Source organism: Dermacentor silvarum, chromosome 9 (assembly GCF_013339745.2).
Source record: "Dermacentor silvarum isolate Dsil-2018 chromosome 9, BIME_Dsil_1.4, whole genome shotgun sequence".
Taxonomy (NCBI): domain Eukaryota; kingdom Metazoa; phylum Arthropoda; class Arachnida; order Ixodida; family Ixodidae; genus Dermacentor; species Dermacentor silvarum.
Genome location: NC_051162.1, coordinates 22,103,436 through 22,247,614, shown reverse-complemented (window position 1 = coordinate 22,247,614; position 144,179 = coordinate 22,103,436). Strand labels below are relative to the sequence as shown.

General features: G+C 47.6%; 1 protein-coding gene, 2 non-coding genes and 1 pseudogene across 3 annotated transcripts; 2 read left to right on the top strand and 2 right to left on the bottom strand.

Moving 5' to 3' along the window:
• Positions 1 to 8,649: 8,649 nt before the first annotated feature.
• LOC125939971 (putative nuclease HARBI1) lies at positions 8,650 to 12,014 on the top strand (annotated as a pseudogene).
• A 34,438-nt stretch (positions 12,015 to 46,452) lies between these two features.
• LOC119463487 (leukocyte elastase inhibitor-like) lies at positions 46,453 to 88,595 on the top strand. Its single transcript, XM_037724329.1, has 6 exons — positions 46,453 to 46,613; positions 60,051 to 60,276; positions 61,886 to 62,165; positions 69,301 to 69,586; positions 84,767 to 84,941; positions 88,257 to 88,595. The coding sequence occupies exons 1-6, from the start codon at positions 46,453 to 46,455 to the stop codon at positions 88,593 to 88,595; spliced, it is 1,467 nt and encodes a 488-aa protein (XP_037580257.1).
• A 6,850-nt stretch (positions 88,596 to 95,445) lies between these two features.
• Positions 95,446 to 95,631, bottom strand: LOC119465453 (U2 spliceosomal RNA). The gene has a single exon (XR_005194879.1). It is a non-coding gene; the product is annotated as a U2 spliceosomal RNA (small nuclear RNA).
• A 28,039-nt stretch (positions 95,632 to 123,670) lies between these two features.
• On the bottom strand, positions 123,671 to 123,827 carry LOC119465471 (U1 spliceosomal RNA). Its single transcript, XR_005194887.1, has one exon. It is a non-coding gene; the product is annotated as a U1 spliceosomal RNA (small nuclear RNA).
• Positions 123,828 to 144,179: the final 20,352 nt, after the last annotated feature.

The following is a 144,179-nucleotide window of genomic DNA, read 5'->3' as shown; positions in this document are numbered from 1 at the left end:
ACAGGTGAACATTTGTGAGGGCGTTCGTCCTTATTATTTGCTAAGGAGGCTACAAGGTAGCTGCAGGGAAAGCGTACAGGTAAAGCGTAGCCCTGCTCGTAAACGAAGCTTGTGGTGGCGTCTAAAGATTTTTTTTGCGTTAATGCACCTACCATGGAGCATCTGTCAGTATGGCAAGCAGAAGCTGAGCAGACGACGCGGCGCGGATGAACACACCTCGAGGGGCATTCGGCCTTCCTATTGGCTAAGAATTTGTGTAGCTTCCACAGTGCTGACAGCAGTTTGTGAGATGGAGTATAGCTATATACAGCTTCGCTGTAAAAAAAGCACAGGTACCCTATTGCGAAAACCAGCGTCCTCCAGTGCATAGTACTTTCCAATGTGAAACCAGCGCGTTTTTGACACTGGTTCGCACTGGGGATGCTGGCGCTCGCTGGTAGTCACTGGGACGGTGAACCCTCATAAGCCCATCTTCCGGCATGAACAATGCCAGTGGAAATACTCACCTCGCCGCAGTTATAGCATAGTGGGTAGTCTTGAGCACACCACCTGTCTCTCTTGCTTGGGAAAGCTGGCTGGGCCACCGGCGGGCGAGCTGACGGCGGCGGACGACGGAATGGCGGCACGGGGGCCTTGCGCGGGCTCGGAAGGGGGGACCTTGACGGTTGTCGATGCCGGCGTAGGGTCATCGCTTCCGACATGGGATGCGCGATTCGGGCTGAACTTCACAAATGGCAATGACCCTTGAAGTTTGTCGTTGGAACATCTCAGTTACCGAGCCCGCTTGGGGTTACGACGTAGCGAACATCTTGAGCAGTTCTTTGTGAAGAATAATCCTGATGGTCTCTCGGAGGTCTTCGGGGCCCTGTGCTTGCATTCCTCATTGCGGTTTGAACACTGGGCGGTTAATTGCATTGTGCGCATTTCTAGAGCAATTTAGATCGCTGTCGACTCTGTCCAAATTTTTGCTACAGTCTCCAGCTGGTTTCAGATCAGTCCGGCAAATAATTTTTGTTTTACAGCTCGCATCAGAAAGCGGACGTTTTCTCCATGGACATTTCCGGATCGGTCTGCCCGAAAAGAAGGTTGATCTTTTCTGTGGACATGGTGACGTTCTCACCAGGCTCCTGCACGCGGGCTTGCAGTAGTAGTTGGGCCCTCTCTCTTCGAACTACGCTCGTAATGTGTCACCTATCTACTCGCTTGGGAGCCGTAAATTGCTGACGACTCGTGGTTCCGTTGACCTGGCCAAGTGCGTGGCTGGAGCTCCGGTATAGCCGCCGCTGATGTGTCACTTGCCTACTGAAGTGTTCTTCGCCCTCCGACGATCTGCGTGGCGACCCGGTGCCGCGGTGATTATCGGTTGAACCGGCTTCGCCGAGGAAGAGGGATTCTCGAGAAGAAGACCGGAACCACCGTGAGCAGCAGTGACCGGTCCCAGGAGCTTCGCCTGGGCGTCTCCGAGGACTACAGCTACGCCTGGGCTTTGCCAGTCTCAAGACTTCGTGGCCGGGTCCTCCGCTCTCCCGTCGTCAGAGCATGGCTGACGAGGCGACCTTCCAGCTCAAGAGCCACGTCGATAATGCTATTCCGTCGCTTCTCCCTCGCGGATTACGCCTCGGTTCGCGTGCCTCGAGCGCTCGCGCCGTTCGGAATGCTCCGCGAACTTCTTCGTCCTCTTCTCTCGCCACGGGCGGCCTCTTACATGTGAGATAATGCTCTTCAGAAAAAGGTTTGGAAACAGGTTTCACAATGGAGCGGTGTCCCGGCTCTCGAACAAAGTCCTCGCGGCGTTCTTCATTCACAAGTATACACGACGCAAATTATCCTCAGAGTTCCAGTTGTTGACGGTGTAAACACTTTGGAGTGCCTCGAGCCAGGTTTCTGCGTCATCGGACGAAGCTCCGCCGAAGATAGGGCATTCCCTGGGTTGTTGTAGTACGGTGGCTGCAGGCGATGCTTGGTCCATCATGGTGGTAGTTGACTTGGCCATTAACTTCCTGGTCGTCTCAGGCAGACAACCGTGCTAAGAGGGCAGGTCTGGTAGTTTGCGTCCAGCTTGATGTTCCGGAACGACGTTGGTGTTGTCTTCAGAGCATGGGCTTCACGGGCGGGAGTGGGGCGGGTGGCGTCCGGTGCATGAAGGCAAAAGCACACTCGTCGGTCGTGCAAGTCTTTTCTGCGGGTCAAGCGCATGGTCATTTGTAGATGACTAGTCGAACGTTCCAGTGCAATCACTAGTGCTTGAATTCTTCTGGAAAGTACAAAACTACTCGCGTCGCGCATGCAATCTGATTAAGAAGTTTCGGGAAAACACAGACAACAAATAGATTGAACGATATATAATTTTAGTGCAAGTTCCAAATCATGCAGGTACGCCTTGCGTAGAGTGACAGCATAAAGTGAAAGGGTAAAATGCTGTCACCGAAAGATGGATAAACAAGTACACACGTGTCAATACCATCTGTGTTATCTTGCATTGGGGAACATCGGAGGAAACGACGGCTACGTGACACGATACACTCCTTATTCAGGCTAATATTGGCGCGCACTGATATCCTCGTCTCTGCATTGCACGAATGATAAAACATAAGCTGCAACCGAGCTGCAATCTAGAAGCAACATTGCTGGTAACCTAACTAAGGAAGGTACTCGCAGCGTCAAGCAATCCGTAGAATGAACCGCACATCCTGGACGGAGAGAGCCAAATAAAACAATCCTAGTGTTCCGAACGTGCCACACACACGTTCTCACCAAGAAAGTTTCGAAAATATATAATAAATCTTACCATTAAATTTTTGACATCTACAACGAAATCTCTTAACATGTTAAAAGTGAATAATGTCCGTCGACTTACAAGATATGACACTTTGCCATGTGCATCATTGGCTGTAATTATCGAATATATTTCGCGTCATTGATTGTAGAGGCTCATTCTTACGAATAGAAGCTGTTGTTTTGTTAATTTGAAGCCCAGAGATAACACGAACATTTTTATTTATTTTTATTTCAGAGATAATGCGAACATATAAACTTGGTCCACAACGGCACGGAGAAACCGCGCAATTTCGCATACAACGCATGAAGCCTTAAAATGAAAACAAAGAACAAGCGTTGTTTCATAAGACTACAATAAAAGCCGGCAGATCCCACGCCCTGTGGGAATCGATGTTATGCGAAGCAGTGTGCGAAGAGCCTACCAAGTTAATGAAACGACCATGAGAGCACCAAGACGTAGCCGGCTCTTTCATGACTTACATGACACGCATGCCAAGACATTCATGTCATGAGTCCTCAGGAATCCCTTGAGCAATACCTAAAAGACCTTAAGGCGAAAGCCTTATACCCCTAACACACGGGCACTCTAAGGTCCTTTAGGTAAGGGGACATCTACCGGAAAGGCGGCCAAGAGAAGTGACACACGACAAAGGCGTATCTACCTCCGAGCAAAGGTCTTTTGCGGCAAGAAAGATCGGGCATCTATTTTTCGGGCGGAAATGTGTACTCTTGCTATGCAGCGTGCACAACTCACCAATAGGAGAAAACCTGTTACACAACTACGGTGCCCCGCAAGTATTTCTTTTACCTTGGAAAATGTATTAATCTTTAGCGGTAATGAAATTTGTCAAACAGTAAAGATTTACTCTAGCTATACTCTCAAACGCTCGCATCTCGTCGCTAGCGCCACCATGTTGAATCCGAATATACGCATTAGAAGCCATCAAAAATGGGTAAAAATGTTTTGAGGTTCTACAATGGACTAAATGTAATCTACATGCGCAGCTTTTTGTAAACGTTTTACCTCTTGCTGCTTTAACAAGCAACGCTTTTTTTTCGCGTTCATCTGCCGAGCAACCTAAAGAAGTTAGCGCGACGCCGTGTGTTATCGGCGCAACTCCTTTCTGCAAAAGGTCCTTCGGAATAACAAAACGGGTTTCCGGCAAAAGACTGTACTTTTGCCCGTGTGTCAGGGGTATTAGTCATGCTCCAGACTATGAATTTTCTTGCACTTAGTACAACGTCCGAACCCATTTCAGTGGTTTTTGAGTGTTAATCTTTTTTCGCTGAGTCATTGTCATTTTGCTGAGTGATGCTTATGACTATGCCCTACCACCATCCTTTAGTGTTACCTTCACTTAGTACCCACGTCCGAACCCATTTAAGTGATTTTTGAATCCTAATCGTTTTTCGCTAATTCATTGTCATTTTTGCTGAGTCATGGTCATGACTATGACTTCTACCATCATCCTTTAGTGTTTCCTTCACTTATTGCCCACGTCCGAACCCATTTCAGTGGCTTTTGAGTGTTATTCTTTTTTCGCTAAGTCATTGGTGTTTTTGCTGAGTCATGCTCATGCCTATGGCTTCTAACATCATCCTTTATTGTTCCCCTCACTTAGTACCTACGTCAGAACCCATTTCAGTGGCTTTTGAGTGTTAATCTTTTATCGCTAAGTCATTGACATTTTTGCTGAGCAGTGAATTTTGAGTGGTAATATTTTCCGCTGGGTCATTGTCATGACCTACATGACACGCATGTCATGAGATTTAAGTCATGACCAATCGCTAATCTTAGCCATACACTCCTATCATAAAATGCCAAATTTGGTACCTACCAAGTCAACGAAACGACCATGAGAGCACCAAGAGTGCCCGCCTCGGCTGCGGGAGGCTGTGGGTTCGATTCTCATCACCGCCGGGCACCCACTGGTTAAAATTGGTACAAGCGTACCCCAGCCTGGCGTTCGGCTTCCTTCAGGGGTGATACGCTTGGGAAAGTAGCCTGCGCCCCGAATTCCCGTCGAAACCCTCGTGAGGACAGAACTAAAATTATGTTTGGGCTGCTTTCATTGCAGCCATTTCCCATGTGACGCCGCAAGCACCTTTTTAGGTGGGGATGCCTTCGGGATGAGCAAAAACACCCCTTTCCAAGCGTTGAGGTCCCATAATGGCCGAGAACCAGACCGGGAGCGCGCTCGTACCTATTTTACCGGTAGGTACTCGGCGGCAGCACTTGCCTCCCACAGCCACGGCGGATGCTCTTCAACAAGGCCGTCTGTGGTTCGACAAAAGGCGCCTAGAGACACGTTCTGAAATCTCTTTGGGCCCTCTTTCGAGATATGAGCCCCTACGAGAGCCGAGCATCAGGCCAGGGAACATCTCTACCCTATAGAAAAACCCGGTGGGTTCCCGGCGGCACCGGGATTTGAGCTCGGTACCTTCCGCATACGAGGCGGATGCTCTACCGCTAGGCCAAAGCTGCGTCCCTAAGATAGAAAGACAGTTAGATACTGTCGAAGTAGCAAATGTTCGCGAAGAAATGCTTCGCATTTAAAAGCCCGCAGATCCCACGCCCTGTGGGAATCGATGTTATGCGAAGCAGTTTGCGAGGAGCCTACCAATTTAGTGAAACGACCATGAGAGCACTAAGACGTAGGCGGCTCTTTCGTGACCTACATGACATGCATGCCATGACATTCATATCATGAGTCCATGAGTCCAGGAGTTCCTTTAGCTACACCTAAGAGACCTTAAGGCAAAAGCCTTAGGCCCAAATTCTGAAACGTTCCTCACCTTAACAAGGAATCCTTCATTGATTCTAGGACGCCCTACGTCAATTCTCAAAGCTTCCTTATTGAGGCGCCATCAATGAAGGGTTCCTTGGTTAGTCATCTCCGTAAGGCAGCGCGCTCGGTACCTTCGTGACTCCTTTCCTCGCTCCTGTCCCTGAACGAGCGCTCGCCCGCAATGCTTCCCCACGTGATGTCCGCCTGCGCAAGCGCAGTGTCGCCTTCTGTTGACGCGAGCAGGCGAGGGCGCGGAGTACTGCGTTTTCGTACGAAGATGGCGGCTTCGAATAGGTCGGCGGCAGACAGCAGCCTGGAAGACTTCGCGCGATTTTTAAGCCGTGCCTGCGACTTTGTCTTCGGGGATGTGTACGCATATGGATTTACTAATGTTATTTACGACGCCACACGCACCACAGAATCGACGAATACCTTGATTGACCTTTTTATAACCAACCAGCCAACGGACGCAGTTATATCCAGAGTTATTTCTTCATATATCAGTGATCACCTTCCAAAATATTTTTATTCATTAAGCCTCACAAATGCGGCGTTAATTATTGTTCATCGATTAGAACCGTACAGAATATTAATCCACACAGTTTAGACAACTTTCGCAAAAGAATAATTTTGATAAATTGGGATGCCGTAACTCGAGCGAAGACATCAGATGAGGCGTATGAAATTTTTATTCGTAAGTTTGCAGAAGCTTATGCCGAATCATTTCCTGTTAAAGAGATAAAAAACGCGCGTAATTCGCGTAAGCCATGGATGACTAGAGAGTGCATGAAGATGGTAAGAAAAAAAGACAAACTTTTCCAAAGGTTTTTAACATCGCACAGCCCAGATGATTGGGCTATATTTAAACAGCATCGAAATAAAACCAACGCCTACCTGCGAAAAACAAAACGCGCACATTTTTGTGGTGCTTTTCAGCAGTATGAAAAAACCAAGCCCGATGTTATGTGGAAAAAGGTAAACGAACTGCTGGGTCGCTCACATTCCACAGAAACTATTAAAGAATTAATGCTAAACAATGTACCCGTCAAGGGTTCAGAATTGAGTGAGTCATTTAATGAATTTTTTTTACAAGTTTAGCGGTTAGTACGCATCACCCAGAGGCAGCAAACGAAATAAATAAAAACGATAGCAGTATATATCCCAGTCCTACAGATGATAATGAAATCTTTGGTATATTTCACTCCCTTAAAAATAGTGCAGCTTGTGACATAGATGGGATACAGATAAGACCAGTTAAATATGTAATAGACATTATTTTACCACATCTTTGCAATATTTATAACTTAGTGCTCAGTACCGGCGTCTTTCCAAAGAAAATGCAGATATCAAAAGTGGTTGTGATATTTAAAGGAGGTGACAAAAATAACTTTTCTAATTACCGACCCATTTCCATATTGCCCATTTTTTTAAAGGCCTAGAAAAAATAATTTTGACAAGATTAACGAAGTTCACTAATAAATTCAATATACTTAATGACGCTCAGTTTGGCTTTCGCAGCGGCCGTTCCACAGAACTTGCACTTCTAACTCAGAAAGACTTCATTCTCAGAGCATTCGAGGAAAAGCAATCAGTCATAGGCATTTACATAGACTTCTCGAAGGCGTTCGATCGACTGAATCATCAAACACTGCTAATAAAACTACAGTTGTACGGTGTTGTGTACGGTGCAATGTGTAGAAATCAATGGATACTCATCGTCATGTAAACCCGTAAATACAGGGGTTCCACAAGGGAGTATTTTAGGTCCCTTATTGTTTAATCTCTATATAAATGACATCACAAATATTAATAAAACACCTAAATATGTCTTATATGCAGATGATACGACACTATTATTTCGTTCACAAAATTTACATAATACAACTAGTGACATAAACGATGTTCTCAAAAGTCTTAGCACGTGGTGCAATTTGAATTCTTTACAAATAAATGTTAACAAAACAAAAGCTATCGTATTTTCACTACCCCAAATAAATTTCACACTAACAGACCCTCTAGTTCTGGATAATTCCGTCATAGAGATTGTTGACGCTGTCAAAACTCTTGGAGTTTACTTTCATAAACATTTGTCGTGGGATACACATATCAACCATCTCGTCGGTCGCCTTTCCAAAACCGTAGGTGTCTTCGCAAAATCACAATTTTTACTTCCGAGTAGTGTCAAACTACAGCTGTATCATGCATTACTTTCCTCTCAAAGGAGCTACTCTTTTCTTGTTTGGGGCACCACGTCACTAACAAACATAAATAGATTACACGTACTGCAAAATAAAGCCATCCGTCACATAGCTGGAGAACACTACAGAGCACACACAGGACCGCTATTTACACGGTTTTGCGTGGTTCCTGCTCACAACTTCTACGCATACAATTTAGCCCTCAGATACAAACAATGCCTTAAATTTTCTGATGGAACATTACATACATTAGCTGAACTTAAGGAAAAAACTCACCCTTACCCTTTCCGTAATACTGAAAAGTGGATTATTCCACACACTCGATTAAATATGAGTGAGCAGACGCTTTGTTACAGACTGCCAAAACTCCTAAACTACTTGATTGAGCATCAAATATTCATTGAATCTACCAGTAAGAAAACACTAAGAAATTTTTTTGTATCCATTGAGTAGTGCACATCTGTGAAAAATATGCGTTTCTTCTCTTTCAATTTTATGTGTTTCTATAGTGTAATGAAATTCTGTACTAATGTAATGAAACTAGTGTAAAGAAGAATATTTAATGTTTCTCTTGTTTCAGAAATGTAACATGTGGTGTTTCGTGTTTTTTCTTTTGTGAGTATGCATACTAAGTGATTTTTTTATACATATAAAAACAAAGGGACACGGAATGCTTTGTTAGCGTAATAACGCATAATGAGTGTTTTTTTTTGTGTGTGTGTGTGTGTTCCACATCAACTGCTTTGCTATATGCCTTGTAAAGGGGGCCTGAATCCCCGTCAAGTGAACAGAGTTTCACTTTTTGTTCAGGCCTCCTCCATTTTTTTGTGTATCTCAAGAAAAATGGATTAAACTTGAATTGAATATTCCCCAAGAGTGAGGTGCCTTCGGGACAAGGTGAACCCCATGGAAGTGTACTCGGACGAGGAGTTCCTTTTCAGATTCCGGTTCTCGAAAACGTCCGTGCTCACGATGATGTCCGACTTACAACTACAAGACAACACGGATGGAAGAGGGACGCCGCTTCCAGCGTTGTTGAAGTTATTGATGACCCTGCGATTTTTTGGCTCTGGTGCAATGCAGACAGTTGTAGGTGACCTGGTCAATGTGTCGCAGCCATCGGTGTCGCGGTGCATATGGGAGACGACGCAGGCCGTGTGTTTACGGCTTTTCCCGAAATATGTGCGCCATCCTGACGCTCAAGAAGCAACATCGTTGATGACCCGCTTTCACAACATCGGCGGATTTCCTGGTGTGACTGGATGCATCGACTGAACGCACGTGCCGATTGACAGTTCGGGTGGGGATGACGCCGAGGTGTACCGGAATCGGAAGGGATACTTCTCTATTAATGTGCAGGTAAATGTGTGGTCTTTTTTATTATTATTCCTCTTGTTTGTTGCTATGTTATGTTATCATGTATGTTTACCCTGGCATGAACGTTGTGCAGAAACGGAGCGGTTGCGATATTGCCATGAAGTTTGCGGACACTTTCGTTGCAACTGCCTCGTAAGCAGTTGTCACTTGCGACTCGCGAAATGTATTATTCCTCTTTGTGATTCCTCTGTGTTACGGCCGGCTCGTTTACTTAAATGAAATACGTATTTTAAAATAATAGATTATCTAATCACGATTCATCAGCTATAGTAATAAGGGTGCCTACAGATGTACTGCGTTCCACAGGTTCATCACACTTCAGGGATCCTTAACTGCAGCATTAACCCTTTAAGACGCTGTGCACGCAAATGTGTACGCCAAGAAAACGCGTCAACAGCAGTAGCATTGATGAAAGTAATGGTACTTAAAATGTGTCGCATATGAGATGAAACTGTTGTGATTGGAATCGTGTTGCAAGTTTGAATAACGGGTTCAAAATGTTTTAGTAAAACGAGCGGAAAGGTAGGCGGTTGTGTGTTTGCTCGGTGCGAGTATGTCATATGTAGTGGGTGTACTCCTTTTATTGTTTTTCCCAGTGTGCTGCATCAGGCATAATATTCAAGTGCCTGGATGAGTGCTTTTCAAGGCTACTAGATATGAAATAGTTGATGTTCTCGTATGTAATGCACCTGTAGTGTGTTTTCGCATGGAGTTCATGTTTGTAAACTTGACAAAACTCACTAAAGAATTGAAAATTCTTAATGTATTGTGCAGCTGTATGCTCCTTATGATTCTGAATATGCAAGAAATGTGGTGAAAGCAAGTTTTTAGTCAACAGAATTTATTGGCGTCTAAAGGGTGAAAGGGCATGTGCCGATATTTCGCATCCTGTACATTTGATACTTTTTTATGCCATAAACTAGCAGCGCCCATCACAAATATCTGTATTGCTCTCTTTTGCAGGCTGTCACCGGACCAGAGTTACAGTTTCTGGATGTAGTTGCAAGTTGGCCTGGATCGGTTCATGACAGCCGCATATTCTCGAACAGTAGAGTGATGGTGCTTTACGAGCAAAAAGCTGTGCCAGGCATTCTTCTGGGCGACCAAGGTTATGCCTGCCTGCCATATCTGATGCCACCACTCAGAAACCCCCGCACAGCTGCAGAAAAGAGGTAGAGCACATAAAGTTTTGCAACACCTAAATAAGTAATATTCAGCTTGGCCTGTGGTGCACAGTAGCCAACTTTGATGCAGACCTTCAGCATACTTTTTTTGTACTACTGTTAAAAACAGTACTACGGTTACATGCCCAAGTTGTTATACAATGGGAACTGCAGGTAGCGGAATACATTGACAGAGACTGATTTCTGGGAAATCCGAGATGCTTTTATGTACATAATCACTGCACCTGCCAACATAATAAATAATCAGTGCAGAGATCCATGTAAATACCGAAGTTACGAGTTTGAGGTTTGAGTGTGAAAGCAACCTACACTCCTAGGGTCTGTAACTGGCATGTAGCTGCAATAAGATGGCTCATTACTATATCTTGCATGTTTTCTTCTCGTACAGGTACAGCACTAGTCATATCAAGACCAGGAACACCGTGGAAAGGGCTTTCGGAGTGTGGAAGAGACGCTTCCCATGCCTGCGGACAAAACTGCTCACAGACACTCCCCGGTCTGTTGCCATCATTACAGCTTGTGCAGCCCTGCACAATGTTGCATGTGCAATGCGGGAGCCCTGTCCAGTGTCCATTGATGAAGATGATGACTCAAGTTCAGGAGACGACCAAAGTCAAAATGAATCTGACACTTTACTGGGCACACAATTGCGCAGCCGCCTCATCCAACGATGTTTTTCTTCTAGGCATACAGATGATGACGCAGCCTCCTCATGAAGGTTTAGCTACCCGAGGAGCCCACATTACTGTGTGTACTGGAGCTTCAATGCATATTTAAGCACTCCATGTAGTTGAAATAAATCCAAAACCCTTCACAATGGCTCCCCCGTAGCTTCGGTATTTCTTGTCATGTTAAACCCCATTTATTTTTACTCAACACCATCGAGTACAGTGTTGCATCGAATGCAGCCCTGTTCTCTGTTCTTCACTTAATTACTGTGAAATGTTTTGAAGAAAGCAAATTACTGAAAATACACATAGCAAAAATTTTTTATTTAGTGATCCTTGGTGCTGTCAAGTGCTTCCATTTGTTTCAACAGAAGTTCTCGTTTTATTTTCTGCACTTCTTGGTTTTGTTTCAGCACTCGAATCTGCATCCTGTGTTGCATCTTCCGCATGTACCTTTCGTCGGCGTGCAGCTCCCTGATACCCTGCATTTTGAGGTCATGCTCCTCCTTCAGTAGCCTCATTCGTTCTTTGTGTTCAGCTTCCCTGTGTTTTTTTTCTGTGGTTATTGCGTCGACCCGAGCGGCTAGCTCAGTGTCCAACGCCTGTTGCAAGACGCCCACTCGGCCAGTGCGAATAAGTGGCACAAATGGGTCAGGAGCTGCAGCTTGGGTATCTGTGCTTGACCCACCAGCAGCATCGTCCACCCTGCAGTTTTCATCAACACTTGTCTGTGCACGTCCACTACGGCTGCTCCTAGTTGGTGTGGGGCTGCTGTGACCCATTGACTGCATGATGAAACCATCACTGTCGCTCAGGTCCAGTGTTGCATCTGCAATAAAAATAGCAGCTGATCAATCAATTCTTTACGATTCATAAACATGAGTGCAGCTATATGTTACAGAGATAGCCAAGGTATTTTCTGGCTGAGTATTTTACGGCAGACGTCGTATTCAGTCTACTCAAGCTAAAACTTGGAATTAATTGCCAGTAGAAATTAGGAGTGCACACAGCTTTCCTTCACTGCTCAAAGATTCTTATGTAGCTAAATAAAACTAATATTGTTACTTATGATACAGGCCATGTTGTTTTTCTGTTTCTGTGATGCCTGTTTCGACATGGCACTCGACAGGTCTCTACATTTATTTTTTGAAACAATTTTGTTACTGGTACATTTTTGCAACCGCTTCGTAACTGTGTATGAGTTATTCCTGTTGTGTGATGTGTATGTTTTCTTAAAATGTTTATCTACATCATTTAAAAGAAAAATTCGTTCTTGACCAGGGCGAATTTCTTTTTCAACTGCTAATTTTTATTACAGATGAACATCTGTACGTTCAGCCGTTATCCTGTATTTCTCTGTTCTATGTTTGTGTTCCTGCCTGGGTCTTCTCAGATCAGGGGCTCTTTGGTTTGACTACTTCACACTGTAATCCATAAGATGTGTCTATCTTCACTCAGATGTGTATACTTACTGTGTTCACAATTTATGAATTTGTATAATTATAATTTTATTGGACCTACAAATAGCCTTCAGCTATGGAAATTATTGGAAATAATGTGTGGGCTTTTCAGACAATAAAGATGAATCTTGTATGTTGCTTGAATAAAAAGGAATATTAAAAGCACTTTTTGTTTCAATTACGAGGAACTTTAGGCAAACTTCAAATTTGAGCATGCTATTTCAACAGCACAGCAAGTAGCATTGTACACGCTAGGCAAAAATATTGCAGTTGTAGTTAACACAGTCACTAACAGGTTGAGCACGCTTATCGAAAGTTGTAGCGGCCGCCTGAGTTATCCGTACCTGGTACTACACCTCAAACGTGCCGTGCGAGTCATTCTGTAGCATCACATACCGCGGCCATGCGTCTCGACTTACCGTCATCACTGTCGTCCGGTCCGCCCGCTTGTATCATTCCATTGACGATGTCATTCACAGTTTCTGTACCAGGCAGGCGTAGAGGACGATCGCTGTCGAACGGGTTTGGAACCCTGACGGCCAGGTGCGGCACGATGGCCTCAATTTGCGCTAGGCGCTCGTCCATGGGTGGAGGTGGTGGCTCGCCTCCTGTAAAATACCATATCTCATTGCCAATTCAGAACAAATGAGGAAAGCCTACCTGTGGCCATGACGTCGCGGATATTCTTCGCTTTCTCGCGCTTCCACTTTTGCTTGAGGTTGTCCCACAACTTTTTTAGTTGTTTGACGTCGCGGGGACGAACGAGAGGCCGGCTATTATACTCGGTTCACAACTTGTCCCAGGTCCTGGCCTTCGCGTGTATTGAAACCGCGTCTGAACGTTTGTTCTCGAGGCACGTCTTGTGTAGGTTGACAAGCTCCGTCAATAAGTCTTTTTCTTCTTCCGTAAAATACGCTTTTCCAGGCATTATTAGGTTCTAGACTGCGCTGTTGGAGACAACACCCGCTCAAGGCAAAACACGACGACAAACACGCCGTTTCGGAGCCGGCGGGAAACGATCACGCGGGGGCTGTTGCCAGACGTCATCCGTTTTCGTGCTTTTCTGTTGAAAATGTTTAGATGAAATAACCAAAGTAGCAAAGAAAGCATCGATACGTCTCCGTAGATATTTTGTGCTAAAATAATAATTCCAGCATTCATTTATTTGGCTTGATAAAGGCGTTTAGTTGCAATTGTTCACAAGAACCCTCAGACCCAAACGGGCGACATTCGTTTCTCTCCTCGTTGAGGCGGTCCTCTCCTTAGGACAGGTGAGGGGCGCTTTCAGAATGCGCTGCCGCCCTTCGCGCACCCTCTCAGGCTAGGAAGCACGAAGGATTCCTTGAGTAAGGATAGGAAATGGTCGAAGGAAAGGAACGTTTCAGAATTTGGGCCTTAGTCATGCTCGGGACTATGAATTTTCTTTCACTTATTACCACGTCCGAACCCATTTCAGTGGTTTTCGAGTGTTAAAATTTTTTGGCTGAGTCATTGTCATTTTGCTGAGTCATGCTCATGACTATGCCCTACCACCATCCTTTAGTGTTCCCTTGACTTAGTACCCACGTCCGAACCCATTTCATTGGTTTATGAGTGTTAATCTTTTTTCGCATAGTCATTGTCATTTTTGCTGAGTCATAGTCATGACTATCACCTACCACCATCCTTTAGTGTTTCCTTCCCTTAGTACTTACGTCCGAACCCATTTCAGTGGTTTTTGAGTGTTAATATTCTTTCGCTGAGTCATTGACGTTTTTGCTGAGTCATGCTCATGATTATGACTTCTACCATCATCCTCTATTGTTTCCTTTACTTAGTACCCACGTCAGAACCCATCTCAGTGGTTTTTGAGTGGTAATATTTTTTCTCTGAGTCATTGTCATTTCTGCCGAGTCATGCTCATGACTATGACTTCTACCGGAATACTTTAGTATTTCCTTCCCTTAGTAATCATGTCCGAACCCAGTTCAATGGCTTTTGAGTGTTAATTTTTTCCGCTGGGTCATTGTCATGTCCGACATGACACGCATGTCATGAGCTTTAAGTCATGACCTATCACTTATTTTAGTCATACACTCATCGCATAATTTGCCAAATTTGGTACCTACCAAGTTAACAGAACGACCATGAGATGTAGGCGGCTGTTTCATGACCTACATGACACGCATTTCATGACATTCATGTTATGACACATTATTTATGTTCGTCATATACTGTTGTCATAGTATGCCAATTTGGTACGTAGCAAGTTCACGAAACGACCATGAGAGCACAAAGTCGTAGGCGGCTAGATAGATAGACAGATAGATAGATAGATAGATAGATATATACCGTCAAAGTAGCAAATGTTCGCCAAGAAATGCTTCGCATTTAAAAATATTATTCTAGGGCGTTGGGTGGCAAAACCACGATCTGATTATCAAGTGCGCCACAGTGTCAAGTTCGGCCACTTGGGGTTCTTTCACGAGTACCCAATCCGTGGCACATGGGCGTTCTTGCATTTAGCCCCTATTGAAATGGTGCCGCCGTGGGCGGGATTTCATGTTACGACCTCGTGCTTAGTAGCGCAACGTAGTTGCTGCTAAACCAGCAAGGCTGGTGCGCTACAACCCACCGGCGTTCTGCGGCAGTGTGTCGAAAACCGATACACGCGACAACGCTGAAGCCGGCGCTCCGGTGCGTTATGGCAGCTGATGTCAAGCGATGCCACTGCATGTCCTCGCCCCCAATAGAAATTTTATTCGCAAGACCCCTAGCCACGACGTTATACCAGGGGTGCGATCTTGTACGCGTTCCGAAATGGAACGGAGGCGGTCCGTTCCATCGAGCCGCACACGATTGGTCCATTTGATCGTCACGATTCAAATTGACCAATCATATGCGGCTCACGGTTCAAATTGACCAATCGTGTGCGGCTCGATGGAACGGACCGACTCCGTTCCATTTTGGAGCGCGTACAAGATCGCACCCCAGGTGTCTCAGCGAAGACAAAGTATTTCTAAAAATGGTCAATGGCAGATACGGAAATTCTAATCCTTAAGATGCACCTGAATAAATAATGTTTTGTCTGTCTGTCCTGTCAACTGAAGTGGCGCACGAGAAATCAAAATGAATAATTGAATCATTGACAAAAGGTTATCGCAGAAAATCCCTCTTGGGATGGACTCTTTTTAGTCACTTATCATGCACACAAGCGTCTCAGATGTATCCGAACGCGACTGGCGTTTGATGACGACGTTTTCTCAGATTAATTTCACAGCGATAGCAATTATACGGACAGAGCAGGCGCATTTCTGCCGTCGTCGTCACAGTCACCGTTACCGTGTGGTTACGTATAAAGAATGGTGTAAGAACATTTAGGTGTTAACACTGGGGGCGTTCGGCAGCGCGCGGGCGCACCGAGTAGCTCTGCTGCGAGCCGATAAATGGCGCCGCGGTCAGCAGTCCCAGCTTAGCGGCGCCGGCAGCGTTACATTGCTCTGCGTCCCCTAAATTTTTGTTCATGGTGGCGTGAGTAAAACTCAAAGCGCGAAGGAAATCGTTATTTCAGATTAAAGGATACGTATACCAGGCTGCACTATCTGCACTATCCAAGCATAATGCATAATGTAGAAGTGTTAGGTAAGGTAAAGTGCAGTGACCATAGGTTAGTAAGGTCTAGCATTTCTCTCAATTTGAAGAGAGAAAGAGTGAAATTAATGAGGAAACAGGCCAACCGAGACGCAGTAAGGGTAAAAGCAGACCAATTCAGGCTGGCACTCGCAAACAAATATGCACCTTTAGAACAGAAAGAAGAAGATAACATGGAGGTAATGAATGAAACCGTAACTAGTTTGGTCTCAAAACAGCAATTGAGGTGGGAGGTAAGGCACCAAGGCAACCAGTAGGTAAGCTCTCCCAAGAAACAAAGGACCTAATAAAAAAACGACAAAACATGAATGTGTCCAACTCAAGAGATCAGATAGAATTCGCTGAACTGTCAAAACTTATCAACAAGAAAGTAAGGGATATTCGAAATTATAACGTGGTTAAGATGAGGAAGCCGTAAAATATGGACACAGCATTAAGTCAGTAAGAAGAAAGCTTGGCATAGGACAAGGCAAGATGTTTGCACTGAAAGATAAGCATGGTAATATCATCAGCAATTTCGATGACATAGTAAAAGCAGCGGAAGAAATCTATTCTGACCTGTACAGTGCCCCAAAGAGCCAAGCTACTTTCATTCGAAATAGTGATGAACCGGATACAGAGGCTCCTTCTATAACTAGCGATGAAGTTAGAAGGGCCTTGACAGACATGACCAGGGGAAAAGCTGCTGGAGAAGATGGAATAACAGTAGATTTAATCAAAGATGAAGGAGATATCATGCTTGAAAAGCTTGCGGCCGTTTGTACGCAATTCCTCACAACTTCAAGTGTACCAGAGAGCTGGAAGAACGCCAACATTATACTTATGCATAAGAAGGGAGACGTGAAAGAATTAAAGAATTACAGACCCATAAGCTTGCTTTCAGTATTGTATAAAATATTCACCAAGATAATTTCCAATAGAATCAGGGCAACACTTGACTTCAGCCAACCAAGAGAACAGGCTGGCTTCAGGAAAGGATATTCTACAATGGATCACATCCATGTCATCAATCAAGTAATGGAGAAATCTGCGGAGTACAATCAACCTCTCTATATGGCTTTCATAGATTATGCAAAGGCGTTCGATTCAGTATAGATACCAGCAGTCATAGAGGCATCGCGTAATCAAGGGGTACAGGAGGCATACGTGAATATCTTAGCAAACATCTACAAGGATTCCAGAGCTACCTTGGTTCTCCACAAGAAAAGTAGAAAGATACCTATGAAGAAAGGTGTGAGGCAAGGAGACACAATCTCTCCAGTGCTATTCACTGCATGCTTAGAAGAAGTATTCAAGATCTTAGACGGGGAAGGCTTAGGAGTGAGGACCAACGGCGAATATCTCTGCAACCTTCGGTTTGCGGATGACATTGTCCTATTCAACAACACTGAGGACGAATTACAACAAATGATTGAGGACCTTAACCAAGAAAGTGTAAGAATTGGGTTGTAGATGAATATGCAATAGACAAAGATAATGTTCAATAGCCTGGCAAGGGAACGAGAATTCAGGATCGCCAGTCAGCCTCTAGAGTCTGTAAAGGAGTACGTTTATCTAGGTCAATTACAGACAGGGGACCCTGATCACGAGAAAGAAATTTGCAGAAGAATAAAATTGGGTTGGAGTGCATATGGCAGGCATTGCCAAATCCTGACTGGGAGCTTACCAATGTCGTTGAAAAGAAAAGTGTACAATCATTGCATTATACCGGTGCTAGCATATGGGGCAGAAAGTTGGAGGTTAACAAAGAAGCTCGAGAACAAGTTAAGTACCGCACAAAGAGCGATGGAACGAAAAATCTTAGGAGTAACGTTAAGAGACAGGAAGAGAGTGGTGTGGATCAGAGAACAAACGGGGATAGCCGATATTCTAGTTGATATTAAACAGAAGAAATACAGCTGGGCAGGCCATGTAATGCGTAGGATGGATAACCGGTGGACCATTAGGATTACGGAATGGATACCAAGAGAAGGGAAGCGCAGACGAGGACGGCAGAAAACCAGGTGGGATGATGAAGTTAGGAAATTTGCAGGCGCAAGTTCGCATACGCTAGCGCAAGACAGGGGCAATTGGAGATCGCAGGGAGAGGCCTTCGTCCTGCAGTGGACTTTAAAAAGTTGTCGCAGTTTCACCTGAAAGGCGAAGCATCAATTGCGATAGCAAACTTGTAGAGAGCTATACGGAGTAATGATATTAGCTTTATCAGCTGTATAAACTTGGACATGCAGCAGCATCGGCAACACGCAGAACTGTTGTCGACGCCATCGGCGTTTTGCCCGCGTTTGCTCAAAATGCGTGCGGCGTTGGTGACTGTTGCCGGAGCCTCTGATGATAAGTGGTTCTTGAGGGAAAGGGAAAGGTTGGCGCTATCTTCTGCAGCCCTTGAGGGAGCACGGCTCAGCGCCGGAGTCTCTGATATAAATAGGCACTTGGTGCCGCAGCTAAACGTCGCCTCCCTCCCCCCCCCTCCCCCACGGCCTCTCGCGCGTCAGAAGAAGGCACGTTTGCTCTACATATATGGTGATTGTAAAGCAGAACAAAGACGCCTACTTCTGCAGCCCTTAAGCGAGCACGGCGCAGAACGCACGTTTGTTCTCCGCCGTGCGTTCACTCCCCGTGAAAGACGCGCCCCTCGCGCCCTTTGGCGCTTAGCCGTGCTCCCTCAAGGGCTGCAGAAGATAGCGCCAACCTTTCCCTTTCCCTCAAGAACCACTTACCACTTACCACCACCACTCGCACATACAGCGTTCGGCGCGCGGCGACGATTTTATTGCGATAGCAATTATATGGACACTCCAAAGCAGATTTCTGCCGTCGCCGTCGCCGTCGCCGTCGCCGTCGCCGTGAGGTTCCGTATGACGTCAATGGAGATGAAATCATCGCGCGCGCCGCCGAACGCTGTATGTGCGAGTGAAAGGGCGCGAGGGACGCGCGCTTTCACGGGGAGTGAACGCACGGCGGAGAACAAACGCGCGTTCTGTGCCGTGCTCCCTTAAGGGCTGCAGAAGTAGGCGTCTCTTTCCTCCTTTACAATCACCATATATATAGAGCAAACGCGCCTTCTTCTGACGCACGAAAGGCTTGGGGGGGGGGGGAGGTGCAGGGAAGGGAGGCGACGTTTAGCTGCGGCACCAAGTGCCTATTTATATCAGAGGCTCCGGCAACAGTCACCAACGCCGCACGCATTTTGTGCGAACGCGGGCAAAACGCCGACGGCGTCGACAACAGTGCTGTGTGTTGCCGGTGCTGCTGCATGTCCAAGTTAGTACAGCGGATAAAACTACTATCCTTACTCCGTATAGCTCTCTACTAAGTTGCTATCGCAATTGATGCTTCGCCTTTTGGGCGAAACTGCGACAACTTTTTTTTGGTTGCCGCGTTCAGACTAATGATACTGCGTTAAAAAGCGCCTCTCTATCGTGCATTTATGGTTGAAAACTTTGACATTTAACATTAGAAGTTATCATAGCTTAAGACTGCTGGTAGCCGGCATTCATTCCTATCAGTAAAACAATTTGTCTGTTTTTACAGAAGCACGTTGGTTCAAAGAAAATTCGCCACGCGTAAGTTCTCTATAGCGTCATATAGAAACAAGCATATCAGCCTTACAATCGGAAGCAAGAACTAAAACAAGTCGCTGAACGAAGTTGTAGTACTTCTGGAACAAGCGACTTACGTTATTATGCCTTGAGTACCATATGTCTTATTGGTCAGTAAATATTTATTATTGCGATAGCAATTATATGGACACTTCAACCAGATTTCTGCCGTCGGCGTCGCCGTCGCCGTGAGGTTCCGTATAGATAAAATCTTCGCCGAGCGCCGTATGCCCGAGCTGAAGCGTGCGGGGACGCGCGCTATCACGGAGAGCGAACGCACTCAATCTGCCACGCGCAAGCAAGGAAGCGGGAAGCCAGCGCCGGAGGGAGCGGGGGGGGGGGGGAGCACTTTTACTCTGCCAACAACCGCGCTCGTCGCTCGCCCGCACCGTCTCTTATCTCCACACGGCTCTGACCTTTATATGCGCTGTGCATTCGCCGCTCAGTTTCCGTTGAAGCGATAGACCGCACGTACCTTCGCCCGCTGCGGCGTATGCGCGTGCTGCCAGCGTTTTGTCAGTCGTTTTCTGCAGTAATTCAGTGCGATCTCTTCATGTTTGTTTGTGCGCGCTCACACCACGCTTGTTCATTCACTTCGTAATAGTCGGGCCACATTTTCCAACGCACGCTACTCATGCAATGCTGCCCGGATCGGCAGCGCAGCGCTACAGGTATGTCCCTTCGCACGCGCTGCCCACGGGAAGCGCTTCTCATCAACACCACTATTTCACACGCGCCTTCTCGTGGTCATCGAGTCTCTCTTCATGTCGGTCTACTTACGCCGCAGCACACCTGCTTACTTAATCAGCGCATGTTTACTACAATTCATATTGCTACCAAAGCCACTCACCTTACTTCGTATGACTTTGCTGTGTTGCTATCGCATTCATTGCTTCGCCCTTAGGGCGAAACTGTGACATTTCTTCTCCAAATGACGTCATACGGAACCTCACGGCGACGGCGACGGCGACGCCGACGGCAGAAATCTGCTTTTGAGTGTCCATATAATTGCTATCGCAATAATATAGGCTTATGTGATGAGGATGAGGATACCAGGCTTAATGCTTCGCTAACATGAAGGTTCCTTGTGCAGGGCGTGAATGACGTGAACACGTATCTATCGGTCAGCACTCAAATCCCACTCAAGTTACGCTCGCGCGCACAATTTGTTTCGTCAGGGGCCGTATTCTGTTACGCTTCGGTTTTCGAAGGATTCTGTTTGGCGGTGGCGTCACATTGGGGCGGTCCGTTGACGGAATGAAAACAAGTGGAAAGACAGAGGCCAATCGGCGCGAATGTTTTTTTTTATTGCGATAGCAATTATATGGACACTAAAAAGCAGATTTCTGCCGTCGGCGTCGCCGTCGCCGTCGCCGTGAGGTTCCGTATGACGTCAATGGAGATGAAATCGTCGCCGCGCGCCGCCGAACGCTGTATGTGCGAGTGAAAGAGCGCTAGGGACGCGCGCTTTCACGGGGAGTGAACGCACGGCGGAGAACAAACGCGCGTTCTGTGCCGTGCTCCCTTAAGGGCTGCAGAAGTAGGCGTCTCTTTCCTCCTTTACAATCACCATATATATAGAGCAAACGCGCCTTCTTCTGACGCACGAAAGGCCGTGGGGGGGGGGGGGAGGTGCAGGGAAGGGAGGCGACGTTTAGCTGCGGCACCAAGTGCCTATTTATATCAGAGGCTCCGGCAACAGTCACCAACGCCGCACGCATTTTGTGCGAACGCGGGCAAAACGCCGACGGCGTCGACAACAGTGCTGTGTGTTGCCGGTGCTGCTGCATGTCCAAGTTAGTACAGCGGATAAAACTACTATCCTTACTCCGTATAGCTCTCTACTAAGTTGCTATCGCAATTGATGCTTCGCCTTTTGGGCGAAACTGCGACAACTTTTTTTTGGTTGCCGCGTTCAGACTAATGATACTGCGTTAAAAAGCGCCTCTCTATCGTGCATTTATGGTTGAAAACTTTGACATTTAACATTAGAAGTTATCATAGCTTAAGACTGCTGGTAGCCGGCATTCATTCCTATCAGTAAAACAATTTGTCTGTTTTTACAGAAGCACGTTGGTTCAAAGAAAATTCGCCACGCGTAAGTTCTCTATAGCGTCATATAGAAACAAGCATATCAGCCTTACAATCGGAAGCAAGAACTAAAACAAGTCGCTGAACGAAGTTTTAGTACTTCTGGAACAAGCGACTTACGTTATTATGCCTTGAGTACCATATGTCTTATTGGTCAGTAAATATTTATTATTGCGATAGCAATTATATGGACACTTCAACCAGATTTCTGCCGTCGGCGTCGCCGTCGCCGTGAGGTTCCGTATAGATAAAATCTTCGCCGAGCGCCGTATGCCCGAGCTGAAGCGTGCGGGGACGCGCGCTATCACGGAGAGCGAACGCACTCAATCTGCCACGCGCAAGCAAGGAAGCGGGAAGCCAGCGCCGGAGGGAGCGGGGGGGGGGGGGAGCACTTTTACTCTGCCAACAACCGCGCTCGTCGCTCGCCCGCACCGTCTCTTATCTCCACACGGCTCTGACCTTTATATGCGCTGTGCATTCGCCGCTCAGTTTCCGTTGAAGCGATAGACCGCACGTACCTTCGCCCGCTGCGGCGTATGCGCGTGCTGCCAGCGTTTTGTCAGTCGTTTTCTGCAGTAATTCAGTGCGATCTCTTCATGTTTGTTTGTGCGCGCTCACACCACGCTTGTTCATTCACTTCGTAATAGTCGGGCCACATTTTCCAACGCACGCTACTCATGCAATGCTGCCCGGATCGGCAGCGCAGCGCTACAGGTATGTCCCTTCGCACGCGCTGCCCACGGGAAGCGCTTCTCATCAACACCACTATTTCACACGCGCCTTCTCGTGGTCATCGAGTCTCTCTTCATGTCGGTCTACTTACGCCGCAGCACACCTGCTTACTTAATCAGCGCATGTTTACTACAATTCATATTGCTACCAAAGCCACTCACCTTACTTCGTATGACTTTGCTGTGTTGCTATCGCATTCATTGCTTCGCCCTTAGGGCGAAACTGTGACATTTCTTCTCCAAATGACGTCATACGGAACCTCATGGCGACGGCGACGCCGACGGCAGAAATCTGCTTTTGAGTGTCCATATAATTGCTATCGCAATAATATAGGCTTATGATGATGAGGATGAGGATACCAGGCTTAATGCTTCGCTAACATGAAGGTTCCTTGTGCAGGGCGTGAATGACGTGAACACGTATCTATCGGTCAGCACTCAAATCCCACTCAAGTTACGCTCGCGCGCACAATTTGTTTCGTCAGGGGCCGTATTCTGTTACGCTTCGGTTTTCGAAGGATTCTGTTTGGCGGTGGCGTCACATTGGGGCGGTCCGTTGACGGAATGAAAACAAGTGGAAAGACAGAGGCCAATCGGCGCGAATGTTTTTTTTTATTGCGATAGCAATTATATGGACACTAAAAAGCAGATTTCTGCCGTCGGCGTCGCCGTCGCCGTCGCCGTGAGGTTCCGTATGACGTCAATGGAGATGAAATCGTCGCCGCGCGCCGCCGAACGCTGTATGTGCGAGTGAAAGAGCGCTAGGGACGCGCGCTTTCACGGGGAGTGAACGCACGGCGGAGAACAAACGCGCGTTCTGTGCCGTGCTCCCTTAAGGGCTGCAGAAGTAGGCGTCTCTTTCCTCCTTTACAATCACCATATATATAGAGCAAACGCGCCTTCTTCTGACGCACGAAAGGCCGTGGGGGGGGGGGGGGGAGGGGCAGGGAAGGGAGGCGACGTTTAGCTGCGGCACCAAGTGCCTATTTATATCAGAGGCTCCGGCAACAGTCACCAACGCCGCACGCATTTTGAGCGAACGCGGGCAAAACGCCGGCGGCGTCGACAACAGTTCTGCGTGTTGCCGGTGCTGCTGCATGTCCAAGTTTATACAGCTGATAAAGCTGCTATCATTACTCCGTATAGCTCTCTTCAAATTTGCTATCGCAATTGATGCTTCCCCTTCCAGGTGAAACTGCGACAATTTGTGGCAGTGAACGTCACAAACCGAGTAAAAATATAGCAATTTCCGACGCTTCTTGGTAAATAAAAATAATTTGTTCATGGTATTGATAAGGTTTATATTTTTCATTATGAAAAGTGTGTGAATTGTACTGGTGGTGAGTGACTGTACGAATTTTGTTTACTTCGGTTGACCCATTTATGCCACTAGGTGGGACGTAGTACGCTATACTTCGCGTTGCGGCCCGAATACACACTCAAGTTCCTCCCACAGTCGGAGCGCTGTCTGTTTTGTGAATCTGAATTGTCGCCTGAATTCCTCGTCTGTCATCTCAAAGGCATCTTGTCCACGTCGAGGTCGTCGCTGTCTATCACGGAGGCTCGCTAAAAGCACGATAACAGGCGCCACAGGCACCGCACACGCCCTCATTTTGCTCCGAGTGCCGGGATATCGCCCGTGCACGCGGCACGCACAGGCTCTGCACACGGCACACGCGCTTCGGATCAGACCGAAGCAGCGCGCGCGGCTTCGCTTCGTAGCAGACGACAAATTCGGTTTCCGCGTAATTGACAAGTGCGTGACGGCATCAAAAAATGCGTTCGCGCCCTGAGGTGAAGGCGTCACCCAGGCGGCGACCAATCGCTGCACGCAAACAGAATTCTTCGAAAACCGAAACGTTACAGAATACGGCCCCAGGTCTAAGCGTTCATCCAAGCATCAAAAAATAAAAGCGTTTGCCCACGTGCTACCCCTCGATCAGAATAAAACAGTGTTGCACCGGAAAATGTATTTCATGCTTATCGCTGCTTCCATTCACACTGATAAAACCGTTCATTCATCGTTGCGCGACTTCAGTGTGGCCACGATATAAATTAAGAAATGAAACGGCGCACGCAATAGAGCAAAGTGGCTGTTCATGGCTAGAACTTAAGATAAGAATGCAAATCAGCTATGTAAAAACTCTTTCAAATGGGAATTCATTAGGCGGGACGAAGGCACGCGTCCATCTCGGATTAGACCATCACTAATACAGTTTATTGATGAAAACCTGAGCAAATGCCTTTTTTATGCCAATTCCACTCAACATAGGCGGCGTATATTATTCGCTTGGCTTTTGACCATTGAGCACTGAGAGGCTCTTCCAAGATCTAAAAAAAGAGGTGACTTTTTTTTATTTGGATATACTGCAGGCCCTTCGCGGCCCGTGCAGTAGTAGTACAGAAATGTAATGATCAAAAAATCATGGTGAAAAGTCAATACACTGAATGTCATACAGAAGTCATACAGAAATGTAATGATAAAAAAAATCATGGTGAGAAATCAATATACTGAATGCGGTTAATAAAAGAGTCGATGTTATTGCAACAGACAATATCGTTAGTTAACTTGTTCCACTGGGAAATGGCCGACGGAAAAAGGGAGTGTTTGTGAACATTAACACGGCTTGGGGGAGCATAGATTGTTTTGGAATGATTTAGTCTGGTTGAGCGTTTTGGGGGATCTTGCAAGTAATGAGAACGTGTTATCTGAAAATGACCATGGTACAATTGATAGATGAATTTTAGTCGTGATATTTCTCTTCTCTGCGAGAGGGATTTTAGGTTTGCCCTTGTGAGCAGATCTGAGATACTTGAGTGTCTTTTGTAATAATAATACACAAACCTAACTGCTAATTTTTGTATGCGTTCTATTTTATTTATAAGGCGTTTTCTATGAGGGCTTCAGATCAAATCAGCGTATTCTAGGCATAGCCTTATTAGTGTTTTGTACGCATTTAGTTTGAGGGTGCGGTGGTTCTGCGCGTAGTTTCCTTTTTAAAAAGAATAGTTTGCACTCGGCTTTTTGACAGATGGTCGAGATGTGGGGCTCACAGTTAAGGTTAGGCGTGAGTTTAATACCTAGATATCTTAACTGGTCGCTTTTGTTGATTATTGAGATTCCGATCGAATGTGTAACGTTAAGCGGGAGTTTCTTTTTTGTAAAAGAAATGTAATGTGTTTTTGATGTGTTCAGTTTCATGCCCCATGTGTTACGCCAAGAGTAAATTGTTTGCAGTGAATTGTGAAGTTCTATCTGGTCGTCTGAGTTGTGTACGACTTTGTACACGACACATTCGGCAGCAAACAGGCGCATCTGAATTGAGTTTTTAATGACAAACTGGATGTCACTAATTTACATCAAGGACAAGAGTGGTGCCAGAACCGACCTCTGAGGTACTCCCGAGTAAACATCGAGTGATTGTGAAAGATGGTTATCGATTGCAACGCTCCGTTTACGATTGGTTAGAAAACTGTTGCTCCAGGATATTATTTTATTACTAATACCAAAAGCCGATAATTTTGTGAGTAAATCCTGGTGCGGAACTACGTCGAACGCTTTAGAAAAGTCTACAAAAGTTGCATCTAATTGGCCATCATTATTAAGTACGTTAGCTATGTCGTGAGTTAACTCGGCTAGTGGGGTTATTGTTGACAGTCTTGATCTGAAACCGTGCTGTTGTTTATACAAAGTTCGTTTGTTTCTAGGTGAGTTATTATGGCCTTAAATATTACGTGTTCCATTATTTTGCAGCATGAGCTTGTTAATGACACTGGGCGGTAGTTACTTAAATCTAATTTCGAGCCCAATTTATGTATTGGAATTATTGCAGCGTTGCACTAATCGTCTGGTAACACTGATGTTTAAAGAGAAAGAGTGAATATTTTAAATAGATACTTTGATGTCCAGTTTGCGTATCGCCTTAAGAATTAGTTAGAAATCTGATCGGGGCAGGTAGATTTTTTAAGATCAAGCTTATGCAATAGAGAAAGTATGCCCTCTTCACTTAAACTTAATTCTTCCATTCGTATTTTGACATCGTAAGGTGCTAAAACTGCGTTAGTAGAATGTTTTGAAAAAAACTGACTGAAAGAGGTTATTCATCTCATTAGCAATGTGTTGAGGATCCTGAATAACATGATCCGAAATTTTGATTTGCGTTATTTTTTCTAGTTCATCTGACAAATATCGCCAGAATTTGTGAGGGTGATGCGCCATAAACGAAGGTAACGTTGTGTCAAATAAATGGGTTTTCGCTTCCGATATTTTTTGTTTTAATGTACCGATAAGATCATCTAATGTGAACTTGGTTCCCTTTTTCCGCCGTCATTTAATTTTTATATTCAGTTGGATTATTTCACGTGTTATCCACGGGTATTCTCGGTTAATGCGTTTCTTTTTATTTGGAATGTAGGTTTCATCGCAATACTTAACAATATTTCTAAAACGCGTCCAGAGTTCTTGTACATTTGTTAGTTCACTGAATGTATGAAAGTGGCATTCTAGGAAACCTAGTACAGCAGGATCATTTGCGCGTGTTTAATCCTTAAAATAAGTAGTTTTTTTTATATCGTCGCGAGGTTGAAATCGGACAGGTTAAAATAAGCGCTTTGTGATCTGAAATGCCCTTCTCGATGGACACGGAAGATCCTTCTAATGTACTACTTATAAGAACTAAGTCATGTAGAGATGATGATGTTGAAGTGATACGGATCTTATCAGTTACCATTTGGTTCAGTGAAAACGTGAACGCCACTTCTAGCAGTGATTCTGCACTTTCGACGTCACGGCTGTCATGTGAATGGTTGTTCCATTCTATTCCGGGAAGGTTAATATCCCCGGAAATAATATGTTTTCATCTAGAATTAGTATGTTTTGAAAGGTAATCATGATGAATCTGATCGATGAAGCCATGTGCTGCATTTGGGGTCCGATAAACGCCCCCTACTTGTTACAGTTTTTGTTACAATACGTTATTTTGCACCATAAACTTTCATGGTCGGCCATGCAATCAAGTTCTAAGGACTTTATATTATTTTTAATTGCTATCGCGACACCGCCGCCTCTTGATCCTCTGTCTTTACGGAACAGTCTGTATGAAGGTGGAACACCTTCAGAATCACGTACACCAGGATTAAGCCATGTTTCTGTTATTACTAAAATGTGTGGTTGATAAGACAGGATTAGGGCCGGTATTTTGTAGCGATGCCTTTAATCTCATAATGCATTTTCGCGCTTATCGCGCTTTGTAAGTGGTCAGAGCGACGGTCCGCTCGCGTTATCAACGTTGATATCGTGAGCGGACCGTCGCTCTGACCACTGACAAAGCGCGATAAGCGCGAAAAGGCATTATGACATTAAAGGCATCGCTACAAAATAGCGGCCTAGGTTCTCTAATTGATCAAATTTATTTACCACACTTCCAGCATTTAGGGAAAGGATTCATAGAGTTTTGGTACTGGGCTGTCATTTTGAATGAATGAATGAATGAACTTTTATTTCCCTTTTTAAGAAAGGGGAGGGCCCGGGGGGAAGAGAGGGAGGCCTTTGTGCTCCAGTCTTAGCACCTTGTGCTGTCAGACGTCCGCCTACCAGTCGTGGTAGGCCTCCGCTACCTCCTCAGCCCACCTAAGGACTCGGTCCTGCAGGGTGGGATCGGAGCTGCGCAGGGCAGTCTCCCACAGCTCCTCGCTACTAATTAATGGTTTGAGGTTGCGGGGGGGGGGATATTTGATGGAGCATTTGCACATTATATGGGAGATATCTGCTGTCTGTACAGGGCAGAAGCGACACTTGGGTGTCGGGTATGTGTCGGGAAAGAATAAGTGCAAAGTGCGTGGGGTAAGAAAAGTGCGAGTTTGTAGTTGGCGCCACATTATTTCTCTCTGGCGCGTGCTCGACACAGAGAGAGGTGGATACGTTAGGCGTTGGTGTTTGTAATGTGTGCAAATTTCATGGAATGTGATGAGTGCGTCTTTATTGGTCTGTTGTTGGGAGTCATTGGCTTCTGGGGTAAGGCCCACATTTCCGTCCACTCGGTCCGTGAATCCTCGAGCAGCGGCATGAGCCATTTCGTTGCCTGGTAGTCCTTGATGTGCTGGAGTCCAGATAAGAGCGATGTAGTTTTTCGGCGGGTGAGCGACTAGTAGAGAGTGCGCGAGGTTTGTAATGTAGCCGCTACTGAAGTTCCGGATAGCAGTCTTCGAGTCACTGATGATGACATCGCAATCAGGTAGCCCCGATGCGAGTGCAATGGCGGCCTCTTCTGCGTCGCCCGCTGAGGTGGTCCTGACTGATGCTGAACGAACAGTGTTGCCCTGCTTGTCTACGACCGCTAAAGCATAACGATGTTTAGTTTTATAGGCTGCGGCGTCCACGTAGTAAACTCCTTCCGCCTGTCCATAGCTGCGTTGTAGCGCCTTGGCTCGAAGTTTCCGGCGTTCGACGTGAAATTCGGGATGCATGTTTCTGGGTAGGGGTTGGATGTGGTATTGGCCGTGTATGTTCGGAGGAAGTTGATGTCGCTTGTTCTCGTTTAGTGGTGGGGCGTAGTGAAGTTGTCTCAGGATCTCACGCCCAGCTGCAGTGGTGGAGAGTCTGTGATATTGCGATGATAGATGTGCTTCGGTTAATTCTTCAAAGGGATTGATTGTGGCTGTGGCCATCACCCTCTGTGTGGATGCTCTAATCGGAACACCAAGAGCGACTTTGTGTATCTTGCGGATCAAGCAGTTTACAGTGTCTGCTTCCTTCCTAGAGAGTGAGAGATATGGTAGTGCGAAGGTGATTTTGCTTAGGACAAAAGCTTGGATGAGCTGAATCAGTTCCTTCTCTCGAAGCCGTCCGTGTTTATTGGAGATCCTTCCTATGAGGCGTAGCGTGTTATCTACTGTTGTTTGTAGTGCTTGCAAGGTACGCTGATTTGCTCGGTTGCTTTGAAGGTGAAGACCTAGCACCCTTATCCTGTCTACCTGGGGTATGGAGTGCCCTTCAACTGTGAGGTCGATATTCGGGGGCGATGTCCTGAAGCGTCTCGTGGGGGGCAGAAGGAGAAGCTCTGATTTGGTGGGGGAGCACCTAAGGTTCAAGTCGTGACCTACTTGTTCGATCTGGTCAATGGCTGCTTGGAGGGTGTCTTGGATGTGCCCGTCCGAACCTCCGGTCATCCACAGCGTAATATCGTCCGCATACAGTGAGAATCGGAGGTCGGGAATCTTCTTTAGAGCGAAAGCTAAAGGTCGCATAGCCAAATTGAAGAGGAGGGGGGAGAGTACTGCCCCTTGGGGCGTACCAGTGCTTCCTAAACGTATCTGACCTGATTGTTCGCTGCCTAATTGGAGCGTTGCAGTGCGCTTCGTCAGGAAGCTGCATATATAGCGGTAGACTCGCTCTCCACAGTTTATACTGTTAAGTTCGCGTAGAATGGCCAAGTGAGACACATTATTGAAGGCTCCCTTGAGGTCGAGGCCCAGCAACGCTTTTGTGTCACGTGCGTCGCTCGGTTCAATGGTATCTTGTTTGAGCCTTAGCATGACATCCTGGCAAGAAAGAGACTTGCGAAATCCAGTCATTTCCGAGGGGAACAAGCGATGATCTTCGATGTAATTGGAAAGGCGTAGGTGGATTACGTGCTCCAAGATCTTCCCTATGCATGAGGTGAGAGAGATGGGACGGAAGTTATCAATGTGAATTGGCTTATTCGGCTTCGGAATGAAGATCACCTTGGCTGCTTTCCATTGTTGGGGTATCTCGCCCTCTTCGAGACAGTGGTTGTAATACTCGGTGAGTTTGCGTATGGATTGCTCATCGAGGTTGCGAAGCGTCTTATTTGTCACAGAGTCTGGACCTGGTGCCGTGGTAGTTCGCACTTGGCTGAGGGCATGTCGAACCTCCGCTTCTGTGATGGGGCTGCAAAGTTCCTCATTGGGTTCACCAGTATAGTCGGGCATGGGGATTTGCGTAGGAGGAGGCATATGTTTGGAAGCCAAGTTACTGAACATTGTCGGCAGGTCCGCTGCATGTTCATGTAGCAGTTTATTGATCTGATCATTTTGAAACTTTCTTTTTAGACGATTTCAGCGAAGTCGAAGTGGAAAGGGAATGTTTTGAAAGACTTGCTTTCTGCCGTAATTCAAGCCTAATATTCTTCACTGGGTCCCAAGTATACACTTTCTCACCGATTCTCAGTTTGTCGAATGTTAGCCTAACTTTTGCTCCGTTTGCCCTTTCGTTTACCGCTGAATGCCACAAGTGCGTGCGCATTTCCCTTACTCTCTTAGAAAAATCTTCGGAAACAGTTAGTGGGGTGCCTTTTAGTTTGTAGCAGCAAGATAATATTTTGTTGTTTTCGGCGTAATCAAACAATCTAAGGATGATTTGGCGGTCTCGGTTACTTGTGCGGGTACCTATCCTGTGAATTCTTTCAAGGGTTTTCAATTCAATGCCCAGCGTTTCTTTTAACATGTTTTCTGTCACTATCTTTTCGTGTGAAACTATATCTTCGTTAGGTTTTTCTGTTACACCATAAATAACCATGTTGTTCCGTCGACTCCTATTTTCTAAATCAACGAATTTCAATGGAAGGTTGTGGATTTGATTTTTCGTGGTGTGTTATTTATTTTCACATTCGGCCAACTTCTCTTCGCAATAGTTTAGTCGTTCCATGTCATTTTCAATTACGCCAAGCCTAGTTTCCATGTTATCAACTGTTCGCTCAACCTTTTTCAAGTTAGTCACTAGTTCTTTTAACATTTTGTTGGTTTTAGATTGTTATTTCAGAATTTGTTTCCGAAGATTGTTATTAGGACGAGTGTCAGATTCCGAGTCTGAGGTCGGACCGGGGTTGAGCTCGACATCGCCCAATGTTAGTAGTAATCGCTTAAATACATCATAGCAGTCAACAATCAATACCGCGAGAAAGTGTGGACTTGGCAGCACCGTTAGCGTTACGTCATTGTCCCGTAAGGAGGGTACAGAGTAGTTGTTACTGACCTGCACAACGAAAAGAGCAGGAATAAGCATGGTCGTCTAGTCGGTGCCACCAAGTCCACTGAAGCAGTTGGGGTCATTTCAGGGGGGTGAATCTTCTTATACCTCCCTTTGGTTCTCCTATAGCAGACGTTCAGTCGACGCTAACGCCAAGGCGCACTTCACTTAGGTCCTAGCGGATGGATGACGGTACTACGGTGGCGAAAACAAGAAAAAAAAAAACGAAAAGCGGCGCGATTTTTTACCCCCCCCCCCCTTTTTCGCTATAGCACTTTTTTTTTCCTTTTTTATGATAACGTTATTCCGCTCGTTTCTCCTTTCCCTCTTGACTTTCCTATCCCTCTCCCATGCCTCGCCTCACCCTCCCTCATGTATCGCGCAATGCTTTTTTAAAATTTGTTTAGCTGCCTGCGGCGCGCTTTTTTTTTTTTTTTTTTTTTTTTTTGTCGCGGGCGTTATCAGACGCACCGCCGGACCCCAGCGCGCGCTCCTCTCTTGTCCGGCCGTGCCATTCTTGCTGTGTGCTTGTGCGCAGTGGATTCTTTTTGCGTTTTCATGCACGCAGTCGCATTCATTATTCCAATCAAGAAAGCATGTGTCCACATTGTATTAAAAAATAATTCTACTTACAACACAACAGTTCTTTGGACTCACTTTATTGTGTTCGTTTGCGAAAAGCAGAATTGGAGTGCAACAAAACGCGGATGGTGTTTCATGTACCCACATGTAAAAAACATTTATTGTAATTGCTATAATGACCAATGCGCAGAATAACCTTCTCACGGCCTGGTTCTCGCTCGGTCCATATAATCCATCTGCGTGAAGTGCGCCTAGCATATTCTCCGGTTGTTGACCTTGTCTCTGGGCAAACCCATTTGGTCCATCCTTCCAGCGTACATTAAAGACGCTTCCATCCTGAAGAGCCGTGAAGATCATAAATTATAACATCACAGTTGAAACATACAAAACTGAGCTCGTTTCGCGTCGCGGCCGCGTACCGGTTGTGATGTCAACCTTAATTCTCAGAAACACATTTTTAAACGATGGCGACCAATTGGCTAGAAATAATTGCAAAGCGCACACCCACACCCGTGTTCGTTGCTATACGCACAGGTGGTACTATATTTATAAGGAACTTTATGTTCGCTGCTTGTTGACATAACGATTTACTGCATGGTTGTGGTGTTTTCAAATCAGCTAGCTGCTGCTTCACCACCGGCCAGCCATGTATACGACTGCGCACAGTTACTATTAAAAATAAAAACCGGGAAGTAAACTGCACAGTGCTCACCTGTTGTCTTTAGTGATGCGGTAGAATTTCACGTCGCATGGCTCACTTCGTCTTGATGTGTTCGCACACCATTGAACCACACACGAACAGCGACAGCTGCGAGACATGGCGGGGAAAAGCCGACAAACGTGCAACGGTAGGGTACCACACGCACCACACTGCTAGCGCGGAAACGAAAACCGCAAAACTGACCGCATAATGCCTGAAAAAAAAAAAGAAAACAGTTGCTGCCGTTTTGGCCGTTATCAGCACGGCCGACGACGAGCGAGGGCCGCGCCAGCCGCGCCGCCGATAGTTGAACGCGAGAGAGAAACGACAAAGTTGAGAGAGGGTTGACAAGAAAAAAAAAGTAAAAGCGATTTTGGCGCTGCAATTCGCGTGGACAAAAAACCAGCGGAGTTTCCGAGACCTGGTCATGTGTCAGGTTTATATACTGCCGAGTGCGTGATGACGTTGACGTGACCGCATCCGTGACGTAGTCGCTGCGTTGTTGAGGGGCGTCGATCGTGATCGGAGTCTGCGCAGATTTGTTGTCCGATGTTCTGTCATCCGAATCCACTGGCGTTGATCTGTTTGCGTGCGTATGTGTGGCCAGCCCTGTAGTGAGGCCGCTTGGCCACAGCGCAATATGCACAACGAAAAGAGAAGGAATAAGCATGGTCGTGTGGTCGGTGCCTCCAAGTCCTCTCGAATTGCATATGAGAATATTCCAACGTAAGCGTGTTTGACAATGCATGCTACAGTCTGTCGACAAGTACACTTACACCCACCACAGGGACCACACAATAATCCCATAGACATTTTTTAGCAAAGACACAATACGAAAAAAAATTGTGCATGAAGCAGCTCGATAATTTTAATAGGGGATAACCATACCAGAAGCTTACGCTCTCATACACTCCCACAAGGGGAAAATTTTGCATAAAAACATGCAAGCATGTAATATACACCGCACGTGCGTTGTAAAAAAATCAGTAGCCATGATGAAACGAATGTGAAAATGAAGCACACAATCAGGCACAGAAAACAGCAGTATTATACAGGGTGCACAAAGATTTAAAAATATGCAAATGTCACGTAGCTGGACAGAACCATAGTAATATTGTTACCGTCCCTTGGAGATACTCAATTATTTTTTACATTCCGCCTAATTACATTATTAGTCTTATTTATTGATCACTTGTCAAATATTATAATTAGATTTAAAGTGTCAATGACAAAATTGTAGAGCAACATGAAAGACTCCCGATACAGCTTTCTATTGGTCAATAAGCGCTACGTAGAACTGTTTTTACGAGCATGAAAGAAGCCCCCGAATGCACGCAGAGTGCCTCGAGCGGCCAGTCGCGCGGCAATTTTGCGTGTATTCGCGGGTTTCTTTCACGGTCGGAAAACACTTTTATGTATCACGTATTAAGCAACAGAAAGCTATAATGGGAGTTTTCCATGCTGCTGTACAATTCTCTCGTTCACACTTTTTATCCAATTACAGCATTAGAAAGGTTGATTAATCAATTATGAAGATAATTGTGTAATTAGGCAGCATACAAAAAATAATCTGAGTATCTACAATCGAAGGCAGACAACATTACCTTGGTTCTGTCCAGCTACGTGACATTTGCATATTTTTAAATATTGGTGCATGATAGATAAAGCACCCAGTATGTATCTTGTAGATGCCTTAAAATTTGCACAAACTGCTGTGGCACACAGGGGGTTCTTCCGCAGCGGCTTTCGAGGTTTGAGGCTCTTTGGACTGTTCGGAAATAAGGTGGGAATCCTTTTAACGAACTCCGCGTAATATGCCGTCGATATCGTGTCCTCTGAAAAATGGTTGGCGCAGACATGGTCGGTAGGCATTAGAGTTCGGTCTGCCCTCAGATTTGCACGGCGCCACTTCTCTAGACGACCGCTGTCGGACGGCGCTTTGAATAAAGGCGCACGCTCCGCACAAGTCCGGTATCCAGAATTGAATTTCAGAAAGAAGCACTTTCTAGCCATTTCAAACTCCCCTCAGAAGGCCGCTGCCGCCTTTGTTGAGGGCCCGTGGCGACAATACACAAGAACAAGCTCATGAAATTCACGCGAACAAAAAGCGTGCCTCCAAAACAGCGCGGCCGCACATGCAAGCAAGAAGACGAAGCAGCGGCAGCACGCGCCTTGACGCCGAGGTTGGATGATGATGATGATGATGATGCTGATGATTTATTGGCATCCCCTTTGAAACGGGGCGGCGACAAATAGTCACCTAGCCTGCTTGATTTGATCAGGTATATTATACATGTTCTTTATCCATCATTTTTGTATACCTCTCATTATTTTTATTTTTCAAAAATTTACCTTGTTCCGCTGCCTATGATTTTAGGAGATCAGGTCGTATCCATCTTTTCCCTGCTTTTTTTCCACCAGTACTCTAATCGTCTCTTGCTGATCTCTACGGCTGATCTGTTTATGTTTCCTTCCACTTTAAACCCAAGCGCTTCTGGGAGTTGCACGTTACCTACGGTTCTCGCTGGGTGGATCCCGTCGCATTCCATTAGGATGTGCTGAGTGGTCTCTGGATCTTTACTGCAGCATACACATGTCTCATCTAGTTCGGAATATTTGTTCCGATATGTTTTCGTCCTTAGGCAAACGGCTCGAGCCTCAAATAGCAAGGCACTGCCCTTTGTGTTATCGTACAAATTTTCCCTTCTAATTTCTTTCTTCTCATTCTTGTAAATCTCCATTGTCCTTTTTGTTTCCATTCTTTGCATCCAGTTCACGGTCTCTATTTCTCTCACTTTCTTTCTGATGACTCCTGGTTGTCTATTTACAGTTTCGATTATCCTGTACTTGGTTGCCAACTTCCTGGGACCGCATTCCGCAGCGCCCTCTACGTCGGCGCCGACGGGGCTGTAACCGAGCCGAACATAATCTGGACGCGAGTGGGCAGCGCTTTCGCGCGCGTTGTGGGGAAAGTGTCAGCACCTCTCTTGCTTATTCTTACACCGTGGTATAAAGTCCAAGGGCGATAAAATCGCCGCCGCGCTCCGTACGCTGTATATGCGAGTTTTCGAAGCGTGCGAGGGTGAGCTGGCCATGGCGGCTCAATCTCGCGTACGCAAAGTAGGGAAGCGGGATGGAAGCGCACCGTCTTCCAGTCGTGCGCAACTCTCCATCGGGAGGGGAGGGAAGGCGGGGGGGGGGGGAGGCGAATCCTATGACGACTCTTAGAAATCGGATGACCGTGCCTTCACTCGCTGCAGTCGAATTAGAAAAACGCGCCGCGCAGATATACTGTTTCACTCAGAGGCAACATCCAAAGCGCGCCATGCGGATACTTTATATCCTGACAGCTGTAAGGGCTCTCGACATGTTCGTTTCTCGACTTGACTGCCGCCCGGCGTGAATGTTTTGCTTCAACAACGAGGGAAGGGATACAGGGACGAGAGTACCTCGGAAAGCAACGAAGATAGGAGGTGAGTGGTGGCAGACAGCGCGGTGCAACCGCTGTTGTAAATATAACCTATATATAGTTGCTCGTCTTACTGACTCGTCCTTCGCGTAACAATATTATGAAGTGGTTAATGAAAATAAGCACTGACTAATTACCGGGAAGTTAGTCGTGTACTAGTGCAGCACCTAGGTTCTTTCAGGGAAGCGAGATGGTGCAATTCCAACAGACAGGCACCGTATCTATTGATGCTTGTTTTTTAGGCCCGCCACAAGGCTCGCTGTGCAGCATACACGTTGATTTCTTCATCAGCTGGTCTTTCCAAGGTCCACATCCTGCAGCAGAATGCGAAAAAAATCATATACACAAGCCGTTCGTGCGCTAACTATAAGTTCAGTGTACCTAAGCAACTGAAACAAAAAGACATCGCGCATCTAAAAAACTGTTGCCGTTGCATTTATAAAATGTTCAAGTCTTATGTACGAAACGTGCATCAGATGCTGCTGCATAGCACATTGAAAAGGGTAAATAAATATACCAAAAACTAATGCTGTCAATGAACAACCGAAAGTGAATTTTGGCAGATTAAAACATTGCGTAGCGTATGTGTGAAGTGCGGAAGCACTGGAAAGGCAGGCGTCTCCTAGCATCAACAACCACGGCTTCTAAAACAAGAAGGCACAAAAAACAAGAACGCTTGTTTTCTTCAACCTGCTGGATCTAAGCACTCAAATTCCTTCTCTACTAAAAGATTTCTTACGCGATACTGGAGGAGGGGGAGGAGTATATTTTAATGAAGGGAAGGGAGGAGAGGTCGACCTGGAGAGCGTGTTTCTAGCCTGATACTCCTCCGTGGGTTAAGAGGAACGCGATACTGGAATCATCATTATACACAGGTGCCGAGCGGTGTCTTCTCCATTTCTGCCTAGAAAAGCGGAACGATAACAGATTGGCATGCCGAATCTCTCCCAAACTCCAATTCGCAAAAGGAAAGCGAAAAAAAAACAAGTTTCACAGAAGCTTATGCAACCTCGAATAATATTTCTTGAGGTTCTAATGCCCCCAGTATGAGCAATTTAACTGGAGCCAGTCATGCTTGGACACATCGGAAACGTCTTATTGACAGCGCGGCGGCAGGTTTACGGAAACCACAGCACCGTAATATGCTTCCATGCAAAAATGGCTCACTCACCTATATTTTATGTCCTGTTGTTGCTTCCAGAAAGCTTTCAGCAGCAATCAGTCGTGAAGGTAAACAAAGCTGCCCATCGGCCATTTCATCTGTTGTCTGCTTCGAAAGCAATCGGGCTCGATCACAGTACACACACGGGTAATCTCGTCATAGTAAACACAATTAACAACCGTAACGTGAACCCCCAATTTGGCACATGGATGCAAAGAGGAGCAGACAAATGCGGGGGCAAATTTTATTTTTTCTCAGCCTACACTGGCCTACACCATGTTTCTCAGCCGTGCGCCATGTTCTCAGCTTTTGGGGTACGATTGTTCCCAGAACTTGACAGTTTATTGACGAACCTTTCAGAGACAATTGGGCAAGTTTTCTCTTCTCAGTTGTCGCAACTTTTGCATGTTACTACGCGTCCAAATGTTCCTTCTGGAATCGCAGTTTCTGATGCAAATATAAAGAAACACCAATCAGCAGAGGCCTCGCCTCGCAGTACTGATGACACCGCAGCTCCCGCAACTCCTGTCGAACCTGAGGGCTGTAACAGTCACGATACTGGTTCAGGTACCACTGAGAACATGGATTTAGATGCTCGAACGTGTAAACGTCGTGCTTCTCGAAACTCCCCGAGAGCAACTACCCTCCATAAACTAAAAGCTAAAAAGAGTCAAAATGACAGATTAACAAAGGATAATTTCCTAAATGATAACGTTCTACAGACGGCAGTAAATACTGCCGGAATATCGTCAACATAGGTAGCTTGAAAGTGCTGCAGTGGAACTGTCGTTCCATTTTTGCGGCAGCCGCTGATCTGTTATATCTCTGTGAAGAACTTTCTCCTGATCTGATTATTTTTCAAGAAACTTGGTTATCCACAGAAAAGAGTTTTCATTTAAAGAATTATCGCAGTTTTCGTCTAGATCGCCCTTCTCGTAGAAGGGGATTAGCATTTTTCATCTCAACAAAAATTTGTCATAGAGCTATATAAGATTTGTCACCAGTCATTCTCTGCTGAAAGTGAGATTCTAGCATTGGATTTAACGCTTCCTGGATGCGCCCCATTTTCGGTAGTCAATGTTTATTTTCCTACAGGAGTTCTCAATACAGGTTCTCTCGATGCCGCGCTTGCAGCCTGCAGAAAGGATCTAATCATAGCTAGTGACTTTAATTGTCACCACGTATCATGGGGTTATCGGTCCGACTCTTGTGGTAAAAGATTGTTGGATTGGGTTTCGTCAAATAATCTTAGCTGTGTAAATTCGAGAACCCCAACTTATGTATCCAGAAAATCGCGTTCGGTGTTAGACCTAACTTTTTGCAGTTCGGGTCGTACAAATTGTTCTTGGTCTGCTATCACCTCGGCCACAAATAGCGACCATCTTCCAATTATTCTTGAAGTCATGCGACCAATTGATTTGGTCGAAAAGCATGTCCGCACCTATGTTAACTATAGTAAATTTCACGATTCACTGCGATCAGCTTTAAATAAACAGGTTGGCCGAAATGATGAAGTTAAGGCAGTTAATTTGTGTCAAGTGATAAGTGACAGTTACAAAAAATCCAGCTTCAGTATGCAGTCAACTAAAGGGGGTACTTATTCACCATGGTGGAATCCGGACTGTGAACGCGAATATAGAAGAAAGGCAGCCTGGAGAAAGTTATTGTATAATCAATGTCCACGTAATTGGAATGACCATAAATTTGTTGCAGCTACACTCAGGCAAACAGTTGAGAAAGCGAAAGAAAACTATAACACTAAAAATTACAGTTACCTATCGCAGTCTAGCAATAAAAAAGCCCTATTTAGATTTCTGCGGTGTAAAAAAATTGTTTCAGCCCCGATAAATGTAGAGTCTGTTAGCTTAACTTCCACTGAATTAGTACAATCACTGGAGGAGATTGCAAAAGGCTTAGAGCGTCGATTCACATCACTTCGCCCCTATCATATTTCCCGCGCCTGAAACAGCTAATGATTACATAGCAGTCACATTAGAAGAATTAATGAGAGTGGTAAAGATGCTGCCAGCTTCAGCCCCAGGTTCTGATGGCATAACTACAGCAATGATAAAACTATTATTCGAATTATCTCCCCAGGATTTGCTTAATCTTATAAATTTCTCGATTAAAAATGCATTGCATGGATTCATCCAGATTGGAAGGTTGCCAAAATAATTCGGCTACTCAAAAAGCCGGGTGATGGATATACAATAGATAACATTAGACCTATTTCTCTGACCTCAAATCTCGTAAAATTAATCGAGAGAGTTCTGTATGGTCATATCGATAGGTGGATAAGCGAGAACCAAATATTAAGTGATTCTCAAATAGGATTCAGGCCCGGCTGCTCAATTTGGTGTGCTCATGTTGACTTGGAGAGTCGAATTCAACTCGCTCGCCGCAACAACCAGTACGCTGCCTTAGTCACATTAGACATTGCGAAGGCGTATGAGAGTGTCGATCACAGTACCTTAATCAACAGACTCGAAAGTGTGAGTCTCCCACAGTATATAATTGCATGGATTCAAAATTTTCTAAGCGGACGCACATTTTATTGCTATCAAAATGATGTGTATTCTCACATTTACAAACAGACAAGGGGCGTTCCTCAAGGTGCAGTACTTTGCCCCGTATAATTTAATATTTTACTAAATCACATCCCGACACATCATGACGTACAGGTATACATATACACTGATGATATCGCATTTTTCTCAGTATCAAATGATATTCGTAGCTTATATAAAACTTTGCAATTGTATTTGAATCAGATTGAAATTTGGCTGAAAGGAATACAAATGTCGCTAAATGTCAGCAAAGGTGCAATAATTGTTTTTCCCTTAACTTTTCCGACCCGAATAACACTGTCGTATGGCCAGGAGATTATTCCGCAGGTGCAATATTTAAAATATCTGGGAATGATATACAGAAAAGCTTAATTGGAAGACACACATAGAATACATCGCATCTAAAGGAGCACGCGCAGTTGGTTTATTACGAAGAGTCAGCAGCAATCGTTTTGGAATGCGCATTGAGACCTTGCTGATGATTTATTGTATGTATGTCCGCCACATTCTAGAGTTTGTATGTGTGTTATTTTCTGGAGGTCCTACTTATAAATTACGCCTTCTGGTTCTTTTACAACGCGAATCACTACGTCTATGTCTCGGCCTTCCAAAATATGTAGCGAATAATATTCTTTATCATGAAACTCACCTGCCTTCTCTTCAAACTTGTTTGCGTATACTGACAGTCCAACCGTTACTGAACATATATGCTTCTCCCCAGAGACGCTTCTTCTATATGTTTATTAGAGAACCGACTGCATTCTTTGAGAGTCAATGGTCCAGACTGCATTGTCCCCAGGTAGTTTTTGTGCAGAAACTATTAGAGCCATTAGAATTATCAATCCGTGATGTGCATTTTCAAAATTTCCCTACTGCGACAGTAAGTGTTGAATTCGACGATATATTGAAGCGAGATAGGCTGGCACCTGCGGCTTTGGTGCCCCGAAGCGTTCAGGAACGTGGATGGCTTGCCTGATTTCGTCTCGCACCATCTCCGCCACAGAAAGTCGCGCGACCGGGGGCTCGACCGCCTGCATTTTTTGGAGTTCTTCTCTTATGACCGCTCTTATTAATTCTCTCAGGTCGCTGACGTCGCTTGCCAGTGTCACGTTAGGGACGCCGCTCGAAATTGAAGTCACGTTTCGGTTGTACTGCCTGGCGCGATGTTGTAGTGCCCTTTCCATTGCAGTGGCTTCAGCGAGAAAGGCCGCAAGCGTAGTCGGTGGGTTGCGGATAAGGCCGGCAAAGATTTCCTGCTTTACGCCTCGCATTAGGTGTCGAACTTATTTGTCTTCGGGCATTCAAGCGTCTGCACGTCTGAAGAGCCGAGCCATATCTTCAATGTATGTCGTGACGCTCTCATTAGGGGCTTGAATCCTTGCCTGCATCGCCAACTCCGCTCTCTCCTTTCTGTCGGCGCTGGTGTAGGCGGCAACTAACTGCCGACGAAATTCGTCCAACGATGTCAGTGTCGTCTCGTGGTTTTCGAACCACGTCTCTGCGGAATCCCCGAGAGCGTAGTACACATAACGCAGCTTGCGCTCTTGGGACCAATCGTTGAATTCGGCTACCCTTTCGAAGTGGTCGAGCCAGTCTTCGACGTCTTCAAGAGCACCTCCGTGGAACACATTGGGTGTTTGCGGCTGATGCAAAAGGACCTGTGTCGGCGCGGCAAGCGCAGCAGTAGACGGTTGGTGCATCGTCCTGGTAGGATCAGGTAGCAGACCGTGCTGTGGCTGGAGCCCCTGAAGACGACGGCTGGTACGGACGTGTACCGGGGTGAGCTCTGTCGGACTACGCACTGGTGACGAGTCAGGAGTACGCCGCGTCTCGGGCGATCGTATCATTTACCCAGCAACTCCACCAGAAAATGTCACGAAGATAGCATTCGAGACCTTGGCAAAACGGTGTTATTTTCAATGTAGGCTGACACTCGGAGAGCGCGCGTTCCAGAACACACTTCGTCGTTCTCGTTGCAGCGGCCGGCGGCTGCAGGTGCCAGCCTATCTCGCGTCATTCGTGACAATATTTTCTAATAACGCTAAACTCCTGCCTATTCGATACCTAAAAAGTTTGTTAGATGACCACCTCGAGAACCTCCAAGTAAATGCAGTAATAGCCACAGATGCTTCTGTCAGTGAAGAGAAGGCAGGAGTGGGTATTTTTTCGGCATAATTAAATTGGTCTTGCTCCCTTCGACTACCCGACTTTACGACAATATTTCAGGCGGAGTTATTAGCGATCATCGTAGCTCTACGAAAACTTCCCACATCTATTTCTTCAGCCGTAATCTTAACCGAATCCTTGTCTGTTTGCTCCGCTTTATCAGTGCCAAATTCATCTATCACTCTCTTAGAATTTCATTCATCCATCCCCCAATGTTTATGCCTTATCCATCTGGTATGGGTGCCAGGGCACGTGGGGCTCACTTTAAACGAATCTGCAGACACACTAGCAGTGACATCTCTTAACGGCCCGATACTGAGGATCCTAAGACCTTTGGCATAAGTCACTTCTGCGAGATTTAAAAAATTTTCTGTCCAAGAAGAACATGCCAAATCATGTGTACTCAATAACACCGATTTTCAGCACCTTAGGTTTCGTTGGCACCGCAGATGGTGTTCAACAAGAAAATTTGAAGTGTCGTTTAGTAGAATGCGTCGCCGCATACCAAGGCTTAATTTCTATACCCATAGGTCTGGTTTGGCACCTTCCCCTCAATGGTTTTATTGCAATGAACCCGAAACTATGGATCATTTCTTTATAGAGTGTCGTAGGTTCACCATGCATAGAAAACGGCGTCTAGAAGGTCCCCTCCACCAACTTAGATTTACCATTACGCTACCTATCATTCTATCTCTGGGGGCATTGGCACTAGGACACTGTAATAGGAACGTATGTGATGCCATATTTAATTTTGTAATGGAAACAAGGAGACTGCCATGCAAATTTTTTTCACAAGACAACAAAAATATTTCCTTCAAATTTTAAGAAGCTATTGCATGAAAATTAATAGTAACGATTAGAATTGATTTATTATCTCATTCTCAACTAAGAAACTCACATTTAGGTATCCTTCATTTTTCTTCCCACTGCCGCCTGATTCATGGCCAATCCCCCCCCCCCCCCCCCCTCGTATTGGGTTGTGCTATCTCTATAGGCACCAAACCAAACCACAGCTCAGACACCGCTGCCGCTTGATCTATCAGTGGAACGCTCACATCGGCAACATTTTCGAGCTAAAGTTGTGCATTTCGCCATGTTGTCGTTTGATAAGGAAGACAAATTAACGGAAATACACTTCTGTATTAAATAATTGGGCTTTTTTACTAAGCACATTTAAGAACAGTCTCGATATCAAACGCTTTTCTCGGTCGGTACACTTCACTCGAGTCGAGGCCACATTTTCAAGGCCTCCCTCGGCGGTGGAAAGGCGAAGTAGTGTTCATGAACTGCAACGGCGCCTTGAGTGAAGGATGGCCGGTTGCTTCAAATTGACTGAGCCGAGGAGAAGCGTTCAGTGAAGGCGTGTTTATGAATACAGGGGTATAGTATCGAATGTGGCAACACACCAGCAAGGAACAGAATTAGACCCCAAAAAGTTACCAAAAGACGCACAAAGGATAAGCATAGAGACATTAAAATTTGGCACATAAATATGCAGGGTGGTCGCAAGCAGGGAAAATGGCCGAAAATTCAAACGCAGCTGAATCGAGCAAAATATTTAAAATGCGCGAAGACTGAACACAAACATAGACACACACACAAAGTGCAAACTCCAAGTGGCTTTATTTCTTGAAGGCAGGGAATTTATAATTATCATCATCAGCCTATATTTATGTCCACTGCAGGATGAAGGCCTCCCCCTGCGATCTCCAATTACCCCTGCCTTGCACTAGCTGATTCCAACTTACACCTGCAAATTGCCTAACTTCACCACCCCACCTTGTTTTCTGCCGTCCTTGACTGCACTTCCCTTCTCTTGGTACTCATTCTTTAACTCTAATGGTCCACCGGTTATCCATACTACGCATTACATGGCCTGCCCAGCTCCATTTTTTTCTCCTAATGTCAATCAGAATATCGGCTATCCCCGTTTGCTCTCTAATCCACACTGCTCTCTTCCAGTCTCTCAACGTTAGACCTAACATTTTTCGTTCCATCGCTCTTTGTGCGCTCCTTAACTTGTTCTCGAGTTTTTTTGTTAACCTCCAATTTTTGCACCATATGTTAGCGCCGGTAGAATGCAATGATCGTACACTTTTATTTTCAACGACAGTGGTAAGCTCCCACTTAGGATTTGGCAATGCCTGCCACATGCACTGCTGCCCAATTTTATTCTTCTGTAAATTTCCTTCTCATGATCGGAGTTGCCCTGTCAGTAAAGGACCTAGATAAACATACACCTTTACAGACTCCAGAGGCTAACTGGTGACCCTGAGTTCTTCCCTTGCCAGGGCATTGGGCATTATCTTTGTCTTCTGCATATTAATCTCTCACACTTTCTCGGTTAAGCTCCTCAATAATTTGTTGTAATTCATTCCCATTGTTGCTGAATAGGAGAGTGTAATCTGCAAACCGAAGGTTTCTGCGATATTCGCCGTTGATCCTCCCTTCTAAGCCTTCCCAGTCTAAGAGCTTGAATACTTCCTCTAAGCATGCAGTGAATAGCATTGGAAAGATTGTGTCTCCTTGCCTGACCCGTTTCTTGATAGGTAATTTTCTACTTTTCTCGTGGAGAATCAAGGTAGCTGTGGGATCTGCGGATTTTTACTAAGATATCTACGTATGCCTCCTGTACTCCTTGATTACGCAACGCCTCTGTGACTGCTGGTATCTAATAAATCAAATGCATTTTCATAATCTATGAAAGCCATATCTGAAGCGCCCATAATTTAGCAGTGTAAGTTTTGAAGTGGTTGTGTGAGATGTTTACTTAAAAACAACAGAAAACCCCGTGCATCTTGCGGCTTGTTGTAATGAATAATCGCCATTGCTTTGGAACAGAAAAAAAGATTTTTGGCCGATCCTTCCAAAGTCAGCAAGAACTATGGTTGATGAGGTCATCATCATCATCATCTAGACAGAATGATGAAAAGAAGCAATGCCTTTACAAATCCTATTTTGCCTGTTTGGGCAACTGATAACATCGTCATCCATACTTCCATTTGGATGCCACAGGTCGCCTGTATTGCAGTTTACAAATTTATTAAGGTGAAAGCCTTATACGTCTCATTTTTCTGTTGACCTTCAAAGTCCTTGTGCGAAAACCGTGTCGTCGAGGCGAAATCATACAGGCGAGTTAAAGGCAGAGAGGCATGAGCTGACGACTAAGCAAATTAAGAATGATTAAATGAATTAAGAATGATAAAACAGCCAATTAGGAAAAATGAAAAAGCGAATGAAAAGTAATCAAAGCGAAATAACATGGATGATTAAGGAAATTCAGTGGAATTAAACGAAATAAGATGACGTATCAGCGCATTAATAGGGATATACCAAGATGGCGAATTGGGCTAGTTGATGCACGTTTATATTTTTAGATTGACGCGCACCGTAGACACGAACACAGATCCTTTCTGAGTCCTTCTCTGCATTGCGCTTCAATCCAAGTCAATTAAGAGGGATGGCTCAGCGAATGAGGGTGATGACAGAGCGATTAAAGTGGATGACTCAGGAAAAAAATAATAAGTGGCTGAATCGGCGTCTTAAGAAGGATGACTCAGCGATATAAGGTGATGACTTGTAGAGCACATGATAGAGAGAGAGAGAAAAAGACGTTGTTGCTGTTGTTGCCTCAAAACATGGCTCGTTCTGCAGCACGGGGCTCAAACCCAACTGACCTTTTATTTCTTCGGTTCCCAGCCAACTAAGCTCCCGCGCCGTTCGTGGTATCGCCTGACCTCGTCTTCTTTCCTAGAGCGAACGGGTCGATGTCGCTGGCGCTACAGACTAAGCGAATAAAGTGAATGACTCCGCAAAAAAAAAGAAAAAAAAAAGCGTTCGTTATGTGTCTGTCTTTAATGCATCAGCACCTGGGCTTTCCCCTTCAAGTTGTCTTAGGGGTGACATTAGAGATCCTGGCAATTTTTAGTGTCATAATGTAACTGCCCCGTTAAATTTTCAGAAGCTTCCCATTGCTTCTTTTATTACTTAAATTTAAATTACTTGTCTCGCTTCCTCAGCATTATTTCGACTCAATTTTGAAATTGTTTTATCTCTCACCCATGCTATGGTAATTCAAGTTCTAATTTGGTTCTAACATTTTTCGCCAACTAAACACACTTCTAAAGCGGTCTTCTTCTTCTGGATTGCCGCGCGCGTAGTGGGTAACAGGCACTGTTTGGAAGCCAGAAGAAGAACAAATCCGTGGTGCCGCGTTTACGGTTCATTAGCCGATCCCTCACAGTGGCTTGCGCCTGTTCACTCAGGAACACGAACCAAACTTGTAAGCGGCAGCTGTTATAGCGGTCAGCAAAGCATGGGTCAGAAGACAAGTCGACAGGCCAGCGACAGGGTTCCCGAGTCGACGCCTGCTGGCGAACATAGCCCAGTCCGTAGGCAAGCGGGCGGCGGATCCTCTGCCACACCGACAGCCGATGCCCTAATCTATGAGGACGTCAGCCAATCTTCTAGTGGATGGTGAGTTACGCTGTAGAATATGTCAAAAATGGAACTGCTGGCGCACACTAAGGAAATCGATGCTGCGCTTCATACTAGCAGGCGATGCTAAGAAGGCGAGAGGTATAATTCCTTCACTGCTCGCATTACCGTCCAGAACGTTAATAGACACAATGGTAGCTGTGTTAGAATTTGACTAATCATCAACTACCATGCTTTTGTCGCGCAAAATTAGGCATAAATTAGCGTGCATGTAGTCGCGTAACTAAACCTTTTTACCACCGAACAAGGGGAGTGACAGGCTCCTGCCAGAGCGACCGAATATAATACGTCGCACACATATACCTTATATCCATGGGATCCCATGAACATATACCAAGAGCACGTGTACAAGACTAGCACCGTTTCACTAATGTTACACCGTCGGCTCTTAATTCCCAGTCAAGCAAGGAGATGCTTGACTGGGAATAAGTTAATAAGTTTATATTTGTGCAGTACAGCGTGCGTCCTGGTTTTCAGAAAATAAATGCATTTTGTCTTTGGCTCTCTAAAGGCAGTGAGGATTCTAGCATATAACGAAGAAAACACCTAATATTGGGATGTCCTTCAAATGATGCTGAAAATATCTGGTGCACAGAAACACAAGCAAGTGCATCCTTATCACAATGTTCATTATCGTAAAAAGACATTTCTTGCTTAGTGCAGTATATAAAAAAAAGCGGCCGCTCTACAATTCATATGTTTCTGATGTGAAGCCGCAATAGTAATTTAGTGAAAAGAGCAATGGCGCCGCCTATCGTCGGTATGGCGAACCACTGAGTATATTACCACATGTAATTGTTTTAACTTTCACCGGTGACCGATTTTCACTAAAGTCCCTATATAAGAAAAGTACCGCCATCCTTTGATCAACGCCGCTCCTCTCTCTCCTGTATCTCCGATTGGACGATGATAGCGCGCGTTTCACTTCTTTATATTTTGTTTTTTTTTCCGCCTCAGAGCCATGTTGAAAGTCCTCTGCGCAGCCGCAGTCGCCGGTGGCGGCGCGCGCCCGGCCGGAAAGCTTCAACGTAGACTTTCTAGGTGCGCCACCGTCGACTTGGCTTTCGCAAGCAAAAAGTAAATAAAAAATCGAGCGCTTTAGGAGAGGCGGCGGCGGAGGAAAGAGTAGATGGCGGTACATTTCTTATATAGTGACTTTACTTTTCACCGGCTAACAAACTTTAAACGCAATCGCTCGACGCGGGACGCGCCTGCATGTATCGGAAATTTCTCGAACGTTATCGATGCTTCTATCCGCATTGTCTGTTGTCACCGACAATGTAAATATACCTGGTAGCGAAGCTTCCATAGAAGCCCATACGTTCAAAACATGGCGGTTCATCGGCGGTTCATGGGGCTTAGAGCCATCTGTGTGAGGAGGGAACACTTCCGGCGGAATAAAAAATTATTTGACCTCATATCCGTTAAAAACAGAAGTGATGTCATTTTTTTTCAAAGGCGCGAAATTTGTTTTCGGAGGCCTTCCATTGTAGCTGTATATTCAAATGCCCCGCGATTCGACTTGATGGGCGTTTAGAGATTTCAGTGCGGAGAGCGATGCAGGAAAAGATCATCCGTGCGGGTGTCGAAATCGCATCGCTGCACAGAAGACACTTTCATTGGAGGCCGACGAACGCTTTGGGCGTAGAGTGCTGGTCCTTTCGTCGGACGCCAAGCCCGTCGGCCAGCGCAGTCCACCGAAAACAACTAAACAATTATCTGGCGGTCGCAACTCACTACTTTTGACTGAACAGGTTAAGAAACAATGAAACTGTTCGCATCACGAAATTCAGACAAACGTCGACAATCAAAGCAACACGAGGAACCGTCAACTTTTACGAGCGCGCCTTTCTGCCCACTTCAATAGTTACATTGCATTGCAAGTGATAGCGGCGTCAACGCCCGCCGCTATCGGTAGGCGCCCTTACGGTGGGCGCCGAAAAAAGATATTTATTGATAATGATCTGGTAAAATAGATTTGTTGTTTTCTCGCCATGCGTATATAAAATTGATTAGAAATTTTATTTTCGTTGAATGAATGTAACTGTGTCTCGCTTTAATTAAAAAACGTTTTTATCTTTCCAAATATTTGTTCCCTGCAAACAAAGTCGCGCTTCAAACGCTGCTCCCATAATCTCCCTTGTAGATGTCGGTGACAATTCGTTCTGAACCGCTTTTTGCCCGAAGCTTCGCGACCTATGTGGATCGACCTTGGTCACCGACGCTTATGTAATCTGATTGTATACGAGCGACGCGAATTGTCTAGTACATTCTGGAAGACACGCGGGCACCAGGGATACTCTGGAACCTTCGATGACTCATGTATAAACGCCTACGTGCTTCGCCGCTGATGAGATTTCGACGATCGCCGACTGTGTTCGCCGCTATCGTAGTGTTACGAGTGCAACTTGCTTTAGTGGGCACAGGTTCGCCCAATAAAAAGTCTGTTTCGTCATTCACAGTTTTGCGACTGCTTTCTTCACCATCACTACTACGTGAAAATATCGTCCCTGGCCACAACAGTGAAGAGTGATGCAACAGTTACATTACAGCATAATGTACTAGAATACTGGAAAGTGTGTCGTCCATAGCGAGACTGCACAAAACGAGGGGTTTGCCGCCGCGATGAAAGTCGATAAAGGCGGTGTTCACAACAGGCGCGTTACGACACATTTGATATCCAATACTCTTACTGCTTCTGCTATTCCGGCAGTTTGACTATGGCGGCCTTTTAAAGGACCCCTCAACAGGCCAAATAGCAAATTTTGGTTATACGCTTGAAGTTGTGAAGGCCCCTCCAGGGAGCGTTTTACAGGAAGAATTTTTGCAATTGGTTCATTAATAACTGAGATAGAAACAGTTCAGTGGCAGAAACCCGTGATTTCAGGAGTTGAGTGTCACCGCCAACAAGGACACTCTCTCCACTTGGCCGTTCTAGCCTCCACAATCGAAATTACTTCCCTGCGTTCTCCCATATACCAGAGCTGGAGGATCGCATGACGCAGACGTCATGGGCCCCGCCTTCTTTTTTTTTTCTCTCCTATTTTTTTTTTTTTTTTTTGCTGCGCGGCTCAGTTCCGCTGGCGGTCGCGATTGCGAGCTCTTTCTTTTGCCTTATTTTGCGAAGCGCACGATTTCGCACGCTGTGCACGAGAACACCTGACTAGCGGTATAACCGCCGTATTCAGAAATGCAACTTGGCTTGAAGCCCAAGCTTGACTTGATTTAAAGGACGCCTGGCGTGAACATGCCGTGGACACTCATTGCGTTTGCTTCGGCACGTTCACAATAGGCGTCACTTAAGTCAAGCACGGACTTGAAGTGAAGTTGCATTTCTGAATACGGGGGTAAGTGAGTGCTATATGATAAAACCCCTATATATAAAAAGTAGCGCCATCCACTTCCCTCGTCCTCCGTTCCACTATCGCGCTCGGCGCGACCAGCGCGATCGAGGCGCGATATCGACAGTGGCGCCGCCTGCGTCGGGCCTGCCGTGGCAGACGACAGCTTACGCGCTACCAGAGGAAATCCGAGGAAAACTTCGATCGCGCCCTGCGGAGAAGTTTTTGAGGCGCGATTTTGCTTCGTCAGTCAGTAACTGGTCTTAATAATGCCGTTGTGGAAGTAGCAACGCGACGATGCGAGACGGCGCAAATATCAAGTGTGCAGCAAGCGTTTGCGCACGCCGGATGGTAAACAAAAAAAAAACGCCTTTTGCCCTCGCCTTGTCGGTTGCGGCAACTTAAGGCGCAGCAGCATCCTATCACAACGAAGTTCTTGTCCCTAACACGTTTGATCCGTTTGCGCGTGCAGCACTTTCGTCGCACAGGCCCGATAATGGCAGTCGGAGCGCGCTGGAAAGAAAAACATATACAAAAGCGCAACGCGTGCTTCCACGTGACATGGATTGGCCAATGGGGGAGCGGAGGAGGCTGGGGCGACAGGAGGCGGCGAGAAGGAAACGCCGGGGTGAGCGCGGTGGCGGCAAGATCTAAGAATGGCGCTACTTTTTATATATAGGGGCTTTACTATACGAATACTGAGGCAGATGCAAGCGGATCACACAGCATGATCGCGCTCTCGATCACGGTAGAAAATGACATGGTTTCGCTCTCAAGGCGCGCGACTGCACGATATAGCAACAAGCAGACGAAACGGGAATACATCTTTCTTGCTACGGTACGAAGTAACACAATCGGTTTGTAGGTTCTTTATTTATCTCAACTTTAATTCGTCTACTGAAGCAGCAGATCAACCAGATAACTGCTGTCGACTTTAATGATTCTCGAAGTCACGTGTCACTGACAGTGGCGTCACAGCACGGCGATGTACGTGGTGCACTTGCGATATATACGTCACTCTCCGGCTGGAAGCGCGGCGCCCGCGAGGATAAGTGCAAACGGCAGTTGGTTTGAAATTGCAGCTCTTTCCGCGGCGCATAGCGATGCAATATTAAGCAGACGCGATCGTAAGCGCTCATTGTATGCACTGCGCTTGTAAGCTCAAAATGGCCAGTCCTGGTGAGGGGCCCTTTAATACGAAAGCTGTCTGTGCCACTTCCTTTAACTTTTAAAATGCTGCTGCTGTCTTGCCCGCCACGCCGGGATGTGGTTCAGAGCGTGTGCATACATGCACACTAAACACAAATAATCCCAGATGGGAGTAAATGCCTCGTCGCCGAGCGCATTCCCGAATGAGAGTTTAATATACTCCATTCATATGGAGTTTTAGTAAACTCCATCTCTCAAGAATTGTTATGGTGTTCAAATAAGATAAATATTACTTCATTTCTCTCGGGAGTTTTTACGGTGTTCCAATTGGAGTCAATATTCCTTCGTGTACGGAAGGGGTTTTTAGGTATCCTAATTGAAGTGAATATTACTTCATTTTTTGAGGGAGTCTTTAAGTGTTTAAACTGGAGTGAATATTCATTTCTCCGGTGAGTCTTTAAGTGTTTAAATTGGAGTGAATATTACTTCATTTCTGGAAAGTGTTCTTGAGGTGTTGCAAACGGAGTCAATGCTAATCCATTTATGAAGCGTTTCTTGAGATTTTGATGTATTATTTATACTTTTTTGCCTGCAATGAATTGGAGCAGCAGCTATCGTGCCGTGGCTTCAGGACACTTATTAATGACCTATGAAGTAATGCAGGTGCTATGTTTTGTGCCGGTAACAACATTTACCGTAGCTTATTTTGTTTTCCACCTTCTTAGTTAGATTTTGAATGTACTTATAATACTTCACTGGAGACTAATATAGAATTGAATTATAGTAAGAGCATTTTTCTACCTATCTAGTTAACTGTCCTTTCTCGGCTAGTCAACTCTGTTCAATAACGTAAATCGAAACGCGAATTCAGCACAAATAAAACGACCGCAGTTGCGCTTTCATGTACGCGAGAGTATGTGACATTGACAAGATTCAAGTTCGCACGATGATATTTCTTGATACCATTAGACCATTAGCGAATGGAATACTTGACAGGAGTACATTATCGTCTATGTATTTCTTCTTAGCATTTCAACGCACGTTATGATTTCATGAAGAAAATAAAATGCAGTTGTCCGGGTAGCAGTATAAAGTATATTTTATTATCTGTAGACCTTACAACATCACACGGGAGACAAAACATTGAGGGAAACACAGCATTCGAGGAAAATTACACGTAATACGAGCATGTTGCTTGGAATGATACATATCAATTAACGATATTAGCATATCAATAATAATAACATAACGCACATTTAATAAACAAATGCGCACCACAACAACACAATGCAGATGTACTGATGGAAGGAAGCGCTCACAACATTGAATGACAAAACGGTGCGTAGCCAACTCGAACAATTGCTCTAGTGAACCATATAAACTATCGTACTCCTTAAATTGGGGGAACCACATTTAAAACAAGAAATGTAATTTACTTAGAAAAAAATCAGCTTAACATGGCAGCCGACCTACAAACTTTTTCAAAAGGTTTATACTCTATATGTGACATTGTGAGAAGTCCAGGGAAAAGAAGCGGAATGCGGGAGATGGCGATTCAAGACGATGAGTAACACGATAACAAGGTGAGAGCAGGAGCCAACGTTTCGACAAGTGCACTTGTCTTCTTCAAGGCGACATATGCTCGCCTCGGCACAGTATATATAGGTAGGGTTCTTCTAAAGGGGAGAGAAGGTAAGGCGGGTGGGTGAGGTAACGAGCGAGTGTGTGTTAGCGGCGAGGGTGTCGAATTGAATAATGCACTTTTGTCCGGCCGCTTTATCCGGCCGCTTTTATCTCCTTCCTAAAATACATAAGGTTCCCGTAAAAGAAATATTTACAGCAGAAATCCCAGGCAGGCCTATAGTATCAAATAACAACACACCTACCGAGTCACTATCTAAATTCTTAAATCACCATCTGTCAAACATCCCAACCACCCTACCATCATTTGTTCAAGATACGCCCCACTTCCTTCGAATTATCGACTCGATTAACACTAACCAAATTTCTCCGACCGTGCTATTCTAGTAACTTTAGATGTTTCTGGTCTTTATACTAACATACCCATTCGGGAAGCAATTGAAGCCGTGTCGAAGTCCCTCGCAATCAATCCTCAAGCGCACGCTCCCGAAGTTTACCTGTGACTTCTAGAGGTAGTTCTTACGCTCAACTATTTCGGATTCGATTCTATTCACTACCTACAAACTTTCGGCACAAGCATGGGAACACCGTTCGCTCCAACGTATGCCAACATTTTCATGGGACAGCTTGAAGCAAACCTGATAAAATCATACCCTTTAAAACACCACACCTACTTGCGTTACATTGACGACATATTCATAATATGGGAACACGGAACAAACGCGCTAACCGACCTAATTAGCCATTTCAACCGTTTCAACCGCTTTCACCCGAGTATTAAGTTTACTGCTCACCACTCTCCTAGACAGATCAACTTCCTCGACACGACGGTTTACATAGAAAATGGAAAACTGCGAACAACACTTTACCGGAAGCCTACGGATAGCCAGCAGTATTTAGACTACACCAGTCATCACCCACGACATTGCGAGCGAGGAATTTTTGTCGGGCAAGCGAAACGAATAACAAGAATCTGTAGCGACGACAACGATTATATCCACCACCTAAATGACCTTAACGTAACGCTAGCGAAACGAAACCATCCACTAATTCCTCTCGACCAGGCTTATGACGTCGCGTCAAGATTAGAGAGGCAGTCGGCATTAGCTCAGCAACAACCTATACCCGAATCTGATAGACCACCAGCCTTTATAACAAAATATTCAAACGGCCTCCTAAACATAAACAACATCCTACGAAAATACCACCCGATATTATCAAGTAACGAGCGTCTGAGAAAAGCGTTCCCGGATGTACCAAGGGTTACCTATCGCCGCAACATAAACTTTAAAGACATGTTGGTGCATTCAAAAGTCAACCAACATCATTCCCCCGTTATAAAAGCATGTTCTCGCCCCAGGTGCAAAACCTGCAAGCACCTTCAAAGTGACCTTAAAATTAAAAGCACCGCAAATGGCTACACACACGATTTGAAAACTAGCTTTACTTGCACTAGCTCCGATTTAATTTATATGCTTGAGTGTTCCTTCTGTAATAAGCAATATATCGGTGAAACGGGACAATCAATGAACATCAGGCTAAACGGACATCGCGCAGACACAGCTAAAAAGCTTCCCAAAGCCGTTGCCGAGCATTTCAACCAATCAGGTCATAACTTTTGTGAACTTAAAATCTACATACTACAGTCAAATTTTCGTTCTGCGCGAGACAGAAAATATAGAGAATCGTTCCTCATTCATAAGTTCAAGACATATCAACGAATGGACATGAACGTTTCAAAGGGAGCTTTAGAATCTATTCACTATGCTAAATTGAAAAGCATAGGCAACAGCACTTAGTTATGGTTCATTGAGTTGCTTAGTTTTTCTTTTTTTCCTTATTCGATTGTCAATTATATTCCAACCTCCCTGTACTTTCACTCCATCCTTTCGTTCTTTTATCTACATATTTCGCCCCCCCCCCCCCTTTACATTTTTTTGTGAGCCCGAACAACATTTTTCTGCCGCTACTTTTATTCTCCCTGTCTGACACGATAGTTCACTGAACTGCAGTGGAGCAGACACTCCCCCCCCCCACGTCGTCCAGACCCCTTCCATGAAAATAGGAACCTGCCATGACACGTCAACCTGCGAACACACGGCGCTGCCTCAAACTCCTCCACCGACTATCAGTAGTGCATTCACCCTCGCCGCTAACACACTCTCGCTCGTTACCTCACCGACCCGCCTTACCTTCTCTCCCCTTTAGAAGAACCCTACCCATATATACTATGCCGAGGAGAGCATATGAGGCCTTGAATGAAGACAAGTCCACGTGTCGAAACGTTGGCTCCTGGTCTCACCTTGTTCTCGCGTTACTCATCATTGTGAGAAGTCCGTAGATAATCCCGTATTTCAAAATTGTATGGAGCTGGAGTCTTCCTAAATCAATGACGACAGAAGTCAGCAAGTGAACACGCCCAAACGACACCTACAGAAAATTTGACAGCCTAATAACTTGCAAGTTAACGATCGTGCCCATTGACCATACCACTTTTAGAGTGCCTGAATGGTATCCTCCTCGCCGAGAGAGGGAGAACACGCAGGAACGCTAGCGACAATGGACTACGCCACATTCCGGTGGGATCAGTGTCCACAAAACCTGCCCAACGCTTGTCGGAGTGATGAGAGGCGACGATTGTTCTCGCCTCCCCAACTTATTTGCAATCCCCATGCTTCGCGTCGCCTTGAAATTAGTGGCGCATCTGTGCCTGCCTGCGCGCAGACCGATGTCAAAACGCCACAAGCAAGTATATGCAAGCGCTGCTGCAACAAAACTATATGTACACGGACACACATGAAAGCTTTCATGCGTGTAAGATTTCACGAAAAAGCAGCGACATACACACATAGTGAAAACGCACGCGCTCACACACGCGCACATACACTCCAGCAAAGTGCGCACGCGCTCTTTCCTCCCGCCCGCACACCCAAGCACAGACACGTTATTTTATCATCAGCCCACATTGTAGTATTCTAATGGTCTTTTCAGCTTGAAGCGAGTTGCTAAAGAAAGCGGTAGCGCCATATTAAAGGAACCTGCTTCGCTACGTGTAACACGTAACGCGACGGTGGAAACGTTCAGGCTCACCTGGTTCATGCAGCATCGCCCGCCATTCTCGAACAATATTATTCTTGCACGCTGGGACCAAGGCGTCCATTAGGGCAGAAGTAAACGCCACAACTCCGAATGCAAGTACCACTAGCTATGTACATCGCGCATGAAAAATCGTTTCACCACGGTCACCACGTTTCACCTGAGGTGACTGATGCGAGGTTGGCTCCGGTGGACCAGGCTCGTCGGGCGTGATTGAATGATATTGCGGCGGCCCGGCCTAGAGCAGGTGTCAATGGATGTTAGGCTTAAAATCGCGTCTTCATGCCGTCGTCGACGAGGCGGCCGGAATCTCCGTCGTGTGCGGCGTGCTGAGGAAGACATCGAGATGTCGTTGCTGCCACGGTGACGCCAAATGCTCACAGAAACGGCGGCTGATTATCCGAAGTAGTATCCATGAGAAATGCACGAAAGAAGAGAAATATGCAGAGCCGAAAAGGACCCGAATGTGCCTAGTATGCGACTGCCGCACTAGCCTCGATTTTACTCCATTTAGATATGAGATTTCTCGTGAGGGAGAAAACTCTCCTTTAAGACCGATTTTACTACATCTATGAGTGCTGGGAATGAATTCACGTTTTTATATTGAATACGTTCCCGCTGATGAAATTAGATTTGGCGCCGAGGAGTTTAAAAAGGTTGCGCGTCGTATCACTTGCCTATGCCGGCTGTAAGTTGTGTTTATAGTGCACGGAGGAAATCCATTTTCACTCCATTTCACGGCACGAGGTTTTCGCATTGATAAATTCCATTTTTTTTTAAATGGAGTGATATCAGGTCATTTCGTTTTTTATTCCATCATTTCGGGAAGGAGGTAAAATCATGGTTTTATGTTTTTTTACTCCATGTTGATGCAGTAAATACAGGGTGTTTCAGCGAACACTTTCAAAATTAATTTAAGGTTGCCTGTGGCAGATATCTCAATTCTAGTTAATGAGCTGGTCTACTCAAAGAGGCGGACATTACATGCACAAAAAATTGAAATACATAATCGACTAATCAACAAAAATTCACTAATTAACTTTTAAACTAATTACCTGATGGCCTACATTGCAATTTACAAATTGTAGCCGTGGAGTTCGCAAGGCGGATCCACTTGAAATTAATTCTCAGGATGGCAGCAGTTTCGGGATATTAATTCCCGAACTTTGCGGCGAAATGCATTGGCGTTCCAGTTAGTTTCTTAACAAAACGTAGCTTTATGCATTGAAGCACAAAATTAACTGGAACGCCAATTGATTTCTCCGCAAAGTTCTGGAATTAATATCTCGAAACTGGTGTCATCGCAAGAATTCGTTCCAAGTGGATCCGCCTTGCGAACTCGACGGCTACAATTTGCAAATTGCCATATGGGCCATCAGGTAATTAGTTAAAAACTTAATTAGTTAATTTTTGTTATTTATTCGATGATGCATTTCAATTTCTTGCGCAAGTAATGTCCGCCTCTTCGAGTAGACCAGCTCATGAACTAGAATTGTGCTATTTGCCACAGGCAACCTTTAAGAGTTTTTGAAAGTGTTCGCTGAAACACCCTGTATATTGGCCGATGGACTTTTAAAAGGTATTAAACCATAAAAACCCACATTTCAGGCTCTTGTATAGCACTAAACGGTGATTAACTTCAACATTCGCCGTAACCATCACCAATAATTGTGAATCGACGCAAACAGCACAGAAAGTTTCGCTTACATAGGTTTCCACAGTATGTTGGATCCGCATAATTATTTTATCCATCATTTATCTCTGCAGAACTAATAACTGGGCTCGAAGAGTCGTTTACATTGAAATCTAGCAGCAGAGAGACCAATTCGCTAGGTATGTCTGACTTCGAAGAATATTTACTAAGTGCCATAGCCTGTACCCTGTGCAAACAAGAAAAAAAAAAAAACGCACGCCCACTACGTAGAAATCTATGTCCTCTTTTTTGTCCGTCTTTACGGGAAGACAAGAAAGAATTCCAAGAGACCACAGCTTAAACACGTAATCAGATGTCTTGTTGTTGTGATGGTGAAAAGCATGACGTCCAGAACTGTAATTCTCGGATCTAATTGTCGTTTAGTCGAAAACGTACACCACACCACTAACGCGGACAACATTCACACATTTTTGTTACCCTATATAAAGCGCCACTTGCGCCAAGCAGTAACTGTAACATTGCTTAGCCGGTGAAAAACGGTCACCGGAAAGTACAAACAATGACCCGCCGTGGTTGCTCAGTGGCTATGGTGTTGGGCTGCTGAGCACGAGGTCGCGGGATCAAATCCTGGCCACGGCGGCCGCATTTCGATGGGGGCGAAATGCGAAAACACTCGTGTACTGAGATTTAGGTGCACGGTAAGGAACCCCAGGCAGTCCAAATTTCCGGAGTCCCCCACTATACTGCGTGCCTCATAATCAGATTGTGGTTTCAGCACGTAAAACCCCATAATTAATAAATTAATTTAGTATAAACAATGTACAGGTGTTAATAAGACCATGTGCTTGTGATTGTGAGAGAAGCATATGTTTCTTTAAACGCGCATTAAAGGTTCTTATAAAACTGTCCGCCCTCCTCTGGGCGGACAGAATAAAGCGCAAGGCATGCCGACGTGGAGGTTGTTCGTCTCTCACGACGTATGCTGAGCACAGCTGCTGCAGACAGCGCCGTATCGCGGCGTCCTCGCCGGAAGAACGCTGTCTCCGCCTCCGCTTGGCACACTTCATTAGAGGTATAGAAATATTTTCTTGCAGTGTCGGCGCCAGATGGCACATACTTCAGATTTGTTTCTCCTAAAGAGGCGCGAATATTTGATGGGCAAGTTGTATTAAGGACACCGCCAAAAGCGACTTGCTTAGTCAAGATTCAATAAAATATTCTAGAAGCATGCAAAAATCATTCATAAATGTACTCCGTCGTCGTCATTTCTCGGCACAACCAAATGAAGTGTGGCTTCATGCTACTTCCTTGGCGACGAAAATATTCTCATATGCGGTGCGCTAAACAAAAACACTTGCGACGAAGTGTGACATACGGGCAGAAAGGGACACACCTGCGAATAAAGTGTAATGTGACATGTTCGTTTATTGTTCATGCACGCCACATTATCTTGACGACAACGTTGAAAGCCGTTGTTATGTGATTTCACGGTCGATTAACCGGTGACGCGCAGGTTATCTGCGTCATGGCCTGTATCATATACTGCGGTTACCAGCACAGTAGAAAAAGCCAGTCAGTAACGCTTCTTACAAACAAGATGCAAGCTTATGCTCTCGCATATCATTTCTGAATTTTATTGTTATGGTGGGACCGGTTTTACTTATGCGCGGTGTACGAAAGCATTATTCGCCATGGCGCACCAATACGTCAAAACATTTCGAATGTATCATTTCCTTTGGAAGGTGGTTTACCTTTTGATGAGTATATACGTAGGGGGGGAGTCCGCTTTTATTCAGACCGACGCCGTATTATTTTACTGGTAATAACAGTCGTGAAACACTTTGTACAGTGGGCTTTCTTTCTTTTTTTCATATACAAGTGCAAAGTTTTATGTGTTCTTTTCTCAGTACCATATTGTGCTCAGCGTTGTGCGATCAGAGGGTTCGGGTGGGCATTCACGCACTGTCAGCCATTTAGTTGCCTTTTTTGCCAACTCCCGCCTGATACAACCCCCCGCTGTAAATTGTATGACCCCCTGATTCCATGAATAATTTATTAAATTTCCTAGTAAAATTACCAGAGGGAACACTGTCGATGGAAAACTTCAACTAAAACAAAAATCATGGTCAGCACATGGATATATCTGGATGTCGTGGTGGTGGCTCTAGTCGATCTTGTGGCTGCGATTTCGTACAGCTTATTTGGTGTACTTGGCCTAAATTTCGAAGCAATCGTATTTCTCTAAACGGAAAAGGCAATATGACTTTGCGCAAATGCATAATCGTTGATAGTTTTACGCCATTTCGAAGCAATAGTTTGTTAATTATGATCAGTTTTCAATGTCTCAAAACCGCTTAACGTCACAAGAAGGAAATCAATGTATGAACCACCCTTCCTATGCCGGCTGAACCAGCGTAATTTCCGATCTCATAGGCACTAGCGCTAGCATTCCTTTAGCGAATTTTACAGTAAACAATACAAATTAGGCGTCTCTAGCCGAAATGTGTCTCTCTAGTGCGGCGAACTGACTCGCAGGGCAACTCCTGACATCGAGTCCCGTTCCGACATTGCCGTATCGCGGAGTCTGCTCCAGTTTAGCATCGACCTACTGCGGGAGATGCGACGGTCGGCCTCAGCTGGCGCCAACGTGGTCCTGTCGCCCTACGCAGTCGCCAGCGCACTTCACGAACTGCTTGTCGGCTCACGTGGCGAGACGGCAGCCCAGATCGCCACCGTGCTTCACGTTGCCGCTGGAGAGATGGTACGGTGGCCAACGAAGCAGTGCATAGGTTTCTGTAGGCCGAAGTTCTTTGCAGACTGCGTCCTATGCACATAAAGTTTGCAAAGCACGACTCACAAATGACCTGAAACGGTGGCCCACACTGCTTCAGGTCATTTCAGGTCAAACACACACACCGCAGGCACGCACACACGAACACACGAACACACACACACACTCTCTCCGTATTTTCCCTGCCTCACTCTTGCTGAAATATTAACATTCCCTATACCCATACGTATCCCTCTAAAATTGTTCCTCCAGGTGAAGTTCTCTCGCAAATAATGTTTTTACTATTTTCACTAACGCAGCTAAGATTAGGCTAATACAGAATATTGACGTCTCCAAGACATTGACCTTTCAGCAGATCTTTGACTGAAAAAAGTCGGAGTTTGGCCCGAAAGGCGAAGCATCGATTGCGATAGCTAATTAGTAGACAGCTATACGAAGAAAGGATAGTAGTTTTATCGGCCGTATAAAGTTGTAAATATTCGCTGAGTAAATAAATAAACAAGCACAGTGTCACGCGCGCACCAATAAACATGAACATATCTCGCTCAATGACCGTGGAAACTTCTCAAAACGCTGGAGTGGGAAAGAGCGCCAGCGGCAGCGAGCAATATGGCTCTGGCTTCAACGCGAACTAAACGTCGAAAGCACAGCGCATACGAAGCTAGGGCCATCACCATCACAGCTACCAGCACTCGGCGCATGCACTTAGTCCCCATCGGAGATCGCTTTGAAGTTATAAGGCACCCATGGGCGCACACTTCAGCCACATTGCAGATCGCTTTCAAGATACAGCACCCGCGCGGCAGCTCCGTGATTATCAGCCGCAAGAGCAGAACGCACCCCACCCCCACCGTCTCCGTCGCCTTCTCCCCTTGCCTCGCGCGCGAAGACCACGCGCTTCCGGCCGATTTCCTCTCTCGCGTGTGCGAGATTAAGCAGCGGTTGCCTTCTTACTCTCGCATGCTTTCACTGGCACACACAGCGTACGGCCCGCGGCGACGTTTCTCGTATCACCGTTGGACTTTATACGGAACCTCACGGTGATGGCCACGGCAAAAATGCGCTTGGAGTGTCCACATAATTGCTCTCACAATAAAATTATGGATTGAACAAGACTAAGTACAGCGCAAATAAACATCGAATGCTGTGCGTTCGCCGCAGTGGGAACAGATGGCGCAACAGTTCCGTTGCGGCTGAATCGACATGTCTTGAGTTGTGTCGCGGCAGATGGCACCCAACTTGCATTTATTGGGGGCTACACAAGCAAGTAATGCCCGCAGATGTGAAATCAAGCTTAACAAAGTGCGAGATTCAAAACATTTGCGGAAACGTGTGAAATATGCGAACATCTTAACACGAATGATCAAGTAGTTTAGCGGTAGGAGGCATGTACGCCTGGCGATATAATATTTATGCAACGCTCATTACACAAAAATTCTGCATCCACGGATACAGCTCGGTTGGACACGCGGAGCAAGACAAAGTTGACGTGACCTACAATGAAACTGTTCTTCCTGGAATTAAGGTGTTCTTGCATGATTGGAACAAACATAAAGGTAAACTTTGAAATTATCCGCAGGTTACCCACTACTTCACCGAGCGAGACAGTGGAATTCCCCATCGACGGCGCAGCGAGCCCCAGCTTCGCTTCGACATGGGCTACGTGAACAGCGTGCATCATGACCGCAGCGTTGGCCGCACTGTTGGGGCCCAGGCCCTTGGAGGAATGGTGATTGGCGAGCGACTGGAGCGCTTCAGCTGGGACTTCGTGCACGCCCCCGAACAGAGCTGCGAGGAGATCGACCAGTACGCGAGCCTCTACACGCGCGCCTTCGAGCACGAAGAGGTCATGGCCAAGGGTGCGTTACGCTTTTCACCGAGTGCGTCTCACTCAAGAATCAGGGGCAAGGGGCGCTATGACGTAAAGCTATTCAAAACTGTTTTTATTCCAATCTCCTGACGTCAAATCTACGTAACCACCGACGCAAGCATCGGGAGGTGACCCGCAGCGTTGTCTCAACAACCCAATCAAACGCTCTCCTCGTTTATAGGAGGTCACCTTTGTTCGCTTTCAAAACGAATAACGTTGCCTGCACTGACAGGCGTTTGTTATCTAATTGGCTGACAAGAGGCGAGAAGCACGCTCTAGTGGAGAGGGTTTCGATGGGGCCGAGCCAGCACAGTGAAAATAGATAACCGCAGGAAGAGGGTGGTGCCGGCTTCTCCGATTGCTCCGCTTCGCCTTACTTGCGGTGGCTGGTCGAAAATCGCGGTGGAGTGCAACGGAAGGATAAAAATGCCGCTAAAACGGACCCTCAGCAAAAAGGAGCTGGCAGAGCGATGTCGTATGCATGACGAAAGGGCTCGATAACGTTTTACTGCCACCCAAAAAGGTTTATCATGCGTAAATAAATACATTCTCACCGGCAGGTGCGAGTAGCGAGCGCGTGAGCGATCGGCGGGCAGCCATCTTCTATTCATTTCAGAACCGGGCAGTCTCTGGCTATTCAGAAAATTTTTCATTTTCGTTCGGCATATTAATGCATTTTTTTCGCGTACACGTCACGTTAACGCGGTGAGTTTTCGTGGTTTTTTGAGGTCGCGTGACAGACAGGCGAAGTGGGCGCAGCCCGAAAACATTGGACCAATAGCAGAGGGCTAATGGTGAAAAGGCGTCGAATCAAGAATAATTAATTTTCTTTTGCGCGCCTTAATCATGCATAATCACTGTGTACACGTTATATCACATGGGGAGCTATCGTGGTCTTCGTGACGTCGCGTGATAGACAGGGAAAGTTGGGAGTGGCCCGAAAATGTTTGGAGCAATCGTGGTGGGCTGATTGCAGAATTGGAATAGAAAAGTTTGGAACAATTTTACGTTATAGCACCCGAGATTCACAAAGCTTTTTTTTTCGTAAGCTCGCTTTGCCATTGGCTAGCTGCCTTCAATATTGATATGTCTGGCAACCGGATTGGCTAAAATTCTTTCTTGCGAAACATTCTAGCGTAAGACGCTTTCTTGAATTCGGGCCCACAGCTCCAGAGACCCACTGCAATTCGAGCTTCGCGTTATTATCATCATCATAATTTATTGTGCCCTTATTGACCCTTTACAGGGGAGCATAAGGGCGAGCAAGGACATAGATATGCACTATGGACATAATTATACAGTGAGTTAAAAGAACAGAAGAACTTAGTATACATGCTTACATTCAATGAGTAAAAGAACTGAAGCCAGGAATTAACACAACGAAAGCTAAACAGGTTAACACAATGTGGGTGACAACGGGTGCTGCATTATCTGCGAGAAAATCAATACAAAATTTCCCGCGCACACTAGCAAAAGAGCACAACTGGTAAACATTAAACAGAGTTACAACACAGCAATGATAGAGTAAGGGTTAAACAAACGTGACAATATATGCTTAAATTCATTAAGGTCAGTTTTATTTGCTATAACCTCTGGTAGCACGTTCCATAATTCAATAGCAGTAGGTAAAAATTATTTATTGAAGGCATTGGTGGTACCACGCAAATGTTGTTACTCAGGCTGTTAAACAGACTGAGTGAAGTGTGTTTGGGTAGAAGTAGAAGATTGTTGCTGAGGCGCGGGAAGTTGTAGCAGCCTCCTAAGATCCGAAGACAGCTCAGGGGCATAATACCTTTTTAAACCGGTTCCTAATACCCACTACTATATTACAAAGGTTAAAACACAATTTTTTGTTTAAATAGCCTGGTTAGAAGCAGTAGGTGGCATCTCCATGTAAATGCAGAAAGTAACACTCTTCTTATGATTCTTGCCAGAGAAAAAATTATTTTTATTGACCAAAAGACATGAATGAAGAACTAACATCACTTCGTATGGTGGCTGGTTTGATGTTGCATCCTATGTTTTTGCGTCGACTCAGAGTAACCGAGAGGTACTTGATTCATTGTACCTTTTGTCGTATGTGACGACACAACAGCCTAGACCAAATTGGTCGGAATTTTTCCGAAGTTTAAAAAATTAATGCGCACAGCTCCACATGATTCAGACTTTAAATCGGGGTCGAATATTTTACGCAAGCGCAGTTGTGCTAATCCTGAAAAGGAATAACAGCATACTACCTCATTAGGTACATTGGGACCGAAGAAGGGTATAGTTTAGATAAGGTGTAGTATAGTAAAATGCAGAAAGGGTCATTCATCTGGCGTAGATGCCTCTTTCTGCGAAACCACTCGCCTATCTTCACTTATTTTAGCACAGTAGTTGAGATTCTGATGAAGTTGAGTTTATCAATAACCCCATTTACGGGCATTACATTTTTGTTCACAATAAATTTGTTGTGGGCTTCGTTGTAAGGCGATGCAACTAAAAATGTTCAATTCCTCTGCTGCGGAATGTTCTAGCCATATGTAGCTACCATCTATGACTAGTAAAACAACTCGCAGCATTAGAATCCACTCATCATTTTGTTGCAGTGGCATCAGCATGTTATGAGTGGTGTCGCCGCAGACGACACCCACTTCGAATTTATTGTGCACGAAACTTGTAAGCAATGCCCCCTAACGGGATATAACGCTAAGCGTCATGAAAAATTGTACCTCTGTGCTTATTTTAAGCCAAGATCAGCTAGTGGTTTAAAAGGGATAATTCATGTACTCCTGACGCTAATATTTATGCAACAGCAGAACCACGTGAGTTGTTTGTGTGCATTGAAAATAAAATGTTAAACGATTACTGGCAGAGTTGTAGGAATCCTACACCGGGATTTTCACTCGTAAAGAGAATCACACGTGGCAAAAGCTGTAGCTTGTCCATGCTTATCTTTCGATTTGATACTCTAAAGTTGTCTCAAAATGCAGCCTTTTTCCTCAACGACTTTATTCTCAGCTGCTCACACAGAGTAAAATTCCTTACTGCCGCGTGACAATAAGGCTTGGCATGATGGTGTTGTTTTGAAAAAAAATAATAGCTATAGGCCTGCCCTCGTTTTGACTGCCCTATCATGTGGCAGCCGAAGCAAGCACAAGAACGTATCATGACGTCATGACGCGTCGGCATCCTGGTCGATAGAAACTAAAACTTCGCAGAAAGAAGTACTGTATTAGAATAAATTTTTAGAGTACTCCAATGACACTCGTCAGTATATATAAGGCGAGGCCAATCGTGTCAATCCCGCCGGACTTCCATGACCGTCGTTGCGGTTGGTGTTTTGCCTAATAGTTGACACGCAGGGAGCACACGATATAGCCAATCTGCTTATAAGTAGTCCAGGCTTTACTGTTCTCAATTGTGTCGGTTGCGGATCTTTTTACTATGTTTAGATTACAAATAGCAAACCGTGTCCTAATATCATCAGTACAACAAATATACATCTTCAAGCGCATACCCCTTTTAATGAAGTTAAGTTTTGTGGGTCTACTTTCCTGAGCTTTGGTAGGTAGGCTTATCGGTCCGCCTTGATTAGTAGTAATCAAGGCGAAGTGGTCCTGCAGATATTTTTGTAGTTCACTGCGCGGAACTCAGAGATAGGACCCTATAATGCAAAATCATTCCAATCTAGTATTATTCCAACCTCTGACATCAAATTTACGCCCGATGTATACGCCGACGTAAACATCGGACGGTTACCCGCACCGTTGTTTGAACCGACCAATCAAACGCTCTTTTCGTTTATAACAGGCCACTTTGTTTGCTTTCAAAGCAAATAGCATCGACAACCTTGAGTGGTTGTTTCTTGTCTAAGTGGCTGACAATGAGCGAGGAGCAAAAGCGACAATAGTGACAATTGGCGAGGAGCACGCATCAGTGGAGAGGGTTTCGTTAGACCCGAGATAACGCAGCGAAAGTAGATAACCGGACGAGGAGGGTGGTGCCGGCGTCTGCGGTTAGACCGCTTACCCTTGCTTAGCGTGCGAAGGTGTCACCGCTTACCCCTTGAAGGTGACCGCTAACGAGGCGCCAACGCCGGGCCAAAACCCAAGAGGGTGTTTCGGCGCGCGCCCTCTCCTCTCCATAACCTTCTCGTATCTTGTCGAAGCTTCTAGTCTCCGTTGCTCGCGTTGGCTGTTTGTGGCGTGCGCGCTCTCTCCCTCTGTCTAAGCTGCCGCGGAGCCGACGTGCTCCTTCGCTGGCTTGTGTGATATGCGTTACGTGCTTTGATTATGCGGACTTTTGTGGCAGAAGGCATGTCGAAAATCGTGATGACGTGCAACAGAAGGTTAAAAATTGCCGCTAGAACGGATCCTCAGCGAGGAAGAGTTGGCAGAGTGATGTCGTAAACGTGCCCAAAGGGCTTGACAACGTTATACTCTTACGTAAAAAGCTTTATTACAAGTAAATAAATTTATAGTCCCCGGCTGCTCAGAGTAGCCAGAGTCAAAATGATTGGTAGGCAGACATCTTATATTCCTTTCGGAACGGGGCATCCTCGGGTTATTCCGTAAAATTTTCAGCTTTGTTCGGCATATTATTGCATCTTTAATGCGTACACATCGCTTTGACGTGGTCGCATTTCACATTTTTGGGGCGTCGCGTGGCAGACATGCGAAGTGGGCGCAATCCGAGAGCTTTTGACCAATAGCGGAGGCCTAATGGCAAAAAAAGGTGTAGATTGGGAAATTATTAATTTTCTTTTGTTTGGTTAAATAGTACATACTGTGTGGGCACGTCATAGCAAATCGCGAGTTTTCGTGGTTTTCGTGACGTCGCGTGACAGGCAAGCGCAGAGGTGGTGGCGCCCAAAATTTTTACCAGTCATGGAAGGCTTATTGCAGAATTGGAATAGAAACAGTTTGGAACAGGTTTACGTGACAGCGAACATGGTGGGGTGAAAAGTGGCCTAGTACCAGTAAATGATTGCAATAGGGAAGTAATAAAGTTCCCTGAAGTCATAAAGCAAGAGATCGCAGTACCTGACCAGTTCCAAAACATGTATGTACAGTCGACCACAAAAGCGTACAGAACCAAGGGCTCTTGAAAAAGCTGAATATCTTCGCAACCTCAACACGCAGCCTGGGATCCCCATTTCCAGCCTCTACTAGTATGTGTGAACAGCACTGTGATGTAGGGTTTTACTGGCTACTGAGATATACTGAGATATGCAGTGTTTTCTTAAATCCCGTGGTCCGTGAACTTTTGTGGTTGACTGTTACACACAACATATTTAGTCCGAAGAGTCAGCGGGCATTGGGTTGGAACTGTTATACTAGTAAACTTTGTTTTTGCATGTTTTATTACGATGAGCCCTCGTAAGGTGCTTTATGCCATTTTCAGTATTTATGTCCGTTTTATCGAACCGTTTTTCATGACCCAGTGACCTAAGCCAGGGGTTGTGACACCATCGTAGTCTTGCCACCGTCGTCATTCTAATAGTGTCATCCGACTGTGGCCATGCCGTCGTCATCATACCATCTACGTCAGTTCATCGACATCACTCATTTTTCGCCGTACCATCATAATAATGCTGTCGCCATTCAATCGTGATTATGAAGCCATTTCCAAGCCACCATCGTTACTGCATCTCGTCGTACATCACTGCCGCACTGTCGTCGCTATTTTAACATGGTCATTCCACCTTTGTCCTCGAACTCTTGTCATCTCATGGTCGCTACGCAGTCGTCGCCATCCCATTGCTCGAATGCCGCTGTCTTCACGCTGTCATCGTCATACGGTCTTCATTGTGCATTCGCTGGAACACCCTCTTGCTCATGTGGCCGTAGCCTAATTCACGCAACGCAATTGGCCTTACCAAGCACTCCTCGTTATACAGTGGTCTATCCAGTGGTCTATCCATCTATCCACGGTCGTCATGGAATCGTCGTCACACGCTCGTCGCCATCCATTTGACCTTATACTGTAGTGTCGTTGTACCCTCGTCATCATTCTAGAAGCGTCGCCATTCAATTGTCCTTCGTCACCATCTTTCGTCGCCATCCAATTGTCCTTATGCTGTAGTGCCGTAACCACGTCATCATTCCAGAAGCATCATTGCGCTATGCTCGTATATTTGTCGTTATGCGTTGGTTTTCATGCCGTCGTCGTGATGTTGTCGTGATTGTTCCATTGTCGTTATTAAAGCTTAGTTCTCTGATTCTCGCTACACCGTCATTATCTTTAGTATTAATCGCATTAACGTCAACAGTCATCGTGAAGTGAGTTGTGCCGTAGTTTCTTTTCTTTCATTGACAACAAACATCAGGCATAAAAAATGGCGGCCAATCCCATAGACAGCGCAAGCCGAAGTCGCGTGGATTATATCGACGATGTCGAAGCGAGTGGACTCCGCGTGTTGCTAATCTACCGCGCAGGCACATTATGGCTACGCTGGATAATGCTTGCAGAAGATTAACAGTGTTCTGTCATTTTCTTACCTGATTTTTAAAAGCTTTTCGTCACATAGATTTCAATATGTGCGTTTTCCATCGGTCGCTACGTGCATTTGTAATCATGACTTCGCGCAGCAGTTCTGCTCAATTCCTTATACGAGTGTCGCTACAGTACCGGCTTGTGAAACTGAACGCTGGAAAAATTGCGAATTCAAATTGTGCCCCGGCGTACCCGTTTGCACTGACACAAAAATGTATCGCCGGCTATTCAGTGGTGACATATTTACAGGATGTGTGTTTACTCACAGGAGCCCACTCGAAAAAAAATATTCGGGTCATTGGAATTTTTTTTTATTTCGGCATGATTCTGTAAAATGTTTCCGCACCGTTGAATTATAGAAATATGTATCACCTTAGAATTTGCATCATTGCGTGTGCTTAAACTTGGAGCGTTATTCTCCAGTGACCAGTGCTGAAAAAATAAATATACTGAAGTTTTATACCGACGTAACCTGGAAGTGAAGCGAATGCTCATCACGTGCCGTTGCACGCAAAATCTACCCGAAGCCGATGGTATTCCTGCAATCTCCTTTTTCTTATGATCCACGAAGACCAGAGCACTTCTCAGTAATACTCGCAGTGGCTGGCCGTGTCCCATTTGTTATTGCGGAATTCACTGCCCAGGTTGCATCACCACGTCCACGCGTGTTTGCCTCCTGAGCGCTGTGGATTTTCGGGGATCATGGCGCTACGCCTTTGACGACCGCTCGGCCACCCGAGAGCCTTTCAGTGAGGCAGACGGCACCACCTCTGCGGTCATCATGGTGCACCAGAAGGGGCACTTTCCCTTCGCGAAGTGCCCTGAGCTCAAAGCAACGGCCTTGCTGCTTCCGTACCAAGCGCCCGGTGGGGGAGCTGGTGGTAAGGCTTCGGGGCCTACCACTCCTCAAGATGGCAGCAGTCCGCCCACGTGAGTCGCTTTCATAGCACGCATTCCCAACTGTTTCGTGAATAATGCAACCATCATAACGATTCGCTCAAATAATCCATAGCACGCACTTTGCCTGCTCTTGGGATGACGTACTGCGTGAGCCTGAGGATTGTTTGATCTTCCATATTCGCGACCAAGCCTGCCAGTGGTGCCAGCTAACACTCCCAGGCCATGGCAATAATTTATGACGCAAAGATCTAAGAGAATAGACGGTGACACAGCAGGCGCCGTAACTTTATCGGTTGAGCACCGCACGCGCCCTGGGGAAGTCGTACGTTCGGCTCCAACCACGTGACATCTCTTCTCGTCGAGTGTCACTTTATTTTTCCTGTATAAAGGAAATCATCTTCATCACAAATTTAAACTCGCGTCCATAATTATTTATGAATAACGTTTTAACTGCGAAAGCAAAATAAACGAAGACGAAGAAGCACAAGGACGGGCACTATTTTCCAAGTAAATTTGCTTAGTGAAACTTCACAATTGATATATTTTGACTGAAAAAAGATATGCACATAAAGAGAGGGAAACAGAGAAAGAGGCACGGCATTTGCAGATTTGACATCCAGATAAAAATTATGATTTATTCTGAAATATGCGTACTAATATCTACAGCAGCTTTAAAGACATAGTAAAAGCAGCATAAGAATTCTAAACTGACCTGTACAGTTCCAAGAGCAGCAAGCTACTTTCATTCGAAGAGGTGACGAACAGGATGCAGAGGCCGCTTCTATAACAAGCGATGAAGTTAGAAGGGCCTTGCAAGACACGACCCGGAGAAAACTGCTGCAGAAGATGCAATAACAGTGGATTTAATAAAAGACGCAGGATATATCAAACATGAAAAGCTTGCGGCCCTTTATACGCAATGCCTCACGACTTGAAGTGTACCAAGGAACGGGAAGAATGCCAACATTAAACTAATCCAAAGAAGGGAGACGTTAGAGAATTGAAAAATTACAGGCCCACTAGCTTGCTTTCAGTATTGTGTAAAATATTCACCAAGATTATTTCCACTAGAATCAGGGCAACACATGACCAAAATCAACCAAGAGAACAGGCTGGCTTCAGCAAGGGATATTCTACAAGAGATCATATCCATGTCATCAATCTGCGGAGTACAATAAAGCCTTCTGTACGGCTTTCATAAATTATGAAAACCGTTTGATTCAGTAGCGATACTAGCAGTCATAGAGGCATTGCGTAATCAAGGAGTTCAGGAGGCGTACGTGAATATCTTGGTAAATATCTACCAACATTCCACAGCTATATTGACTCCCCTCAAGACAAGTAAAAAGTTACGTAAGAAGAGAGGGCTCGGACAAGGACACACAATCTCTCCAATGATATTAACTGCATATTTAGAACTATTCAAGCTCTTAGACTGGGAAGGATTAGGAGTGAGGATCAACGGCGAATATCTCCGCAACCTTCGGTTTTCGGATGACATTGTCCTATTCAGCAACAATGGAGATGAATTACAACAAATGTTTGAGGACGATAACGGAGAAAGTGTAAGAGTGGGGTTGAAGATTAATCTGCAGAAAACAAAGGTAATGTTTAATAGCCTGGCAAGGGAACAGGAATTCAGGATAGCTAGTCAGCCTCTAGAGTCTGTAAAAGAGTATGTTTATCTAGGTCAATCACTCACAGGCGACGCTAATCATAACGAAAATTACTGAACGATAAAATTGGGATGGAGTGCATACGGCAGGCATTGCCAAATCCTAACTGGGAGTTTATCACTGTCGATGAAAGAAAACTGTACAAACATTGCATTGTACTGGTGCTAACATATGGGGCAGGAACTTGGAGGTTAGCAAAGAAGCGCGAAGAACAACTTAAGGACCACACAAAGAGCGATGGAACGAAAAATGGTAGACTTAACCTTAAGAGACAGGGGGAGAGCGGTGTGGATCAGAGAACAAACGGGGATACCAGATATTCTAGCTGACAGTAAGAGAAATAAATGGAGCTAGGCAGGTCATGTAATACGTAGAGTAGATAGCCGGTGGACCATTAGAGTTACAGAATGGGCGCCAAGAGAAGGGAAGCGCAGTCGAGGATGGCAGAAAACTAGGTGCGGTGATGAAATTTGGAAATTTGCAGACCCGAGTTGGGGGGAATCGGCTAGCGCAAGAAAGAGGCAACTGGAGATCGCAGTGAGAGGTCGGCCTGCATATGATCCGGCAGTATAAATAAAAATAGGCTGGTGATGATGATGTGTACAAACGCTACGATAAAGCACGGATCTTGCGAACCTTGAAGCCTCATTGGGTGCAGCATTTGTTTCTGTGTGGAGAAGACGCGCCTTTGTCCGGCTGCATTGCCAACGCTTGGCTCGCTGGGCTCGCGCTGCTGGTCGGTGGGGTCTTTCGAGAAAGTGACCCACGCTGCATCGACCTTCCTTGAACTCGTAGCGTCCTTGAAGGGCACCGCCAATAAACCTCTTAAATATTGGTGGAGATTGCTGGGGTTCCCCAGTCGCTTGCACCCTGGAGCTTTGCACCCGCACGCTTCCGCCCATCATGACCAACAACGCCGATCCGCTGGTGCCTTCGCCCTAGTCCGTCATTTGCACCATGATTGCTCGCCAACGTGACCCGAAGGTGTTCAGTGGTACAGATGACACCTTACGAACTGGTGAGCGCTCGTAACAAAGTGGGACGACGCCTCGAAGTTGATCAACGTCGTATTTTCTATTACTGACGGTGGTCGACTCTGGTTCCATAATCACGAAAGCTGCATTCCGACTTGGTCAACTTTCAAGACGTCACTCAATGAAGCGTTTGGTCCACCTGCTATCCGAAAACTGCGCGCTGTAAAGCGCTTGCGCACCTGGGCACAGCAGCTGCCTGATGCTGATAAAATTCAGCACATTCTGAAAGCCAACGATGACGGCGCATTCCAGATGCACATGGCCAGGAATTTGCGCACCGTTTCTGAAGTCGTTGCCTTATGTCAGAGCTACGATAAGTTGCTGAAGCAATGCACCTTGACTCGGCAGCCTCAGTCGAAGGCCGACTTGCTATCGAGTCTTGATGCTGTTCCGGACCACTCTCCACTGCTTCAGCAGATCAAGGACTTCGTGCTCGAGGAATTTACCTGTCAACTTTCCTTGGTGCCCTTCACTCAGGGGCCGTCCTCTCATCTGCGACCAGCGATCCGCACTGTTATTGCCGAAGAGTTCGCTCAAGCTCTTCCCGTCCCTCACCACCAGCAGCCTCTGGCCGCACCTATTACCTATGTGCAGGCAGTGCTGCCTGTATTCGCGCCCCATACGTATGCGCAGGTCGTGCGTAGGCCTCCCCAGCCGCCTTTCTCGACCCAGCAACAATCTGAACCGCACACCGCTCCTACTGCATCTTAGGCCGGGCCGAGAGTCATCAATCATTGGCGGACGCCTGACAACCGTCTCATTTGTTACGCCGAGTGCACCCCAGGGCAAGTCGCTCGCTATTGCCGCCATGGCCTTCAAATTTACAATGATGCTGTGTGGCCACTCACGTACGGCATTCAGCACTTGCGCCAATCTGCTCCTTATCCCTCATAGCGGTATGACGCCCCTGAATTTCCGTCGCGCCACTCATCGTCTCGTCGACGAGTGCTCTCCCCAATGCGTCGTCGACCCACACCCTCCGACCAGGAAAACTAAGCGCCTCAGTTCAAGAGGCAAAAATTGCGCCATCTTTGAGCAGTCCAAGTCCTCGCTCCTCTCCCGCTAACATGGTCGCAGTATCCCTCGAAGGTGTTTTTACATTTGCGATTGTGGACACCGGCGCCGCCGTTTCTGTTATAGTCGCCAAACTCTGCCGTTCTTTGCGCAAGGAGACCACACCGCTCTCTGGTTTGTCGCTTCATACGGCAAGCGCAAAGCACGTTACACCTCTCGCAGCCTGCACTTCCCATGTGCATATACAAGTAATTATGTATGTACATTGTCGAGTTTCTTGTTCTTTCTGCATGCTCACATGACGTCATCCTGAGGTGGGACTTTCTATCCATCATAATGCTGTCATCGACTGCGCACGCGCGGAAGTTGCATTTTCGCCGCTGTGTGACGCACCATCCCACCAAGCTGTCGATCGGCCGCCTAAAATGGTCCTTAGCGAGGACACCGACATCGCGCCTGGCTCTTTCGCCCTGGTCCCAGTCTTCTGCGGTGCCGTCACCAATGTTACGGTCTTCATCCCACTGCCTGGGAGGTTCATGAGTCGCAAAGCGGTACCTCTGTATTTTAGAACGCTTGACAGCGTCGCCGGCCTCAGCAATATTTTTGTGTACAATCCCCTTTCTGCATCTGTTATGTTGCTTGTCAGTGAATATGTCAGTGAATATGTCAGTGAACACCTTGACTCTTCGTTGTTTGTTAACATGCCATGCTAATCTTGCTATATTGACTACGGCAAACTGGATGCACTTTCAACGCTTGAAGAGTCGTCGAGTGGCATGTTCTTGAGTTCCATCGCAGATACACTAACCCCTGCCGAACACTCCGGGCTTCTTCGCTTCTCAACCACTTTACAAATTCGTTCGATGTTTCTCAGCCGCATCTGGGTCGAATGTCGGAAGTGCAGCACAACATTGACATCGGTCTACACGAGCTGTTAAGTCGAAGACCGTACCGCGTATCAGCTGAAGAGCGCTGCGTCATTAACGACCAAGTCAAAGATGTGCTACGCCATGGCGTTATTCAACCATCCCACAATCCCTGGGTATCTCCTGTTCTCATTCGTAAGAAGGACGGGTGTAATCGCTTTTGCGTTGACTACCGTCGATTAATTAAGATAACTCCCAAAGACGTCTATCCTTTTCTGCGCATTCATGACGCCATTGACAGCCTTCAAGGAGCAGAATTCTTTTCGTACCTCGATTTGCGTTCTGGCTACTGGCAGGTCTCGATGGATAAAGCCGATCGCCAAGAAACTGAATTTGTTACACCTGACGGCCATACGAATTGAACGTGATGCCCTTTGTACTTTGCAACGCGCTTTCCACGTTTGAACGACTCATGGACAATACGCTCTGTGAACTCAAGTGGTCTATGTGTCTATGTTACATAGACGATATTGTGGGTTTCTCGCCGGATTTTCCTACCCACCTACTTCGCCTTAGACAAGTTTTGGCATTTCTAGCCAACGCTGTCCTGTAACTCAACCTCAAAAAGTGCCGCTTCGCCGTGTGGCGGCTGCCTATCTTAGGTCACACCGTGTCCAAGCACGACGTTCTACCCAACCCTGCGAAACTTCGTGCAGTAGCTGAGTTCCCGAAGCCTACTACTATCAAAGAACTTCGCAGTTTTGTGGACCTATGTTCATATTTCCGGTGCTTTGTTCGAAATTTCGCATCGATCCTGTCGTCCTTGACCCAGCTCCTACGTGGTGGCGCGGACCTCTACTCTTGGTCCCCTGCCTTAGCTACGCTTCGTCGTCTTCTTATCTCTCCATGTATTCGCCATTTTGACCCGACCGCTGCAACCAAACTGCAGAATCGTGAAGACGCGCCTCTGTCCCGCAGCATCATCAAAGCTCGGCCCGTGCTGCTGGTCGCTGGTGTCATTAGAGACGGTGCCCCACACTGCCTTGAGCTCGTAGCGTCCTTGAAGGACACCGCCAATAAACCTCTTATCAATTACTACGCTAGGACTAACGCCACCCTAAAGCACTGATCTCACGTACCGTGAAGTCTCATTGGGTCCAGGATTTGTCTCTTACGCTTGCACTTTGATCTATGCACCATTCTGAATTTCTCACGATCTGGGCCCGAATTCACAAACCTTCAGCATATTGGTGGCGCCATCTAGTTAAGACATAGAGCACCCATACAAACTCAGCGTGCCCGACATTGAGTGGGCACGAGAACGGTGCTACCGGCATGGCTCTTAATCGCTTCCCCTTGGTGATGCAGGCTTTCATCGTCGTGCTTTTCGTCTGGCTGCCAACTGATTACCATGCTACGCCACTATCTTCTTCGCAACCGTCATCCGTGCAAATGCTGATCCCCGACATCGTCAAGAGCGTTCCTTTCCTGGATGCAACCTCACCTGGCGGGCTCGTTCACCCGAGTCCAGCCACATCGTCAACGCCTGCAGTACAAGCCAGTGACATAAATACGCCACTTGCGCCGGTCGACTTCAGTAGGCACAAGAAGAGTGCTACCGGCATGGCTCTTAATCGCTTCCCCTTGGTGATGCAGGCTTTCATCGTCGTGCTTTTCGTCTGGCTGCCAACAGATTGCCATGCTACGCCACTATCTTCGTCGCAACCGTCATCCGTGCAAATGCTGATCCCCGACATCGTCAAGAGCGTTCCTTTCCTGGATGCAACCTCACCTGGCGGGCTCGTTCACCCGAGTCCAGCCACATCGTCAACGCCTGCAGTACAAGCCAGTGAAAAATGCGCCACTTGCGCCGGTCAACTTCAGTGGGCACTAGAACAGTGCTACCGGCATGGCTCTTAATCGCTTCCCCTTGGTGATGCAGGTTGGTTCAAAACTATCGTTATATGCTAAGCGATCTAATTCCCTGTGTCTGCTACTGTTCCCGTGCCCACGGGTGTTGCGCGAGACGTTATGTGAATGTTTCTCTGTGACTTTTCTACTATTATGCTCCGGGGACATTGAGACTAACCCTGGCCCTCATACTCGTTCTGAATCTCTTCTAGAAATCGATTCCCTGCCTAAAGAACCCGCTGAACAAATGAAGGTTCTCTTTGACTTTATTAAAGATGTGCATAATCGCTCACTTCAAAGTAGCAGGTTCCAAGCTGAATTTGCTGCAGATATTAAAGCGGTTAAGAACGGACAGAAAAGCTTAGATACTAAGATCAGTGGAATGAACAAAAGACTAGAAGTGCTTGAACAAAGAACAAAATCGCTAGACCGGTACGAGGAACAACTCGTAACAATGCAAAAATCACTTGAAGAGCTCACTGCTAGAAACGAACTGTTAGAATCTCGACTGAATGAACAAGAAGATCGGTCACGTCGAGACAATTTAATCATATATGGTCTACCAGACACCAATGAAACTTGGAAACAAAGCGAACAGAAAATAGTGGCAACTTTTACCTCGGTTCTTGAAAGTTTTTCTTCCGACCTAATCGAGCGAGCACATCGAATTGGTCGCTTTGCACCGAATAAATGTCGGCCAATAATTATAAAGTTCAGTTGCTTTAAAATCAAAGAAAGGCTTCTTTCGATGCGCAAAGTGCTTAAACAAAAAGGCATGACTATAAGCGAAGATTTTTCGCCTGCTACACGCATCGCTAGAAAGAGGCTTTTCGATTTTGGTAAAAGCCAGGCTTCTTCTTAACCTTTCAAGCTCCGTCATGATAAGCTGTATCTGAATGGAAAGTGCTATTTCTTTAACGCTACTACTGCCTCCGTTCAAGAATTCGTGGCACAGCGCGACAACACAATCAACACTCGCAATCATTCTCCACATGCGACACGTCTATCATCGTAGGAAAACACGAGGGGTAGTGGCTGTTTACCGTCATCACGTCCTCCAACATCAGTCCTGTTTACCAACGTTCGCAGCATTCTTAATAAATACGACCCCTTATCATCCGCAATAGACTCGTGCGACGACCAAATTGTTGCCTTAACCGAAACATGGTTGCCACCTCATGTGAGTGACGCTGAACTTTTTCATTGTGCGCAGAACTACACAGTATATCGTTGCGATCGCGCTGCACACAGAGGAGGCGGTGTTCTCCTGGCAATATCATACCTTCATCTGCCATCAGCGTCATTGGGGTCCTGGAAACAGTCTGGGCTTCCATTATCCTTGGTCATCAAACCATATTAATAGGTGTGTTCTGCCGCCCACCTTCTACGTCATCTTCATTGGCAAATGAATTCCATGACACTATTTGTCATGTACGCAATCGATTTCGGTGACGAGTCCTCGGTGACTTCAACTTTCCAAACATTATGTGGAACACTGACCAACCGTCGCTATTGCCTTTTTCCCAACAAGCTAAGGAATTTTTAGACGCATGCGCTGTTTTCTCGCTTTCACAACTCGTTACCGATCCTACGCGATCGTCTGCCAATGTAGCAAATACCCTTGACTTAATTCTAACGTCCCAACCCGACCAGATATCTTCAATCACACATTTACCTAGCATAAGCGATCATTGTCTTCATTTCACTTTCAACTCATCAATTCCCAAAACCACTAAACAACGGAGGACTATACACGATTACAAAAACGCCGACTTCGACGCAATTAACACAGAATTAACCTCATTTCTAGACGACTTCCTCCCTGATTTTGACAACCGTTCACTTCAATCTAACTGGGACCTATTCGTGTCTAAAGTAAACGAACTAACCAGCAAACACATACCGACTCGCAAATTGTTTTAAATCCACAAGCCCCCTGGTATGGTCCGCATATCAGGCGGCTTGCCAATCGTAAGAAACGTTTGTTTCGCTTGTCTAAAAGCTCACCCACTGAATCGAGGTGGGCGACTTATAAATTAGCAGTTGATGCTTACGTAACTGCATTGAAGGTTGCTAAGCATAATTTTTTGTCTACCACTCTTCCATCGATGCTAACAAATAATGTGAAAAAATTTTGGAGAACTATCAATCCACCATCTAGTGAACACATCGCCTTGGATGACCCTTCAGGTTTCCGTCTTCCACCTGACCAGTGTGCTGGTGTCCTAAACGAAACCTTTGTCAAAAACTTTTCCACCAAGTATAAAAGTATTCTGCCTGCCACACGTGAATATGACTATATACAAATGCCTCCAATTATTGTTGAAATGTCTGGTGTCCTAAAACTGATAAATTCTCTCGTTATTAATTCTTCTCCCGGCTGTGATTCAATTAACACAAAATTCTTGAAAAGTTCTAATTTTGCTAGTTCACTTATTCTTACAAAGCTTTTTCAGCAGTCCCTAGATACGTCAACACTACCTAAAGAATGGACGGTCGGGAAGGTGGTCCCTCTACATAAGTCAGGTAACAAACATTCACCAAATAACTACCGTCCCATTTCGTTAACAACTACGTGTTCTAAACTACTAGAACATATCATTTTTTCTAACCTTGCTAATTTTCTCGAGTATAATTCATTCTTCACCCCAGCTCAACACGGCTTTCGCAAAACATTTTCATGCGAAACACAACTGGTTTCATTCAGTCACGGGGTACATCAAATTTTGGGTCGTTCTTCTTTTGACGATTGTATTTTTTTAGATTTCTCCAAAGCGTTTCACAAGGTTTGCCACAGACTTCTCTTGTACAAATTAAATAAACTAAATCTACATCCTAACCTCCTCAAGTGGATTAAGTGTTTTCTAACAAATCGCAATCAATTTGTTACAGCTAATGGTTTTAATTCTTTTTTCAGTGATGCACATTCTGGGGTTCCCCAAGGTTCAGTTCTGGGCCCTCTCCTTTTATTGCGATAGCAATTATATGGACACTTCAACCAAATTTCTGCCGTCGGCGTCGCCGTCGCCGTCGTCGTCGCCGTGGCCGTCGCCGTGAGGTTCCGTATAGATAAAATCTTCACCGCGCGCCGTATGCCCGAGCGGAAGCGTTCGGGGACGCGCGCTATCACGTAGAGCCAGCGCTGGAGGGAGCGGGGGGGGGGGGGCACTTCTACTGTGCCAACAACCGCGCTCGTCGCTCGACCGCACGGTCTCTTATCTCTCCCAAGCGCAAGCAAGGAAGCGGGAAGCCAGCGCCAGAGGGAGCGGGGGGGGGGGGGGGGGGGGGGCGCACCTTTCCTCTGCCAGCAACCGCGCTCGTCGCTCGCCGCACCGTCTCTTATCTCCACACGGCTCTGACCTTTATGCACTGGCCGCTCAGTTTCCGTTGAAGCGAGCGATAGACCGCACGTACCTTCGCCCGCTGCTTGCTGCCAGCGTTTTGACAGTCGTCTGCAGTCATTCAGTGTGATCTGTTCATGTTTGTTTGTGCGCGCTCACACCACGCTTGTTCATTCAGTTAGTAATAGTGGGGCCACATTTTCCAACGCACGCTACACATGTAATGCTGCCCGGATCGGCAGTGCAGCGCTACAGGTGTGTCCCTTCGCACGCGCGCTGCCCACGGGAAGCGCTTCTCATCAACACCACCGTTTCACACGCGCCTTCTCGTGGTCATCGAGTCTCTCTTCATGTCGGTCTACTTACGCCGCAGCACACCTGCTTACTTAATCAGCTCATGTCTACTACAATTCATATTGCTACCAAAGCCGCTCACCTTACATCGTATGACATTGCTGTGTTGCTATCGCATCCATTGCTTCGCCCTTAGGGCGAAAGTGTGACATTTTTTTTCTCATCTATATTAACGACCTTCCTGCTACACTATCCTCTAACGTACACTTATTCGCCGACAATTGTGTTATTTTTCGCGAAATAACCAATGAAACCGACATTAACAAGTTGCAACATGATCTTAATGCAATGTAAAATGCAACAAATGTAAAGTGCTACGTGTTTCCCGTGTTTTTCGCCAACAAGCCACTTACCAATTAAACAACGTTCCTTTAGAAACAGTCAACTCTTACAAGTACTTAGGTGTCCATATAACTACAAATCTGTCATGGGCAATTCAGACCGAATACGTTATTAACAACGCTAACTGCATGTTAGGTTACTTACGCCGTAACTTCTCTAGCTCACCATATAACCTAAGACATCTACTCTATAAAACGCTAATACGTCCTAAATTAGAATATGCTACTTCTGTATGGGATCCCTGCCAGGATAACCTGAAAACGCGCTTAGAACTTGTCCAAAATAACTCAGTTCTATTTATCTTCTGTAATTCTAATAGAACTGCGAGCATTTCTTCCATGAAATCTAATCTTAGCCTTCCCTTGTTGTCTGTTCGACGTAGAATGGCACGTCTAGTGCTCTTTCACAGGCTTTGTCATCATCGTACACTGCATGCGCATTTCTTTACCAGGCCCCATTATGTATCACACCGTATTGATCATTGTCATAAAGTCGGGACCTATCTATGTAACACAAAGCAGTTTTCCCAGTCTTATTTCCCTCGAACATGTATAGATTGGAAACACCTTCCCGCTGATATTGTAAATATTACTGATAACAGCCTTTTTCGTGAAACATTAGCTAACATTGTATAACAAGGAATTTATTTTTTGTGACACAGCAGCTAACAATCTATTGAAACCTGTTGTATTCTAGCAATGTGTTTTGTTCATATTAATCACTACATTTTGTTTACTTCCGATGTACCACACTTGCTTTTGTACCACTCCCCTCTATAATGCCTTTGGCCCTGAGGGTATTATAAATGAATAAATAAATAATAAATATAAGTTGCAGTTGTAAGCCTTGATTGGGCTCAGCAGACTGCTGTGCAGAGAGCATTACAAGCCGCAGCTCGCCGTCGACGCCGGGCGGACAGTTCCGATCGTTCTCGTCAAAACGAGGCGGACGGACTGCCGTGAAGACACTGTTGTGCGTGATGCCCAAATTGCAGCTACTCTTGAGCTACTCCACCAGCTTACGCTGGGACTGTGCTGCGTGTGCCGCGCAGGCCTGTGACTTTTTTCTCTATCCCGAGCATAGCGCGTGCCACGCGCATGCTCTCCTTCCCTCCCATTTTAAGGCATTATGTGCACGGCCCGGAGACGAGCTGAAGCACACGCTGCTCCGCGAGATGGTTACCAGGCAACGCGCGGTGACGTCATCCTTCAGCGAGGTTTTTTGTTCACGCGTTACGGACTGACGGTTGGCTTTAACAGCTCCGCTGTTAATAGTAGACAGCTATACAGAGTAAGGATAGTAGTTTTATTCGCCGTATAAACTTGGAAACATTCACTTACTAACTGAATTAACAAGCATGGTGTCAGTGCGCACAAGAAAACATGAACACATCACACTCGATGACCGCGGACACTCGCTGTCAAAACGCTGGCGAGAGTGAGCGCGCTGGCAGCAGCAAGTGAAGTAACCTTCGTGTGGTCTATCACTTCAACGGAAACTGAGCGGCGAAAGCACAGCGCGCATAAAGGTATGAGCTGTCTGCAGATTGCTTTCAAGACACGGCGCGCGCGACCGCCCGCGGCAGCGCAAAATACGCAGTTGCTGGCAAAGTAGAAGCCGCACCCCCTCCCTCCCTCGCTGCCTTTCCGCTTTCCTCCTTTCGCGCGCGAGATTAAGTCGCCATTTCCCCTTGCGCCCGGTCGCGAAATACGCAGTTCGTTCCGGACACACCGTCGCCCTTCTCCCTCCCCTCCCTCTACGGCCTATCGCGCGGCAGAAGACGTCGCGTTTGCTTTTCGCGAACGCGCACGTCCTTCGCGCGCTTTCACTAGCGCATACAGCAACCCTCCCTGTCACAAAGCCGGGGCAACACTAGTCACGCGGTGAAACAACGCATATGGATAAACCAGCCATCGCGGCTCCGGGCAGCCTTTATGCAGAGTACCTCCAAGACATGGCGCGTGGGCCGCGTTTGAGTTCTGCCGCTCGTACAGCCATGCACAGCCTCGTCCTAGCTAGAGGAGCAGGACCAGTAGGCGCCGCTCACCTGCTAAGTGGGAGAATTTCCCAGGATTGGTGCAGTCGCTGGAATATGGAACTAAATGCTAACAAGTCAGTGTACATGACAATAAAAAAATTAAATAGCCTATCTTTTCCTTATGCCCTAGGAACTGAACCGCTAACCGAGGTGAGGGAATATAAATATCTTGGCGTCACAATAACAAATAGCCTAAACTGGAATACTCACATTACTAACGTATGTGACTCAGCCTTTCGTAAACTTTGTCTGCTACGTCATAAATTAAAGCTAGCTCCCGTTGAAACTAAACTTTTAGCCTACACATCACTATTAAGACCAAAACTTGAGTATGCATGCATAGTATGGGACCCTTACACCAAAACTAACATTGATGCACTAGAAAGAATTCAGCGTAAAGCAATCAATTTATTTTCTCAAAGGTACCGCATGACTAAAGGAAACTGACTTCCCGAATGTAGCAATTGCTACTAATGAACCACCGAGTGACTGACTGAAGCATGACTGATTCCCCGACAGCAAAACACTGGTATCCAAACACTGAGAATCAGAAAAATCCAGCGGTTTAAAATTCTTTTCTTCTTAAAAATAACCTCCTTTCCCTCACCCCAGAGCCTTATGTAACGCCAATGGTTGCACGCCGAACACGGCATCGCCACGCTGACTCTTTAACTCCCTATAATGCCAGAACTAACGTCATTAAGTATTCTTTTTTCCCACGCATTATAGGCACCGGGCGCGGGATGAATTTGGACTGGTGGCGCCTTCATGCGGAGGCGCCGCGAATGAAATGGCATGTGGCGGACGCGCCGCGCGCAGCAGGCGCTGCCGTGAAACCAAGTCTGATCAAACATGTTGCGTTTTTGGTGCACAAACAGTTACTGAAACATGACTGAAGCTGGTTAGGCCATTCAATTGAACCGTTGTTCATCGCGGCATCACGTTTTTTAGGCGGAAAGGCTGTATATGTGCGGTCTGTAGGCCACAGCGCGTTCCGTGCTCAGCAATTGAAACGCGATACTAGAATCGCATGGTCGCCAGCGCTTTTTGCACTAACTGTAAGCGCTGGGGACACCAAACTGATGTATTGTGGTGTAGAGTGAAAGCAAGAACCTTCGTAACGCATTATGACTGCATTTGGTCCCACGGCGCTCATCGTGGCACGAAAAGAAAAAAAAAAAAAGAAACGGCGGCAGCCGCGCGCTGCCAGCGCTTCAATCGCTGGGCACTGTACATTTCCGACGCTGATTTGCTATGATGTAGTTGTTCTAACGTTAATAAAAGAGCCGTTCATACGCACGAGCTTCGTGTCCCACTTGCCTATCTTCGCCTCCGCAGTGTAACGGCTCCGGAGCTTGGGCACCGAAGTCGAACACTCAGACTTGTAGTCATTTTGCCGTCTTCTCAGTGTATCAGTCTTCCTTTAATGTACATTTTCCTTCCTAGCAATTCCCAATTCTGGTTGCGTCCGGCACACGACTGTGCTGTGCATCGACGGCGAACACCAACGCAGTGGCGTGTTCATACTCGCCGCCACCGACGGCTCCCGTCGCGCTAAGCTACTTAAAATGGGCCGTGACTGAAGATTGGGCTAGTTTATAAGCAATTAAGAATGGGGAAGCATTGCAAAGATAAAAACTACAATGGACAGAGAGCGGGAACACATGTGCGATCGGCGAAGCAGCTCAAAAAACAAAATAAGGAAGACATGTGTCTCCTTTTTTTTCTGTCCATAATTTTTGTGTCATTCGCATATTTCCCTGATTAAATACGCGGTAATGTTAAAACGCAAAGCAAAATAGCATGTGGAATATAACTGCTGGAGTTCCACGTCTTAGCTTGCCGCGGTGAGCTCCGTTCGCGTGGTGCATTAATTTGCATCGCAATTTGCGCTCGTTTTCTGCTTTATATACTACCTGATGCCACGAATGTGATCTGCCTCGTACAATTAATTATCTGCCTCGTACAAGTGACGACCTTTCTCAAAAGCAGGCACACGAAAATGCGGTTTCTGGTGCGTCAGCCCTTAAAACCCGCAGTGTGAAATCACTGGAAGCACCGAGCGCCTTCGTCCCGTCGTCTGCTTCACATGCCAGTGCTTTGACAGCTGCCGTTCGCGGCGCTGTTCGCCAGCATATCGCCGCCCGGTGCCTATTACGGATTGGAACAATTTACCTCAGTCGCTACTAACCAGTATTGATTCCCTTGACAATCTCAATTATTGACATGTTGCTCTCTTGTGAATTGATTGCTGAAGTTGATCCTTGCGTTATTGTTCTTTTACTTCGCTTAAATTGTATTGATTCATTTATAAACATGTTCTTTATTTGTTTTGGAAATTTCTTCATTACACGAGCAAGTGTTCTTTTCCGTACTTTGTACTCGCAGCTGATGGATTGGATTGGTATTCTGCGCACTCTTAATTTCGTCTGGTATTGGCATTATCTCTTTTTATCATTGTATGCCGCTCCTGCTTGGGCCACGCCAAGCCCTGCAGAATTGTATAAATAAATAAATAAATAAATAAATAAATAAATAAAATTACTGACTGAGTTTAAGAAAAAAATATAAAAAAAAACGTTTAATAAAATTCGCAGCACAATAAGAAAACGCCTTTTCTCTCCATATCTGCAGCCACGAAGCGCAGCATGGGCCCGAGTTCTCGCTGGTAATCTTTCTCCCGGACGAACACAACGGGCTTGAAAGTGTAGAGGCCAATCTGAGCCCCGTCACAGCCCTGCAGTGTCTCGGCGAGCTGCGACCACGGCGTGAGATCAGTGTCAGCCTGCCCCTTTTCAAAGTCAAGCAGGTAAGCATGACTTATTCCGAAATTCACGCTTACTTTAGAGGGATACTAACTTTATTGACAAGCTGCAGACGTTTTCCTGACTTATGGCCTGAAATGTGCTACTTCAGGTTTCACCCAGAGTAGTTTCATAAAGCATAGTACTGTACATTGTTTTCTGTGAGATGTAGACAACCGCGCGTGATCTATGTAGACAACCGCGCAGCCCTCAGCTGCGGGTCCGCTTGCCGGTGTTGCCGTGCTGCTGCAGCTTCGCGAGCCCTCACCTCCGGGTCCCCTTACCGGTGTTGCCGTTTTGCTGCAGCTTCCCGCGCCCTAGACTCCGGGTCCGCTTGTTGTCTACGTCACTGTGCTGTAGCAGCTTTGCGAGCCCTCGACTCCGCTTGCAGTTGAGCCGCCAACCTCGCCTCTTCATTCATAGCGGGCGCGTCGTTATCAGAAGCGAACGTTATCATCCATGGCTGAAGAGAGCGAGCGCGCGTCGGGAACGAGCGTTTATATAGCCCTTGTGCACCGCAGCGCCCCTAGCGGGCTCCATACAAACCAGAGCTACGGACGATGAGGGAGGGACAAGACTCGGCCCTAAGGTGCTTCGCCCCTAAAAGAAAAAGATTAATGAGAGGTATACAAAAATGCTAGATAAAAAACATGTATAGTATACCTGAATAAATTAAGGAGGCTGGGTGACTATTTGTCGCCGCCCCGTTTCGAAGGGGATGCCATTAAATCATCACCATCAATCATAATCACCCGGCCGGCGCCGCCGCGGGCCGGGGTGCGAAGTTTGTATGGGAAGAGCTGTGCTTGCTTTCCTATGCGACCAAAATGCAGGTGCTGGGCTTTATAGGTCGCATGCTGCGCTGTGATAGTGTAAACATTACAATTGTCCATAACAGCGTTCTGCTCACGCATGCAGAAGGAGCAGGTAAACACCCGCCAAAAAAATGGCACCAAAGCGTGTACTCGGCGTCGAGGACACCCAGGCCCCAGAAAGCGTTGCGCAGAACTGGGGCATCTTTGCTACGCAGCGAAACGTTGTGCAGACCACGAATGTATGCGTACAGTGTATACAAATAATTTCGTAATGATTAATTGAATCACGTAGAGCGCATAATTCAATTAAAGCTTAACACTTCTACAGCCACTCGCGGACGGCTGCACGAGCTTTCGCCAAGGGCACCGTTTCGGAGCAGGTCGTGCGCATTCTACGGGACAAGGACATCAAGTCGCACACGATCATCTGGTTCCCTGCACACATGGGGGCAGATCAAGGGCGCCCCGCCCAACCTCAACGAGTCGGCCCACAGAGCTGCGCGAGGAGTCGTTGACCGCGTAGCTACCGGGTGGCGCGACGCTGAGGTTATGGACAATCGGGACCCTCCCTCCTCATATAACGAACTTACCAAACATTTTTACATGGGACGGAGACGATATCCTCCGCCACATAGGAAACGAAACAGACCACAGGCGTTGACACTCAGATTACTCCAGGTCAGGGCATACCCTAACCCCGCACTGTTACACAGAATATACCCAGACATACAATCGACCGATGCTTGCGAGCTATGTTCAGACCTAGCTGACTTGGAACATATGCTCTGGTGGTGCCCCGCGTTACACGACGGCGACGATGTCACGTGGACCAAATGGGAGGCTGCCCTAAGCCGTCCCGTTCTTGAAGCACAGCTATGGGCTGTCCATCGGGCCCGCGACGCAGCAGAGAGGCTCGGCCTTTTTGTGCCGACGTGGGAGCGGCCCGCTACGTGCTGACGCGCGTTCTGAGGGACAATAATAAAGTTTTACCATACCATACCATACTTCTACCATGATGTGATGTGCCATGTGAGGCATTTGTAATGCTGAACTCTCTCAGAGATTACGAACAATGACGCACAAGAACGCCTCAAGCAAACACTTCTTCTCCCTGTGTGTTCTGTGGACTACGCAGACAAACAGCAGTGGTGCATGCAAGGTAAGGCTAACATCAACTCACCGCTCTCGTATTGTACTAAACGCCGAAGAAATTACACATTTGCCGCCAACATCACCGCTAATAATCGTCAATCAAAGCAAACAGCATAGATTGCTTCGCACACATCGATTCCCACAGTTCGTAGGATCCGCCAATTTTCTCCGCAACATCACCTGGCGCGACAGCACTTACTAAACTTAAAATTCGTCAGACACTTAAGACGGCTTACGCGTAGGAACGCGAGAGCATTATACTGTTCGTAGACCAAGGAATGTCATCAACGTGCTCAATTTTCTTTGCGTCTCACTTCAATCATGGCGTTTATCGCCAACAAGAGTGCTGCTTGTTCAACAAAGTGCTGCTATTCCGTCATAATGTGTATTAAATTTTGTATGGCGACATTTTTAGCCAATCGGAGCTGACAACATGGTGAATTTGACAGTACGGCAGAATTTCACAATGTCAGAAACGGCACACAAAATGAACCGAAGTAAAAATTCGCCTTTGCAATCGTCAATGGGAGTCTACACCGGATTAGCTTTGCGATCCAGGCCAATCCAGCCATGTTGACAGACTTGATGCCGAATATGCTAGACAGAAGACCAACGACCGCCAATTCCTAGGGATTTAATTATTGGTCAGCATTTTCAATGCGGTCTGCGACCGGAGAAGGCCGGTGAAGGTCATGTAACATGCATAGTCACCTGAAAAAGTCCACGCTCCAGTTTGGAATGTGAATGCCTCTTAAGGGACCTACAGCGCGCGCTTCTTGCGGTCGATTAGCCTTTGTGAAGTACCGTTATTCCAATGTGGCTTGGCTCAGTTAGAGATCTCGCCCTTGCAGGCATGGTTAACAGCATTTATGATAGGGCTTACTGTACTTATGTCATACATCGTCTGAAACGTTGGTTTGTGCATAGTTGCATTCGTTTTGTTCTTGCGTTTTTAACAATCGGTAACTCTGATAAGAAACGCTAGTGTTTAAGAAATCGATTTGTTGTTACCGGGCGCTCACTTCGTTACGTCCATAGCCATGCGTATTCACCGTTTTAATAAAACTTGCAAAAATGTACGTGTACAGATGCATAAGTATTACCGACCTGCAGGCGCTACGGCCTTGTGTAAGCCGTTGTGGTAGTTGAGCTAACATGACTAAAAGCAGGTTTATCTCTGTTTTTAAACACTGCTGGCGCACAAGGGCGATGGAAAACGGTAAGATATGTCTGCCCGTATTCGGGGAGTTGAAGTACTCACAAAGCTTGTCTATTTCACGCGTAATAGCGGCCAACAATAAATGGTGAAGGCATTCTAAGCGGCCAGTGGCTGTTGGTCACTACTTTCCACAGGTCATGGAACTAGCCCCAGTCCTGTCGGCACTGGGAGTTCGAGACGTGTTCAGTGACCGGGCCCTGCTTTGGGGCTCGAAGGCGGGCGAGAAACGGGTCTCGATGATGCGCCATGCCGCTGCCTTCGAGACGGCGAGGACGGGAGGCCGCCACCAATCGCGCACCACGATGCAGGCGGGCCAGCTTGGTGCGGCCCTCGTACAAGGACTTACCTCCCTTGTAAAGACCCAGCAGCACGAAGATGAGTTCGTCGTGAACAGGCCATTTCTGTTCTTTCTAATCTGCACGAACCCGGACACTCTGATACTGCTTGGGTCGGTGCGCAAGATAACCTGGTGATTCATTTTTTGATTTACAAGATTACCACTCAAGTTTTGGAATACTAATTGCTTTCTGAATTAATTTTGTTGCTTAGCTGTCTTCACTAATGCCTCTGATACTGCTAACATGTGTTAGTCATAGTTCCAGTTAACGAATCCTGTGGGTTCCTTGAGTTTTGCGACTTTATTCTGCATAATGTACTACCTGTAGTGTTCAGGTTCCTGTTGCATTCCTTATTTTTAATTTGGCGTTTCTGATGTCCAATTATTGTACACTTTAAGTGCATCCTATAGGCTAATCTTTTATTTTTGACGTATCGAACGCCTACAGCCACTTCTAAACATATGTTTCAGAAAGGGAACCATTAGCCATGCCAGCCCTGAATGCCATAAAAGTGAGCTACACCATGTAGATAATCGCTCACTTTCGCGCTGAATCCCACCTACGGCATTCACCACTTTAAGTGGACGAAGCAGCATCCAACTATAGATGTGTACGGATAATGACAGGTATTCTTTTAAATGTAGGCATAAACACGACGCTAATGCGACTCCGTATAGACGCGCTACCAATTTCTAAGTATTTCTAAGTGGTCAAATAGTTTTATAGGGGTGTGAATAAAGCACGTGTATGACTGAAGCAAATATTTGCAAAATATGCATGTTGTAATAGTATAACTTGAGATGCACCGAATGGAATGCATTTTTTTCTTTCTGGGAAAGCGGGCATGAACGCTATGGAAGCTGAATCGGCAGTTGCAGCAGGGATGTAGACGTCGACGTGCGCCGGCTGCATTCACCAAGGCATGCTCAACCACAACGCGCACAGAATGAGCGTTGACGCGAGGGAAGTCCGTATTTAGCTATTCGACGTGCTTATTCCCGACGTATCTTAACGTGGAAGACGAAAATAAAAGAGAAAAAAAATGGAGCAGATTCAACGCACCTTGCTGGAGTCTACATACGGCAAAGACTATGTTTAAATTCATAAAGAGTGCTGAAATTTGTGTTAGTTTCTGCGGTATTGCATTGTCAGTGCTATGACATACCGAAGGCTCTCGCCCGTACGACATCATCTACGTTACTCGCACCCTTGCTATGAAAAGTGCCACACGCGGCGATCACCTCAAAGTGACTAGTTCGCGTTGGCACAATAGGAAGTATACGTGCGATTCGTTAAAGAATCTGGCTGGTTGGAGCATCTATCTGGCTGATGTGCTGGCGGCCGATCTTCAATCGGGCAGAATAATTTTTCTAAGAATGATCTGTTAGACAAGAAAGCAGTAGCACTCACGTAAAGGAAAGTACGGGAGGATTCGCAAAGAAAGCTTCAGTTTAAAAATCATGATGGAGTCATGAAACCGGATAAGCAGCGTAGCAATCGAAGATGCTACCGCAGCGCTAACAGTGAGCACAGTAGTAGCCCTGCTAATAGTGTTAAATCAACTACTGACTGCCATCTACATGAGGTTTCTGCCGCATAATTTTTCTTGAATTCGATGTTTCCAGAGGCCATTTCTTCTGCACTTTACGTATATTGTACTCGAAAATTTTACCCATCACGTATTTAACTGCTAGTCACTTCCAAGCGCATCTTTCACTATAAGAATGAACCCTGAGCCACTCTGGCCCTTATTATCATCAAAATGAGCTACTGCACGTAGATTCACCCTGTTATTTGCCCAGAATCGCTTCTATAGATTTTGATGGCGGCAAGGTACGCGTGCATCATTATCTGCTCTGTACTTAGTTATTTCATTGTACAACTGTACAATGCAGGTTCATATAGGTAGAAGCCTCGCAGGATGCGGCTTTGCAGGAGAACTCTCTATGGACCCCCCCCCCCCCCCCTCCGTATCAGTTAATAATAGCAATTGAATACGTCGGACAAACACGGAAATGAAATAATATGAATGCATTCGGCAGTGGGCACTTTCATAAACGATCGCGCATAACACCAACGTTTCGTTTCTTCTAATACCATCAGCGTGAACAGGTTCCTCCGGTAAAAGGCTCCAATGGAAGTTATCGGACGTATGGCGTAGGTCTGCGAGTTGCTGCGTGGGTTTGCGACTATCGTTGCGCTTAAAACATTTTCAAGATAAAATTACCTAGCACCCACTGTCATATGTGCGGGACGCACTGATATCTTTAACTAAAGTAATAAGAAAGTACGGTGACCAGCACGTAGGGATATATCGCGTAGCTACATGCGTCAGTGCTCCATCACTGTCATTATTGACGAAATAAAATGTATTTTGCGTACACACTTTCTTGCGTTTTGCCTGTGCCTTCCCGCATGCGTCTATACGTTTGCCGGCTCAGTAAGTAATGCATGTTATTATGAGATCAGCGATCTTTCTTCTTGATTCCTTCTGTGTCCTTTGTGGCGCTAGTATAAGTGTGGTCGCATATAGGGTGCGGTCCTCTCCGACCTTCTCCCTAGCGCGCGTGAGATCAAGCAACACCACCTACACATCGCCAGGCCTCTGCACTCTGCTTAATAATTTCATAATACCAGGGGTGAAATTTCTATTACCAAGACCAGTGAAAGAAGTGACGTCAAGATCATCGCGGCTTGCTCGGAAGCATTCTTTTAGATTCTATGGCCGTAAGCCCTAGTAGCATTACATAATAAAGTAGAGTATATATCTCTTGTTCTATCTAGGTCGCTTAAGCCACCGTCCTCCTCCGGTCAACATTGCACGCTTTTACTTGCACATCACTTGGCGGCGATTGTATCGCCCTTGAACATTATACGGAACCTCATGGCGACGCCGTAGATGATGGAGAAAATACGTGCGGATTGTCTATATAAGTGCAAAGAAATATCGTAACGACAAAAACAAATATAATGAATATAATGCCAGCAATAAAGGGAACCCGATGTAATATAACAACCCATTTGTGGCAATCACGATGCAGCTTCACACAACGAGAAAAAAAATGGATGGAAATTGTCGCGCATGTCTAGGCACCCTGCAGTTTCCTTAACGTGGTTACGATTGAGTAAAAAGAAGTCGCAGTTTGGCACCATACCAAATTCGTAGACTGCTTTACGAAGTGAGGATAGCAGTTTTGTCGGCCGTATCAAGTTGTAAACATTCGCTTACTATCTAAATTAGCAAGCATGGTGCCAGCGCGCACAAGGACACATGAACCCATCACACTCGATCACCGCGGACATTTGCTTTCAAAACGCTGGTGTGAGGAAGCGTGGCGGCAGCAGCTAGCGAAGTGACCGTCGTACTCTGTATCGCTTCAACGCAAGCTGAGCGGCAAGACGACAGCGCGCACAAAGGTATCAGACGCCGCCGCACTTGGACTTAGCCCCTGACGCAGATCGCTTTCAAGGTAGGGTGCGCGCGGCCACGCAGTGCGCAGTTGCTGCCGGAGTACAACGCCGCCCCTCCCTTCCCGGGCCGCCATGCGCGCCATGGAAGACGGGGCGTTTCCTCCCCGCCTTTCTTTCCTCTTTCGCGCACGCACGCGAGAATGAGCCGCGATCGTGGGCGCCCTTCGGGCGTTGTCGCGAAATACGCAGTTGCTGCCGGAGTACATCGCCACCCCTCTCTCTCCTCTCCTCCCGGGGCATTTCGCGCGACGGAAGACGGCGCCGTTTCCTCCCCGTTTTCCTCACTTGTGCGGGCTGGATTTAGCCGCGATCGTCGGCTCCTCTCGCCCACTTTCATTCGCACCTACAGCATGCGGCGCGTGGCGATGGTGCCGGAGTTTATGGAGTACATGCCCTTGGACTTTATACGGAAAATCACGGCGACTGCCACGACGACGACAAAAATGCGCCTGAAGTGTCCATATAATTGCTATCGCAATAAAAGAAGCCCATGGAAGCCACACCAGCCAACTAATCATCTGGCACGTATCGTCACATCTGTGATACGAGCGGTGCCCTTGGAACACAAAATACGGATGTGTCACACCAGACTATGCAACGAGAGCACCACTCGACGGAGCACATCAGAGCTGATGGTTCGACTTATTGAAATATATAAAGGGTAGATGTGTCCGAAAAATGAAATTTCGCAATCACTTCGAATGCATATATTAGAGAAACACGAACTCCCAATCTCGAATCGAATATTGCAGTTTATCATTTCTAAGCAAAGTCAAACAGCAGGTTTGTGCGAAGTCGGTTTGGTGGAAGTAAGCGGGGATTACATCTATACTTTCCACAAGTATGCAGTACCGTTTGCAATCAGATGTCCGGACAATTGAGGATGCTGTAAAGTAGAAACAACGGATTTCAGTTACCTGGAGCACAAAGAATAGGCAGAAGGTAAGAAGGGTTGCTAGATAGACGTACGGTAATGTGCTCGTCGAATGAGGGAAATATGATACTAGAACATGGTGCAATGTTTTAAACGAAGGTAAATATGGTGAAAGCCGCGAAATAACAAATTCATATAACAAATTCCTGTATGGGCTGTTTAAAGGCCAGCCATTCTAACTTAATCACTGGTAACTATTCGGTAACCCGCCGTGGTTGCTCAGTGGCTATGGTGTTGGGCTGCTGAGCACGAGGTCGCGGGATCGAATCCCGGCCACGGCGGCCGCATTTCGATGGGGGCGAAATGCGAAAACACCCGTGTACTTAGATTTAGGTGCACGTTAAACAACCCCAGGTGGTCCAAATTTCCGGAGTCCCCCACTGCGGCGTGCCTCATAATCAGAACTGGTTTTGGCACGTAAAACCCCATAATTTAAATTTTTTTAACTATTCGGTAGGAGTTATCTGCTCATTGCGTTCACTCACTCCCTGGTTCCTCCGTGCAGCAGCAGCAGCTCATCTGCAACTCAGTCTTTTGTAACACTCTTGGCATCTACAAATCTCCAATAATTCCCTATATTCGAAAGTAACGAATATTCAACGATTACGAATAGCGAATGTTCCAACACAATACCATAGACTATTCGATTCGCATTCGAAATTTAGAACATTCGCACACCTCTAATTATGAAAGATTTTGACTGTGCGCGCCACAAACGTTTACTGTATAAGCTAGAATAGTCTGGCGTGCGTGGGAAGGCGAATGGGCTCCTACAGCTCTATCTTCAATATCGAAGTAAGTTTGCCATCTATAGTAATAATACCTTAGACTAAGAACATTACCACCAGTGTTCCTCAAGGTAGCATACTCGGCCACTTTTATAGGTTCTGTGTGTAAATGAGATTTCTTCTACAGTTACCGATGCTAAATGGGTTGGTTATGCCGATGACGCAGCGCTTTTTTTCAGGAACGTAAACCCCAAAAATCGTAGAACGACCGTAATACATGACTTAGGTGTCTGCTAGTGGCACTCGCACCTCGGCATTGGTGTACCGTGGTGTATTGCTTGGGCTAACTTTGTGCTTTCCTTGTGTGTTATGAAAGTGAAGTACGACACAGACACAGAGAATACTGGTCAATTCTTGATGTAAACGATGTAAACTACACTACATTACACTCGGCCCGGCGTCCTCGTCATCGGAAACTCGACGCTACACAACACTTGGCCCGGCGTCCTCGTCGTCTACTTCCATGGCCAACGGAACAGGCCGGAAACCGAACTCGGAGGAGCGAGCGAACAGAACTGGCGGGAAACCACCACGCACTAGTAGCCAAATGTGATGCGGTGGGTATCTAAAGTGTACGATTGTGTTCTTTGGTGGACGGCAGTTAGTGATTTCTAATTACTTTGTAATAATTCCTGTTACTTAACTAACTCAATCCGTAACTAAACGTATGTTCTCATGTCATATCTATCATCAACATTAAGTAGAACCATTGATTTCTACAGTTTTAATTTTTAATGATTTATTTTGAATTTAGAAACATTTCTTGAATTTTGCACAAACCAAAAATCGGTGGTCGACCGGAAGTCGCTGCTTAAGAAACAAGGGTGTCACTCGCTGCTCGTGACACTAATAAGTTGGTGTCCATGACAAATGATGCCCTTGTACGGGTATTGACCTGGCAAAAAAAAAAGAATTGCATAAAAATCCAACATGAGAAAAAAAAACAGGCTATAATCTATCGCAAAAAGCACACATTTGTTGAAATTAAGAAAACATTATGCCTTCAAAATACTGAAATTCAAATTTTTAGTGAGCTTAAGCCACTGCAGGTTACGTTATCACAGACGCTATCTCGAAACACGCAAGTAAAAAATCTTTGTGGCAAACTAAATCGCGTCACTGGACGTAGTATAAATACCGTAACACATTGCCAACGAAAGCTAAACGTCTGATGTATAATGAATGATTTTATCTACACTAAATTATTGCAACCTTGTATGGCGGACTACATCACTGGATAACACTAAAAAACTTAATGTATTTCAAAAGCACGCAGTTCGTGCCATTGCGAATGTTTCATACGACCCACATAACTCACCCTATTTTAACACATTTAATATAATAAAGATCGAATCTATATGCGCGTTCCGTCTGTTCTGTGCTTACCATCTGGCCATAAAAAACAATAATACAGACTACATTTGCTTGTTTCGTTTGATAAAGCGACACTACCCAAACAACACAAGGAGTCAGGACCCTTGGCTATAGCACATGTGCCCACAACTTATGGAAATCAGTCCTCAACATTTCAGCTAGCTGCAATCTTAAACAAATATGCCAAACTGGCATTAGCGCTGAGACTGCATACAAGCTCACATTTCATGTGTTTTTTTTTTCTATACGATTACGATACGATTCAGTACTGATGCTCAGTAAGTTGTTTATGGCTACTACTGGCACAAATAAACTGCATCGCGTTTGTGTTGCAGTCACAAAACACCGCTAGTCGTGATCACTTATAACAGCAAAGTTTTATATGGCTAGTTTCCAACGGATCGATGCCCGTAGACCAAAAACGTGGGCCGATCCCGGAAGAGTACAATACTGGGCCGGCCCGAGGCGGAGGAGGAGCAGGTTTCAAGCACTCCGCCTACTAGGAAAAATCAGTTTGATATCTTGGGTCAAAATACAACCCGTATCAGATATTAAGCTGATAAAAGATACTACACTTTGACCAACACCACTTAGATAGCACAAGGCTTATACGCACTCCGATCATGACGTCATGCTACCTGGCCCGACTGTCATAGAATCTAATGGGGATGCTCCCGCGTAAGCAAGTTATTTTGACGTAACCGCTTTCGTCATGCCAGCCTTGGCAATGAAAATTTCGGGCCACGTAGCATGAAGTCATAGATCGGAGTGCGTAGGCCTGTGCTATCTAGGGGGTGTTGCTTTGACTCGCGACGGCCATGTCTACGTTTGCACCATACACGTGTACGCTATCCAGCGTATTGAAACCAAACTGAGTGCCTTCTGTCTCATGATGGCATGCTCTACGTAGGCTCCTTTCCTAAGTTCTGCTCTGACAGTGAAATGGGTAGTCCGCGTGTTGTGCGGTCTCAAGGAAGAGCAGCGTGCCCCGCAAGCACGACGGCGTGAACAGAAAATGGAATGGGCGCGGCGGCGGCGGAAGGAGACCATCGACGATGAGCGGGCAGCGGACGCCAAGCGTAAGCGTGCTGCTCGCCAGGACCGCGAGGCGGAAATTGTTTAAATATTTGGTTTTATTTATAATTGCGATAGCAATATATGGACACTTCAACCTGATTTCTGCCGTCGGCGTCGCCGTCGTCATCGCCGTCGCCGTGAGGTTCCGTATAGATAAAATCTGCGCCGCGCGCCGTATGCCCCAGCGGAAGCGTGCGGGGACGCACGCTACCACGGAGAGCGAACGCACTCAATCTCCCACGCGCAAGCAAGGAAGCGGAAAGCCAGCGCCGGAGGGAGCAGGGGGGGGGGCACTTGTCTGCCAACAACCGCGCTCGTCCGCACAGTCTCTTATCTCTCCCACGCGCAAGCAAGGAAGCGGAAAGCCAGCGCCGGAGGGAGCGGGGGGGGGGGGGGGGCGCACTTCTACGCTGCCAACAACAGCGCTCGTCGTTCGACCGCACCGTCTCTTCTCTCCACACGGCTCTGACCTTTATGCACTGTGCATTCGCCGCTCAGTTTCTGTTGAAGCAATAGACCGCACGTACCTTCGCCCGCTGCAGCGTATGGGCTTGCTGCCAGCGTTTTGACAGTCGTTGTCAGCCGTCCTTCAGTGTGATCTATTCATGTTTGTTTGTGCACGCTCACACCACGCTTGTTCATTCAGTTAGTAATAGTCGGGCAACATTTTCCTACGCACGCTACACATGTAATGCTGCCCGGATCGGCAGTGCAGCGCTACAGGTGTGTCCCTTCGCACGCGCTGCCCACGGGAAGCGCTTCTCATCAACACCACCGTTTCACACGCGCCTTCTCGTGGTCATCGAGTCTCTCTACATGTCGGTCTACTTACGCCGCAGCACACCTGCTCACTTAATCAGCTCATGTTTACTACAATTTATATTGCTACCAAAGCCGCTCACCTTACATCGTATGACATTGCTGTGTTGCTATCGCATTTATTGCTTCGCCCTTAGGGCGAAACTGTGACATTTTTCATCTCAACTGTCATTTACCTGTTGTTTAAAATTTGTCAACTAACACCATATCTTCTGAAAAAAAATATTGTATTTAGCCTCAACACGGGAAGTGATTGAACTTTGCACTCACAAGCAGAGTTACTACGTGCAGAATATTCTCTAGGAAATTATTGCTCTTCGTGACTATTGCAAAACTTAATATGTTACGTGAAGACTAATATTTTATGGTTTCTTCAATTATTAGTTTTATTGCAATTTTGATTGTTTTCAGCCACAAGAATTACATACAAAAATCAGTCAATAACATTTATTTATTTAGCGATTGTGATTGCATTTCTCGATATATGCTATGAAAGGTGATTTTTATGTCTCGCTGGTGTATTTTATTTTATCAGTTTTTTTTTTGCTGTGTATAAGCTTTATTGTGCGTGTTATTTATTCCTTTGCGGTCATATTTCTGGTTTTCATTACTTTCGACACTTCTTTGTGGTGATGCATGTCGATCGATACCCTTTTTCTATGTTTAGGAGGCGTGTGAAGAATTTGCACTATATGTTTTTGTTACTTCCTGCACAGGTATTACTTAGATGTATACCACGGCTCACTTGCTGTTGAACTCTGTAGATAGCCGGAGCTTTGTCAAGCTGCAATGTGCAGCTTTTTTGTCCGCCATCCCCATATTCCTCATGGAGAAATAAACATTTCTTTTATTGAATGATTGATTGATTAATCGATCGATCGTCCGGTGTTCTGCAGTGTCCCACTTCAGCAGGGCTATTGGATTGACCGTTGTTTTATATTTGGTGTTCAAGGACCAAGGAACCAGAGGAACTATTTAATCACTTTGGGATGTACGTCAGTTGCTCACTCCTTGGTCGACTCACTAAGCTCATACAACCTCAGTGAGTCAGAGTATAGCGTGAGTCTGAGCCTTAGTGAGCTCGAGGGAGCTCGGGGATCGCTTTTCTGAGAACATCTAGATAATTCCCAGTGGGCGTAAGTTGCTTCCTGATTGAGTAGAGGTAAGTCGAAGTCGACGTGAGTTTGGGTCTGTGTGAATACCACTGGAATTGGAGCTTCTGTGAGTGAATTAATGTATGTGTGAATCACTTGATTGCCATCGTTGTCAAGTACACGAGACTACAAGCGAGACACAGCCCACAAGATCGTAACTGAATCGGTGTCTTTGTGCTTATGAGTCGGCTCCGTTACTACCAGTAAGCCTAGAGGCATGTGAGCAAAGCGTTTGCGTCGAATAAATAAGATTTTACACAAGGAAATGACCAGGCTCCATGCAAAAGCCTGCGTATATATCTGTTCCTAACATCTGCTCGCCATTAAGAAACATGATTTCTAGAGTAATTAACAGCACCAGCCATCTATGATCGCTTACGCAAGCACATAATTATTTCCCACGTGCATAAAATTTAGGTCATTGCAAACCGGTGGTTGTGGTGCCATTACACTGGTTTGACCCTTAGTTGCCAGCACCCTGCTGCGGCTCGAGGTAGCGTTTGGGCCAGCAATACACCATGGCCATTTATGAGTAGGTCCGGTAGTAGGTATGCAGGGAAATGGGTTTAATTCACATTATCAATAATGGCTCCAGATACGCAAGTCGACTCGCTGTTGGAGCACATATTGAGTTCACATCACACGTAAGGAGCACCGTCACTGCACCACAGGTCCCCCCCTTGTAAAACCGTCGTGTTCCCGCTGGGAGACTAGACTAGGGAATCTGATGACTGTATCTCTGCCAATAACAATCCTCGAATCAGTCGCAAAATCCTTTCCAGAACGTTGCACCATTCCGCCGGCTCCCGGTGCGTGGGTATCCCGGTGTGTTTGTGACGGAGAATCTAATTGAAGCGAGCCGAGTCAGCGATTTGGTCTAAGTCAGCAATTTTAAGAACTGATATCGCTATGCGGTCAGTCTTTGATGCACTGAATCTATGCGAACCTGTTGAGTATGAATCCATGTGTCCGAAAGTCTGAGGGAGTTTAGTTCATTCGAATTTGGCGAGTTTCAGTCCGAATGTATTCGGGGTGGTCTTATTATTGGGATAGCAATTATATAGACACTCCAAGCGCAATTCTGCCATCGGCGTGAGGTTGCGTATAAAGTCCAAGGGCGATAAAGTCGTCGCCGCGCGTCATACGCTGTGTGGGCGAGAAAAGCGTACGAAGGTGAGCCGGCAATCGCGGCTCAATGTAGCGCACGCGAGGGAGGAAGGCAGGCCGGAAGCGAGCGGTCTTCTTTCGCACGCGAGGCACGGAGGCGAGGCGACGGAGAGCGAGAAGGACGGAGGGGGGTGGGGGTCGTACTCCTCCGTCAGCTGCTGCTCACAGCGCCGCCGCGCGGGCGCCGTATCTTTAAAGCGATCTGCGATGTGGGCGAAGTGCGAGCCCGCACGGGCCTCATCTTCTAAGTGATCTGCGATGGGGACAGAGTGCATTCGCCGAGTGCCGGTAGCTTCGTATGCGCTCTGCTTTCGACGTTTAATTTGCGTTGAAGCGAGACGAGAGACAGCGCGAAGGTCAATTTGGCCGCTGCTGCTGGCGCGCTTTCTCACTCCGGTGTTTTCACAGCGAGTTTCCAGGTCGTCGAGCGAGATGTGTTCATGTATACCTGTGCGCGTGTCACACCGTGCTTGTCTATTTGAGTTAGTAAGCGAATGTTTACAACTTTATATGGCCCATTAAACTACTATCCCTGCTTCGTATAGCTCTCTACTAATTTGCTATCCCAATCGATGCTTCGCCTTTCGGGCGAAACTGAGACTTTTTTTTTTGTAGACTCGAACTTGACAGGCTTCTCCTGCCGCCGATCAGCCAGCAGTGGGCTGCTGCTTTCAAATTCCGGGCGGGCCAAAGCTTGTGAGTCGTCGCTTCCTGAGAAAGTGAGTCTGGTGTGTGCGGTGCCGGTTGGCGAAAGGGTCCGACGACGCTCGCAGCCCCAGCCTTGCCCTCGCTCTACTTGCACCCGCAGCACGACCACCGACTGCCTCCCTCCCCACCCCCTCCCCCATTCCTGTGTTGAAAGTAGGAGAGCGACCACACGCAACGGCAGATTTAGCAAACGAATGAGCGCGCATCTGCACGGACATGAACAACAACAAAAAAAAAACAGAGATGACACCTTTTCGTTGTTTTTTATTTCTCGTTTGTGTTTTCAATAAGGACGAACTAGCCCAGAGATAGGTCCTTCCACGACTCTCAAGTCTGTGACTCTGAAGTCCACGACTCTGAAGCAAACTGTTGTACTAGTGATTGAGTCTCAGTGAGTTTAGTCTGTTTTTCGACCTAAAGATCTAGTGTAATTGAGCGAGTTTCATGACACAGCGTTTAATAAATGTGGACCAATAAATATTGGTACCTGCACTTTATGCGTAGTGCGCCGTATATGGGTAAAAATTTTAATTCGGCCAGGCAATTATTTCGTTCGACGAGTAACTATAATTCCCTTAGAACGAAGTTAATACTTCTTTTTACTGTGAATGCTATTAAGCTTGTTTTAATACTAAGAATGAAAAGCTTTTCTACGGCACCTAAAAGTGAAAACAAATTATGGCATATAACGAATGTCATGCCGACTGTCGACGCTAACGCGAATGGCATTCCAGCAATGTAGGGACAGACCGTATTGCCGAAGTAAAGCTTATTTAACACGTTTGATGGTAATTCTGAAACTTTTGATGCTTGGCCTGTATACCGCATATTTAAATATCACCCCACTTTTCTAGGCCACTCGCTTGCAAAGATCACCCATGAGCATCGCGACATGACGACGACTGTATGACGACGCCGGCGCAATGAGAATGAAATGACGCAGAAGGAATGATATCGATGAAACGACAAAAGTGGTTTAAGGATAACGGCGTGACGACAATGAGGTGTCCATTCTTAAATCATGATTGTGCAGCGACAACAGAGTGACAATGACTACACCAGGACAATGAGATAACGATGACTGTATGACGACGACATTATGACGACGGTAGGACGAAAAACCGGATGAAGAAGTTGGAAAGAAGAATATGGCACGATCATGGGGGCATCATCATCAGCATCAGCCTATATTTTATTTCCACTGCAGGACGAAGGCCTCTCCCTGCGATCTCCCATTACCCCTGTCTTGCGCTAGCGTATTCCCACTTGCACCTTCAAATTTCCTAACGTACGTTTCAGGCATGGAGTGGTGCCTGACACCAGCAAGAAAAGAAAATATATTGCCGAGAGCTAGGTGGGGCTATACTAGTTCAGGTGCAACCAAACTAGGAAGTCTCACTAAGCTTCATCAAAGTCACTCCCTCACCAGAACAGGAATTGGCCTCCCTTGTGCAGTATTCGGCCACTACCTCCCTAATGCTCCGACAATTAACCCATGGCCCTCAGTCCCCAGCGGCTGCGGAACACCTGACCAAGGCGGTGGTCTGACCTGCTACGCGGCAGAGGGTGCTCAGAATCTCTAGGTCCGGAGTCCTGGACAGGCCGCCAATGGAAACTGAACCTGGCAACGTTTAACACGCTCACCCTCTCGAGTGAGGCTAGCTTAGCAGGGCTGTTTGAAGAATTATCAGGCATTGCCTGGGATATTATTTGCCTTAGTGAGGTGAGAAAAACTGGTGAGGCTTACACAGTGCTGACTAACGGCCACGTCCTCTGCTACAGAGGTCTTCCAGATAAGATAGAATCCGGGGTAGGATTTCTAGTCCATAACAACATAGCGGGCAACATTAATGAATTCTACAGCATTAATGAGAGAGTAGCAGTCGTCGTAAAAAAGCTGAATAGGAGGTACAAAATGAAGGTAGTACAAGCCTACGCCCCAACCTCTAGTCACAATGATGAAGAAATAGAACATTTTTATGAAGATGTTGAATTAGCAAAGAGAAAGGTGCAAACTCAGTATACTGTAGTCATGGGCGACTTCAGTGCAAAAGTGGAGAAAGAGCAGGTTGGTGAGCAAGCAATTGGCAACTACGGCATCGATTCTAGGAATGCAAGAGGAGAGTTGTTAGTAGAATTCGCGGAAAGGATTAGGCTCCGAATAATGAATACCTTCTTCAGGAAGCGCATCAAGAGGAAGTGGACCTGGAAAAAAGCCCCACGGGGGCATAAGGTCGACTGAATAGCAACAGCACTTTTACATTAGAGTTGCGAATAAGGAAAGATGGTGATGAATGGACGAACTTGTATCACGATGACGGAAACACGAGAACGGGATGACGTTACTAAAGTGATGACCATAGTGAAACGACAGCTTGACGACGATGGCTCACGATGACGGCATCACGATAGTCGGATGTCGAAGTTACAATGACGACGATGCAATGACCGCCACTGCATCACAACGACTGCAGGAAAACGAGTGTACGACGACCCATTGATGACGATGGCGTGATAACGGAATAAGGAGAGTGGTATTATGTCGGTGCATGATGACAAAGGTGTAACGATGACTGTATCATGAAACCTGTATGACGACGACGATAATCGGATGACGAAACTGGTGTGACAACGATGGTACCGCCACGAGGCCATGACGACCACGGTTTTATAGCCGATGCATGATAGCAACTGTCTGACAATGACGGTATGACAAGCGGCATAATCGCGATTGAATGGCGACAGCATAATAATGAAAGAATGACTAAGGAAGATTGACGTCGAAACAACGAAGGTGGTAGTAGGACCACGACCGCATGACGACGATGAAATGACGTCACTGAAGTCATGACAATGATAAAACAACATGACAACAACGGCATGAAAAAGACTGTGTGATGGCTTCTGCGTAGCCCCGCTCTAGACAAGCAAATGCTTGCTGTCGGGCGTGCCCGCGACCGCGCCGGTGGGCTAGACCTGCCGGTCCAGAGGTGGGACTAGCCGGGTGCGCGACGAGTTCGCGTCCTCGCCGGACCTCGAGTAAAAATTATTTCACTCACTCACTACGAGCCCATACCTAGTGGCCCAAGCACGTAGAACACTGGGGCCCTGGTCCGGCGTAAAAGCCTGGCTAGCTAGCTAGACATATATGTACATAGATAGATATATAGATAGATAGATAGATAGATAGATAGATAGATAGATAGATAGATGTGGGGTCAAATGGCTGAAGTAGGCAAACAATGCTATTCGAATTAAAACAATTAATCGTCAAAGTGTGACAAGTACCGAGTGCAAAATCCACAACTGCAATAACTGATTTCTTTTTATTAAGGTAACCTCAGGGCTTCCCTGTTGCGTAGGGGAATGCACTGTGGCACACGTCGGCAAAAATATCACAAACAGTGAAAGCTACTTTAGGGGCGTTTCCAATTTTGCGTAGAAATCGCAGTATATTTCTCGCCTGCTGGTAGACTCTTTTCTGTTGTTGTAAAAGCAATTGACCGAAATTCGAAGCATTGACAAGGTACGCGAACCCTTCAAAGCGCCTCATTTTGCCCTTAATAGCGCCCCCCAATGTATCCGAGTAGGTATGACATTGCACTGCTAAGGTCGAAATTGCTAGTTGGATCTAGGCTGCGGCAGCTGCATTCTAATGAGCGTTGAAGTCAAAAACACTCAACTATCGTGCGTATAGTTCGACTATTAAAGAGCGCTATGCAGTCAAAATTATTCTGGGCTCCCCTACTAGTGAGATTTTTTTTTCGGAACGGTGACACGCAGACATTACGTCTGACCCAGGGTGTCGAATGAATACGGACAGCACTGCAGGCTGGTGGGCAGACAAAAACAATAACTTCTTCCTTCCCATACACTACCTAACACTATCTTCAAACATTACCACCACATACGCTACCACATAAACAGCCTTCACATAGATTTAATTGGTGCGTGCGCATGGCTGAGCATACAGGTTATTGAATTCGTTGCCCCGTTTCAGTCCACTAAATGATGAAATAGCAAGAAATAAGCCCACCTATGGAACTACTGGGTGTCTGGAACTACATTATATCTAATAAATTGCAGTTTATGCCAGTGAAAATTCTAGAAATTACTTTTTAATTGGCATACTTTATTTAAGAAAAATCGCGTACATGTTGATTGACCGATTGCCAACAGACTAGTTGGCAGTCCAGCGGAAGCTGCATATACAAAATCACAGAAAGTAGTGAACATAGAAACACTTCACCATAAAAAACAACAAAAAGCTATATACACATGAAAAGCAGATTCGAAGTGTAGATATTCATTCTATTGTGAATCCACTGCGGCTTGGGATGAGAATTCATCCGTATTCATTTTCGTTTACTAAACTGTTGAGCAATATGCATATTTAGTGGAAGCGTTAACATATTCTCCGCTTAAACATAGAGAGGTCTGGTCTGGTAACTCTCCGCTATGCCATTTTGTCAAAAAATTGAATCTACCCATAGGTATGTTTTTATTCTACCGCCGTTTCATAGAACAAAGAAAAAAGTCACAGTTTCGCCCGAAAGGCGAAGCATCGATTGGGACAGCAAATTAGTGGACAGCTATACAAAGCAAGGAAAGTAGTTTTATCGGCAGTATAAACTTGTAAACATAGGCAAACTAACTAAATTAAGAAACATGGCGTCACGCGCGCACAAGCAAACATGAACGCATCTCACTCGATGACGGCGGAAACCCGCAGTGAGCGAATTGAGCTTCGCTGCGCAAACACAGGGAGGGCGCACTCTGCTCCCGCCGCCGTTGGCTTTCAAGATACAGCCGCGCAGGCGCACGCACCCCCCCCCCCTCCCCCTTCCCCCGGAACCTTCCGGCCCGGCGGGAGCGCGCGACCGCAGTAAAGCGCTGGCCTCTCCAACTCCCTATCCTCCCTCGGCAGCATTGTACGCGACTGGAAGCCTGCGCGCTTCCTTCCCGCTTCCCCCCCTTATGTGCGCGAGCCGCAATTGCTGGCTGACCGTCACATGCTTTCACTCGCAGATACAGAGTACGGCGCGCGGCGACGATTTTATTGCTCGTGGACTTTATATGGAACCTCACGTTGACAGCAACGACGACGTCGACAGCAGAAATTGGCATAAAGTGTCCATACAATTGCTATCGCAATAAAAAATTAGTCGATGCTTAGCTATGTTAACGTGGACACGTCTTAAGTGCTTTGGTGGTGTTCTTCGTTGGCGCTTCAGCACTACGTTTTAGCCACAAAGATGCGTTTGACGGTGTGTGTGATTACAATCAAGCTACATAGGGTTACCACGCTGGTCTCAGCTCTTCTTGCAATCCCTATCCTAAGTCATAATTCTTTCCGGCTTAATTAAATTATTCGGGGGATCATGTTCCATTTCTTTAGATGTAGTAATATGTTCATCTCATTCGAATTCTCTTATAAGTCATCATTTCATCCTCGATTTTACAACTTTTTCAGTTATCCATTCGTTCCAATGAATATAATTTTTTTTAAACCCCGATTCGCCGTCCATGCCCCGCTGTGGGTAAGTGCCATCTCTTGAGGGATCATCATAATCACCGCTTGCTGGTAGGAAAAGACAAAGAAGAAGCATTAGCTTGCGGTGGTAGAGCGTTTGGAAACCCAGGCACACATAGGAGAAGAATGGGGCAAAAGAATAGCCGACCAACCACCAGCGAAACATCCGTCTTCGCTCCAGGAGGTGAAAGCCTTGCTACGAACGCGGCGGCGAAAGACAACGCCTCGTTGACATCGCGTAGCACGAACGCGGATGACGTGAGCAGATTCAGTACTGGATGGTGAGTGTCATTGCCTGCATAGGTATTCACCGCTAAATAGAGTATATGAGCATGATCTCTAAAGGACAGAACCGGAGGAACGCATTAGTGTTGATTTAAATGAAGCAACCTGACCCAAATTTCCAAAATGCGGCACAATCAGAAATTTTGTAGACGCTGGCCCTCTTTCAGAAATACTATTGCCGCGCTGAGAAGGCTAGAGTGCTGCGTTGCGCGGGGAAGTGACGTAGCTTCGTTGCAGGTCGCCTCACGCGATCACGTCCGAGTCCCAGCAGTGCGTGTTACGGGGCATGATGCAGCTGGGCATCGACCTGTTGCGGGAACTCCGTCACACTTCTCCGGCGGAAGCCAACTTGGTCCTTTCTCCGTACGGTGCAGCGAGCGCCCTCGAGGAGCTGCTTGTCGGATCCCGAGGAAACACCGCCGTACAAATCTCCGCAGCACTTCATATTCCCACGGAACCCAGGGTACGTTGCCCGCATGAGCCAATTGCCGCAACGTAAGAAATTGTATTAAAAAAAAAGAAACGTGCAGGTCACACGCAGTGTGGCAATCAATCGGTGTAATCGAAGCTTTTTCATTTGCCGGCAAGACAAAACAGCCCAACAGGATAAGAAGCACGCAGTGGATTTTGGCGACGACTCCGTCTCGTAACTACCCGGAGCGGTCATCAGCCGCGACGGTGTACGTAGCAGAGCGAAGGAAAATTTTCAGGGAAGATGTTCTTGAACGATAACTTGCAGTGATACTGTCGTATTTGGGAGTTTTCGCGTGTCTCTCCGCCGGACGCATGGAAGTTATCGGCGGCCGAAACTGAACGCTCGCCGCACGGCGGCTGGCGCGTGCTTTGTAGTAACTAAGGACAGAAGTAACTCCCACTGCTCAGGGGAAGGGGCTGGTAGGTCTGGGTTGTTGATAAGACGTGTCTGAAAGTGTCTGGCCGATTACAGAATTTACATTGGGCGTTAAATCGCGTGGGAAATAGCAGTTGCATCTTGATTGGGTGTGGAAATGTGTTAGTCTGAATATGTGAGGTTCGTTTCTCTTACATGAGGATATTATGTAGCAGATTCGAAATCTCAGCACAATGAATGAGAACGAGACCGTTTGTTAAGAAAATGAAGCGGTGATATTATATTTAAACAAAAGAAAAAACACTATTGGCAAACAAAAATTCAGAAAGAAAAAGCGGTACAGTTCATATAAGTAAAACAGCTGCACGTATTAACCTAATGAGAAAACGAAAAGTTCACTAAAGATATACACACCCTAATCTGCATTGGATTTGACAACGACGTGGGATGAACGCGGATGACCGCTCACCGAACGTATGTCGCGCTTCTCTGGCGTGAGGAGTGTCGAGGAGGCGCAGGTTTCCTGGTCACTCCTGCAGCGAACACTGGGAAGCCTTTAAGAGACTTAGAGACACTTGGAAGCCAGGGAGAGCAGTTCTCCAGGTTGCGGTTGGAGTCACGAAGCTCGGGTGCAAAGCGCGACGGATCTCCCAAGCTCCTGGTGGATGTCGACGCTCCGTGGCACTCCGAGGCGGACGCGCAACACCGCTGCGTTCATATTCTTCTCTGCCTGTTCTTCTTTTGCTTGTCGTTCTCCCAACGAGCGTTCGTGGGAGTGGCTCATTGGCTGCACTTTTCTATGTTTCCTTTCTTTCTGATTGAATGGCGTGTGGTACGCCAGGGGGCTCTTCATTGTTATCTTCGGCTCTGCCGTACTTCGTCGAGGGTATGTATTCATCTGTGTCGGTTGTTAGTTTTGTGCCACCCCGACTTCCGCACTCAACTGTTCTGGTGCACTGCACTCCTCACAGTGTTATTCTGAACGTGGTTTCCTGGCTCTTCGTGCGGTTTGCCGGCGGTGCGGGGAGTGTTTTGTAATTTCGTGGTAGATAGTGAGGGGTACGCATTCTGGTGTTTTCATCCATGACCTGGTAGGCGAGATCTCGGGCCATGAAACGGGCGTGCTTGTTCCCTCTCACGGAACAATGGGCCGGGGTCTACACGACATGAACCTGCCTGTCCGGTGCCTTGTTTTGTAGGATGCCTAGCGTCGTTGGTGCCACCCAACCTGACGTGAAACTCTGGCATGTCTAGTGAATTCGTGACTATGGTCGATCCCCGTGCAGTGCTCTAGTTTAGACTCAAAAGCATTGAAGACAAGTCATGCCAAGTTACTCTCACGCAGGTTATAAGATGAGGCTTGCTGCTGCCCTCGTTCGTTCTGCGCCGTGTAACAAGATAAACCACGCCCTCAAGCTCAATTCATTCGCCTTTGACGGAGCCAGGGTCCCATTCGGGCTTCCAATGCTGCCATGAGCGTTGGGCGCTCATACATTACCGTTTCTGCTGAGCAGATGGGTGCTTACCACACCGTTCGAGCGGAAAGCGGTCTGAGCCATAAGTTCGATTATACCGCTGATAAACTACGACAGTCTTTTTTTTTTCCAATTTTCCTTTGGTCTCATCTTGTGCGTCATCGAATTACGACGCCGGTAACGACTTTGACAGCATTCCTCGCGGCAGCGATATGACGCGCCCTTGTATCTTATGGCACGTACACACTAGCGGCAAAACGCGCGCGGCGCGCCGCCGCCGGCAAGACTCGCGCCGCGAAAGCAGCCGCGAAGCATGTTTTTCTTGCCGCAGGAGGGATCGCTCCTGGGGTGCTATGAAGGATGCGCCGAGTTTGGCGAAACTCGGGATCTTCACGAGCTCTGTCGACGCCCCAAGATGAAAGAACTAATGGTAACAAGGCAAAGTTTGTCCGTCCGCACGCCTCCAGTTTCATTGGTTTATCTAGGTTCACTCTGGGTGGCCATCAACCCTTGGGCGTTGCCATATGGGCGGTCGACAAACTGGGGCTCACGTGATCATACGGTCGGTGCAAGGTTGTGCCTTTTTATTGCGATAGCAATTATATGGACACTTCAACCGGATTTCTGCCGTCGGCGTCGCCGTCGTCGTCGCCGTGAGGTTCCGTATAGAGAAAATCTTCGCCGCGGGCCGTATGCCCGAGCGGAAGCGTGCGGGGACGCGCGCTATCACGGAGAGCGAACGCACTCAATCTCCCACGCGCAAGCAAGGAAGCGGGAAGCCAGCGCCGGAGGGAGCGGGGGGGGGGGGGGGCGCACTTCTACTCTGCCAACAGCCGCGCTCGTCGTTCGCCCGCACCGTCTCTTATCTCCACACGGCTCTGACCTTTGTATGAGCAGTGCATTCGCCGCTCAGTTTCCCTTGAAGCGATAGACCGCACGTACCTTCGCCCGCTGCGGCGTATGCGCTTGCTGCCAGCGTTTTGACAGTCGTTGTCTGCAGTCATTCAGTGTGATCTATTCATGTTTGTTTGTGCGCGCTCACACCACGCTTGTTCATTCAGTTAGTAATAGTCGGGCCACATTTTCCAACGCACGGTACACATGCAATGCTGCCCGGATCGGCAGTGCAGCGCTACAGGTGTGTCCCTTCGCACGCGCTGCCAACGGGAAGCGCTTATCATCAACACCACCGTTTCACACGCGCCTTCTCGTGGTCATCGAGTCTCTCTTCATGTCGGTCTACTTACGCCGCAGCACACCTGCTTACTTAATCATCTCATGTTTACTACAATTCCTATTGCTACCAAAGCCGCTCACCTTACTTCGTATGACATTGCTGTGTTGCTAGCGCACTCATTGCTTCGCCCTTAGGGCGAAACTGTGACATTTTTTTTTCACTTCTTTGTCGTTCCACCAAGTGCATTACAGGCACAAGCAAGCTATAATATAAATGCATTTAGTACAACAATATTAGTGACATTAATGTGGGTTATAAGCATTTTAAAGTTTAGAAGATGTACACTGAATGTGTATTAGACTAATTTGTAGTATAATACGTTTCACGTTATACCACGAGGGGACGCTCATCCTCCTCTTTTCTTTTCTTTGGATTGGATTGGCGCGGCTCGCTAAGTACTTGCGCTAGCATTTCCGCGCACCGATTGGTGTGCACTTGGTTTTCTCACTGGGGTTTCAACAGATCGCTGGTTGCTCTTCTCTTTCCTCTGGATTGGGTTGGTGCGGCTCACTACGTGATTGCACTCCCATTTCCGAGCAGAAATTGGTCTGCGCCTGGTTTTCACACTGGGCTTTTAACAGATCGCTCGGTGCTCGCGCTAAAGTGAGGCTGCGAGATGAAGAGAGCGTCGGCTAGCGCAGAAGTGGTTTGCCGCGCGCTTACTGTGTAAGCACTCAGGTACGCCGGAAAGCACTCATACAAGGGTCAGAAAACTACGCTTTATTTTCTTTTACTTTGCGATGCGCCTTCATACTGGCAAGCGTCGAGCGATGGCTTCTAACAAGCGCAGGAAATAGTCTTTATACTGGGCAGCCCGAGCTATCCGTGGCTTTTAACAAACGCAAGAAATTGTCGTTGCAGCGCACGTGGCCGTTGAGTGCCACCAAATCCATCCCAGGTGGGACTCCAGCATCGGTGCAATTACCCTGCACACATCGCTGACGCGGTGGCGGTTTACGTTTTGACAATAACTTTCTTTTTTTTTGCGTGTGAATGCCCGTGATGGGTTCCGCTGCAAAGCCCCCCTGGGGTGCTGTGCAGGATGCGCCAAGTTTCTTGTTCGCACGAGTTTTACCCGAGTTTGCTCGATGGCAGTCAGTGAACGGAGATAGCAAGGAACGTGCAATAACAGCAGGCAAAAAGAAATGTCGAGATAAAGCCGCGTATGACAACATGAGCGCACCCTGCGCGGCACAGTGCTTCCGCGCTTCAAGCACAGAGGACTGCGCAACAAAACGCGCCAGCACCGCGTATTGTTAGCAACGTATTATCGCAATTTAGCAATACCATGACTGTCCCGCTGCCTATCTGCACACTGGCCGTGAGCCGCTTGCCACGCCTTTCTCGGGCGCGTCAAGGGCGTGCCTCATCTTTCAGGTATTATCTTTCTATCCTCCGTCGAATGCGAACAGGGCACATGCGGTGCATTCTTGCACCTACACTTTCCCTCTATCGAATACATTGAAATACAACAAGTAAGATAACGAACATTTTATTTCTTGATGTATGGGTTTTTCGTTTTGAATGCCATAAATCTGTGATGACAAACGGAGCTCGAGTGAATTAATAAATATTGCACTGTATTGCCGCGAGTGGCGACAGTGAAGCGAAAGCTTACAAGCGGATACATTCTAGAGGGTCGCAAGCACGGGGGAGTTCATGCGGTGACCAGTCACCAGGGGCGCTGCAGTGCTATTCTCGATAAAATCGATGCGATAATGACGAATAAAGTCAGTCATTACAATTATCTGTCGCTTCCCTGTCTATTAGAGGAATTGCAACACAGCGCTGCGGCATGGCTGTTCACTGCAGGTGCTTTCACTGAGGCGCCTGCTAAGTCCGCCGCTTTACCAACTGAAACGACACTCCAGCCATAGAGACGGGGGCAATGGCTGTCGCTGCAAAATTGCTGTGCGGTATTGTAGGGTCCGTAGTGACGCAGCACAGTGAAAATGCTCCAGTTTATCTGCGTGCGCGAAGAAGAGCGTGCTGCCCAGCGACACAATTCATCGCTTGTCACCGCTTGCCCAGTGAAGGTGCCTCCGTACGCATGTACGCAGAATTTGATTGTGTTTTTCACTCCAATGTGCTTTCCGATTGCCTCTGTAGCTCAGCTAACAGCGATCGCAGATGGATGTGGTAACGAGAGCGCAGCAATTGCATTTTGGCGGGTGAGGGCTCTCCTGTGCAGTTAGGAAATTAGACTTCGAACGCAGGAAGATGTTGCAATTGTTTAGTGTGCCGTGCTTGTGATGGAGAAATGCCATCGCACTGGGTGAGTTTGCGCTGACCGCTGACCATGTTTCCGACACTGCGGCTCCGATACATCACTGATAACAGAGCCGCCATCTCAAATGACAGCTGCGATAAGTTGTTGAAAAACACTACGCACTGCTCAGGATCGTCGTCCACCGCGGCGCATCGACGCCTTGCAAGCAGCTACAGTGACCTGTCGATAATTATTTGCTCTGTGCTACGTCGCGACAATGCAGGCAATGAACCGTTTTGTGGGGCCATCTCAGCCCAAGAAGAGATTTGCATAAGCCAGCGAAAGTCGACGTTTTTTTTTTTATAGTGGTGCTCAGGGCATCAACGATGACAGTGCGTTGTGCGTGTTTTATTTCGACGGTAAAGATTGTTGATGCCTCTCAGTTCCGCACCACGTCGCTGTTGCCGAAAAATAAGTTGGGTGTGTCCCAACCGTGGTGGGCGCGCACAGGAGTTACATGCCTCGCGTGGGGCGTGACCTATGGTTTTAATTAACAGGCGAATTCGTGTCGAACTCGTACATTGCGAAACCCCCCTCGAGTTGAACTCGTGAACATGGCGGCGGCAGCAGCAGCCTGTGTCATCGCATCCAGCGGCAGTAAGCGTCAATATAGTCACGGGAAACGGTATAACTGAAACTATATTTACAAAATATCTACAGCGGGCTGTAGCACTGCCAAGATGGCCGAAAGACAATCTCTTCAATCGTCGTAGTCTTCACCCAAATGGTCAACGTCATCTTTGTCCCATTGCGCGCAGTCTCGTAACATTAACCTCCGGCCGGAAAAGCGCCGACCCGGCGCCTAAGACAGGGAGGTGGGCGCGATGTATGGTTTGAGGCGGGCCACGTGCACGGCGTCTGAGGAAGGAGAAGACGTGGTAGGATCTAGCGGGGCTAATTCGTAAGTGACATCTGTCAATTGTCGCAGGACGCGATAGGGGCCAGAGTACTTCCAAAGTAGTTTTTCGGAAAGGCCAACGCGCCGAGACGGGGACCAGACAAGGTCAAGATCACCCGCACTGAAGCGGCGTCCCGGTGGTGGGCGTCGTACAACAACTTCTGTCGTGCCTGCGACGCCGAGAGGCGAATACAGGCAATGTGACGTGCCTTTTCTGCTGTAGCAATGGCGTCGCGCGCGTATTCAGTAGGCAGTGCGGCAGGAGTCGAAATAAGTGTGTCAAAAGGGAGCGTTGGTTCTCGTCCGTATAGAAGATAGAAGGGAGAGTAGCCGCCGGTGTCATGGCGTGAGGAGTTATATGCGAAGGTGAAAAAAGGTAGCGCAGTGTCCCAGAAATGGTGATCAGACGAAACATACATAGAGAGCATATCAGTGATAGTGCGATTCAGACGTTCAGTAAGACCGTTCGTTTGGGGTGGTACGCAGTCGTAAGTTTGTGTTTCCTGGCACAAGAACGAAGTAAGTCTTCAATGACTTTAGATAAGAAGTAGCGACCCCGGGCGGTGAGAAGCTGTCGACGAGCGCCGTGATGTAAAATTACGTCTTGCATCGAGAAGTCGGCGACGTCTGTAGCGCAACTGGTCGGGAGAGGTCTTGTGATAGCGTAACGGGTCGCATAATCCGTAGCAACGGCAATCCATTTATTGCCAGCGGTGGAGAGAGGGAAGAGGCCGATAAGGTCGAGGCCAACACGAAAAAATGGCTCGGCGGGTATGTCAATAGGCTGGAGGAGCCCAGCTGGAGGAAGAGATGGCCTCTTCCGGCGTTGGCACGACGCGCAGGCAGCGACATAACGTTGAACAGAACGGTAGAGACCGGGCCAGAAAAGCGTCGCCGTACACGGTCATACGTCCTGGAAACACCAAGGTGGCCGGCTGTTGGGACATCATGCAGTTGCTCGAGTACCGTCGCCCGAAGGTGTGCGGGAACGACGAGTAGTAGTTCCTGTCCCTCGGGGTGCATGTTACGGCGATATAATGTGCCATTTACAATGACAAACAGGCGAAGTGACCGGTTCGACAAGCCAGACTGCAGGCCATTGACGAGATCATTTAGAGACGTGTCCCGCCGTTGCTCGTCACCAATGTGGCTGAAAGCGGAGAGCGAGAAAAGGTCAGGTGGTGTATCCTCTGTGGTAGCTTCGGGGTCATCAACGGGGTGCCGAGACAAGCAGTCGGCATCCTGGTGTAGTCGGCCAGACTTGTACACCACAGTGTACGTGAATTCCTGGAGACGTAGAGCCCAGCGACCTAGACGCCCAGTTGGGTCCGTGAGGCTCGAAAGCCAGCACAGAGCGTGGTGGTCAGTGGTAACAGTAAAAGGCCGCCCGTATCAGTAGGGCCGAAATTTGCTAACTGCCCAAACAAGAGCGAGGCACTCGCGCTCGGTATTGGAATAATTGCGCTCGGCAGGGGAAAGAAGCCGGCTGGCGTACGCAATAACTCGATCACAACCACGTTGGCATTGGGCTAAAACAGCACCAATCCCATAGCCACTCGCGTCTGTGCGTACTTCAGTTGGAGCATTGGGATCAAAGTGGGCGAGAATCGGCGGAGTAGTGAGTAGCGTGATAAGTTGTGAAAAGACTGTGGCTTGAGCGAAACCCCACGTAAACGGAGCGTCTTTCCGGAGAAGATCTGTTAGTGGACGGGCTATGTCTCCAAATTTCTGACAAAGCGTCGGAAATACGAGCACAAGCCCACAAAGCTCCGAACATCCTTGGCACAAGTTGGAACAGGGAACTCGATGACAGCACGAACCTTGGCGGGGCCAGGACTGACGCCAGTTGAATCGACGAGATGCCCGAGGATGGTAATTTGGCGGCGACTGAAGTGGCATTTCGAAGAATTAAGTTGTAGCCCAGCCGCACGAAACACGGACAGGATAGATGAAAGACGTGTGAGGTGTGTGGCAAATGTCGGGAGAACACGATCAGGTCGTCCAGGTAGCACAGGCAGATAGACCATTTAAAGCTGTGCAACAGCGTGTCCATCATTCACTCGAATGTGGCCGGGGCATTGCACAAGCCAAATGGCATAACTTTGAACTGATAGAGGCCGTCAGCTGTAACAAATGCTGTCTTTTCACGGTTCCTGTCGTCCACGGCGATCTGCCAGTAACCAGAGCGCAGGTCGATGGATGAAAAATAGGTCGCGCCGTGAAGGCAATCCAGAGCGTCATCAATTCGTGGAAGAGGATATACATCCTTCTTGGTGACCTTATTGAGATGCCGATAATCAACGCAACATCGCCAACTGTTGTCTTTCTTTTTAACTAAGACAACAGGGGAAGCCCATGGACTCGCGGACGGCTCAATAATGCCTTTTGACAGCATCTTGTCATCTCTTGTTGAATAACTTCGCGCTCGGATGGTGACACGCGATAAGGTCGCCGCTGAACCGGAGGCGCATCGCCAGTATGTATGCCATGTTTGACGAGAGAGGTTTGACGTAAGGAACGGCCGTCAAAGTCGAATATGTCGGAGTATGTGACGAGCAAATAACGGAGGTCGTCGACTTGGGAGAGCAGAAGGTCCGGGGCAATCATCTTTGTGATAGCGCTCTGTACCGACGGAGAAGTGGGCGCGTCGGCGGACAAAATTGCTGACGTAGGATCAGGTGACAGCGATGAAATCTGGCACTCATCTGATGGTGACAGGGTGGCCAAAACTATGCCTTGAGGAAGAACTTGAGGACAGAGTCCGAAGTTCAAGAGGGGCAGGCAAGTCTGGTTTGTCGCAATAGTCGCAACAGTGTGGGGAAAGGAAATGTTGTGCCACAAAAGGACACTGGTAGACGGAGTAACCACATAGTCACCATCCGGTACACTGGGGCAAGGTACAGCGACAATACAGGTGAGTGCTTGGGGTGGCAAACGAACAAACTCGGCACAAGAGAGCTGGCTCTGGACTACGTCAGGAGCGTCTAGTGAAGCGGGAAAGAATTTCAACGACACCGGCCGAGCAGTCAATTACAGCGGAGTGGTCAGTCAAGAAATCAAGTCCGAGGATTACGTCATGAGGGCAGTGGCGAAGAACATGAAACAACACGGACTTGTGGCGGCCAGCGACGCTCACGCGTGCAGTGCACATTCGAAGCACGGCTGGAGTTCCACCGTCAGCGACACGCACAACGCAGGACTATGCAGGTGTGAGCACTTTGTGTAAGCGTTCACGGAGATCAGAGCTCATGACACAAATATGTGCACTAGTGTCGATACGGGCGGTAACGGGTAGGCCATCCACTTCTACGGCAAGTTGGTTCTTGTGCGTGGGCAAGGTCAAAAGTGGCTTTTCAGGTCGTGGGTCCAATGCAGCGTCACCTCCGGGAGCTGCATTGCTCAGTTTTCCTGGGAAGAGCGGCCAGAGGGGTGCGGCGATGAATAGCGGCGGGGCAGAGGGGACCGGGAACGACGCTCGTGCGGAGAAGGTGAACGGATGGAGCTGCGGGTTGGTACAGGAGCGTCTCGGAGCGGTGAGCTGTTACAAGCGGAAAACTGCATGGGTCGATTGTCGTCGCGGCGAATGTCAAAAAATGAGCGAGGGGAGGAAGGTTGGCGATACCGGCAGTGACGGGAAATGTGTCCAACGCCGTGGCAATGAAAACATATGGGCTTATCGTCCTGGGTTCTCCACTGGGCCGGATCACGATAGCGGCGCAACGTCGCTGTATTTCTGTAAGACGGAAGAACAGCATTGACCCGAGGGTGAGGCAGGGATGCAACAGGCTGGAGTCCTGCGTTAGCCAGCTCTTCCCTCACGACGGCTTGGATTAAAGAGACTGTCGGTCGGGAGTCGTCGGAAGGGCGTGCGAAATAGGAAGGTGGCGACGCCGCCTCAATTTCACGACGAACGATGCGGACAAGGCTATCGGTGGTCGGTTGCTGATTGGGCGGCTGAACGTCTGCGCAGAACGATGTAGCGGCCGTGTTTGGAAGCCGCATGAATTGTTGGGCGATGCGGCGACTCTTGAGTGCTTCAAAACGCCGGCATTCCTTGATAATGTCTTCAATGGTCGAGCAGTCCTTAAAGACCATCAAGTTGAAAGCATCATCAGCAATGCCTTTTAGGACGTGACTTACTTTGTCCGCCTCGGTCATGGCGGCATCAACTCGGTGGCAAAGGGCGATAACGTCAAGGATGTACGACAAGTACGGCGCTCTGGCGGCCAATTGGTTTGCCAAATAGGTCACGAAGCTTCTGCTTACATAGATCCCAGCTGGTCAGCTCCGTTTCGTGAGTGTCAAACCAGACGCGTGCTGTCCCACTCAGGTAGAAACCCACATTAGCGAGTGTCACTGTCGGGTCCCACCGATTGTTGGTTGCGACGTGCTCATAATTCCTTATCCAGTCATCAACGTCGACGTTTTCGGTGCCGCAAAAAGATCCTGGGTCGCGAGGTTGGATCAAGATCACTGGCTGTGGTGCCGGTGGTGCGCTTGACGCAATATCCCCGCCTGTTGACATGGTGTAACTTGCCAGGACACGTCCGCTAGGGAGTTCCGTCTTGAGTAGTAACCCGCACCTCCACCAAAATGTCACGGGAAACGGTATAACTGAAAATATGTTTACAAAATATCTACAGCGGGCTGTAGCAATGCCAAGATGGCCGAAAGACAATCTCTTCAATCGTCGTAGTCTTCACCCAAATGGTCAACGTCATCTTTGTCCCATTGCGCGCAGTCTCGTAACAATATGACCGTCTGGACCCGTTCACCTACATGACCGACGCTGAGTTTCGCGTCGATTTTGCCTTTTCATACGTGAGTGCGCTGGCTGTGTGACGAGTTAAGCGAAGGCCGTCGTCTGCGGAGACAGCGTGGCGGAAAAATTATGCTGTCCGAGCACAGAGTGGTGTGACTAGGCTTGGTTGGTAACAACTTTATTGACTAGGCTGCGGAGGAAAATTTTGTGCGATCACTTCGGCTCTCTCCTGTTTCAAGCGCTGCTCGTCCACGCGCCCCAGCCTCAGGCCAGGTCCGACGTCGTCAGCGGAGTACTGAGGCACCTGCGAGCACCTGGGGTTCAACCCGGACCAACCAGCCTGCGCAGGCGAAGTGGTCACAATTATATTGGAAGGCTCAGAGTGGACGCCGGGCTGCCTTCCGGTGCAACAGCTGCCAAAATCAGTTTTCGCAGTTACATGGTACCGCTGCACTGCACGGGCAGAGAGGCGAAGGAAGTTACTTCGCCAAGACGGAGCGCCTCGGCCCTCCGAACGACCACCTCAACAGGCGAGAAATGATTTGGCTCACGTACTGCGTGAGCCAAAGTGTAGACATATGGCTGTTGAAGGAGATGACCGGTGACTTGTTTCCTCTATCGGAGCACGCCATCGCCGACTGAAGGAACTACCCCCGTAAGATCGCGAGGGACGAGCTGCTGGCGCAACCTTCACTCGGTGTCCCCGGGTAGACAGCTCAAATTGACGAGTGCACTCTTCGCGGCGAGCAAAAGTACAATCGAGGCCGCCTAATGTCGGGCGACAACTTTACGCTGAGCCGCCAAAATTACGGCGGTGTTAAAGATGGGGGCCCGTGGGTCTTCGGCATGTTCTGCGCGACCAGAGGTGTGCTGCGACTTTAAAGGTCGCAGCACACCTCTGCAATTATTGCAGCCAATGTTCAAACGAGGACCATTATTCATAGTGACCAATTGGCCGCATACAAATATATCCCAAATTTAGTTGATGCTAAAGGGCTATGCCTCAATCTGCATCGGGATATAGTAAACCACAGCGTGAACTTTGTGGACCCCATCTCGGGCATTCACACGCAAGAAAAAAAAAAGAAAGTTATTGTCAAAAAGTGAACCGCCACCGCGTCAGCGATGGGTACAGGGTAATTGCACCGATGCTGGAGTCCCACCTGGGATGGATGTGGTGACACTCAACGGCCACTTGCGCTGCAACGACAATTTCTTGCGTTTGTTAGAAGCCACGGATCGCTCGGGCTGCCCAGTATAAAGACTATTTCCTGCAGTTGTGAGAAGCCATCGCTCGACGCTTGCCAGTATGAAGGTGCATCGCAAAGTAAAAGAAAATAAAGAGTAGTTTTCTGACCCATCCCTACTGAAAAAACCTCGTATTCCCCATAACTCCTATATCCAATAACATCATGTGACATATAGGAAAAACGGGTTTTTGTATGGGATCTTATTTGTTTCATATGGGATTATTTGATATGGGAGTTATGGGGCATATGAATTTTTCAATAGGGTTGTATGAGTGCTTTCCGGCATTCCTGAGTGCTTACACGGTAAGCGCGTGGCAAACCACTTGGGCGCTAGCCGACGCTCACTTCGTTCGTCTCGCAGCTGGGGTGCCTCGATGCGCGTGCGCGCGCGCGCGCGCGCTTTGATGCACTCTACTCGCAGCCTTTCTTTAGCGCGAGGAACGATCGATCTGTTAAAAGCCCAGTGTGAAAACCAGGCGCACACCAAACTGTGCTCAGAAATGGTAGCGCAAGCATGTAGCGAGCCGCACCAATCCAATCCAGAGGAAAGAGAGCAATGAGCGATCTGTTAAAAGCCCAGTGAGAAAACCAAGCGCACGCCAATCGGTGCTGGGAAATGCTAGCGCAAGTACGTAGCGAGCCGCGCCAATCGAATCCAGAGAAAAAAAGAGGAGGACGAGCATCTCCTCGTGGTATAATGCGAAACGTATTAAACTACAAATTAGTCTAATACACATTCAGTGTACATCTTGTAAAACTTAAAATGCTTATATCCTACAATAATGTTACTAATATTATTGTACAAGATTCATTTATTTTATAACTTGCTTGTGCCTGTAATGCACTCGGTGGAACGACAAACAAGTGAAAGAGGCACGACCGTGCACCGACCGTATGGTCGCGTGAGCCCCAGTTTGTCGACCGCCCATATGGCAACGCCCAATGGCTGATAGCCACCCAGAGTGAATCTAGATAAACCAATGAAACTGGAGGCGTGCCGGCGGACAAACTTTGTGTTGATACAATTTGTTCTTTCATCTTGGGGCGTCGCCAGACCTCGTGAAGATCCCGAGTTTCGCCAAACTCGACGCATCCTGCATAGCACCCCTGGACCGATGTTTTGCGGTTTTCCGCGTGCCGCGGATGAAGGAGACCAATGACAGCGGCCCACTTCCGTGACGTGCGCGCGGGAAACTGGTGCCATGCGGACCCGCCCGACCGCTCGTTTCGTACTCGCGTCCGGTGTTAGCCGAAAACTTGTTTCGCACTATCGTCTGCACGCGTAGCTCCCGGAAGAAGCTGACGAATAGTTCGAGAAGCGCAGAGGAGTCTAGTCTGTCACGTGATTGCCTAAGCGGCGCGCCGCTGGTTGGTGTGGCCGCCCTGCCGCAGCTGCGTTTTGCCGCCGGCGGCGCGCCGCGCGCGTTTTGCCGCTAGTGTGTACGTGCCATTATAGCGCGCTTTCCTGATACACGCGCCGTGCCACCTCCGGGTTTTTCTAGAGCACTGTGCGTTGAGCTCGTGCGCAACGCTGAAACTTGTTATCGCTGTAAATGCTTCGCCTTCGCAAAACTCCCACTTTTCTAACAAATGATTTTAGTGCTTGGTATTTATAGCGTAAGATGCCCCCCACTCACCCTCACTGAAGAGTTTTGAATATTTTCAACTAAGCATTTGCTTCTGTTGGCCTTTTCATGTTATCTGTGCGCTTACTTTGTCGAAAGAAGTTTTTTCAACGCTCTATTTTCACTGCAGGTGTATTGCTCTATTCGCTCTCGCCGTCTTTCATCCCCAGCTGAGCTCCGCGTTCACTCTTTCATCCTTCGCTTTGCTTGTTGACTCGGTTACGCCGAGGGACGCCGACCACGCCGAAGCTCAACGTAGGAATGGGCACCTAAGAGCTGCGCTCTAATACCAACATTCGCTTCCCACAGTCACTAGATTTTAACTTTTTTTGTTTTTCTATACAAGACTCCAGTTCCGATCTTGGTGCTATAATAGCTGAGAAAAACAATTTCTTCATTCCCGTCTATTTAGAGAGTCGAGCTTAAATGCTTTTGCATGCAGGTTAGCGCTTACTTCGACAAGTGCGACCGCGAAATGCCCCACCGGCGTCGATCCGACCCGGCACGCCGCTTCGACATGGGCTACCTGAACAACGTGCACCACGCGCAGACGCTGGTCGCCATGGACCCAGAGACGCACGAAGGCGAGCCTCTGCGTCTGGAGCGCTTCAGCTGGGACTTCGTCAATGCCACTGAAGAAAGTCGTGAAGGGATCGACAGCTACGCACGTCTCTATGCCAATCCTTTCCAGCCGAGCGAGATACTGCCAAAAGGTGAGAGTTCGTGTGCCTGACATGCGTTGTAATTTAGAACAATCGCATTGCCCAACACCACGCTGCAGCGCCGGCCGACTCAATTGTAGACGTACCGAGATACCAGAGACGTAAAAGCTAAAACCAATACCCTCGCTGTTTTAGAAAGTGCTCCAGCGGCCATTTTTGACGGCTCAACATACAGGAAAGTGGACAGTGCTCATCCTTTGTTTCAATACAGCTCTGAAGAACCCAATAAAACGAATACCTTTAAGAAGAAATCACGAAGTCATACCTTCACTTTCTGTCTTTTCTGGAACATTGCGATGCTCGGGAAACTATGATATTCCTGAAATGGGATGCATTGGATGCAGGCTGCATCACCCCGTCCTCCCTAGTGTGCATGTTGAACGTGGTCGACTTCCGAGGCTCGTGGAAGCAGGCTTTCGACGACTCCACCGCAACGAGAGAGATATTCCACGAGTTGGACGGCAGCTCAACGACCGTGGTGATGGTACACCAGACTGGACGCTTCCGGGTTGCCAAGTGCGCCGACCTGCACGCTACGGCAATCGAGCTGCCTTACGAGCCGGCGGGGCGGAGTCAAGGGTTGTCGTCTCGTGCATCAGCCTCCGGAGTAAGCACGCCTGCAATTGGATCTGTTACACCCGCCACGTGAGTGACTATTTCACTTGCTGCAAGCGCCGCAGAGGTGTTCGGGGACACCATGAACTATACCGCAAAGTGCTTTGATTCTACTCTTCTTAGCCGTACGTGTCTTAGTCGTGTCGCTGCAAAAAAGAATTCTGATCACCGAGTCGATACCACGCAGAGAATTCGAAAAACCACTCTACTGACTTCGCTTTATGGCACCTTCGGAGTGACGGGAGTGGACGAAATCTACCAGCCACCATTTTTAATCACTTTAACATATTCGTTTTCATTTTAAGTCACACTGCGAAAAGAAAAAGTGACAGAGTGACACACATAAACGACGGGCATGGTGTAAATCTGTCCTTATTGATTAGCGCAGTTTAGCGCAGTTTTACTTAAAGGCGAAGTACAACGAAATGTCACTCGAGCTAAATTTTCTGTTTCCGCGGTTCGCACTTGTGTCTGTTCACGGACGAAACCGCGATGTCGTCGCAGAAAACGAGGCGTAAAGACAACACCTGTTTTGTACGTCCCATATTGTACGAGTGGATCCCGCTCAAACAACGAGCGGGTTGCTGACCCAGAACGTTTAGCCGAGTGGGAAACGGATATAAAGAGGGCAGATCGAAGACTAACTCCGGCGGCTGTGGTTTGTGAGCAACAGTTTAATAATTGCTGCATTGAGCCCTCGTTCAAAATTACAGTCGACGGTGTGTCGCTCATGAAAATTTGCCCCGTTTAATTACCGTCAGTCGCAGTAAGTGCCGTGAGGTGATTAAAGAGATCATTAGTAAATTTACGGTAATTAGCTACACATTTGTGGGCATGTGTCGCATATAATAGTTCGAAACAAAGTTATACTTCTTCTCGGAAACCACGTATTTATTTATTGGCATTTTTCGAAGAAACACCTGGTATCGTATAGCGTATAATGATAGCAGTGTGTCGATCGTTTGTGTGTGCAACGACATCACATTCTTTCGATTACGCTTTGCACCTCAACCAACGTTCCGCAGCGAGAAAGCACGCGGAGAAACCCTCGCCTTGCAAAAGTGGAATGCGCGACGTGCCTGGGCGCCTAGGCGCAACTGATAGGTTAACAGTCGTGCACGGTTTTGAAAGTTTCACCATGTCCGAATCACTACCGCTCACCGCCAGATGCACGCGTTGTCTGCATAGGCGCTTTTTAAGTTCTGCTTACAGAAAATTAGACAATTACAAGACCCGCGACTTTGCCATGGTTAGATTGATAGTATATGCTCAACAGTTATAGGAAATTAAGCCCGAGTGAACGAGCGCTCAATGTAGCAATTATTAAAGTGCTTCTCACAAACAACAGCCGCCGGAGTTAGTCTTCGATCTGCCCTCTTTACATCCATTTCCCACTTGGCTAAACGTTCTGGTTCAGCAAACCGCTCGTTGTTTGAGCAGTATCCACTCGTACAATATGGGATGTACAAAACAAGTGCTGTCTTTACGCCTCGTTTTCTGCGACGACATCGCGGTTTCGTCCGTGAACAGACACAAGTGCGAACCGCGCAAACAGAAAATAAACCCAGCAATGAGATGCGGAGGCACCATACGCTACTTGCTCGAAAGCAACAACGCGCCGCAACCGATTGATCTTACGCACGCGCATCGGAAGTGCATCATATCCAAACTGCAAGCGACGCGCGTGTAACGGGCGCGTCTCACGCGCGCGTGCTTGATGCGCCGCTCGGTAAGCACGGTTCCAAAGAGTGTCGCCGACTAGTGGCCTCCGGCGGAAGGCATCACCGGCGGTGCCAGCGTCTCCCATTGGGGGGATGCGTGGGGAATGCGGAGTGATCGGACGCGAGGCGCATCGGCTCCGTCGATTTTCGGCTGGAACCGCGGAAATCTATGCGTAACCCCTACGAAACCTGCACGGCTGCATCCTGGAAGTCAGCAGGATCCTGGGGAGACCGATCTTACCCAGGTACGCCCAATTCTCGGCCATTTAGAGCAACTTTTCGCATCACCACGTAGCGGCCGAGCTCGTATTTATTTATTGGTATTTTTCGAAGAAACACCCGGTATCGTATAGCGTATAATGATAGCAGTGCGTCAATCGTTTGTGTGTGCAACGAAATCACATTCTTTCGATTACGCTTTGCACCTCAACCAACGTTCCGCAGCGAGAAAGCACGCGGAGAAACCCATCGCCTGGCAAAAGTTGAATGAGTTCAACTCATTCAACCAAAAATTGCATGCCCCATCTGCCCCAGTTTGGGGTAGTGGCAGGGGTCAACACGGGCGCAGTGCAATGCCCGCGCCTCACCCTGGAGACACCACCTCCCTGATCGTGGTTATCTCGGCACCAGGATCGCGGCGCTGCCTCAAGCTCACCGGTGACGTATGTCGCGGAGTGATTTCTGTGCATAACCTCGAAACCAGTGAGTTGCCTCCAGCTCCCCCGCCGCGGGCTGCGGAGACGCCCACCGGCCAACCTCTCAACATGGCGCTGCTTGAACAACGCGGCTACGACCCCACGACTCTGTCGTGGTCGTCTATCCCTGCAAACCAACCAGAGGATGGCCCACCCAACATTTCGACGGAGCAAGCCGTCATTTTTGAAGTCGTCGAGAGCCGGCGTCGCCGCCGGCAGAACGCACGAGGAGCAGCCACGTCCAAGACTCCTCTCAACAATTCAGCCAAGGGAGACGCTCGCGCTCCGTCGTCGTCTTCTAAAGCTCCACAGAAGACTCCTTCACCAGTCTCCAAGTGGACGCCAAAGCCAACGGTCAGGATGAATCCCGACGACTACGTGATCGTGCTCAAGCCGCGCACTACGGTCGCCCTCAAGACAACCTTTCAGCAAGGTGAGCTCGGCGCTGCCATTTCCCAACTCATCGGTAGGCAGCACATGAACGCCATCACAATTTCTCCCAATTGGGAACAAAACATCATCGTATGTGGCACGCAGAATCCCGAGGTAGTTCAGAAGCTGCTAACGGATTTTCAACTTAACACCAGCAAAGGACCGCTCCCGCTTCACGGACACCTCAAGCTCACCGGTGACGTATGTCGCGGAGTGATTTCTGTGCATAACCTCGAAACCAGTGAGTTGCCTCCAGCTCCCCCGCCGCGGGCTGTGGAGACGCCCACCGGCCAACCTCTCAACATGGCGCTGCTTGAACAACGCGGCTACGACCCCACGACTCTGTCGTGGTCGTCTATCCCTGCAAACCAACCAGAGGATGGCCCACCCAACATTTCGGCGGAGCAAGCCGTCATTTTTGAAGTCGTCGAGAGCCGGCGTCGCCGCCGGCAGAACGCACGAGGAGCAGCCACGTCCAAGACTCCTCTCAACAATTCAGCCAAGGGAGACGCTCGCGCTCCGTCGTCGTCTTCTAAAGCTCCACAGAAGACTCCTTCACCAGTCTCCAAGTGGACGCCAAAGCCAACGGTCAGGATGAATCCCGACGACTACGTGATCGTGCTCAAGCCGCGCACTACGGTCGCCCTCAAGACAACCTTTCAGCAAGGTGAGCTCGGCGCTGCCATTTCCCAACTCATCGGTAGGCAGCACATGAACGCCATCACAATTTCTCCCAATTGGGAACAAAACATCATCGTCTGTGGCACGCAGAATCCCGGGGTAGTTCAGAAGCTGCTAACGGATTTTCAACTTAACACCAGCAAAGGACCGCTCCCGCTTCACGGACACCTCAAGCTCACCGGTGACGTATGTCGCGGAGTGATTTATGTGCATAACCTCGAAACCAGTGAGTCCCTGAAACGTAATGTGCAGTGGCGCGGTGGTGAACTAGTACACGTGCGCAAGCTGGGAAGCTCCAATGTGGCTGTGCTGACTTTCGAGGGATGAAACGTTCCACGTTACGTCCACTACAACGCAGAACTGACTCCCGTCAGGGAGTACAAGACAGTGCCAGCGTGCTACCGTTGCGGCACACTGGGGCACCGGGCGGACAACTGTGCCAACCCGGTCAACGAAAGATGTGGCCTCTGTGGCCAAAACGTGGGGGCTGGTACTGAGGGGATGGCCCCCCACGAATGCAATCCAATGTGCATAGTCTGCGAGGGCCCGAACCTCACCGGCTCCCGCGAATGCACCGGGAAATTCATCAGGCTTCAGCAGCCAGGGCCCAGGACATCGCCCCCCCCCCCCCCCCGCAACATCGAGGCGCCAGCCAGCTGGCAAGGCGCCCATCACGCCACCCAAGGGAGCCAATCCCGGCGCGACACGGGAGAGTCACGCCACCGGGCGGCAGCAAGTCAACCAGGAGACGCCAAGCCGCCGCGTGACGTCACCCCCTGACAAGACAGCAGCAGCAACGCCATTACCTGGAGAGGCGGAGTTCCCAGCTTTCAGCGCTCCATCTGGCGGCGCCGCCCGCAACAAACCTAAGGCAGGCAGCTGAGCAAGGGTCGCCTCCTCTCCTTCCCCTCACCCCTACTCCCCCACCAGCACCGCCGAGACGCAGGAACTCAGGCGCGAGCTCGCCCTCTTGCAAGCTCAAAATGAAAAAAGTTCGCAGTTTCACCTGAAAGGTGAAGCATCAATTGCGATAGCAAACTTGAAGAGAGCTATACGGAGTAATGATAGCAGCTTTATCAGCTGTATAAACTTGGACATGCAGCAGCACCGGCAACACGCAGAACTGTTGTCGACGCCGTCGGCGTTTTGCCCGCGTTCGCTCAAAATGCGTGCGGCGTTGGTGACTGTTGCCGGAACCTCTGATATAAATAGGCATTTGGTGCCGCAGCTAAACGTCGCCTCCCTTCCCTCCCCCTCCCTCCACGGCCTTTCGTGCGTCGGAAGAAGGCACGTTTGCTCTACATATATGGTGATTGTAGAGGAGGAAAGAGACGCCTAGATCTGCAGCCCTTAAGGGAGCACAGAGCAGAACGCGCGTTTGTTCTCCGCCGTGCATTCACTCCCCGTGAAAGCGCGCGTCCCTCGCGCCCTTTCACTCGCACATACAGCGTTCGGCGCGCGGCGACGATTTCATCTCCATTGACGTCATGCGGAACCTCACGGCGACGGCGACGGCAGAAATCTGCTTTTGAGTGTCCATATAATTGCTATCGCAATAAAACTAGCCAGCGAGCTAAACTCGCTCAGAACCCAATTCGGTACTCCGCTCTCCTCAAGCGTTTAGGAAGAAAACAACAGATAGGGAGCTTCCTACTCCTATAGAGAGTCGCGTCGCGGCCCTGGAGACCCAGGTGACCGCGATTGAAACACAATTGGCTGACCTCCCCAAAATTATCCACGACACCATCGCGCGTCAGATGGACAGTGTTATCACACAGGTGACGCAAGCCGTAACTCACATTATCCAAAAATGGATACAAGACAATCCGCGCGTCCTTAAGCGCGTAGGACCCATCAGGGATGATAACCGCCCCGCAAAATTTAAGAGGGTCATTCCCGATGAGTCTGACTTTTCGGAAGACTCCTGCACGTCTGCGCCGGGCACTAGCGGACTGGGCAGTGTTAACGTAACCCCACCCTCCGTCTCCGACCATGGCCCCCAACCCCAAGTCGCGAGCCAGAGCAACTCAGCCGCTTACACTAACACAGTGGAACTGCAGGGGTCTCAAGGACCGCAAGAAGCGGGCTCATCTCCGCCTCTACCTTGAGACCCTTGAGTTCCTCGTCGCCGTGGTTGCCCTTGAGGAACCCGGCACCGGTGTCAAACTCACCAACTACACTACATTTCAACATAACCCGTAGACATGTATACTTGTTCACAAGCAATATACTGCGCAGGAGGTCACACTCCCCACAACACCGCCTTTCTCGTACACGATGGTGTCGGTGCTGCCTCTAAACCGTTCTGACCCACCTGTACACATTCTGAACATTTACTGCCCCCCGAAGCTTAAGAGCGTTACGTTCAGCGAAATTTTCACGCAAGCCATGCAGGTAGCGGGAAGGGATCCCCTCCTGATCGTCGGCGATTTCAACGCCCCGAGCAGGCTCTGGGGGTACCCCCGGTAGGACACGCGTGGGAGGGAGCTTGCGGAACTTCTTTCCACACTTGGACTCACCCTCCACACTAACCCCGCCAACCCAACACGTGTAGGCAATTCGATTCAACGAGACACTTGCCCGGACCTCACAATTACACGCAACATACGCCATGCCGACTGGCTGAATACAGAGGACACTATCGGTAGTGATCACTGTATAATCAACACAACCATCTACATGCGTCCCCTGAAACGCTCACTAAAACAAGCTCGTGTGCCGGACTGGACGACTTTCCGCACCTCTCTACCTATCGTAGACCCCCTCCAGTCGGGTTACGACGCCTGGTCCAAATCGCTCACGTCGACACTCGGACAACACGAAAAGCACATACAGCTCACGGACACACAAATGGACGTGGACAACCACCTCCTTCATCTTTGGGAGGCCCGCCGCAGCCTCACCAAACGATGGAGGAAACAAAAACATAACAGACGCCTCAAGAAGCGCATCCTCGAACTCACACAGAAGGCCGCGGAATATGCCGCTCAGCTAGCCGACACTAACTGGGTGGACCGGTGCAACGCGGCTGCGCGCCAGATGTCTGGCCGCAACACGTGGCGCCTGTTCCGCGCTCTTATCGATCCAACACAAACACGCACGCAAACCCAACGCCACTTACATAGGGTCATGCACAACTTTACAGGAACGACAACACAGCTAGCGCATACGCTCAGGGATCGATATCTGTGCACCACAAAGGACCCCCGGACAACCGCGTACTCGTATGCAGGCAAAGAGAACACGGAGCTGGACACCCCGTTCCAGCTACATGACCTCCGGGCGGCCTTAAGCAAGATGAAGCGTGGCACTGCACCCGGGCGCGACAAGGTTACGGTCAAACTCTTGGATAACCTTCCCGACAAAGCCTACGCCGCGCTCTTCAAGTACATCAATAACATTTGGGATGGTGAGACTCCTCTCCCTCTCGACTGGAAGTCGGCTCTCGTGACCTTCATCCCGAAGCACGGCAAACCTATTGATGTGGAGAACATTCGCCCCATCTCCCCTCACGTCTTGTGTCGGCAAGTTGATGGAGACGATGGTGCGAGACAGACTATCCGACTTTCTCGAAACACAGAACATTTTCGCGGACACCATATTCGGTTTCCGCCCTCAAAAGTCAGCACAAGATATACTTCTGCAGCTCCACCATGACGTCTTAGATCCTGTCGAATGTCCCCACAATGACAAAGTGGTCCTGGCCTTGGATATTAAAGGCCCATTCGACATCGTCAAGCACGAAGTAATCCTAGACCACCTCAGTTACACCAACTGTGGCCACAAAAGATTCAATTACATAAGACAATTTCTTACAGAACGCCAAGCCTACATACGCATACAAGATGCGGAACACGGACCATACATAATCGGCTCGAGGGGAACACCTCAAGGCGCGGTCCTGTCTCCCCTCCTCTTCAATTTAGCCATGCTTCATCTTCCCTCCAAATTGGCTTCTCTGCCTGGTATTCATCACGCTCTTTACGCGGATGATATCACAATCTGGGCCACGCAAGGTAACCTGGGCCACATGGAGTCCTGCCTGCAAGCAGCAGCAACCGTAGTCGACGACTACGCAAACTACTGCGGACTCCATTGCACGCCTGCTAAATCTGAATTTGTGCACCTACGTCCCTCCCCTCGGGACACAACTCAGCTACGCATCATTCTCCCCTCGGGACCGATACGGGAGGCCAAGGAGATCCGCGTCCTTGGCGTCTTCATACACCACCAACGCAGGGCCGACACCACCCTGGCCAAATTCGCAAGGTGGGAGTCCAGGTGGGCCGCATGGTCCGCCGGGTTTCCAACAAGCGGGTCGGATTACGAAGTAAGGATGCATTGCGGCTTGCCCATGCTTTCGTAACGAGTAGAATCCTCTACTCGACCCCCTACTTGCACCTGCGCAAACACGATGATGACCAATTGGAGGTCATCCACCGGAAAGCCATCAAGCGGGCTCTCGACCTCCCGATAACCACGTACAAACCAGAGACTTCTGGTCCTGGGCTTGGTGAATACTTTCCGGGAGCTTCGAGAAGCCCACTTAGTCAACCAATACACGCGTCTTGCACAGACCCCGTCCGGTCGCCGCCTCTTGGACCGGCTACACATCAAACACGACTACCACATTGAGGAAAGGGTGGGAGTGCCAGAACCCTGGAGACGCGCCCTCCGGGTCCGACCCCTTCCCCGCAACATGTCCAGAGAAGACCATAGCGGTCGTCGCCAGGCGCGCGCGAAAGCGTTGCAGCGACACTATGATCACCAACAACCCGTGTATTACGTGGACGTTGCCGGCCCACACCACGGGGGGTGGTACACGGCCGCAGTCGTACACAACACTAACACAGTTAACGGGCTCACTTTCAAAGCCTACAGCGCAACACACGTGGAGGAGATTGCCATCGCTCTAGCCCTCACTAATCCCACGTCGACACAGATCATCACCGATTCGCGAGGGGCTTGTCGGAACTATGAGCTGGGGTGGGCCCCCCCCGCTTGCCCGGCGCATACTCCAATCTAGCTGTCTATACTTTGATCCAACTCCGCGTAACCTGATTTGGGCCCCCAGTCACCAGGGACTCCAGGGAAACAAACAGGCTGATCAGGCCACCCGCGCACTCTCTCCCCGGGCTGTCTCCCTGTCCTTGGAAGCCTACTCCCAATCAGACAATCTGGCCCTTTCATTCAAAGAAGTCACCGATTACTAAAGGAGCACCGGCGTTACCCGGCCCCTTGTAAGAGACTGGATCGCGCTGACGAGCGCCTCCTCATCAAAATTTTTACCAACACTGTACTGTGCCCGGCGGTGCTGAAGCATTTCAACCCATCCTTTGACGGCGCGTGCCAGTTCTGTGGGGAGGTGGCTGACACCTTCCACATAGTATGGGCGTGCCACTCAAACCCATCCATACCCCCAACCCCAATCCCACCAGAGACGACTGGGAGGCGGCCCTGCTCGGCTGTCAAGACCTCAAGACCCAAAAGGCCTTGGTTCAACGGACGCGGGCGGCGTTGCTTGCCAATGGGGCCCCGGAATAGGGGCTCCACCTAGTACTGTGAGGGGAGGAGGCCAATAGGGCCCTAACCCAATCACCTCTCTGCAACTAGTTCAATAAATGTTTTTCACCACCATCTCCCATTGGCAACACCCGGTGGTCGGCACACTAGTAAGTATATTCTAGGCACTGTAGTTCCACTTCGCGATTTCAACGTGGACGTTGCGCCGCAGCCGAAGCCAAAGTGCCGCTCGAGAAAGTCCCGCCGCAATCGGGCGTTGGCCCCTGCGAACGCCTTCCCGCCTTTGCCTCGTTGGGGCTGCTCGGCCCGCAACGCCCCCTCCTCGGCTCGCCGTTGTCGCATGCGTTCGATATCTCGAGTTAGCTCGGCGTCGTGGTTAGCAGCAACCGTCCGCCATTGGCGCTTGCGTTCCACTTCGCGATTTCAACGTGGACGTTTCGTCGCAGCCGAAGCCAAAGTGCCGCTCGAGAAACTCCCACCGAAAGCGGGCGTTGGCCCCGGCGAACGCGTTCCGCCATTGCCATGTTGACGCTGCTCTGCCCAACGTTTATAGATACTAGACAGTTTTAGTTTAACGTTTTTACGCTCCGCTTAGCTGCTGAGCGGAGCGGAAGCACGAATGCGCATGCGCTCTCCGCTTAGCCGCAAGCGGGCTAGCGGAGCGAGAATCACGGTCCGCTTAGAAGCTGCCTAAGCGGAGCGGGGAGCGTTGCTGCCGTCTTTCGCTAGCGAGGGTGGGCGATGCACGCGCCCTCTCTCGTGCGTGCATCGAAGCACCTTGCATCGAGGCACCAGTCGTGCGAGTGCGAATAACTGGTGTAATACACCTCCAACTGGTTCTTTAAAGAAATAAAGTGAACAGCACAGCTAACAAAAACGTCGCCTGCGCATTGGCGTCACATAGGATTGGATTTGATTCGAAATGCAACCTCGCTGGCTATCACGTGGCATTCCCCAAGTCGACGCTTCATTTTTAACTCGATAAAATGGACCGGTAAAACGCATAGCAAGCACCCGTCAGATACTTTCATGAACATAAGTTATGTAATATTTGTTTGACCTTTGGGGAAAAGTGACAAAACGGTTTTTTATTTTGTTTCACTACGCTGAATTTGGCCAGAGGGCGCTGCAACTACGAAAGGTCCGCTCCGCTACGCTACACGCATAACTAAAACGTGAAAATCGTCCGCCGCTCCGCTGTGGCTTAGCGGGGCAACTCGGAGCGGAGCGGACCGTAAAGACGCTCAACTAAAACACTCTACTTTTTGAAAAAGTATCTATAAACGTTGGCTCTGCCCGCAACATTCACTGCCTCCTCGGCTCACCGTTGTCGCATGCGTTCGATATCTCGAGTTAGTTTGGCGTCGTGGTTAGCAACATCCACCCGCCATTGGCGCTTGCGTTCCACTAGAAACACAAACATGTAACCAATAATTGAGAAACGCTTCAATACAGCGTCGGGATTAACCCACTGCTAAACACCGCGGCCGCAAGCTTCAACTTCGCTGGTTAACCATCTGTACGGAGTGGTTGGGCGGTGCTTTTTACTGTTTGCGGCGTCGGCCATTTTTGTACTTTTCGTGTCATCGACGGGTTTTCGCTCAAGGACTTTGAAGGTCGACTGAACGATGATACATATAAGGCTTTCGTCTTAATAAATATTAGCCCTAGCAAACGCACTCGAGGTACATTTCCTAATCGTCAAGGTAGCTTTTAGAAAGTTTGGTGCACAGTAGCGCAAGCAAAAGCTGCGTGATCTGAAGTGAAGGCGCGAAAACGACGACGGACGAAGAGAGAGCACACACACACACAGGGCGCCACTTCCAACAATGTTTAAACAGAAAAGAACGCCACTAATTTATACAGGGAGCGCAATCACAGTTTCTCAGTGCGCATTAGCGTTCAGGTAAAGTAGTTCTTTGCGTGATAGAGATATTGAGGCAACACTTACGAACTTATCACCTGCCTCAATGATCCTTTTGGCCTCAATTATTAAACGAACCCATTTGTCACGGCTTCTGGCAACCACTGCGCAGGCGTGGAAGTCTGGCTTACATTTGCAGTCTCTACAATGAATTGCCAGGTGGCCCTCTCTCCCAATGTTGACTTTGTTATTGTGCTGCCTCAGCCTGTCATTCAGGCACTGCTCGGTTTGGCCCACGTACTTTCTACCGCAATCTAAAGGAATTTCGTAAACTACTCCTGCCTGACAATGTACGTACTTGTTGTCGTGTTTTTTGACACAGGCTGGTGCCTTGCGGAAAAAAGGGTTAGTCATTCTACCGAGCTTGGAAAGCTTGCACGGGGCAGAAAACACGACATTTACGTTAGCTCGCTTGGCAATCTTTTTCAAATTGTGCGACATGCGGTGTATATAAGGTATGACGGCTACCTTTTCTTTTTCGCGAGGTGGCTCCGGGTCCAGTTGGCGTGTTCGGGACTTCTTCAGGATAGTTTTCGCTACGGAAACTAGAGCAGGCTGCGGGTAGCCTGCCTCTTCCAGTCGGTCGATCTGCTTAAGAAAAACATTCAGCAGGCACATGTTAGCAATGCTTCGTTTAACTAGCTTTGAGTGAGAGGAACTAAAAGGTAGCAGAGGTTTACTAGCCCGACGTTCATACTGTCAACAGACGTGGTTACTTGCTAAAAACAATCGAAGATCTAAAAACCTGATGGAGGAATCTACCGAAAGTTCGTGGGTCACTTCTTTGGGAGATAAAGTCTGCCTGAAGATTGTCAACGTTTGACTAACGACCAAGTCGGCGTCAATGAAATTCTTATCTACGAAAATTAGGAAGTCGTCAACGAATCTAAAAACTTTGACTACACCGCTACCCTCTAGACTGCTAGACATAGTTCTGCCAGCGCGAGCTAAGAATAAGTCGCTCAAGATCGGAGCTAAACAGGAACCTATGCAAACGCCGCTCTTTTGCAGGTACAAACGACTGTCCCATTCAATATAGGTGGAAGCCAGGTAAAGTTCGAGCATGGCCAGGAATTTGTCTTCCGGAATACCCGCTTCATTTTGAAATGCCAGGGAGCCATAACTGTCAATGCCTTCCTGGACGCACTGAAGCAATTCTGCTTTTGGCATGCTATAATATAGATCCTTCAGATCTACGGAAAAAGCCTCTAATTCCATCACTGGCTGCCTCGACAGGTAGTCAACTACTTGTGTAGAATCCTTTACGAGGTAAGGGTCGTCTACTGTAAGAAGCTTGAGCCTTACTAACAGAAAGGCAGCTAAACACTTCTGCCACGTATTGCGCTCCGACACTATTACTCTTAAAGGGCAGTTATCTTTATGAGTCTTGGCGCCGAAAAAGACCTCGAGTTTGCGCACTTTGCTATTTTTTTATTTTTGACAATCTTCAGGCAGACTTTATCTCCCATAGAAGTGACCCACGAACTTTCGGTAGATTCCTCCATCAGGTTTTTAGATCTTCGATTGTTTTTAGCAAGTAACCACGTTTGTTGGCAGTATGAACCTCGGTATAGTAAACCTCGGTTACCTTTTAGTTCCTCTCACTCAAAGCTAGTTAAACGAAGCATTGCTAACATGTGCCTGCTGAATGTTTTTAACAAGTCCTGTTCACATCGAGCTGCCGCAAGTTTTCTTAAGCAGATCGATCGACTGGAAGAGGCAGGCTACCCGCAGCCTGCTCTAGTTTCCGTAGCGGAAACTATCCTGAAGAAGTCCCGAACACGCCAACTGGACCAGGAGCCACCTCGCGAAAAAGAAAAGGTAGCCGTCATACCTTATATACACCGCATGTCGCACAATTTGAAAAAGATTGCCAAGCGAGCTAACGTAAATGTCGTGTTTTCTGCCCCGTGCAAGCTTTCCAAGCTGTGTAGAATGACTAACCCTTTTTTCCGCAAGGCACAGGCCTGTGTCAAAAAGCACGACAACAAGTACGTACATTGTCAGGCAGGAGTAGTTTACGAAATTCCTTTAGATCGCGGTAGAAAGTACGTGGGCCAAACCGAGCAGTGCCTGAATGACAGGCTGAGGCAGCACAATAACAAAGTCAACATTGGGAGAGAGGGCCACCTGGCAGTTCATTGTAGAGACTGCAAATGTAAGCCAGACTTCCACGTCTGCGCTGTGGTTGCCAGAAGCCGTGACAAATGGGTTCGTTTAATAATTGAGGCCAAAAGGATCATTGAGGCAGGTGATAAGTGCGTAAGTGTTGCCTCAATATCTCTATCACGCAAAGAACTGCTTTACCTGAACGCGAATGCGCACTGAGAAGCTGTGATTGCGCTCCCTGTATAAATTAGTGGCGTTCTTTTCTGATTAAACATTGTTGGAAGTGGCGCCCTGTGTGTGTGTGTGCTCTCTCTTCGTCCGTCGTCGTTTTCGCCCCTTCACTTCAGATCATGCTTAACCAACACGCCCAACTATCCATCCTAACAACATAACAATAGCTGCGGTACTGGTCAGAAACAAGTACAATGGGGTGACCTTTCGCCGCAGCAACTGCTTGTGCTACAGTGCACCAAACATTCTGAAAGCCACCATGACGCTTAGAAAATGTGCCTTTGGGGCGTTTGGTATAGCGAATGTTTCGTCTGGCGTCCCGTCCAACAGGTTTAATACTAATTTCGTCGCGGTGCATGGCCGGACTTGCGTGCAGAGTGGTTTACTAAAGTGAACATAAGCATTCTCGTGATCCAACTGATGGAGTGGACACGAAAGCTTTGTTTGCGCCGATTCCCACAGTACGTGGGATCTCAGTGCGTGCGAAACACCACTCAACCAGCATTATCAAGGTTAAAGCTTTTGTGAGCGACGCTGCATATGCGTTAATTATTTGTACACGTCCATCAAGATAACGTTCTTGCGGATGGTTAGGCACAACCAATTGCGTGCCTCGTCGCCTGCTCGACGTCATCTGCTTCGCTGACCTCAGGTACGGAGTGATCGCGGCAGGCTAACGCAATCTGTCCATTGGCTCCTCTGAGAGGCTCACGTTTACCGTAGGTTTGGCTGCACTGCAACTTTTATTTAGATTAGTTGCTAAAATGCAAGAAACCAAAACGCTGACATCTGCTGAATTTCTGCGCGTTACGCTGCCCGACACTGTATTCATGAACTAGGCTGCAACTCACGCCGCGGGTTTCCTCTTTCTACCACTAACATGCGCACTGCCACATATTAGGCTCTTGGGAGGCAAAATGGCCCCTGTTGCGCTTTATCACGAAGTTGTCACGCGCATTTATCGCAGAATTGCGTTCCGAATCTAGCAATGCTTCAACCTGAGAAACCATTTTGTCAAGATAGGCAGTTTTACAATGCAATGTTCTGGGTATAACAAAGTTTTGGCGGTAAATTTGTTATTTTTTTAATATTATGTGCTATGCAGCTACCAAAGCACACTTTTCCTCCTCCTATGCACGCAGCGAGTGGACTTGCCCGGGCCCCGAGTTCAGGCTGGTGGTGTTGCTGCCCGACGACGAAGACGGGCTCGCGTCTCTGGAGGAGAAGCTGAGCGCATTGACAGCGCTTCGGTGCTTCAGCAATCTGAAGCAGCGGGGTCAAGTGCAGGTCAGCCTGCCTCTCTTCAAGGTAAAGCAGGTAGGGCGATGTTAAGCCACCTTAAAGTACGCACTCGATTTAAGAGAGAAGTTGTCGCTGTTGCCGTTCATTCATGTTGTAAGGCACTGCGTACAACTAATAATCGCGAAACGACATAACAGAGGCTCAATCGTGGTCTGGCGTTCTGATTCAGTGCGTCTTTTCGGAAGAGAGAGAGAGACTGTTTAATGAGACTTGCAGAAGCTTGTCTGGCGCCCGGACTAGCAGGCTACTCCATTATGAAAAGTGAAATGATACGGACAATGCACGACAGATGCACAACCTACACAAGACAAACCACTGCAATCAACATACTTAATTATGTCATTGGGCCGCTGCCTCTAAGTAAGTTTAAACTCGACTTCATTGGGCGAGATGCAGAGCGCCAGGTACGTATTTTAGCTGAAGGTGTGACAGTTGCACGCAGGGCACGCTGGTGACCTTACCCGTTATTCTTTAAATAGGACGTGGTTAGCGTTTGCGACATTTACCAGAAGGATTTCACTTCATAACCTAGTTTGTACCATAGGAGCTTTCACGCACTAGCTTAGTCTGCAATGGTTCGTCGTTCATATGCAATGGGAAGTACATAGCGGCCATAAGACGGTAAAAACTAAAACAAACTTGAACGAATGCAGACAAACGCAAAAAATAAGTACGCCTGTAAGTTTTATTTCTGTGCAGCTCGTTTTAAGTTGACATAATCAACGAATTCTTCGACCTAAATACTGTACAAGCTGACACGAGAAATTTTGCGCAACAGGGAGATCCTATACGTGACCGCTGCAGCATTTCTTATACAGCCTAACGCCTTTATAACGAAGTGGTTGGGGTGACCGCAATCATTCGTTACACAGGTCACTTCGTTGTAAAGGTCGTGCACCGCACACCTCACACTTGAACCGGAACATAAATATTCCTTCGTAATACAGGTCATTTCATTGTAGAGGCGTTGGTTGTAGAGGCGCTCAACCGTAGTGACTTTGACGTCCACTATCGTAGCTTTGTTTTAAACTAAAAGCAGTACGCTCGTCAGTTAACGCATTCAGTATTATTCCTTTTACGTTTTGTGCTACTATCATTACTGTACACTGCTTTGCGTTAGTTTTTTTTAAGCGAAGCATTACAGCAGGAGGAGGAGGAAAAACTTTATTAAATAGGTAAAAGGTTTAACGGCAGGGCTGTGTGGGGCCCTCAGTCCAGGTCTCCACTGGCTCTAGCGGCTCGCTGAGCTTGGTCCAGGTAGGCCAGATCCCGGTCCACGCTTGCGAGCAGTGCCTAAAGTCTGTACGGGGTGAGTTGATATCTCTCGGCCTAGCCATACAGTCCCACGTTATGTGAGCCAGCGTGGGTTTTGCTCCACACCACGGGCAAGTGTCTGTGTAATGCGCCGGGTGCATCTTGCATAGGGGATTTAGGTGTGGGTATGCGTTCGTTTGGATGCGACGCCAGTCCCGCTCTTGTATTCTGGTTAGTTTGGAGTGCGGAAGGCCGAATGTCCGTCTCTCCCTTCTCTGATTTTTCAATATGTCGCGCACTGCGGACGGAGGTTCTTTTAGGGTTCTGGCCGCCGCTCGGTTGTTACTTCCTCAAGGTATGCGGTCTGCCCTTTCGTTCTCATCCAGTCCGTTGTGCGCTGGGCACCACATTATGCCGTGATCCAGGTCGAGGCGTGAGCCCAGTATTCTTGTAGTGCTGCGCGGTAGAATTCCCCGCATGAAGAGTCGACACGCTGCCTGCGAGTCTGTGAGCACGTAAGCCGGTTGACCCTTAAAGTCGGCGTCCCGTATGGCCAGTGCTATGGCTGCAGCCTCTACTGTGCATACCGAGGTAGTCTTCACTGTGGCAGTTATCGTAGTGACTTGGTTGGTTGCGGTGATTGGGTAGAAGTCTTTGCGAGTAGTTGCGCTGGCGTCCGTGTAGTAGACTGCCGGATCATTGTCGATTCGCTTCTGCAGAGCCCTCGTCCTGGCCTGTCTGTGGCCTGCGTGGTATTTAGCATTCATGTTTCGTGGAAAGGGTGAGACCTATAGGTGGTCCCTCAAATTTCGAGACAACAAGTCTGTGTCGTTACCGCAGAACAGGGGTTGAGGTTCGTATCCCAGCCGTCGGAGGATAGACCGGCCCTGCGGCGTAGTGCTCAGCCTTTCTCTTTGTGATATCAGAACTGCGGCGGCATGTTCTTCATATTTGTTGTAAATACCCAAGCGCTCCAAGCGATCCGTGCTGACTGTGTTCGGGAGACCCAGAGCAGATTTGTATGCCGTTTTGATAAGGGTGTCCACTTGCCTCATTTCAGTTTTGTTGAGGTTTTGCAAAGGGAGGCCGTAAGTGATGCGGTTAATCAGAAACGCTTGCACCAGCCTGATAGTTTCGTCCTCCGCGAGACCGTTGCGGCTGCGTCCCACTCGACAGATCATGCGTGCCACGTTCTGAACGGTTGGTTTTAAACTCCGAATTGTGGCATCGACGTTGCCGTTATCTTGTATAAGTAAACCCAGCACTCTCATGTGGGTGACTTCGTGAATGGCGCGGCCATCAAGATTTAGGTCAATGGTTGGGGTGGAAAATTTCTTACGACGCTTGCTGCGTACTTTCATGAACTCAGATTTTTCGGGTGCGCATGTCATACCCGGGTGCTTGGTGACGTTCACCACTTTGTCTATGACCTCCTGTAGTAGATCATCTTTCTCTCCATAGGAACTCCGGTGTGCCCAGAGCGTTATGTCATCGGCATAGATTGTACATCCGAGGTCTCGTGCTTGTTCAAGTTCTAGGGCCAGTCGCCTCATCCTAACGTTGAAAAGAAGCGGTGACAAGATTGAGCCCTGTGGAGTCCCTCGATTGGGCATTGCAAAGATGTCACAGCGAGTGCTGCCCAAACCAATCGTTGCCTTCCTCTCGCGAAGGAAGGTAAGGACATACCGAAACACCCTCCTTCCGCAACCTATGTTTTCGAGGTCTTCGAGGATCGTGTCATGAGATATTGTGTCAAACGATTTCTTGACGTCAAGTGCCACAACTATCTTGGCTTCTTTGTTTTGTAGCGGGTCCAAAACTTTGTCAGGCAGCATGATGAAGGCGTCCTGTGCCGAAGCATGTGGCCTGAAGCCAAGCATAGAGTCAGCAAAAAGTCCATGCCGCTCGATGTAGTTGCTCAGTCTGGTTTGGATCACCTTCTCAAAAAGCTTCCCTGCGCACGACGTGAGCGATAGTGGCCTGAGGTTATGTAGATCTCTAGGTTTACCCTGTTTGGGTATGAGTATGATTTTAGCCTCTTTCCAGTCTTCCGGTACCGCCCCGCCGTCGGACCATACGTTATCGTTGAAGTAGGTCGTGAGCTGATTCAGTGACTCCCGGCTCAGGTTGAACAGCATCGCATTCGTAACCTGGTCCGGACCCGGTGCGGTGTTTTTCCGGAAAGATTGTGCGGCTGCATAGAGCTCTGCCGTTGTTATGGGCCCGTCCAGCGCGGCGTTGTCAGGTCCCTTAGCTGTATTGCATTGCTTTTGTTTCATGCGCTCCTATGTATATGCTTTTAATCTACTCAATGAGGGCATCGGTCATGCCGTCGTATTCATGTTAGATTAACTTGAGTGTTCGGCTTGTGGTGGTCCTTCTTCTTGCGTGATCTATCATACTCCGGAGAATAGCCCATGTTCGCTTTGTGCTAAGCGTTCCTTTAAGTGTATCACAAAGCTGAAGCCGATTGGTGTCTTGCAGCTGCCGTGCGTACTCATTGGATTCCTGCGCAAGCTGAACTATCCTGATCCTGAGCTTTCTGTTATGTCTCTGTCTCTTCCACCATATGGTCAGGCTTCTCCGCGCTTCCCATAGGTGCAGTAAGTGCCCGTCGACTGCCGGTGTTTCGGCCGTTGTCGCAATTTCCCGTGTAGTACTTCTGTGTAGGGCCTTGATGAATTCCGTCCATTCTCTAGTACTATCCCATGGTGCGGTTTGCCTCTGTTTCTCTCTGTAAGCTACCCAATAGGTTATGGTGGCTTTCCCTAATATATGCCGAACCCGCGTTGCATTAATTGAAACACTGATTATACAGTAGTCACTGCCGAGGTCTTCCCCTAGGTTGGTCCAGGTGACACCTCTGCCATTGTTTCCGAAAGTTAGGTCCGGTGGCGTGTCCTTTGCTACACTGTTTCCCGTTCTGGTTGGTTAGCCAGGCCTCGTGACCAAGACCAGCTCATGCTCCTCCGCGAGTTCGACTAGCCTTTGGCCCTTGGGTGTAGCTCGATCGTAGCCCCAATCAGAGTTCGGAGCGTTAAAATCACCTAGGATGATCGCCCGGTCGTTTCGTTTCACTTTGCGCAAAGTGGCCATTAATAGCTCGTCGAATTTTGCCTTCCTGTCCCTAGGTGGGCTGTAGACGTTGGCAATAACTGTTTTAGGTTTGCCGCGCTTACATGGCCAGGCCGTGAGGACTTGGTGTTAGATAGTGCAGTTAGGGACGTAGTCCACGCTCACCGCTATGTCCGCCCGTGTCAGCATTGCTATCTGAGGATTGTCAGGGTGCGTGTGCATCTTGTATCCAATGAGGTTCGGCATCCCCTTACCGGGTTCTTGTAGGCATATGATATCCGGGGGAATAGGCGTCGCATCTATGAAACGCGAAAGTGCTGCGTGTTTCGTTCTAAGAGTCCTGCAATTCCACTGCCAGAATTCTAGGTTTTCGGCTACCCTCGTGTGGTGATTACAGGCTTACAAGTTTCAGCGGCGGTGGTGTCACGCTGAAAGTGGGCCAATCCTGGCGATAGTGCAGAAAGGGTCCAAGCTGAATGGCACATACCAGGGACAAAAAAGAAAGAGCGAAATAGAGCGAAGAAGAGAAAGAAACTGAGAAAGAGAGAGAGCGCGCGAAAGAAAGAGAGAAAGATGAGAAGAAAGAAAATTGTCGCAGTTTCACCCGAAAGGCGAAGCATGAATTGCGACAGCAAATTAGCAGAGAGCTAAATTATCCTAAACTACTATCCTTACTCCAAACGGAGTAAGGATAGTAGTTTTATCAGCTGTATAAACTTGGAAATGGAACAGCACTAGCAACGCGCAGAACTGTTGTCGACGCTGTCGGCGTTTTGCCCGCGTTGCACCGAACGCCCGCGGCGTTGGTGACTGTTGCCGGTGCCTCTGAGGGCGGCGTGGAGGTTTTCGACAAGATCAGAACGGGACACTCGTCGAGCATCGTCAAAAGTCTTTACCACCTTCTCGCCTCGCAACGTTTTTATATAAATAGGCATTTGGTGCCGGAGCAAAACGTCGCCTCCCCTCCCTCCCGTCCCCCACGGCCTTTCGCGCGACGGAAGAAGTCGCGTTTACTCTCTCTCTCTCTCTCTCTCTATATATATATATATATATATATATATATATATATGGTGATTGTAAAGGAGGAAAGAGACGCTTAATTCTGCAGCCCTTCAGGGAGCACGGCGCAGAACACGTGTTTACTCTCCGCAGTGCGTTCAGTTCCCGTGAAAGCGCGTCCCTCACGCGCTTTCAACCGCACATACAGCATACGACGCGTGGCGACGCGTGGCGACGATTTCATCGCCGTTGCGTCATACGGAACCTCACGGCGACGCCGACGGCAGAAATCCGCTTTGGAGTGTCCATATAATTGCTATCGCAATAACAGAGATAACGAAAGAGAGAGGGAGAAAATCACCAACCCTTACCTTGTCGAGTAAATGGGGGTAAGCAAGGGTTGTCGTGTGTGTACATGACCTACTCCTTTCCCTTCCCTTCCCTACTACTTTTCGTTCCCTTTCGTGCAACTTTTCCTTCTGTTGCGTTGTATGTTTACTTCCCTCGATGCATACATTTAATAAACGTTTCTGTTTTATTACCCTGACATGTCGTGAACGTTACGTTACCCTGAAGAAGGTCAGATGCACACACGACCTAGCTTCGCTTACCCCCATTTTCTCGACAGGAGAAGGGCTGGTGAATTTTTCAAGTTTTTCTTTCAAAAGCGTCTTTATGAATATTTTGCTTGCTGCAATCTATGCTCCAACGCCTGGAGTTCTTTTTACTCAATGCCAAATTGGGCCTGCAAGTCTTGAAAGTTCTCGAATGAATAACAAAAATTTATTCAGTTTTAAATACCTGCGAAATACAAATATACCGTCGTCTTGAAATGCAGTAACAGCAAATGTCCAGACATCGGAAGCCTAAATGTAGCCACGTCAGGTGTTGACCTGTACACTTGACCCACTCAAGCGCCGTGTGCACAGAGTTACGCACCAAAATAACGCATAAAAAAGGCGGCGACTAAAATAATCGTGGATTGTACAGCGCTGCAAAGTTAAAGTGCTTTAAAACAAGGAGTTTATTATTTTTCACGCATGTTATTCGTGATGCCTGTCTTATGAGTGGCTGGAAAGATGCCTTTTCTGGCATGGTAGACATGAAATAGTTCTCATGTCTTATGGTTCCGTGGAAGTTCTCGCTTACATCACAGCACTCGCGGCAAACTTGAAATTTTCAATCCGTTCTGTAGCTGCGCATATTTTATGATCACGAAGATGCAAGAGAGAAGCTTAAAGTAAATGTTCAAGGTACAGAAATACTTGGCGCATGAAAACTGATGGCTAGAACCGTAGAAAAAGAATTTGATATTATTCGCCTTTGGCTTGATGCTAGTTTCTAACCAAAGCATTTGCTTTACTGTGGTGGAATGATGTCCTCACTGCCCCCTCATTAATTTGACGCCTGCCTTCCAGGTGACAGAGCTGGCTCCGGTGATGTCCTCTCTGGGTGTCCGCGACGTGTTCACCGATTCCGCCGAACTCTGGGGCTCAAAGCTGGGCGACAAGCGGGTGACGCTGATGCGTCACGCGGCGGCCTTCGAGACGGCCCACTCGGGTGGTCGTCATAGGTCGAGCATCAAGCAGCCCCAGAGTCGCGTGTCCCGGATGGCGCATGCCGTCGGCGCCCTGTTCCGTGCCCCGCACTTGCGCACCCGGGTGATCAAAGTGGACCATCCCTTTGCCTTCTTCGTCACGTGTTCTCGCCCGGACGCGGTGATGCTGCTCGGTTCTGTGCGCAAGATATCCCGCTGAAGATCACCGTCTAACTCAGAAGAGATGTGCACCATTGCGCATGGCTACGACAAGGGGCCGCCTTATGTTTCCAGGAATAAGTGTCTTCTAATATTCACTCATATTATACAGTTATGTTTGGTTTATGTTGGCGAATGCCTGCTGCTTCCTCTCCTCGAACAAAACCTTTGCCATGCCTAGACATGCGTCTCAATGAGCAGTGTTTAAAAGCGGTGCTTCGAAGGTAACCTTATTTTGGATTGTGGTGATTGCGACGAGTTTACTAAAACACGTGATTCGAAATGGGTTTCCTCGCTTTGACAATTGTTGCGGAAAAATAAAGCTTGAGTGAACTACTGCGAAATGTGGCAGGTCTTTGAAGGTAAGCTTTACCGAATTTTCGCAAGCAAGCAAGCTTGGGGACCGCTTGCAGCTCCGATTGAACCTGTCTGTTAATAAGAACAAACGTCCTTGTGCAAAGTGCCTAGAGTAGGGCAGTGTTTCCCCAGTGCTGCAATAAACCGGAAGAACCATGCTCACTTTGGTAATTCTGCCATCAGAAGGACACTGTGAGCAACTGGTGAGGTTAGCATACGAAAAATTTTTAGGTTGCGCAAACATTTTCACATTAGAAACTAGGACGCTGGAAAAGCACTATTTAAATTAGTAGTTCACATAAAATCAATATTTAAGAAAACTATCAAAATACAATAATGTAATAAACGAAGAGGTATTTACGCCATCTACGCTTGAATATTTCCGTTCGCAGACAAGTGTCCTCTATCGTCCAGTTAATGATTTTAATGTAGAGAGAAAAGAAGCTATTGTGAGCTCGTTCCGCTTGTATGCTTGCATGTTTCTTTTTTAAATAATCACGCCGAAATTATTTTCTACGAAGGTACACCGCGAATCTGCTAAATGTCTAGCACAAGCATCAGCCAGGAAACGAATGCCAGGTTTCGCATTAGAAGAAAAACAAAATGCTCTGGTATGATTATTACCACCACCATCCCCTACACAATTC

Coding starts and splice junctions, on each gene's coding strand:
- LOC119463487 (XM_037724329.1), top strand. CDS start 46,453: ATGGGTCAGAAGACAAGTCGACAGGCCAGCGACAGGGTTCCCGAGTCG. Junction 62,166..69,300: donor CGAAGAGGTCATGGCCAAGG/GTGCGTTACGCT, acceptor TTCACTGCCCAG/GTTGCATCACCACGTCCACG. Junction 69,587..84,766: donor GATGGCAGCAGTCCGCCCAC/GTGAGTCGCTTT, acceptor CCATATCTGCAG/CCACGAAGCGCAGCATGGGC.